Source organism: Trachypithecus francoisi, unplaced genomic scaffold (assembly GCF_009764315.1).
Source record: "Trachypithecus francoisi isolate TF-2019V2 unplaced genomic scaffold, Tfra_2.0 Lachesis_group8, whole genome shotgun sequence".
Taxonomy (NCBI): domain Eukaryota; kingdom Metazoa; phylum Chordata; class Mammalia; order Primates; family Cercopithecidae; genus Trachypithecus; species Trachypithecus francoisi.
The window spans coordinates 85,062,627-85,187,207 of record NW_022681473.1 but is presented as its reverse complement, the minus strand read 5'-3'; the positions used below and the strand labels follow the sequence as shown (position 1 = coordinate 85,187,207).

Here is a 124,581-nt window from a genome sequence, read left to right as displayed (position 1 = left end):
ATGTGTAATGTGAAGTGGTGATAAGACTTCTAAGTAGGAATGTAAAATCGGCTTTAGGAAAGCTATAAGGGATGTGCAGTCGTTTGTGCAAGTTTTCTAAGGAAGGACTTGACTTTTCATTTATCTTAATTCACATTACGTAAAAATTCATACCAAAGGGAAGATCTCTTCCTTTGTGCCGTGTGTCTAGCTGTAATGGGAGATCAGTGGAAACCAGCTGCTTGCTGAGTAGAGTCTATCTTTTGGCTAGGGGTGGTAGCTTATGCCTGTAATTCTAGCACTTTGAGAGACCGAGGCAGGAGGATCTGCACCTAGGAGTTCAAGACCAGCCTGGGCAACACAGTGAGACCCTGTCTCCCAAAAAAACAAAAGTCTTTTTTTCAATAATATGCAACCCCAGGGGGAGACAAAGGATAGGGTCCATCAGGCCAAACTCAGCTAACAACTCAGTCTTTCTATAAGTTCTCCCCCAATTCAAAATCAGGCTTTTGACACTAGTTTCCCCGTGAATTTATTAACAACTTTGAGCCATTTTTTAAAGTAAAATAATACTTCGTGTTTATGTGTGTACTTTGTCCTTTCATGTACACAATTTCATTTAATCCTCACATCTTTGTGAAGAACAAATCCTCACAATAATTTTGCAGTGATGATATCTTCCTTTTATAGATGAGGAAATTAAGTCATAGAAAGCTTTACTTGCATAAGAGTTGGTACAGTTTTTAGAACTGACACAGTGGAGATTCGAATTCCAGTCTTTCTGACATTTTTTTCTACTGAACTTCACTACCTTAATTCAGCTTAAGTTTCTTGTTGAATGATACAAATGACCATGCTATCTGCCTGACATCTTACTGAAAAGTAAATGGATGATCCATGCTCCAGACAAAGTTAGATAACTTTCCTTTCTGGCTTACTTGCAACAATTTTAATTTTAAAAAATAGATTTTTTTCCCGTCCAGTCCTAAATGGATTTTTGATTCAAAAGATGGTCCCTGAGGGGAAGGTTCACAGACCAAGAGATAAAAATCAGCACCTGTGAATTTAAAGGCTAAAAATTCTAAGAGAACAATGGACTTGATCCTAAAGAAGACTCAGGAACTTAAAACTGTGTTGCATTTCTATTTTAGGAACATTCTACTGTATGGCAGGAATTACGAATTCAAGTCACGGTTTTTAATGCGTGTAACTTTCTAATATGGGCTTCCCTTTCTGTGGATTTAGAACATCTCAGAACATGTCTCTTCTCCCATAATCTCACGTACTTGACGTGTTTCAACACAGATGAGCCCAAAACCTTCCCGTAAAACTCTTTAAAAGGAATTTGAGGCAAGAAATTTTTTTTTTCTTTTTTTTAGATGCAGAATCACTCTGTCACCCAGACTGGAGTGGAGTAGCCCAATCTGGGCTCACCATGACCTCCACCTCGCGGGTTCAAGTGATTCTCCCACCTCAGCCTCCCAAGTAGCTGGGACTATAGGCACTGCCACCACGCCCAGCTAATTTTTGTATTTTTAGTAGAGACAGGGTTTCGCCATGTTGGCCAGGCTGGTCTCGAACTTCTGACCCCAGGTGATTCACTCACCTTGGCCTCCCAAAGTGCTGGGATTACAGGCATAAGCCACCACACCCAGCCTTGTCAAGAATTCTTAATACTCCTTCCTACACAGGCACGCTCCTAAAATAAACATGAACAAATCCGTCATCTTGACATCAAGATGAAATTCAGGAAAACTCTCCTGGTTACAGTACTTTTCAGCACACATTGACTCTACTTGCTAAGAGGCATGTAGTGCATACCTCTTCTACACCCCTTCACAGTCACCTTGCCCATCTCTAACTTCAGTACTGGTGTGGTGGCAACCAATTCTCTGCAAACTTTTGCCCAATTTTCACTGATACTTCTCTCGTGGTCCTGGACTGCTTGCTTCTGGCCTCCTGCCTCGGGGCTTCCCTGAGTGCTTTTGGTAGAATGCCGGAGGGTACTGCCTTTCCACTAAGTATGAACAACCAAAAGTGCAAGAAGTTAACTCTGGTTAACCTTTAACTAGTGCTTCCTTTCATTCCCCAAGCCACAGTTTTGAAATGTAGAGGACTTGGTGGGATCGAGCACCAGTTCAACTCTATCAGTTGTCCCTCCTTTCCTATTTCACTCCACCTGTCCTTCACTCCCGCCCACCTCTTTCAACCCAGTGGCAAGTAAACCTTGGTCTCAGGCTTTATTTCCAGGGGGAAGCCAGGCTAAGACAAGGCAGCACACACAGGGTAGGGGTTTAGAAAGTAGTTCCTAAAATAAATTCAAATCTCAACTCTAGTATTGCTAATTATCTGCCTTTGAACAAGTTACTTAATCTTGTGGTTCCTCAGTTTCCTCATCTGTAAAATGCAGAGAAAAGCAGTAAGAAGGAAGGCATAACCCTTGTCCTTAAGAAGAGGGACGCGCAGGGAGCAAAACTGTAACACAGGCATTGGTTGGGCATTAAACAATATAGAAAATAAGAAGATAATGGCTTATAAACGGGGTCATAAGCCATCATTTATCAAGGACCTTGTAAATGTGAGAAACTTTTAATACAGTATTTTTATTATAACCATCCTGGAGGTGGATATTATCCCCATCTTAGAGAGTTAAGAAAAATAGGCTTAGCAAAATTAAGCACCATGTCTAAGTCTAATAGTAAGTGAATGATAAAACTGTTCTCAAATTTGTCGGAATTTACTTGCTATTTTTTACCTCTCTTTGCAACATAAAGAGGAAACAAGCACACTTTTGTCTGGGGTTATCAGTGAAGGATTTTTTAAGCAGAAGGTCATATTTAAGCAGACACTGTGTGATTGTTAAGATTTGGATTTGCAGAGACTGAGGAACATCATGTTGAAGGTAAAAGAGACAGAGGAAACAAAAATCCAGAGTGTGGTGTTCAGGCCATATGTGTGGGACTTCACGTACAAGATGAATTTGGAAAGTATAGTTTGGTCAAACGGTGCAGTGACTAAAGGTTACAGGCTAAGCTATTTGTATTTCTTCGCTTAGAAAAGGAAGTGAAAGCCAGATTGAGGCAGATTTAAAAAGGAGCCATTTTCAATGAGTTTTTAGCACAATGATTTGTCCCACTTTGAAACAACAGCATCTCCTTGGCAATCAGAGACTGTCTAGAATTTCAGGGCAGCATAAAAACAGGATATTCAAGGTAACCATAAGGCATTCTTTGAGTATGTGGGAATTTTCTGAATATCTTTAATAATTTCCTGAATACATTACACATCCCCCTTGATGTACATCATTGATAATGTATAAGATGCTCAAAGCAAATTGTTGACATGCAAGGCCTTACCTTCCCAGATATGTGCACACAAACTCTTTTGATACCTGGGAGCAATATGATGACCTTCAGAATTTGATGCCTTGTAACCTGTTAGGTAAACAGGTGAAGCTTGGGTAATGGATGTAGCTGATTGTTTACATAACTGGCCCCAGTGGATGTAGCTGATTGTTTGCATAAATCCATACTCACACATTTTGGAATGTGACTTTACAAGTTCTCCCATCAAGAGGTAGAGTCTATTTCTCCACTCTTGAATCTGGTCTCATCCTGTGACTTGAATTGGCCAATAGAATGCAGCAGAAGTAACACTGTATATGCTGCAGACCTAGGCTTTAAGAGACTGCATGCTTCTCTCTTTCTGGATCCTGCCATGCCTGGGCTAGTCTGCTGGAGAATGAGCCACTTGGAGCAAGCTCAGTTGTCCCAGATGCTGTGGCTAAGGGTCAGCACACGTGAAAAAACCCATCCAAGACCAGTAAAGTCAACTAGCTTACCTAGAACTGACTGCAAACTTATGGAGGTAACCCATCAAACCCAGATAGACCAGCAGAATCACCCAGTCAATCCACTGACTCATGAGCAAAATTTGATATTGACTGTTGTGCACCATTGAGGTTTTCTGGTTGTATGTTACAAAGTACAGCATTGTTGTAGCAATAGATAACTGACAGAATGTAAATGCTGGAGGTGGCCAGTGCTTTATCCATAGAGAATCTAGATTGGAAAATTTCTTCCTTATATCACAGTCTATTAAGGATAGCCTTGGATAGTCTTGGGGATTTTTACTTATATCACTAAACCAGAGTCACTATAGTCAGTAACTTAATAATCAGTCCTTTGCTCATCTCTGCCCTCAGAATGTTCACCTTTGTGGAGTTGAAATATATCACCTTCCTGTTAAGCTTGTTCTTAGGCCTTCACCCTCAATGTTTTAGACCCTAAGCATGACTGTACCTATAATTGGACTGGTACAATTAGGACAGAAATACTCAAACTTTAGAATATAAGAATCACGGCCGGGCGCGGTGGCTCAAGCCTGTAATCCCAGCACTTTGGTAGGCCGAGACGGGCGGATCACGAGGTCAGGAGATCGAGACCATCCTGGCTAACACGGTGAAACCCCGTCTCTACTAAAAAAAAATACAAAAAACTAGCCGGGCGTGGTGGCGGGCGCCTGTAGTCCCAGCTACTCGGGAGGCTGAGGCAGGAGAATGGCGTAAACCCGGGAGACGGAGCTTGCAGTGAGCTGAGATCCGGCCACTGCACTCCAGCCCGGGTGGCAGAGCGAGACTCCGTCTCAAAAAAAAAAAAAAGAAGAAGAATATAAGAATCACTGAGTGTGATGGTTATTTTGTGTGTCAACTTGATTGGGCTAAAGGATACCCAGATAGCTAGTAAAGCATTAATTATTCTCAGTGCTTCAGTGGGCACTGAGTCCATCCCTCTTCTGCTGAAAGGGAAAACTAGGTGCTCTAGCATTTCACTAGAATTATTGGGCTGTTCTGGTTTTGTCTCAGAGGGTGTTTCTGAAGGAGATTGGCATTTGAGTTGGTGGACTGAGTGGGTAACGTCTGCCCTCAGCATGGGCAGGTGCCATCCAATCAGCTGGGTGCCTGGATAAAACAAAAAGATGGAGGAAGGGCAATTTCTTACTTTCTCTTCTGGAGCGGGGATGCCCTTCTCCTACCTGGAGTTCTTGAATGTCAGAATTCCAGGTTCTCTGGCCTTTGGGCTTCAAAATTTGCTCTAGCAGCTCCCTGGGGTCTTGGCCTTCCCCTCAAACTGGGAGTTAGGCCATGCCATTGGCTTCTTTGGTTCTGAGGCCTTTGGACGTGGACTGGACAGTGCTATTTGTTTCCCTGGTTCTCCAGCTTGCCTATGGCCTAATGTGGGATTTCTTGGCATCTATAATCACATGAGCCAATTTCTCTAATATATCCCTATATATGTATATACATGGACAGAGAGATAGAGAAAGGTTCTGATCTAGTGAGTACAGCACAAGGACCGGGAACCTCCTTTTTTTTCTGCAAGCTCCGCCTCCCAGGTTCAGCCATTCTCCTGCCTCAGCCTCCCGAGTAGCTGGGACTATAGGCGCCCGCCATCACGCCTGGCTAATTTTTTGTATTCTTAGTAGAGACGGGGTTTCACAGTGTTAGCCAGGATGGTCTGGATCTGCTGACCTCGTGATCCGCCCGCCTCAGCCTTCCAAAGTGCTGGGATTACAGGGGTGAGCCACCGCGCCCGGCCAAGGAACCTCCATTTTTTAAAAAGCATCCTAGATAACATGGTCATACTCCAAAGGAAAACGGTTAGATTATAAAAGGACTAATGTAATAAAAAGGTCTAAATGTAATAAAACTTCAATACAGGTGCACACCACAGAAGAATAATGGAAGGCTGTAAGGAAAAGAAAAAGAATTTTAAAACAGCAAACCGAACCACAGAAGGACAGGTGGGCACAGAGGCAATCATGAAATCATGAATGGGGGTAGGGCACAAGGGAAAAAACATCTTTTTCTCCTAACTGTTCAATGAAGGTTCCTGCTACACTTTTTTTTTAAATTATTTATTTATTTATTTTGAGATAGAGTCTCACTCTGTCGCCCAGGCTGGAGTACAGTGGCACCATCTCGGCTCACTGCAACCTCTGCCTCCTGGGTTTAAGCAATTATCCTGCCTCAGCCTCCTGAGTAGCTGGGATTTTAGGCTCCTGAACCATGCCCTCCTAGTTTTTTGTATTTTTAGCAGAGACAGGCTTTCACCATGTTAGCCAGGATGGTCTCCATCTCCTGACCTCATGATCCCCCCGCCTAGGCCTCCCAAAGTGCTGGGATTACAGGTGTCAGCCACTGCATCTGGCCTCTGCTACACTTTTATTGCTACCCCAGGTGGAATTTAGGCAAAATTAATAGTTCTCAACCATACTGCACCTAGAATCATCTGAATACCTGAGAAAAAATCCCAACCCTGAGAAGCTGACATAATTGGACTGAGGTGAATCCAGTGCATTTGGTTTTGAAAAGTGTTCCTGGTGATTTCAATGCATGATATATTTTGAGAACCACTGGCCAAAATTGTATTATTAACTCCACCCTACAGATATCTTCCTAACAGCAAAAATAATTGCAGCTGATTTACCAAACTGGGCCTGCAGGTGGAATGGAAAGTCAACAGTTGAATTAGATAGAAATGAGAAAAAAAAAAATCCTGCTTTTTCTAAGACCACATCTTTAGGGATGGGGCCTGAGAAGTGCTAGAAAGGTGAAATAGAAACAGGCACCCGTGTGTCCCATGACACTGAGAAAAGAAATGAAGTGCCTGTGCTTGCTAGTGAGCAGAATACTTTGCATACCGAAGTCATTCTAGATTTCTCTGTATCTATACACAGTGTGTGCACTTGAAAGTGTGGCATATGGGTTATGTAATATTTTTTGAAATTACACTCTTACCTATAATTTGGCAGTGAGAATGCTTGTCTAGTATTTTAGATATTTCTTGAATGCATGAATCCCATGTGACATACAATATTCCATCAAAATAAGATCTAGTAGAATTTCTTAAAAATGAAACAGCCTATGGTAGATTACATTCTAAGCTGTGATTATCAGACCTCTATCTGAGCATCAAAATCTAAAGGAAATCTTGTTAAAAATAGACATTCCTGGAAACCACCGTGACTTGCTGTATCAGAATGGGAGGTGAGGGGCTCATAAAATGTCCCATTTTACAAGATCCCCACACAATGTTTATTCACTCAGCACCACACCAGTCTGCTTTTGGAAACCATATGTCTTTTGGGAGCAGCCTCTCTCTTTGACAACATTATTCACAAAGTTATACAGCCTTAAATCCACCTTGACTGCCTACACGCTCTGTGTTCCATATATAACTGGGAAACTGACAGAGTTTCATGACGTTATTAAAGGAGCAAATCAAATAGAATTCAGAAGACGCGACATCAAAGATGGATTTCCCAAGGTGAAAACAACTCCCCATTACAAACCTGTTAGAAACTGCTTTTGAAATGGAAGTTACTGAAATGGAATTTCTCAAATGGCAAAAAACACCCTTAATACTCTTGATACACATGTCTGAATTGCTTTTCAGAAAGGTTGTGCCAATTTACACCAATGTGCATGAAATGCCCCTCCCCATGGTCATGAGCACTTCAGACAAATTGCATCTCCTTCATGAATTTGTACAGTGCTGGCCGTGGTGAGATGCGAGAGAAATACTCTGTGAATGGACCAACGACTCAGTGAGGGGCAAGGCCCAGACAGCCATGGGACTTCTGAGCAAGAGAGAAGGACCCTTCTTACCACTTGATTGAAGTGGAGATTCTGGGTAGTGTTCAAGAGAAGTGTGGCTGTCCAACCTGGCCAGGGCACAGCAGCACTTACGTCTCCAGTTGTGGCCCAGAGTTGGGGGATGCCTCTTAGAGAGTAATCTCTGACAGAAGCAGCTCATCTAGGCTGAGGCCAGAAGCTATCCCTGGGGAGGGCCCCCAGATGGGGTACACGGAATGACTGAGAGGCTAAGAGGTAAAAAGGAGTGGGGCCAAGTTAGGAGGTCTTTCAAAAGACCTTCACTCTAACTTCAGGCATCAGTCATATCAGCGAAGGAGCCAAGTTAGTCCTTATGCCCTTGCATTCAGCTTCCTGGTGCTGTTATGATGCCTCTAACTGCTCAGGACTGTGCCCACCCAACTTTTCCAAAAGGAACATGCCCTTTCTTGTCTGAAAATGGTAGATTCTAACTGACTTCTTCCATCGAGTGATCATCTTCTCTCTCTAAAACAGGATTCTGTAAATAGAACTACTCAGTGCTGGCCATCTCCCCAAAAGGATTCATTCCAGAGGTGGCAATGTGTTCCCAAAGTGAAATGATGGCACAATAAGGATTTACAAAAGTGGTGATCCCAAATCCATTTTGTGAACTTTACTTCAACCCCACTCCTGGCTATGAAAGAGTAGAGGTTGAACAGGCAAAAATAGAGGGTTTGTTTTAGAAAGTGCTATGCTTTGAGTTCCATCTCCCTTCAAAGAGTTCATTCTGAGGCATTTGTACAAATCTTGTGGAGTTTAAGGAACAATATAGACTGGCATTCAATTCCAATCTAAAAGAAAGCATTCTTTTTTTTTTTATTGCTTTCTAAAAAAAAGATAGGCATGCAAACCCATATAGGCATGCAAACCCAAGAGAGAGGACAGCCACAAGAACAATTGCCCTTCCAGTATTTGGCAAGGCAAGGATAGATGAACTCTCTGTAGGTCAAGAGAAGACCTTGGAAGGTAATCAGGCTGAGCTGTCTTGAAGGAATACTGTCCAAGAGGGCGGCTTGCCAGAGTGAGGTGCCTCCCAACACAAAGGCCAGAGACTGGGGGATCATACGAGATCAGCCAGAGAGTGCATTGCCGAAGTCAGCCTACTGTATGGTCTGGGCTACAAAGCCTTTAAAGCTAACACAAACAAAGGACGTTGGCTTTTTTTTTTTTTTTTTTAGATGGAGTCTTGTTCTGTCACCATGTTGACACCATATTAACCATGTTGATTCAGGCTGGAGTGCAGTGGTGCAATCTCAGCTCCACGCAACCTCCGTCTCCTGCATTCAAGCAATTCTCCTGCCTCAGCCTCCCGAGTAGCTGGGACTACAGGTGCACACCACCATGGCCGGCTAATTTTTGTATTTTTAGCAGAGACAGGGTTTCACCATGTTGGCCACGCTGGAATCAAACTCCTGACCTCAAGTGATCTGCCCATCTCAGCCTCCCAAAGTGCTGGGATTACAGGCATGAGCCACCACACCCAGCTGAATGTTGGCTTCTATTGTAAGAGCAATGGAGGCTGTCAGAGAATTTTGCATTGTGTGTATGTGTGTGTGTGTCTGTGTGTGTGTGTATGTGTGTGTGTTGGTGGAGGGGGTGTTATGATGGTGAAATGATCAGATTTGCATTTCAAGGATGCTCTGGCTGGAGCATAAATAATGGAGGAGGACAAGAACAGAAGCAGGAAGACTCATTAATAAGCTAGTCAGGTGAAAAGAGCAGGCAATGAAGACTACAACACGAACTGCAGAGATGGGGAGCGGTAGGTGGATTCGAGCAATAGGTAAAAATCAACAAGTCTAAGTGATTGGCTTGCGGGGAGGGTAAACAATAAGGAGACATCAGGATGACTTCTTGGTTTCCGTCTTGCCCATATTGGTGCCTGATGGAGCCATTTACTCAGAGAACACTGGGAAGGGGCCAAGTTCTAGGGAAAAAATCACGTGCATTGCCTTGCTAACTTGGGAATCTGAGCTGCCTTTAAGATATACAAAGATGTCAGGTAGACTAATTGAAGCTTTATACCTGGGTGAGCGTTTGGGAAAAAGCGAGAGATAAAGATAACCTAAGAGCCTTGAGGAACTCCAACTCTTAAAGGCCAGAAAGAGGAGAATGCGCTAGAGCGGATGAAGGAGAGAGAAAAGGAACTGTCAGAGTTGCAGGAAAAAAGACCATGTGCCACCCTGGTCCTCAATGCTGGCTACAACAGGAAATAAAATGGATGTGACCCCTGCCATATGGAGCTCACAGGGGAGTGAGAAGGTGGATAGTAAGCAAGAAAACCACAAAATTATAAAACTACAAATTGTAGTCAGCATTATAAAGGGAAAGAGAATAAAACTGAATTGTGGGCTAGGCGCGGTGGCTCACACCTGTAATCCCAGCACTTTGGGAGGCCGAGGTGGGCAGATCACCTAAGCTCAGGAGTTTTAGACCAGCCTGACCAACATGGTGAAACCCCATCTCTACTAAAAACACAAAAATTAGCCAGGCGTGGTGATGCACACCTGTAATCCAAGCTACTCGGGAGGCTGAGGCAGGAGAATCTCTGGAACCTGGGAGGTGGAGGTTGTAGTGAGCCAAGATTGCGCCACTGTACTCCAGCCTGGGTGACAGAACAAGGCTCCGTCTTAAAAAAGAAAAAAAAAGTGAATTGTGTGGCAGGAAAGAGTTCTTCGTGGATCTGCATTAGGATGCTTATGGGCGGCAACTGTCCCCAGGGAAGTGTTTGGAGAAGGGAAATTGGCACCTGTTGTCTGCTTTCCCACTGTAGCCCTGTTCTTTTCTCCCCAGATACTTCTCAGGAGGTGCCAGGGACCTAAAGACTAAGTGTCCTTGAGCAGTGAGTATCTCTGAAAAGAAGGGAATGAGGACCTTCAGAATGGACCCAGGACAAAAAAGCCCAGCTGACCATTAATGGGTTGGAAAGATGCTATCACAGGGCCTGGTCTCATTGGAAGATGTTTGGGCTTTTCTCCAAGGCCCGGTGACCTCCACCACCTGATCTGAGACTGCCCCTATAACAGCAAAGCCCTTCATCAAAGCAAAATGACCCAGAGAGTTTCAGGTATCGCACAGCTCTGCCAAGCAGATTTCAAAGAAATGCGAACTGAGGTTATCATGGGGATTTTGTGCTAAAGGAACCAGGGTATCAGGTGGCCATGCCTTCTCAGGGCCTGAGCCTTGGGGATACCGCACAAGTTCCCTATCCAGGCTTTCTGAAATACACTCCAGCCTAAGGGCATATTTATTCACCCAAGGTCCGTGTCAGATTCCTTATTAGGTTCTTTCATTTCTCTAAAAATAAACAGTGCGGTATAATTCATATACAATCTCATTTAACAAGGCAAATGGAAAGTGCTGTTTTAAAGCAGCAGCCATAGGCATTGTGAGAAAGCACAAAGTCAAGGTGCGGGGCTCTGGAGTCAGACACACCCTGGCTCAACTTCCAGCTCTGCCCCCTACTGGTTCAGTGATGTTGAGACGGAGTCTTGCTTTGTCGCCCAGGCAGGAGTGCAGTGGCGCGATCCCGGCTCACTGCAACCTCTCCCGAGTTCAAGCGATTCTCGTGCCTCAGCCTCCTAAGTAGCTGGGATTACAGGCGCCCACCACCACATCTGGCTAATTTTTGTATTTTTAGTAGAGACAGGGTTTCACCATGTTGTCCAGGCTGGTCTCGAACTCCTGACCTCGAGTGATCCGCCAGCTTCTGCCTCCCAAAGTGCTGGGATTACAGGCGTAGGCCACCACACCCGGCAAATTACATAACTTTTTAATGCCTTCCTTCTTCATCTTTATGGGGATAATAGATTTATATGAATGAATGAATGACACGGAGTTTAAAGCCTTTCTCGGTCTAGCCTGAACTCACCTTTCCAGATTCAGCCTGTGATTTTACTCCCTTCCCCCAAGCCACATGAGAGTCCCAGACTGTAGCCACACTGACCTCTCTGCTACTCCTTCAAGCCATCACCTTCTCTCTGCCCCGACCACGCTTCCCACTGCCTGGGTTCCTTCACACCACCCTTGTCAACTGAACTCCCACTCACCTTTCAGAGTGCAGAGTAAATGTCACCTCCTCTTTGAAGCATCCGCTGCCTCATCCAAGCAGTCAGCTGCACCTTGCTCTCTATGCCCATATACTTCCTCTACATCTTCTCAATGATAGTAATAAACACTCAAAGTATGCACTGAGCTTAAGTACTTTAACTATTTTAACTCACTAAATCCCTACAGGAACCATATAACATAGATTTTATCACTCACCCCATTTTTAGGATGCAAAACATAATGCACAGAGAAGTTAAGTAACTTGCCCAATGCCACACAGTCCACAGCAGAGCCAGGGAACAAGCCAAGCCCTGTGATGACAGAGCTGGTGCTTCTAACCACAGTGCTACACTGTGTACTCCTTAGTCCTTATCCACAGGGTGCGAAGTCCACTTCCCCCATCAGGTGGGAGGGCCAGGGATTGCATTTTCTTCATTTCTGCATCTTCAGATCATAGCACAGTACCTGGCACATAAGCTCTTGCAACTTTCTTCCTCTCACACACCAAAACTAAACTATTGAAGGAAAACCACTAATTCAGTAACATTTACCCATGTGTTCTGCTCTCCTCTTCTTTTTGGCCATAATTTCTGATTTAAAAACACTGCTCTGTAGTCCTGGCCAAGGGGCCTCATATAGTCTCTTTGAAGTTGATAAATAACAATGAACTTCTTCTAGTTCATTCAATTAAAAAAGGAGAAGCCATTTTTTCCCATGAAGAAGTTTGAGGCCTAAGGGTAAAATAGAGACATGGATCTGTCGTGACACCTTTTTTTCCCATTGAAATGAAGAGAATCTGTTTATAAAGAAAAAAAAAGAGTAAAAACAGAATTCAAAAGGAAGCCGGGCTTCCAGAAGGCCCTCCCTGGCCCAGCAGCTCCTGGAGGCAGTTGTGGAATCTGGAGTTGGAGGACGTCTTGAAAAGAGAGCTCTTTGAAGGCACAGCTGGCTACAAACCAGTCCCGGAGCCGGCAGCCCAGCCCAGCTCAGCATATCTCAGCCAGAACATAGCTAGGCAGGCCAAGGAATCATAAGAAGGGGATGATATTTTTAAAATCTTTGGCGTTAGCAAAACTGAAGGTTGCCTGACCAGTGCTTGTCTCTTTCTTTTTCCCAGCTCAGTGTCTAATTTGTGTATTTCCAGGATTCCGAACCTTACCCCAGCAGATTAGGTCTGGGTGCAAATGGTCCCTAAGTCATCCATGTTCCTTAGACTTTATCCCTCCTTAGAAACAAAAGGTGGAGCTTTGCCAAGATTAAATGGCATTCCATTCAAAGCTCCAAGTCTGGCTCAGTTCAATATGCTCATGAGGAGGACTTTGAAAGTGCTATGGATAATTTTCTAATAAGGTACAACTACCCAGCAGGACTGAGGCCAAAAAAAGAACCATCTTTCAAATGTAAGTTCTTATCAGCTCTGAAAAAAAAAAAAAATAAAAGATGTTATTTAAGCTAAAGTTTAAATTTGGGCTAAAGCCTCAGACTTGAAAAATGCTTGCAACCAGAATTGGGAGGTGACAGAGGTGAATGAAGGATGGTGGGGGTGGGGGAAGCACTGGTTTGTGATTTTACTTCCAGTCTACGGTCACTGAGTTCATGAGTGTGTATACTCTTGGACCCGTCAGTAAGAAAGTATATATTGAGCATGGATGTTATAGCAAAGCTCAGTATAGCATTTGGAATCATATGAGACAGGGTTGTTGCCCTTGAGTACTTCACCATCTCACTAAGGAGAGAGAGAAGAACAAAAATAAGCAAAGATCTTTTTTGAGGACTTGGCATATGGTAGAGGCCTCTCAAAGTCACTTCCTGTATTCCCTTTCGGGTGTTAGAGAGAAAAATGACGTGACCACTAAAGATGTCCCTGGGACAGAGAGGAGCCACAATTGACCATGGAAAGGGAAAGATCACTGTGGACTTGAGTGGCCTGTGAGACTGGCATGGTAAGAAGACGGGTATGGGTGAGGGAGGCCATCCGTGATGAGCTGGTGGAGGAGAGATGGGAGGGCCCATGGTGGAGAGTGGTGAGAGTGAAGGGCAGAAAGCCCAATCAGGGACTGCCAATTCCAGGCCAAGTGGTTTGGTTGAGCCCAGGTTTCAGATTGGAAGCCAGACTCTCTGATGCCTATGGATCTGTGAGTGTGAGAGTGTGTGCCTATGTGTGTGTGTGTTTCTTTTTTGCTTTTATTGGAGTTGATTATATATGTTTAAAGTCTGAATTGGAATGTCTGGGGTCAGGGAACATGTGCTCTTCAATTTTGAATTTAGCTTCAGGCCCCACTTACCCAACTAGTCACTTAATTCATATGTGTATGTTACCTACCTGTAAAAATTTGAGTTTGAGGCCCCAGTCCTTCAGGTAACAGAGAACTAATGGATATTTTTCGAATCATGGAAATGGTATTTCATGATTTTCAGGGTTGCCAGATAAAATACAGAATGCACAGTTAAATTTGAATTTCAGATAAACAACAAATAATTTTTAATATAAGTATGTCCCATACAATAAAAATTATTCATTTTTAAAATTCAAATGTAACAATGTAACTGAGTATCTTGGATTTTTGTTTTTGCTTTTTGCTAAATCTGCTAATCTGGCTCATGTGGCATATATAAAATTAATGGGAAGAAAGAGAAATGAGATTAAATGAGGAGGTTGTACAATAGTCTCAGAAAGACATGGATAATCCATTCCTTTAACGGGATGGATGACTGGATTGGAGGTGAGAGACATTCACAAAAAAGAACGAGCAGAGCATGCAGCTTGATTAAAGATGGGGAACAAAAGAAGAGAAGTAACCCCAGGGTTACAGAAACACAATTCACACTACAGCTCTGCTGCTTAATTACACAAGATACTCCCAGCCTTGGTTTCCCCGTTACCACTTCTAAAGTGTCATGAGGAGTAATGAAAATGCCTTATAAATGCTGCACAAATGTCAGTTGTTATAATAAATGCCCCAGCCCCATTCTTTTCCACATACACTGTTACTAAAGCCATGTCTCTTCCATGCTGTCCTTGTCTAATTGTTTTGAACACAAAGGTAAAATGCCCGTTTGTTCCATTTCCCTATTGGCCCACACAGCTCAAACTTGTACAGGTCCCTATTCTCCACATGGGCACTTGCAAACACTCAGAGCTTCCTGTCCTTGGCAAATTCACTGACCTTTCCTCTGTTTTTTCAGCAAGCCATTGGTAAAAATGTGTATTAGGACAGAGTTGGGGACACAATAAGCCAGAAACTCTGACCCTCCAGGTGGCCATCAGTCCATGCATAAACACCCTCTGGGTCCTAATGCACTATACCTGGACTTTGTTTCTCTGTGCTCAAACATCAGACAGAGACTCCCTGTGCAGATAACATGAGGCGATGGAGCCCGATACTGACCTACCCCTGCTACTTTCTAGCTTGGTGTCTTGCGGCACATGGTGTAAGTTTTCCTGTAAGATAGTTTGTTATTTACTGTCCTTTTATTTCAATTGCTTTTTCCTTTCTTCAATGTCAATTGTATGACTAATTCTTACACTAAAAGTGTCTAAACCTTTTCTTTCTGGATTACAAATGATGGATGCATAAAATGCTCCCTCTGACCTGGCTTTCTTCAAGTCACCTTGCTCCTGCCCTCAGGGAGCTCAGCTTCTCATCTGTCTCCGGAACGCCTGCCAGAATGCTTCACCTTTCCTTGGCCTCTGTTGCCACCTGCAGGAGCATTTGGAGGAGGGTTCCTGGACCCTGGATGCCAGAGAGGGAAGCAATAGGCGTGTGAAATCTTGGGGTTCACCAGACAAAATCTCCTCACCTCTCTTGAGCTCAGGCTCCAATATTTATGTATGTATTTATGTTTATTTATTTGAGGCAGAGTCTCACTATGCTGGCCAGACTGGCCTCTAACTCTTGAGCTCAAGCGATCACTGTGGCCCACCCCCCCACCGCCCCCACCTTAGCTTCCTGAGTAGCTGGGATCATCAGCGTGCACAATCATACCCGGCAAAGCTCCAATATTTAATCAGTTGAGTGACTTTGGGCAAATCATTCCTCTTAGCCTCTTTCCTCATCTCTAAAAGAGTATTTGAAATCCATAAATTTGCTTTGATAGTGATTGTAAATGGGTCATCCATGTATGTATTCATGAAGCAAACAGAGTGTTGGATAAAAATATATGAAAACATAAGAATCTTTTTGAGAGAAAAATCACAATCTTACAGGGGCATCAGTCAAACCCACAGGAAATTGTCAGTTTGTCTTGATAGACCTATGAACAAAGTATCACATGGTCTAAGTCATGCCTCTTGTCTGGTGCAAGCAGGGAAAGCTTCACAACAGAGGTGACATATTAATTGGACTTGGAAAACCACATAGGAGTTCACCAGGGTTTGGAAGAACACACAGGAGTTCATAAGGCAGAGAGGAAGGGAAAGGACTTTCCAGAAAGGGGAGCAATAAGCCAAAATGTTTTCACCTGCAGACAGTTCCCAAGGAGTGACTGAACTCTTGTATCCTGCAGCAAGCAGGCTTTGTAGAAGAGAAACCTAAGGAGAGAAGAATGGTGCCAATGTCAAGGGAAGGAATGGAGAGGCTTGGCCCTCACAGGAATCTAGTAGGGGGATGAAGAAGAGGAGTTACCAGACTGCGAAAAGAACATTGAACCAGGAATGGGGAGGTCTGCTTCACGACCCAGGCTCTTCCAACCACTCACTATGGGACCTTGGCTAAGTTAACCACCCTCTCTATGCTTAGGTTTCCTCATGTGCAAGTGAAGATAATAATCCCCACCTCTGGCCGGGCGCGGTGGCTCAAGCCTGTAATCCCAGCACTTTGGGAGGCCGAGACGGGCGGATCACGAGGTCAGGAGATCGAGACCATCCTGGCTAACACGGTGAAACCCCGTCTCTACTAAAAAGTACAAAAAACTAGCTGGGCGAGGTGGCGGGCGCCTGTAGTCCCAGCTACTCGGGAGTCTGAGGCAGGAGAATGGCGGGAACCCGGGAGGCGGAGCTTGCAGTGAGCTGAGATCCGGCCACTGCACTCCAGCCTGGGCGACAGAGCGAGACTCCGTCCCAAAAAAAAAAAAAAAAAAAAAACCCCACCTCACTGTGTTGTTGCCAGATAACACATGCAAAATCATTAACACAGTGCCTGCCGCAGATGTGCTCAAATAGGTCAGCCACTGGTGTTACTATTAGATATGCAGCTTCAGGGACTTATTTTGTCTCACCAAACCTACTTTCCTCGTCAATAAAGTGAGAACAAGAGTGTCTGCCTTGCATGCATCAGAAACTGTGAAGATACAATCAAGTAATACAAGCTGCACAGAATGAGATAATGAAGCCTACACTTTAAAAATACACAAGGCATCTACTAAACAGAAGGCAGTTTCACTTTCGTTACTACATTTAACTTTTTCTGACAACAACCTTATAAGGTAGGATTATAATGACGTTTGTTTTACATGTGATGAAAGTTGAGGCTCTTTGAGCAGGTTCTGTGAACAAGACCAGACCATGGGAACTGTAGTTGAGAAGAGGAAACAGACTGCATGTACACGTTGGGGGAACCGGATCTCAGGGCTTCACCCTACTCTGTCTCTACTCATTCTCTAATGATCTCTCCAAGCTCATGGCTTTCAGTCCCATGCCTGTATCATGGCAACCCATATTTCTATCTCCAGCCCAGCCCTCTCCAGACCTGCGTGTCTGCCCAATCAACTTCTCCACTTGTTTTTCTAATAAACACCTCAAGCCTAAAATATATAACATTAAGCTCTCTTTCCCCTCTACCTCAACATCTTCCAATCTCAGCCAGCAGCACCTGTTTTTCCAGCTGCTTGGAGTCATCCCTGATTCCTGTCTTTTTCTCATACCCCCACAATCAGAAAGAAAATCTTATACATATATATATTTGAGACAGTGTCTTGGTGTCTTGCACTGTCGCCCCGGCTGAAGTGCAATGGTGCAATCTTGGCTCACTGCAACCTCTGCCTCTTGGGTTCACACGATTCTCTTGCCTCAGCCTCCCGAGTAGCTGAGATTACGGGTGCACACCACCACACCCGGCTAATTTTTTTGTATTTTCAGTAGAGACGGGGTTTCACTATGTTGGCCAGACTAGTCTCAAACTCCTGACCTCATGATTCGCCTGCCTCCGCCTCCCGAAGTGCTGGGATTACAGGCGTGAGCCATCGCGCCTGGCCTTTTATCCTGCTTTCAAAAAACAAATCCAGAGTCTGAGTGCTTCTCTCTACCTCCAGCGCCACTCCACGCCCGAGCTCTCTTTCACCTGGTTCACACTTGGATCGCGGCCTCCAGCTTGCGCAGTGACCCCTACAGTCTATTCTCCAAACTGCGGCTGGCGTGGTCATTGTGAAAAGCAATGTCCATCTGCTGCTCAAAAACCCACGAATGGCCCCCCATTTCTTTCCCATTAAGGCCAAAGTCTAAAACATTTACAGAGTCTTATACGATCAGTTCCTATCTGCTTTCCTTATATTGGAGGCTGTGAAGCTCCTTAATATATAAACAGTTCTCAGGAGAAGGAATAAAAGGACAGCCACCTCCTCAGCAGAGCCAGTTCACACTCTGCCAGAGACAAGACGAGCTGGGACTTTCTCCCCTAACCCTTACTGCATATGTGAGAGAAACCAGACCTGCTGGATCGACTGGAAATGCCGAGTGCCTGAGACCGGGAGGAAAGAGAATTCATGAGGAGGAAAAGACTGTAAACCTGGAAGATGACCAAGTCCCACCTCACCAGTTAGACGGGGAGGAGAGAGAGGCCTAGGGCGCTCAGGAACTTGGAATAAGATTGCCCTCTGCGGGTGAAACTGAAATATCTCACAGGGGAGGAGCGCGGAGACTGTTCGCAGAGCAGCCTAGCGAAAACGTCACCCGACTGGAGGTACGAACGCATCGTAGACTGGGGGCGCCCAGGCACATCCCAGACGCGAGGGCAAAGGTCCAGGAGGGCTGTGGGGCTCTCGGAAGTATCCGATCACCTTGAGAGGAGTCCGCCGGGTGTCCGAGCCTGATGTCACTGCACCTTCGATTCCTCCGACGCCCCTGCCCTTACTTCCCAGTCTTCCGGCAACTTCTCCCCTTTGGCCTCCCCTAGGCCTTGCCCCCAGGGAGGGGACGCACTCCACAGGCGGATTCGCACGTGTGGACCCTCGGCAGCACTTTCTCGTGCAAATTAACAAGTGGCCCTCAGGGTGGAAGCACCGCCCAGCCTTTCCCGGGGAGGTCACCAGGCTAAGGCCGTTTAAGGTCTGCAGCCGCCCGGCGTTGCCGGGATCCTCCCCGCGCGCTGGTCCGGGGAGGCCAGGAGAGGGCGAACCCGTCCCCGACAAGCGGCCCTTCCGGGGGTGGGCTCTGACCTCACCGAGTGGTCAGCGGGTCCAGGAGCTCCAAAGGGTAGGGCAGAATTGGGTAGATGAGGGTGCATTTTTCTGGGAGGAGTCTAAGGCGTCGCTGACTCTGAAAGGCCCGCATCCGGAGAAAGGGAAGGCGCCCCCTCCCGGGAGGAAGGACGAGAGGCTGGCCCGCGGGAAGGAGCCCTGGCCGTCACTCCAGGCCTAGGTTTACCTCTTTGATCTCACCCTCCCCGTGGCGGCGAGTGCCACCAAAGATGTGAGAGGCCAGCGGGTATCGGGAGAGAGCTGAGGGTCCGCGCCGGCGGGACCCCAGATTGGAGCCGCCGTCGTCCGAGGGGCAGACCCTGCTGTAACAGCTCCCGGCAGGCCACGGGAGGCAGGTGGCGCCCGCCGCGAGTCCTAGGGAAAAACACCTTCCTCTTGATTCTCTCAAAGGAGCCCGAGCCCTGGGAAGGGACACCAAGGCACTCCCGGGACTCCGGAGAAGGCCAACAGCCCCAAAATAGAGTATTCGGCCATCCAACCGCCCTTACCCAAGCGGAGAATCTCTCTCCACCTCCGCCCTGCCGGGACTCAAAGTTGTTTGTCAGAGGAGGCGCCAGGTTTCCTTGTAGCTGGGCACGATATGCACTGTACGCGCGGGCCCGCGCGCGCGCACACACACACACACTGTCTCACACACACACTCACACACACACAAGTATATATATTTTTCCAGTTGCCACTGCAGGATTGCCAGCTTTCGGAAATAAGCATCCGCTCCCTCTCCCGGGACTGGGCGTGGGGTTCACCGAGAGGAGAGAAAGAGACCTTGCGTTTGCGCTGGGCCTACTCGGTGCCAGGCCATCCCAGGCTTCTGTCTATCCTGGTTTCTGGTCTGTGCGTTGTGGGTAGCAGCATTGGCGTGTTGCGCCGGAGGGAGCAGGCTGAGCGAGGCTCCAGAAGGTGCGCAATAGCCGGAGAGGAAAGGGCGATGCTGTCACCTGGCCCCCCTCCCTGAGACTCCATCCAGCCCAGAAAAAGGAGCTGCTGTCTCCTCCACCTACCCCAGGAGAAAATAAACGGTCGCTGGCATTTTCTTGCGTCTTTTAACTTTGACAAAACTGTTTTCGGTTGGCTATTGTGGGCCGGGATGGAGGTCTTCTCCTGCCAGGAGCAAACCTGCCCACACCCAGGCCGGCAGTGGAGTCAGCCTTGCCCCAGCCTGCCCTCCCGGGAAACAATGCCCCTTTGTCGCTCGCCCTCCCGGGGCTGATCCAGCCCCTCCCCTTAGCTTAGGGCTCCCTCCCGTTAGAGCATTCCAATGACAGCCACCAGTCACACTGTTCTTTGAGGTCTCTGCCTGGGAAGAAAACAAAGCAGCCCTCCTAATCACACAGAGGGAGTGGAACTTTTCCTGCCCTCTGACTATGTGCCAGCCTTGGCTCCTTCCTGAAGCCCTGTCGAGAGGGCTTATTAGGTCACTTATGTTTTGTACCTCGCGTGAAGTCCCACAATCAGTAGATTATAGAGGGGGGCACAAAGCCAGCAATGTCTGACATAGAGAAATTACACATACATACATACATACATACATACAGTCTTTCCACCACCCAGGATTGAAAATTAATGCTGTTTTTGGCATTGTCCCTTATCCACCCAAACCCTCCAAAAGGCTGGCTGGCATTTGCTTGACTCTAGTTCTACCTTCCTCAGTAAATAACATCTCCCCACTCCATCCATCATCCACCTCCCCCTTTACCTGCCCCACCTCCGTGGTTGCTTGGTGGCACTAAGGGTCACAGTGAGACTGTTTTGGGGGACGCGGCCTCATATGCCCCCTGCCTCCTCGTTCAGTTCTGAGAGGACAGTGCCTGCCACTTGGGTGTGCCTCCAGGATGGTCCTTTTCTTTTAGACTCTGGCTTGTTAATCCTCCCTCAACGCTCCTGCCAGAGTCTCAGTCCCACTGCCAGGACCCAGGCGGACTCTTCCCTCCCATCTGTTCTGCAGAAGGGCAGAACTTTAGGAGTGCTATGAATAATGGTATTTTCCCTTGATGAACTGGTGGCAGCACTGATAGGGGTCCACACAGGCTAGAGCCAGTCCTGGTTTGAGTGTGATCATTAAAGGCGCAGGGCAGTGGATGCTGGCTGCGAGGTCACTAAGGGACCATAGTCCTGGGACTTGGTTTCTCACTGTTTGGGTGCAGCAGGAGGGAACATGTGTTTTGGCATCTTGCAGGGTGCTTTGGCAACATTTTAAAAATTATTGCCCCCCTTTCCTAATAAATGTGCCCAATTTCAGTTCCCTCTTCCCTCTTGCCTTCATTGTTTTTCTTCTCTTTCCTATTTCTTCCCACATCCATGGGATTTCAAGTGGTCCTTTGGCATCTCAATTTCCTCTTCCGAAAAGCTTAGGATTATAGTAATCCATAGTGTGGTAATACAAATTGACATAGCATGTATTTAATAAATTAGTCCCATCGCCTTACGTTTTCTCATTTTTTCCTCTTCCCGGTTGACTTCGAATTCTCCCTACTTTTGCTTCTGCCTGTTCACGGAGATTGGAGATGAGGCTGCATCAGGCAGAGACATAAGGCATGGGATCTGGGGAACGTATGGTTCCTTTATTTCATTTCACCCACTTTGGACTCTACCCTTTGAAGATGACTGTCATTATGAATAGCTGTTAACGTCTGATTAGTTAACCGTCTCCCACCACTGACCTCCATGAGTGACTAGCTCCTGAATTATTTACTTTTTGGAACTCATCATTGGGTATATGGTCACACAATTTGGAATCCTAGAGTAAAAAATTCAATACTGTAGGTTGATTCAATTTGGGGCCATGTCTGAACTCAACGACATTAAAAATGTACCAGCCTGCTCTGAAGATTCGTCCGGCAGGTTATCTAGAGGGACTTGCAGCATTTGTCTTAGTGCTTTGTCTGGGCTAAGAGACCTGGCTTCACCTTTTGAGGATTGTATAGTAGTGAGGGCCCTGAATATCCTAGTCTTCTGCAGGAAAGATTCTTCTTGTCGAACGCCTAGACTGGCCGCCCTTACATGTCAGTGCTTTCTCCCCTCTGTGATGCTCCCTCCCTTTACAGTTCAGCCTTAATCCAGCAACCATTTACTATGTTGCTTTCTACGTTGAAAGGGGTGGAAATAAAAGTGCAGACTCTGCGTCCCTGGTAAGACAACTCTGAGCTTCAGAGCTCTCTGGGGGCCTACTGAATTACTGTTTACATCACAGCCCACCTTCTCCTTTGCCCGATCCTGCGTTTTCCCCTTCCCCACATGTTCCCCCTGAGCACTTTTTTGTTAACTTCCTGCATGCTACTCTCATCTCAGAGACTGATTCCTAAGGAGCTCAACCTACAACATGGAGCTCAGTGAAAAGCACATGGAATGTGGACTGAGACATGACTGTGTTCAAACCCTGGCTCTGTCGCTAAGTGGTTATGTGGTTTGAGGCAAGGGATTTAATCCCTCTAAAGTTCACTTTCATCTGGGGGAAAAAGATAACTGTGAGGATTAAGTGAGTTTATATATAGTGTATGAGTGCCTGGACCACTGAAGCAGTGCAGCAGATGTTAGCTCCTCCTTCAGTAATATTTATTGGCATCCCAAGTGTTACTAGAATTTATATTTCTACTTTATAAATTTTACAAGAATTTATATTTTCATATTCTTGATACTAATACTGCATTTTGAAAGGGGTGACTCCTTCCTTATTAAAATTTTAGAACACTATCCTAAGTGAAGTATAATGGTTACCAAATTAGATGGCATCTGGATCTGGTTGATCTTGAACAAGCAGGTTAGTCATATAACTTAGCTAAGTCATTGTGAAATTTCCTCATGTGTAGAAAGAGATATTAATAGTAAATACTGCGGCAGATGGCATTTTCCATAAATGCCTACAAAATACTTTCCATGTCAGCTGCTCTTCAGAAATGACCTTGCCATTCCTCCATCAACAGATGAAATCTAATTCCCCTTCCTTTGCATCTGGGCTGGCCTCAGGGACTTACTTGAGCATTGGAATGTGGCAAAAGTGATGGTCTGGGACTTCCAAGGCTAGGTCATACAAGCTAAGTCATTCTGTGTAGGTCTTTTGGGATATTCCCTCTTCAAACCCAGCCACCATACTGTGAGAAGCCTGAGCACTTGGAAAAGCCATGTGTAGGTGCTCTGGCTAACAGTCCCAGCCAACAGCAAGCATCAACTGACAGCCGAGTGAGCCCTCCTGACATTCAGCACCTTTGGGCCTTCTGATAACTGCAGCACCAGCCCACATCCGGGACCCCAAAAAGAATGGGAATATACTGAGCCCAGTTAGTATACAAACGAAGACAGATAATAATAAATGGTTGTTTTAAGCCATTAAGTTATGGAGTAGATGTCATGCAGCAATAGAAACTAAATCACTAGCTCCTAGGGTTATGTGAAAATCAAATAAGACAATGCATGCAAAGTGATTACTAAAGTGCTTGGTAAATGATTAATACGGTTGCAGAAAAAGTAAGCTGATTATATGGGGAGATAAAACATGGGCACAAATAACTGCAAAATTAAGCAGGCATGATCTGAATCAATATTTAGTGGGCACCTATCCCATGTCAGGCTTTCTATATAATCATAGAATCTCCAAGTAGAACAGAATTTGGGAGCTATTCTAGTTTAAACTCCCACTTAGTGAGGACATTTCTTCTTGAATGCTTGTTTAATACAACAATTATTTATTAAGCTCCGCTCTGCACCAGAAAGTGTGGTAGATGGTAATGTCAGGAAATGGGATAGAAAGAACTAAGACAGAGCCCAGTGCCAGAGGCAAACACATGGACAGTTTCTGCCCAGTGTCATATGTGCAGGGAGAGAGGATACAAAGAAGAGGGATGCATTTCCCCTGCATGGAATGGGGTGAGTCATCTCACTGTTAATTCTCACTGTTAATCAGCTCTGCTGATTCAGCTTCCTGGTGCTCTGGATCCTGCTGATACATTTTCTGTGCATCAACTTGTATTCTAAGTGGCAGTTCTCCAGCTCTTTGCCTTCTTGCTCAATATCCCAAAGTTGGCAGTTTACACATCCACTTACCCATCTCTGCTCAAAGCTGACGCTTGTCAAGGAAGGAGGGGTTTGCCTGGCTCTTGAACACCAGCCTGTGGGCTCTTTAAGGCCAATGCCTGGATCTTGTTCATCATTGAGGCCCCAGCTCCTAGAGCCACCAAAATAAAACAAAACAAAACAGAGAGAGAGAGAAGAAAACAGCCACCAAACAAATGCATCTCATTTTGTGTGGGTTCAGAAAAATGCCGGAGATTCCTTTAATTCAAGCTTATTTCAAACAACTACATCAGGGAAAATTAGCAGTGTAAGCTGCTTCCTCAAGCTTCATGAGCAACACTAAGTGTTTAATAGGCTAAGAGTTTAATAGGCAAGTAAAATCAGCTAACAAACAAACAAACAAACGCTGAAGAGTTCGAGTCTGTTACAGCCAAGTAGTTGGCAGCTGCTACAGTTATGACCCATCATAGTTTCCCACATGCAGCCATGTTTTATGGCTTCTTAAAATTATTTTAAAAAATATTTCACAAACCATGAGTTTCACACAAATATAAGGGTTAGAATTTCAATTTTAAAAAATAAACTAAGTTTGGCGTCACATCAGAGAAAGCTCTGGATTTCTCCTTTTAAGAAACAGAGGAGGTGACTCACCAGAGCAGAGGAGTCATCTGAATTGGGCCCTTTATTCTCAGCCTAACCTGCTGAGGAGCATCATCTACAACTCACAAGGTACTGAGAGCGGGAAAATTTGCATGGATAGACAAAAGTTTGCTTCATTGCTCAGTTTCCTTTTAATCACTTCTCCTCCTTCTCCTCTTTCTTATTTGAAACTTATTACTTGCTTGTATTAATGTTTCTCTGCAGGGCTGTAACTGTAGTTTATACAAAACAGTAGAGTACAGGGCTCTTTCATTTAGCAGCTTAGTGTAGTTTTTGTTGCGACAGTGTATTCGTATCACAGGGTGGGGGGCAGAATCTATTTAATCAACTCTGGGGTCAGTACAAGCCCCTATACAAAATCACCAAAACTTCCCTATGGAGAAAAAGATGGGAAATTAGAAGAAAAAATAAAGCTCAAGGGGGAAAAGGGTAGAGCTTTCATTTGGGAAAAGAGGAGGAATGGGGAGTTGAGAATCAGTGTGTACTCTTGGGTCATTGGGCGCAACCTAAGAGACTGGGGTGAATCCAGAAGCTGTTGGACCCCTGGGACCTGGGGGCAAATTGCAATGGTTGGTGGGTGAACTTCTGGGCCTGGGTGTGAAAATCAGCAATGAAAGGCAAACACTAGAAATTGGTAGTAGACCCCAGAAGTTGGTGGTGGATTCCTGGTGCCAGGATTAGAACCAGAGAGCTGCAGACACAACAGAGTAAGACTAGCTCAGGGCTCTGAGGGTGTAGGATCACATGTGAGGGTGGCGGCAAAAATTTAGAGCAGTGATGGCTACGGAGGAAAACTATTTCTCAGTAGGAGTGCAGCCTCTTTACACCAGGAGGTCTGGTGGTGGTGCCACCCTCTTAGAGTGGAACTGGAGAGAAACTGTTCCAGTGTGTTTGAAACTTGCCTGGTCAGCCTCTCTGCTCAACACCCCGAAGGTGATGGTCTTGTGAGACTCATTGCATGTCAGTGGTACTTTTGGCACCTGTCCAGGAACTTTTAATACTGTTCCTAAGCAGAAATGAAGCAATGGCAGGGCATGATGCCCCTGTCAACCTCTAAACAGTCAATCTGGAAGAGGAGGAGACTCTGCCATTCGCCTCCAAATTTCTCTGTTTAGTCATTGTATAGCCCAAAGAGACTCTTCTTCATCTCCACCTTGTCCGGCATTGGCTGGGATGTATTCCTTTTGGTTTATCTTTGACCTATTTTGTTTGCTTTTTTCCTTGAGTATGTGTTATGTAACTCACCTTCGTGTTATAAACTTGCATTTTTGAACCCAAGTTATTGCTCATAAAATGTGGGATCTTGTTGATGTCAGTGGTCTTTACAGCCAACTGCCAGACATGCTGTCTGTGCTGCTGATTGCTGTCTAAGGAAGAGAACACTCCCCAGTTCTGGTCTTGCCTCTACCCCCTTATTAATGCTAGAAGTACAAATTAAGGGGCTTTGTACTTTTTCTAATAAATATGGATATGTTCAGCTACAGAAAGAACAGTAAAATAGAGAAAAACTCTAAGCAGAATAAACTCTAAATGTCCTCAGGGTACTGAAAAATCAGTGTTTCTTCTATATTAGAATAGCTGAGAAGTTCAAGGTGTCCCTAATTAGAATTTCCAGCCCCAAATTCTCCTAGGACCAAAGTTGGTGCCCAATGAGTTGCTACTGATCTGGGTAAGCCCTGATTGTTAGCCAAGATAGATGTAGCAACTGAAGGTCCATCCCCCATGCTCATACCTTCACAACAGTGACTATCTTCTTGCTTGCATGCCTGTAAATTGCCTTGAGTCAAACACACTGGATCTGTTCCCTCCATCCTTGTGGTGTCCCAGCCAGACATTGAATCCGTTGGAGGGAGATGCAAGACCACTGTAGTGAGTCCTCACTTTCTTATCTCTGATCTCCTTAGGCTTATTCTTCTCAATCAATTTGGCCGTGGGATTCCTCTCTCCTGTCCCCTGAGCATTCAGTCCAAGTGTTCATCCACATAGCCGTCTAGGGGCTTCGACACCTCCACACTCTATTATTCTGACTGGCTCCAGGCCAGCCCCTTTCCCCACTGGGAGGACTCCTCATCTTCTCTGCATTTCTCCTTTGGTCTAAATAATCCAGTTTAAAGTTACTAAAATATGGTTTTGGCATTTGGAATTCAACTTCAAACTCTGTGGTTTCTTTGGCTCACCTAAGCTCTTAAGGTTTCCACTGCATGTCAGTTTGGGCCCAAGAAAGCAAGTACTCAGCCTTATTTGCAGGAACTTGACCCATCTGGAGCGCGATCAGACTGGAATCAGAAGAGTTGCTCCGTGTTTCCAGAATCAGAGTTCCTTGGCCAAGGTCTATTCCACAGAGAGATGGATCTGAGTCGGAGGACTTCCTGTGCTCACTCTGGTGGTAAGGAGATCCAGAGTGTGACTTGCAGATAAAGAGCTTATCTGAAGTTTACTATGGCTGGGGAAAGAGCCTTTGAAGGCATGCTACTTCTTATTTTCAGAATGGGATTTTGTTTGCTTCCCCCCCCCCCATGGTGGAGTGAGGTCTGAATTATATTAGTATTTGCTGCTTTTTGGAATAAATGAAAGGTTCCTGGGCTCTTCCAATGAGGAAAAGACTTACTGGAGGCTCTTTTTCATATCTCACTCATTTTGGTTCTGGGCAGAAAGTGATAGATACTGGAAGCCAACCTGGAAAATCATGGAAGGTCTTGCTGGATAGAAATGTCTCCACTGTAGAGTTAAGATAGGTCTTCCTGAGGGACGGAGGGGGGCAATGGATCTGGGAAGTCATGATTATTTCTCCAGCAAGAGATGTACCTGGAGAGTATTGATGTGCTCTCCTACTCTTCACTGCTTCTAAGGAGTCAATAGCCCTCCTAGATTGATAGGTCTGGAGGTTCATAGTGGACCCTCTTCAGGGCAGACAGGTCTGAGGAGTTTTGCTATCACTCCTAGGATGAGAAGGATCTTGGGAATCATGACAGCATTCCTAGGGAGAGATGAATCCATGGAGTCATGGCAAGAATGCCTGTGGAAGGACAGGCCTTCATTCTTGCTTCCATGTCCTTGGTCCAAAAGGGCTCCATCTGTGTCCCCACCTATCTCATATCCACAGGAAAATTTCCATTATCATCTTCTTCATTTTCCAGTTTAGTGGTGAAGACAGATCATACCATGGTCCACACACACCATGGTCCACAACTTCCATCTTCCTGCCACTGGCCCTGCCATGCTTGCTACTGAATCTGAAGCACTCATCAGCACCAGTGACAAGTGACATGTCAGATGTGTGATGACTGAGAGTGGTAGATTAGCTACCAGAGCAACAGCATGTCAGGGTCTGTGACTTAGTGGACATGGAGGAGAAACCACATCAACAGGTACACCCTGTTTCCTGGGTCCCACAGATCAGCACTCTGAGGAAAACATAGCAGGCAGAGGTCCACTCGAGGCCTCACAACTTTGGGAAACTCCTTATTCAGGTCCTAAGGGGATAATTCTATTTTTTGCAAGCAATTCATGTAATAGAATTAAGCTTAGTCATGTCCACAGTGTTTATGCCCAACCAGCTAAGCCTGACTACATCTGGGGAAATGCCCAAGTGGTTGACGATGCTACTCACTCAAGGGAAAGGGTATTTGTGTGATGAAGGTTAAAGATAAAATAGTTTTCAGGGGTAAGGCCTGCTAAAACAAAATCTAGACAGAACCTGAGAGCTTCTTCACTGATTAGTTACATTTTCATTATATTCAAAACATCGTCTCCCTCAGTGGTGATGGATGTAGTTTCCCACTATTTAATAGTTGATTTTTTCTGTGCTCTTCTCATATGATCAACCTAAGCCAAACAAGGAAAATTGCTTTTCCTCTTCCTTGTGAAGAAGGCAATGTCATGTACTTACATAATGTTAGCATTTGGAGACAACATCTATACAGTATCTAATTTCTCAAAGTGAGTAACTTTGTGAGTCTTCTACAAATGTACTGAAGAGAGATGTGTGTTGGTGATTAGATCACCTCCCCTGTCTTCTTTATTCAACCCACAGCTTGGAATTGGAGCCCTGAGTGGAGCAGTGTGAAACTCTTCTCCAAAGAATAATATAGCTCAAGGGGCTGTGGGATGTGAGCACTCTTGACAGTATCAGAAATCTGCAGCTGGACATCACACCCTGCCTCCACAGCCTGCCAGTAGAGTTAGGAAGGAGGGTGGTGACTGCCAACACCACCACTGGCATCAGAGCAGTTATTACAGAAGCACTTTTCCTATATCCTCTCCCTTCTCACCACACAATACAGTAGCTGGTCCTAAATGAATCATTCTCCAGGGCCACATTGTTCTGGGAATGTAGAAGTAAACAAGCTAGAAGACAAGGACACTTGAAAAACTGATCAAACACAGGGACAACTTGATCACGAGTTCCTCAAGGATGGGTTCCTCATCTGACTCAATCTCATCTCTGTTGACCAACATACCAGAAGATCAATGGTTGGTTTCTGGGAAGTTGGTTAAACAGACTTCGAGGATGACGGGAGCAAAGGGAGCTGCAAGAGGCAGTTCAGGCTGCCAGTAGACCCAGAGTCCTTGATCCTTCTCCAAGGAAAACTGGACATTAACCAGGATCAGCCTGAGCAAGAGAGAGTGCAGTTTTCCTGTCTGTACCATTTTGCTGTCAAACTGGCAGGGCTGTGAGACTCCCTGGGCATGCCTCTAGAGGGGATCCAGCTCCAGCAGCTTGTGATCGGCATTGCTCGATCTCTGTTTTCCTGAAAGAGACTCTCCACAGTCCTTTGAAATCAAACCTCTCCAGTGGGGGCTGGAATTACTTAGCGAAGCCAGGAGTTGAGCATCTATCTGCAATAATGTATTTCAGGCCAGGGATTGCAACAGATAGACACCCGCATTCTACAACCTCACCTCTAGTCAGAGTGGCTGAATGCATTTGTAAATCTGAATTCTTTCTTAAAGATGAGTTTTATTGTAACAACTTTGCATTTTCCCTTGTCAAAATGAGAACTCACATTTTGGAACCCTTTGCTCAAGAAATTATTTTTCTGGTAATAAAAATACACATAAAGAAAATATGTCATATGGAAAAGATTACATTCCTAATCTGCCTTTCTATAAACTCGTTCTCTTCAAAAGGATAAACTCTGACTTTATATAACAAAAACACAATGGTGACAGCGTTCTTCTTAGGCATTTTTGTGAGCACTATGTATATATTAAGGACATTAGTTCTTTGTCTACCATATTATTTGCTTATCAGTCTTCTCCCGACCTCCCCAGCCACAGTATGTAGGCATTTGGTACAAGCACTGTAATAGCAGGTACATGACTATGTTTTTAGTCTACTCTTTGTGCCTAATAAACAGTCTGATGGGCATGGAGGTTCAACAAATGAGTATTAACCACAAACTCTACAAGGCAGATCACCCTAGGTTCTGTAACCTAGCTGATAACCCTACTCTTATTTCACTAGGTTTGTTTTTAGAAGCAAAGGGAAAATACTTGCATTGAAAACTCAATCATAAACACCCTCTGTCATATTCAGATAGCACAGAAAATTCTAGAACAAAGCACCTGTCTCCTAGCAGAGCTTTGCCTGCTTTGAGGTTGAGAATACCTGCAGAAAACACCTAAGTCATTTATTAAAATACTGAGCTGAGAGAGTCATTCCCTTGTAGGAGAAGGCTCATTTGGTTATCGCTGTGGGCTCTGGAGCAGGACTTTGGTATGTCAAGACCCAAATCCAGTTACTGGCTGTGTGACTTTGGACAAGGTAGTTAACCACTCTAAGCCTCAATGCCATCCTCTGTAAGCTCAGAATAAAATAGATGTACAAATTACTACAGTGTCTAGACCTAAGTGTGCAATTCATTGCAGATATTCTTATCCTTATCATTATGATTATGATATTACTCAAGTCGTGGAAACAGCAAGTCCAGTTTCTGGAGACTGCAATGATGTCATTCCTCACACCCACTCAGACTCCAGGAGGCTCATCCAGTTTCCCACCAAGTGAGTCTATGCCTTTATTGCTCCCTTCTATAAAACACTAGGATAATCATGGCACATAATAATGCCTTTGTGTTTATAGGGCATGATCACATCCATTTTCTTATTTGACCCCCACAATAACCTTGTTATGGTAAACAAGGAAGAACATGTTATCTCCATTTTAGAAGTGAGGAAATAAAGGGAAAACGAGCTGAAGTGACTGGCTTAAATTACTAAGAAGTGGAGTAGAATTTAAAACAAGATCTTTCTCACTATGTCTCTGGGTGGAATAGAAAGACCACTGGCCAAAAGGCGCAGCCCCCTATTGGTCAATTTTTGCTGCCATCACTGAGACCACCAGAGTGGGGAGCATTTCTCCTCCACTTTTCAGGATTTTGGATCTGCAGTTTGCTGCCTTTAGGCTGCTGATGTCAGTGTGTTATCTTGCCCAAGATTATACCGACAGGTGTTACTAGGAGATGTCTGGCTGGAGCAAGTCACATTATTTCCATACGTACACAATGACATCTTTATATAGTTTACATATCATTGACATGCTCACCAGAGGCAGCTTTGAAGGGAAAATGAGGTCTCGAGAGGGCATTAAAGCCAGCTGGAGTAGACAGATAGATGGCAGGGATGGAGGGGGCTTTTGCTCTGTGAAAGGCCAAGTAGCTCCATCTTCTAGAGGCCAGGTCTGAGCCTTGAGCACTGAGGTGACTGACTGGAGCACTTTGCATGCATGAGCAGCAGCTCTTATGGGTGATCTCCTTTTGCTCTAGTTAAAAAGTAGGGGAGGTTTCTCCCAAACTACCTGACCCAGTGCAGTTATAATGGTCTAAAATCACAGAACCAACCCTGGTTGTACAATAGAATCATAGGTGACGTTTTTAATACTTATAGATGCCAAGGCCCCACCTAAACCAATTAAATCAGAATCTCTGTGACTGAGATCTAGGCATCAGTATTGTTGTTTACAGTTGTACTGAGGTATAATTGATATACAGTAAACTGCACATATTTAACAATCAATTGGATGCACAGTGACATAATATATATCCTGACTCTTCACTATAATCAAGACAACGAACATATACAATATCTCGCAAAGTTTCCTCATGCCCTTTGTAATCTTTCCCTACTTCCCCATCCCATCACCAAGAAAACATTGATCTGCTTTTTGTCACTATAGATTAATTTACATTTCTAGAACTTTTTACAAATGGAATCATATTGTATGTTGTCTTTCTTTTGTCTGGCTTCTTTAACTCGGCATAATTTTTTTGAGATTTACCCATGTGGTTATATATCAGTTCCTTTTTATTGATAAATAGCATTCATTGTATACCATACTTTATTCAACTGTTGCTGGACATTTTTTTTTCCGGTTGTGGACTGTTACAAATAAAGTTGCTCTGAATATGCACATTGCATGGTATGTCTTTGTACTGATGTATGTTTTCTTTTCTCTTGGATCAATACCTAGGAGTGGAAAGCCTGAATCATATGGTGGACAGAAGTTTATCACTTTAAGACACTTCTAAACAGCTTTCCAAAGTGGTTGTGCCACTTTCCATTTCCACCAACATTAAATGAGAGCTCTGGTTGCTGCACATCCTTGCCATTCTTGCATGGTCTACCTTATACTATATAGTGAGTATAGCTGATCTCACTGTGATTTTAAACTGCATTTCTGCAATGACTAACGAGGTTGAGCACCTTTTCGTATACTTTTTGCTATCTGTATATCTTCTTTGTTGAAGCTTATATTAAAACCATTAGGGATGGGATCCCAACATTAGTTTAAAAATCAATAAAACCTCCCTGGAGATTCTAACACGCAATCAGGATTAAGCATCGTTGTTTCACTAGAAAACTGAGGGCAGACCTCTCATTTTACTCACGTGGAAACTGGGAGATTAAGGTTATTTGTATAGCAAGAAAAATTTCAAGACAATAAAATCACTCCTAAAATAGTTGTGGACATTACAGATCGAGTTCTCCACTGCAGACCTAACTATATTATTTGCACAAGTCCGACAAGTTTTACTATTGTCTCTGGTAAGACTTAGTGATATAATTAACTGAATTATTTGTTCCAATCTGATCATTTATCATTTCGCTTAGTCACAAGTACTTGTTCTACAATAAATTTTGAAGGAAGTGCATTATTTCAACTTTGTGACAGTATTATGACTATGGTGAAATGGTAGGGAAAATAGCCTCAGGGCTTCCACATATAATGTTGACTACACAACCCTAGAGGGCTCCCTTCACATAGCAGATATGAAACCTGTGCATAACTGTTACAACCGTGTGCGGGGGACTGAACAGCCTTCATCTCTAAAATCTAGATTCTGGGTCTCACCTTCTAATTGTGTGACCTTAGGAAAGTCAGTTGAATCTCTGAATCTTGGTTTAAAATAAAATGGGAATAATTAGTGTTCACAGAATAGATGTGAATGACGTGAGATCACATTGGGGATCAGCAAACCCAAAAGGCTACAGGAGCCAGGTAAGTAAGTTAAATGAACAAAGTGGGTCAGGTCAGAGAGGCAATAGAGACACGATGGAGACTGTGACAAACTCTAGGGTGCTTGCCCTGTCTACTCAGCTCTAGCTTGTTATGGCCTTGAGGAAATGCTGGCCATAGCTTCTGCTCTTAAGAGAAATCAAGCACATCTGTGGTTCTGATGCGGTCCACTGAAACATGAAAGAGCTTTGCAAGTTAAAAGCCACCTAATAAATTTAAAGGGCATCATTATATGTCTTAAATAAAGCTGTAAGTCAGTCTATGAGGGACTATTGTGGATGTCTATCTTGCATCTTCTCCTCTGTCCTTCCTATGAGAACTAGCAACACCATCATATGGATCTATAACCCAGTCTGGGTCAATCATCTTATTGCACCCACCCAGCCACAGTGATTGACCCAATGATTGCATGTGCCCAGCTAGGAAAAAGAACCCTTCCTGGGGATTCTCCTAGCCAGAACTAACACAGGAGCTTTCCTTCTCCAGATACGAGACCATCAGGGTTAATATTCAGAGCTCCCTGTGCTTCACAGTGTATGAAGAAATGCCATTTATTCTAGGTGAGAATGAAGACAACACAGAATTGCTGATGACGGATAGAGTTCTGTCATTATGTGAGTACCTGATTCAAGAGGCCCCTTCTAAATTCTTGTTACATGATCCAGTAAATTTGGGACAAGGCTAGTTTGAGAGGGGTTTCTATTGCATGCAAGCAAAGTATCCTAACTAATGCATTCTGCCATCCAATGGCAGAGGATGAGTTTGCATTGATTTTCAACATATCCTGTGACATTTGATTCACAGATAGAGGCTGCAGAGCTTAGAGGTGAGTCCGAGACAGGAGATGGAAACGTGGCAGTGGTATTTCAGGGAAAGCTAACTAACCAAGGCTGTGCAGAATTCTCTCTGCTGATTTGAATACCACAACCTGAAATATTTTCCAGATTTGAAAGCTCAGATGTGGGCCCTGCTGAGCTTCTGGAAGCAATAAGGCTCTAAGAAAAGGATTCATGCTAGGACACACAAGAGATTAAGGACAACACTACAATGGCATTTTATTAATTTACATTAAAAATGGAGCTGATATATAGACTGCAGCACTCCCATTATCATCTTATGTACATTATGTTCTTAAGCTACACAGGAAGCCAAAACATAATCAAAAACCACTTGTTCAAGTTGCTTTACTATAGCATTGTCAAGAGAGTTTGAAATCTGTATGTTCAGTGTACTTGGTCCATAGAGGCAAACTAACACAGAAAGCCAGGTCATGAGCACTAGTCACAACAGCAAAGACTTGGAACCAACCCAAATGTCCATCAATGACAGACTGGAATAAGAAAATGTGGCACATATACACCACGGAATACTATGCAGTCATAAAAAAGGATGAGTTCATGTCCTTTGCAGGGACATGGATGAAGCTGGAAACCATCATTCTCAGCAAACTATCACAAGGACAAAAAAACCAAACACCACATGTTCTCACTCATAGGTAGGAATTGAACAAAGAGAACACTTGGATATAGGGCAGGGAACATCACACCCTGGGGCCTGTTGGGGGAGTGGGGGGCTGGGGGAGGGATAGCATTAGGAGAAATACCTAAAGTAAATGACGAGTTGATGGGTGCAGCAAACCAACATGACACATGTATACCTATGTATCAAACCTGCACGTTGTGCACATGTACCCTAGAACTTAAAAGTATAATAATAAAAAAGAAAGAAAAAAAGCCAGGCCATGAGCAGAAGCTTATTTGACTGGAACAGGATGGAAAATGAGGCATTAGATAAGTTATTGTTTAATGGCATTGAGCTAAAATAACCTTATAAATTTATTTTACAGGGTTGGGGATGTAGCCTTTGGATTTCAAAATATGTAAAGTTCAGATTGTCAAGCCTTCCTCTCTCCCAGATAGTACTCAAAAGGGCAGTCTCAGTGATTTTCCTTCCTCTGCCACACTATAGCTGTTCAACTCCTTTTCTGCTGGAAATATTCCTTCTGTGTATCTTATGCACTCAATTGGATGATGAAGTAGTGGTATGGGTGGTACCAATGATGACATTCCCAGTGACTTGCATCAGCTCAGGAGCACAGGCTGTGTACCTACCTTCCCAATGCTGCTTTCAGTGATGTCACATTGGCAGCTTGACATCAGCTATGACGGAAATATTGACATCACAGAAACTGGCAAACATTACAAATCAGGGTGCTCTCCCCGCAAACACAGAAAGCTGGTGGTTCAACATTTACCAGCACACCACTGGTTACGAGTGCAATACGCCCAACACCCTTGTTGTTTCTTTCAGGTGTACATTTCTACTTTGATCCATTATGGACTGATCTAATATTAGACATTTAGAGAGAAATTCTGTGGCCTTATTTCTAAGATCTTACAGGGTCCTTCACTTTGTCTCCGGCCCTTACACTAAAGGGCTCACTTGGGGTAAGGCTCCAGTTCCACAGGGTGCTGGTCTAAGACAGGCACCTCCTGACTCTCAGTATGGTGTTCCCACCACACCTCTTACCAAGCAAAACAATTACTTGCGTGTAGAACTGTTCCCAGCTAGTAGGAAGGATTTCATAAAATCATTTACCCTAAGTTACTAGCACTGACGCAATGTTAACTTCTTTCAGATTATTTGTGTTTTCCTAGCCTACAGGAAGAGTGATAAGTGGTGAGACTTCTGGCAACACTTCAGGCTACTGAGGGAGTTAAATAGAAGCCAGGAACATTACTAATATTTCTTACTCTTAGGCTGGCCACCACCTAAAAGCAACCCTGCTAATTAATTCTCTAAGTCTGGGGAGAAGAAATGCTGATGATGATAATAATAAAAATAATTATTTTTATTTTTCAGGACAAATCAGTCGCTGTCCTTCCTGATAATGTCGCAGGGAATTTCTCTGACTTTTGGTAACTCTCAGATATAGGAGAGATAAGTTGATAGAACTCAATCAGAATCTCTGTGATCCAAATATATGACAGTGCTTGTTGAAAAGTGAGGATTTATTGCCTGAAATTTGAGAAGACCCTAGAGATGGCCCATCTCTTCTTGTTTTGCAAATATACCAATGACGACATCCAGAAAATGTACAGTAACTCAGAGGAGGGAAACTCAGGGCTCCTGTTTTCCGGGTGCACTCTCCCCTTTACACAAGTTTGCCTCTTCCTCACTTCTGAGACTTCTATTTCCCTGGAAGTTTCCTTCTAAATGCAGTAAACACAACACATCTGGATATGCCAAATCAGCACGTATGCTGGAGAAACATACACTTGGTACAGCCTAAATAAACTAAAGCCCAGAAGCTGCTGTCTGATGTTCTCAGGGACAGATGTCAGTAGCAGGCCTGGGCTGGCCTTCAGTGTGCAGGCTGCCAGGGGCGGTCTAGGCAGCTTCTGCCAGTTCTCAGAGACTCACCAGGACTGTTCACTGTCTCACACTTGTTTCTTTTCAGGTTTTACAAGACTCATACGGTGTCTTTCATTTCAGTGCCTATTACTCATTTCAATGATTCAGCCGACCCAGACAGGAGGAAAGCAAATGGACATGAGGTATGTGGAGAAATCTACTGAAAATGGGATTGATTGGGTTTTAAGAAAGTAGGACTTAAAGTTGGATGAGGCAGCATTCTGAGGATCTTAAGTTCCCAAGACATAATGTTCAACATTTATTGTCAAACCCAATTTCTGACTAAGCCATTTACACTTTCTGAATAACCACTTTAATTTTTATTCACATCTACTCACCTTTTAAAAAATGGAAGTATGAACCAATTTTTAAAGAAATAGGACCAACCTTGGAAACTTATAACTATGAATCTTTATATTTTTATGATAGTTGGTAGTTTACAAAGCTGATTTCACTTGATCTTTACAAAAGCCCTATGGGGTGATATTTTTATTACCCACATTTTATAGATAAGGAATTAAATCTCACAAAGGTTTGAAGACTACCCCAAAAGCGTCATAGGGCAACTAAAACTAGTTAACCCCAAGGCCCTGTACCAGAATGATCACTTGCCTTTCCCCCACCAACCCACACTCACTAGGCACAGCGTCCAAGAGGCTATGCCTCTTTCTCAATGCCATCTTTGGGTTGCCTCATGCTACCTGCAGTGCTTACCTTCAAAGCAGATGCTGACAATGCGTTTGGATTTTGGAGGCTTGATTATGAAATAAAACTGAATAAATAGTGCTGGACACATGTTGAGTTTCAGTTTTCTGGCCCTCCTCTTTTGAGACTCCAGGTCCAACCCTCACTTGTACCTTCAGATTCATGGACACCACTGATGAGGTTCTGGCTTGTTTCATTTTCATTCATGACTTTGACTCCCAGACCATACTTTGATCCTGGTTCTTACAGCGTTGATCTAGAAACATCCTGACCTCCAAGGCACCATCAAACCAATTTTGTCCAAGTAGTATAAATATCATTGCCCACCATAGATCTGGCAACAACAATTTAACATTTGCTGGGCACTTACCACGTGCCAAGCATGGTAAGTGATGAATGCTTTATGTTCATTAACTCGTTTAATGCTCATAGCAACCCTCTGAGGTAGGTACTCATAATTGTAAAGATGAGAAAGCCGAGGTGAGTAACTTGCCGAAGATCACACAATAGGTGGGGAGGCCAGGATTTGTGCCTACATCATTTTGACTCTGCAGTGTGGGCTCTTAACCACAAGGAAGTACTGACCTCCGAAAGTCATCTTACATCCACCTCCTCACCGTGGATAATTGAGGATGACAAGTGGTTATGAGCACTTTCTTTGTTGAAATTTAAGCTTAAAAATTGACTTGGAGGGTAGTGTTGTTAGACATCAATCCATGACCTGGGGGAAAATACCTACAGAGAGAGACAATGGGAAGACTGAGAACCCATTAATGAAAGGCAAGCAGTCCACACTATATTGCTTGTAGTGTAACATTTGAAAAAACACATATTTTGTGGTGAGTTTGGGCAAGATGCTGCCCGCCCTGGGAAGGCAGCCAAGAATGACTGCCACCTCCACCCCAGAGGATCACCCGACTAAAGGCCACAGAGAGGACCAGGCCCCATCAGAGACTGCTTGTAATTTCTCTCACTGTGGGAGTTTCCAAATGAATAAACAAACAAACAAAAGTGGTTCTACAATTTTCTCTGCAATTCAGATTCAGTGAAGCAGTAAGTCTTTGGTGCTTAATTATGAAAGATACCAAAAACACTTCTTGTCCCAAATACTTTGCAGAGCAATAACATTGAAAAATAGTTCTAAGGCCTGTTTCACTGATCCAGATTTCTCTCTGTTTTCTCATGTATGATGCAAACATTTAAAGAAATGAACAAAAGTCAGATATGACTGGAAGCTGCTTGAATTAATGTGGATCAAGAAGAAAATGGCAAAAATTCAGTCCCCATGCCTCATTTCAACCATTAGGATTCTCCCCTTTTAGATATTTTACAGGACTGCTAAAAAGTTGTCAATAATTACTTTATTGAGCATCTGCAAGGTGCACAGCATTGTACATAGCTTGAAAATGTCCAATTGAGTTTTTGTCACACCCTCTGTAAAGGCTTCCCTAATTTCCATGGTTTTGTGGTTTTTCTTCCTCTGTTCCAAAGAACATGCTATTAGTACCTTTACTGCAGCACTTACTTGTCCTTCATGTGTTACAAGTACAACTGTACTACGTGTTCTCTCCATTAGGCTTTGACTCCTCAAAGATGGAATCCATGCATTGTTGATCTCTGCAAGCTTGATGTCCAAATACGTGTTTGACAGATGAACACATGACTGAATAAATGTAGGGTGCTGCACTTTGGTTCCTTCTCCCAACTCCCTAGTCTGCATTTAGGTGGAAATGGTTGATGCTGAGTGAGAAGCCAACATTCAAAAGGCACAATGAAAAAGAGAAGTGTCCAAAGGCATAGCTGATCCACAGACTAGAAAATCAGCTCCATAATGAGGAAGAGGCTGATCCCAAGGCCTCAGAACATAACAGAGCCACAGCAAGATCTTTAAGCCAGAGTTGGGGTTCATCAACCCCAGCCTCTACCTGAAAGCCCAGTGTAGCTCATTAGGAATAGGGGGGCAGTCTAGCCACCTGCTGTGGCTTCAGGTCCAATGCAGATGGTTCCAGAGACCCATGGGCACAGCCACACTAGTAGCTCAGGGCAGTGGGTCTCAGCCACCTAACCTTACTGATACTTTTTGCTTTATTGTCCCTTTTTAGATTTCAAAACAGGCCATGCAAGAATAAATAGACACTAAACAATTGGATGTGAAAAAGAAGACATTCCCAAATGGTTCTCAAGAAGCCGTTTGGATGCTGTGCTCCTTACATGGTGCTAAGGGGCTCAAGCTGCCACGGATGCCCTTTTCGGGCCTTTCAGTATGCAAATATGTGCTAGGAGGGAATTAAGTTTCCCTGGGATGCAGTAAGCATAATGTTGTACATGGACGGCTAATTGTTTTCATCACACATGCCAAATCCAACTGATTAGTCAGGGCCTGGAATCTGTTTGATGGATGAGGAAATCTTGCCACAGTCCAGGGAGGCAGCTGAATAATAGCACGAACTTCCCATGTCTGACATCCCAGGTGTGATGGGACATGTGCAAACAACGTTGGCTCCTAATCTGCTCTCAGCCACGAAACTAAGGGGCCTCAGGTTCCTTATCAGTTAATAGTTTGGCTGGACTGTCCCTCTGGTCACTTCTAAAATTCCTTTTCTTTATCCAGCAGGATTCTTGACCAATCAGTATCAAGTCAAACCCTCACCCTTTACCTTCACACTGCTGAAATAAAGGGACATCCAAACTTTATGCTCCCTAAGACAAGTGTTGGTAAAATACTGCTTTAAATTTCTTAGATAAGCCTGGTGCATATCTCCCCAGCACGGACTCATGTGGTGCCCATACTCCCTAACCTTGCACCACAAACCGATCAGGATGGCAGCTTGCTGGCTGCTGTTCTACTCTGGGTGTGACTCTGCTATTTTTCTGCAAAATGTAACTCTTGCTACGCTCATGTTTCTCATTCATCGACCCCATGCAAATGGCTGACATGTTCTCTCTCCTTGTTGGGACCCTGAATTTTTGCATATAACTTTCTGATTGATCCTGGGCTGTACCTCCAAGATCAGTATTTCATACTTGGCTGTTTCCTACCTCTCAGCAATTCTTTAAAACATTCAGAAAAATCCAGATGATCTCACCCCAATTGTGGGAAGCAAAGTTTGGTCCCTCTTGTTATATTTTTTAGCACAAGATTTAAAATGACAAGTGCTTGATCAAAAACATTTTGAGAATGAGCTCTCACATTTCACTTGTATTAATGGGGGAGTTATGTTTGTAGCCTCAAACACACTATAAAAATAATTTCCTAAGATATAATTATTCTTAAATATTTTATTTATTTTTTCAGAGACGGCCAGAATAATTTTTATCTTTATTTTGTGGCTCTTTTCTATATAGTTGTACCAAAACAACCATTTAGGGACATAAGTCAGAGTATTTTTACTGTACTAGGTACTTACTCAATGCATTAGAAAAATCTAGTATGTTGCAGAATATGAATTTTCATGTTAGCTTAACATATGGATCTTTCAGTTCAACCTTGTCAGGCAGGGATACACATCAAGTTAATCCAAGCTGGGCAAAAGATGTCCTTGGATCTGCAGCACCTACTAAGAGCAGGGCTGTCCACCTTCTCTTCTCTTCTTTTCACCTGAGAGGACTGTATTATACCATTCAAGGTGCAAAAAAAAAAAAAAAACAAAAAAACACTTTGCCCTTCAATTCAAACTCTGTTACACCACATTTGTCATAAAATGCTTACCATTACCTAAAAATGATTTTTTAAAAAGTGCTTATAATTACCTAAAAGAAAAATGTAGCAAAATTCAACTTTGGAGGAAAATGAAAACTGTACATATCCTTGAGAGCCAAGGAAAGCTAAGAGATATAGAAAATTCTACATCCCCACAAAGTCATTTCAACAGAGAGGCATTATCTGCATTCCACCAAGGTCAGTTGAGTTGGGGAGAAAGATAAGCAAATGCTGAGAAATTGGCTGCAGAATTTTTTTTTATCTGTTTTGCCTTAAATCACAAAAAGCAATGGGAAGAACAAGCTCCCTTTGTCCTTTTCTCAGAGACCTTTGGTTTAAAGTTGTTCTTTTTCTAATTCTTCCCTCCCCTGTAATTTTTAATTATCAGAAATAAATACCAGTGCGTTTCAGGTGGTCATCTATGTCAGAGTGCATAACTGAAGTTATTAGTGGCTTGGGAGTTCGCACACATAACTGGAGGTAAACAGCAGATTACTACACCTAATCTCACCCTGAGCATTTCTCCTCTGTCAAGTCTAAATTCTGCCATCTTCTTTTGCAAAAACAAGCAGACGTCCCCACCAAAGGCCAAAATATAATGATAACTGACAGTGAACAGAAACCCATTGTAAAGACAAAATATTCCAGCTTTCGAATTCACTGTGACTGGATACTATTAGTTTTTTGAGTTTATAACTCCCCAGAATTATCAAAAGTAACCTTGTAGCCAATCCGCTTGCAGACACTAAAAACAACCTGAAATAGGCCACCCAGGGTACCAAAAGCAGTGTCAAAGAGCAGTGAGACAGTGCCACCAAGGCCCAGTGCAATGTCCTTGCATACAATTGGAATAGCGCCCATAGTATACACAGGGAAAGTGGCCACATCCACAAGGACACGGACAGGGATGCTCAGAACTCGGCAAATGGCCTTCAGCAGACAACAAAGGATCCGGAGAATAGCCCTGATGACTTTGGCCACAACCTTCAGCACCTTCCAGGGAATGCTCACCAACTCTTCCCCAATGGCCATGAAGTATGAGATGGTGGCTGACCCCAAGCGGTAAAGACAACTTTCTATGCCATTAATCACCTGCTTGGTAACACACCACAGGAGATAGACAATGTTCCTCAGGATTGCTACTACAAGGTAATAAATTAATTGAAAAAGCTTGATGAATGGGGTAGCAATGAAGCCCATGAGTTTTCCCAAAAAGGTACTACTTCCTTCAGATGCCTCTGGAGGCAACGGAGCAGACCTCTTGCTCCTTGTGCTAGAGAGGGGACTAGAAGTCTTTTGAGATTGCACCATTCGTTCTTCATCCTGGACTTGGTTAACCACTTCCAGGATTTTTTTCATTTTCTCTGTGTCTTGCTCAGTTTCACCACAGTTGTTCTGAAACAGCTGAGGGTTAAATGGAAGCAGTTTCTGAAGATCTTTTACCATCACGTCTTCTATAATGTCACTGTCCCGGGTGTGCTTGACAAAGCCCATGGCCCAGCCACCTCCAGGGACAGCACAACAGGCCGCCAGCCAAACGAACTCAGGGACTGCCACTTTATCTTTAACTCTGTAGTCTGAGGGCACTGTGCCTGTGAGGATATATAGGTCTTCCCCACTGCCACATTGTGGGGTCAAAGCCCGGTCCATTAGGCTATGGAGATTCACGTACCACTGTTCCTGGAAGGACTGAGTCATTGGGGCTGAATTTGTGAGAGTAAATGTGGCCACCTGGAGATCACTGCTAAGGGAGAACGGGTATAGCTGTCCTCTTTGGTAATCAGAATCAAGGTAATCTGTATTCAAGGCTTGCTTGCTTCCCAGGCTGTTCACAAAGGTGATGGCCTCTGCCTCATTAATTGCTTCCTCAAGGTTGCTGTTGGGGTCATCGATCTGAAAGAAGAAAACAAGTGGTGAGATGTATCCCTGCTTACAGCACAAAGGCAGCACTAGAATCATCCTGCCCAGACTCTGGAGAAGTCCCCACTGGTCTATTATTACTTCAAACGCTTGAGTTTGGAAGGACTTGGTTCTCTGGCACACGCACACTTCATTCTAATATACCAAAATCCTGGTGTTTCAAAGCATCTTTCACATAGGCTGTTTCCTAGTCTATTACCTGTGTTTACCCCACCCTGCTCTACAGTAACACCCCTTCACTCACACACACACCCACCATCGTAATGTTCTTTTTAAAATCTGTTGTAGTCTGGGGCCAGGTCCGTGGCTCATGCTTGTAATCCTAGCACTTGAGGAGGCTGAAGCGGGTGGATCACCTGAGGTCAGGAGTTTGAGACAAGCCTGGCCAACATGCACTATTTTAACTCCAGCCTGGGCAACAGAGCAAGACTCTGTCTCAAAACAAACAAACAAACAAAAAATGTTGTAGTTTCATGAGCTTCATAATTCTCTTTTGGAATACTTTTCCATGAACTTCAAAGTAATTATTAAAAAAAAAAAAAAAACGGGGGGAGTAGATCTCAACAGGCAAATAAAGCCAGAACTGCAACTCAGTTAATCAGCCACCAATGTTGGTTGCAATTGAATGCACATGTTCCTAAAGAATGTTTATACATTTTCGGATTTATGAAAAATATTCAACTCTAATCAGTGCATTTAAATTACATGGGGGAAATGTATAGTCTGGTATTGGTTACTGGATATTTATCAGGTAAAACTAAAATTCAAATTAGACCAGTTGCTGTTTGAACTTAATCTCCCCAATATTTGCTATGATTAACAATTCATTTTCTGTCTTGGTCAATCTAGACATGTGCTATATATCAATTGCAATCAATATATACATCCTTTCTTGGTTCTGCTTTCTTTTACAAAAAATTCAATATTATTTACGATTATTTTCATCTTATCTGAAAGGACAAAAGGAAAGTGCTTAGGATTAATTTAGGATTATGTCATTATCCCCCAAACTAACTTGTAAATTCTTGACATCAGGAACCATGTATATTCTCCCAGAACCCAGCCCAAGGCCTGACGCATACTAGAATCTCAAGGCATTCTTGTTAGTCTTTATGCCCTGGGGTGGCAGTATTTATAATAGCAGCAAGTGGAACCATCCCACCTTTTCAAAAACAGGGAAAGGTTTCGTAAATAACATTATGTTATATCCATCAAAGAAATAACTCATTAAAAACCATTATGGCCAGGCATGGTGGTTCAAGCCTGTAACCCCAGCACTTTGAGAGGCCTAGGCAGGTGGATTACCTAAACTCAGGCATTTGAGACCAGCCTGGGCAACATGGCAAAACCCCACTTCTATAAAAAAAAATTTCAAAAATTAGCTGGGCATGGTGGTACACACCTGTGGTCCCAGCTACTCAGGAGGCTGAGGTGGCAGAATCGCTTGAGCCTGGGAAGTGAGCAGAGACTGCGCAACTGCACTCCAACCTGAGTAAGGGAGTGACACCCCCATCTCAAAAGCAGTCATTAAAAAGCACTTAGAATTATAAAGCAGTTCGTAATGATGAGAAAATATATGCTATAATGTTGAAAAGAAAGGGCAGGATATAAAATTAAATAATCACTTTTTAAAAGCCTTCAAGTATGTAAGGAAACATTTTGAAAATAAACATATGAGATGTCAACATGGTTGTTTGATTCCTGGGGATGCAAGTCATATTTTTTTCCTCTATTTTCTTGTTTCTCTCCTCGTACCTCCCTACCCACATCAACCCATAATATGTGTTACTTTCAAAAGGAAATAAAAGAAATACAGACCTAATTAAAATGAGTAAATTATTGGTAACTGATTCTCTAAAATTGGTGTTACTCACTAAACATAAAATAAACCCCAAGGGGAGTCAAAGCCATAGGAATTGTGTTGTACCTCTAGTCTGAGGGCAGTCCAACTGTGCATCTCTCTGGCTCTGCAATGGCAAATGAAGACACTCTCTTGCAGGTATGCATAGGGGTACTGAGGGCAATGGATAAACAACTTGGTATATTTGCTGAAACCTAATGGAGTAATCTGTTGGCTGACCCTACTCATTCACTTCATGCCTTCCCCCATTCTTAGAAGGAGCAATGATCCTGGGTAGTCTTCACTGCTACCACATCCCTTGTAGGATAGAGATAAGAAGCTCATTCACTTGGTTAAGCTGCTGTCTCTGCTCTCTTATATCTGAAAGATACATCCCAAGGAAACATTAGCCTCATTTTTTAATCATAAGACCAGGATATAGCAGAGCCAAGATCTACGAAGACTTGGGTGTAAGGTCAGGGTTTTAAGATGCACATTTCTCCATGGTTACTGGGGCATTTTGTATGCATTTAACCTGATGCAGTGCCTTCATTCCTTCTAGGGAAACTAAAGATTGTTTTTGAATTGATAACCCTGTGGCAGAGCATTGTGGGAGCATGCTGGAGTGTCTTTAGCCCAAGAGCCACCCAAGGGTGAAACGTGCCTACAGGGGTTGATGGAAGGCCTAAAAAATGAGCAGAGAAGAGGGACTTGGATGAGGAAGGGGAGGAGGCAAAAGAAAGAGGCAGAAGGAGAACAGGGGAGGATAAAAAAGGGAAGCAAATGAGAGACGTAAATGAGAGAGAATGTGCATGCACGTGTAAGAGACAGAGTGTCCCGTTGTTAAGCAGAAACCAGGACTTACAACGGACTTACAAAGACTGTGGGGGTTGATTCACTCCCAAACTGCTATGCATGGTCTTCCAGTGCTGCGATCAGAGGAGACTAAGCTGGGTGTTTCAGCATCCTCTTAGATCACTTGAGTTCACGGGACTTCAGATTTCAGCCACAGCTCTGCACCTGACAATCAGGTAAGGCCTTTTCTGCCCAACTCCACAGGGAAATTTCCCATACACTTACATGGGAAATAAGCCAGGATGGAACCAAGGTGGCTGGGAAGGCCATAGCCCAATTCTATACTGACTGGGTCCTGTGCACCCCACTGCCCTGGGCCTTCCAAGGCAAAGCAGTAACTAAATCATATGCTCCAGAAATACAGGCAGCTTTGGGCACATCTTCCCTCCCCTTCCCCTGCTTTCTTCAGAACTTCATATTCATGTTTACTATATTCTTATGAACTCCAAACCTGGTTCTATGGTTTGATGACAAGATAGAACATAGTGTTTAAAATTGAGACAGAATATCTGGCTACTACTATACCTATATAGTGATAGGGAGATGGATTGGAGACTAATATTTTTTGAACTACCAATTTAATGCTTTCAATATAACATTATATGGAAGCATTTTTACTTTATTTTACAGATAGGGAAACCAAGACACAGAATGATGAAGAAAATTTTCCAGTATTCCAATAATTAGTAGCAAGAATGGAGCTTTTTCCATTTCAATGATTTTTTTTCTAGCATTTCTATTGTTTTATTTCAAATTCTCCTTTTTTTTTTTTCTCTTGGGAAATCCTTTTTTATCTTTTAACAGTTTAGACATTGATTTTTAAAGTTCCTTTAAGATTTCTCTATTTGGTTTTTCAGTTTATTTTGTTGCTTCTACTGGTTGACTTCAAGGAGTGTGTATAGCTAAGTACTTTGCAATTTCTGCTGATGAGTTTATCTCAAGAGAGGTCCATGATATTTTGTCAAAAAAAAAAAAAAAACCCAAAACAACCAAAACCCAATAGGATTGCTTTTGAAGTTGCCCCTGCCAGGCCCCTACAGAATTCTATGAATTGGGACCAGCTTCTGAGTTATTTTCTCAGTTCAGGGTTTTCACATGGAAAAAGCAGAGCAAATAGGGAACTACCACGCCCAGTCAGAAAAATGATACATTTTATCTAATATTCTATGTGTTTGCGGTGTGAGGAAAGGAATTCCACATCTGCTCAGTTGACCAGATGTTTTCTCCATTGTCTCAGGTTTAAAACGTTTCTCCTAAAGTAAGCCTTGTTTCCTTTTATAACTCATTATAGATTTATCATCCCAACATGTATCTGCTTTGCTTAATTTTTTTTTTTTTGGTATTTATACCACCTCCTGAATCAATGTTTGTTTGGTATGAGTAGGACAGTATTTTCAACACTTTTACTGATGGTAACAAGAACTATATAGGCTAAAGCCTCTCACTAACAATAGGCTACAGGGACTCTCCGCCTTTCCTAAACCACATTGGCCACTTTGTAAACAATCTGATTCTGTTTCCTTACTAATTCCTTTGTATTAACTATTACCCACGGCTCTTTTGTCTGTCCATGCAAGTATTTCTATCTCCCTGAAATTCATTTCCGTCAATTTTATCTTTTGCAACTTGGAGTTGTCAAAAAAACTGGACATTACATTATGAAGTCACTTTAACATATCATTTATAAAAATATATTAAATCCTAGGACCTTTTATTTTTATTTTTATTTGAGACGGAGTCTTGCTCTGTCGCTCAGGCTGGAGTGCAGTGGCCTGATATTGACTCACTGCAACCTCCACCTCCCAGGTTCAAGCAATTCTCCTTCCTCAGCCTCCGGAGTAGCTGGGATTACAGGCACGTGCCACCACACCTAGCTAATTTTTGTATTTTTAGTAGAGATGGGGGTTTCACCATTTTGGCCAGGCTGGTCTCGAACTCCTGACCTCAAGTGGTCTGCCCGCCTCGGCGTCCCAAAGTGCTGGGATTACAGGCGTGAGCCACAGCGCCCTGCCCCTAGGACCTTTTAATGCCATGCTAACTGATTTCCACTGAGGGAAATGCCCATGAGCCCACTATGCTATCTCCCTGTTTAAGACCAGCTTTTTAACCAACGACAAAACTTTCTTCTGATCCAAAGATGACTCATGTTTTAATAGCTTTTGTTGAAGAATCATCTGAAAAATCTAAATAAAATCAGTATACCAGCCCCCATCATTACCATGCTCACTTAACTCTACAAAACAACTAAGTATGTCTTGGTAGGCTCTCATTTTCTGAAGGGATGCCAAAGTGTGTGTGTGTGTGTGTGTGTGTGTGTGCGCACGCTCGCGCACGTGCGCACGTGCACACGCACGCATGTGTGTGTAACTTAAATGCCCACTTTATCTATAGGAAACTGTATTAAAAATAGTAATAGGCCAGGCATTGTGGCTCGCGCCTATAAACCCAGCACTTTGGGAGGCTGAGTGGTTGGAACTTGGTCACTTTAGGTCAAGAGTTCAAGACCAGCCTGGCCAACATGGTGAAATACTGTTTCTACTAAAAATACGAAAAAAAAAAAAAAGCGCAAAGCAAACAAACAAAAAAAACCCAGTCACAGTGGCATGTGCCTGTAGTCCCAGTTACTTGGGAGGCTGAGGCATGAGAATGGCTTGAACTCAGGGAGGTGGAGGTTGCAGTAGCTGAGATCACGCCATTGTACTCCAGCCTGGATGACAGAGCAAGACTCTGTCTCAAAAAATGAAAAGAAAAAAAAGAAAAAGAACAATAGTAATACTAGTTGATTAAAATAGTCTTAGTATATTCTTTGATACATTGTCACTTAAAGGGCAGCTGTATTTTTCCATGCTCTCTACAGACATGATTTAATGATCTGGTTATTGCAATTATAGTAAATTACTGACAACACTGCTCCCTAAAGACAAAAATAAACCTATGATGTAAGGTTATTTCAGATGGCAATTTCTGAATTATACCTGCCCATTTGCACACACCACTGATCTTCCTCTTTAGTATCCCACTGGAATCTCTAGATATAGGGGAACACACAAAGCTCTGCCTTTTCCACCTCCCAGCTGCCTAATCCCCCTGGACTGTCAATGTAATTTGATACAGTTCCTGTATTTAATGGAAAAATTTCTTTCTAATCTCAACGTGTTAAGTAGGTTTTAGAAAAATGAGCTGTCTTCGCTCTACTAGCCTCCTGCCCCATAAATAATCTTATAATAACTTCCTTTTGAAATCTAGTATCAGGAAAAAAATTTATCTCAAAGAGCTGGTCTGTTTCCTTGTATCAGACAGTAAAACCTATTTAAATCCATAGGTGATTTGTTTGTTTGTTTGTTTCAGAATTAAATGAGAGGAAACTGAATTTTTATGATAATATGCATGTAAGGAAAACAATGAAAAACTGAAAAGAGTTTTGGAGGGGAAACATTCACCCATTCAACAATATTTGTTAAGCCTGTATTACCGATGACTGGCACTGCAGGAGGAAGCATTGAAACTGAAAATAACAACAACAACCATCATCTATTAAGCACTGTATGCCAAACATTCTTCTATGAGCTCCACATGTATTATTAATACATCAGAAAGGGGCTGAGCTAACTATCCTCTCATTTAAACTTGCAACAACTATGTATTATTACTACCACATACAAGACAGGTGAGGAAACTGAGGCACACTGAGATTCAGTCACTGAAGAAGAAAATGAAGAGGGAGCACAGCAAGATGGCAGAATAGAAGGCTCCACTGATCATTCCCCCATAAGGACACCAATTGAATAACTATCTACACAAAAAATTACCTTCGTAAGAACCAAAAATCAGGTAAGCACTCACAGTACCTGGTCTTAACTTCATATCACTAAAAGAGGCATGAAACACATAGGAAAAACAATCTTGAATCACCACCACCCCTCCACCATCCCACAGCAGCCCTGGCATGGTGCAGAGAGCAATTCTATGCACTAGGGAGAGGGGAGTACAGCAACCGTGAGGCACTGAACTCAGTGCTGCCCTTGTTACATAGCAGGAAGCAAAACTGGACCAAATCAGCCAATGCCTGCCCATAGAGGGACAGCATTAAACCAGCCCTAGCCAGAGAAAAGCTGCCAATCCCTGTGGCTGGCACTTGACTTTCCACAAGCCTCGCCACTGTGGGCTAAATTGCCGTGGGCCTTAAATAAACTTGAAAGGCAGTCTAGGCCACGGGGACTGCAGCTCCTAGGTGAGTCCTAGTGCTGAACTGGGCCCAGAACCAGTGATCTAGAGGGCATGTGATCCACTGAGACACCAGTCAAGGCGGCTAAGGGAGTGCTGGCATCACCCCTCCCCTAACCCCAGGTTGCACAGTTTACAGCTCCAAAAGAGACCTCTTCCTTTTGCTTGAGAAGTGGAGAGAGAAGAATGGAAAGAGCTTTGTCTTCCATTTTGGATACCAGCTCAGCCATAGCAGGACAGGGCACTGGTCAGAGTTGTGAGGCCACCGTTCTAGGCCCTAGCCCCCGGATGACATTTCTAGACACACTGGGCCAGAAGAAAACCTGTTGTCTTGAAGTGAAGGACCTAGTCCTGGCAGGATTCATCACCTGCTAACTGAAGAGCTTTTGGGCCCTTAATAATCAGCAGCAATACCTAGGTAAGCATGTCACGGGCCTTAGATAAGACTGTGAGACTTGCTGGCTTCAGGTGAGATTCAGCGCAGCACCAGCTGTGATGGCTACAGGGAGAGACTTCTGCCCAAGAAAAGTGGAGGAAAAAGTAAAGAGGACTCTAACATGCACCTCGGGTATCAGCTCAGCCACTGAGGGCATCAAGCGGGCTCTTGGGGTCCCTGATTCTAGGACTGGGCTCTTGGATGGCATTTCTGGACCTGCCCTGGGTCAGAGGGGAGCCCACTGCCCTCAAAGGTTAAGTCCCAAGCCAAGCAACATTTGCCACAAGCTGACTTAAGAGACTGTGAAGGAACACTGGCAGTGGTATTCTGGCAGTACTCCCCGAAAGACTGTGGTGGCAGTGTCAGAGCCCACAGGGTAAGGCTCCTCTGCCTTTGGAAAGGGGAGGGAAGAGTGAGAAGGACTGCATTTTTGTGGCTGGAATGCCAGCTCAGCTGCAGTAGACTAGAATACCAGGTAGACTTCTAAGGTTTTTGACTCTAGTCCCTGGCTCCCAGATGGCACCTCTGGACATGCCCAGGGCCTGGGGGAACTCACTGCCCTGAATGAAATGACACAGGCCTGGCTGGATTTGCCACCTGCTAATTGTGGAGCCCAATGTCCTTGAGCAAACATAGGCAGTAGCCAGGGAGTGGTTACAACAGATTGTGGGTGAACCAAGTACTCTGCTGGCTTCAGGTCTGACCCAGCACAGTCCTAGTGGTGGCGGCCACAGGGGTGCTTGTGTCACTCCATCCCCAACTCCAAGTGGCTCAGACCAGAGAGAGAGACTCTGTCTGTTTGAGAGAAAGTAAGAGAAGAAAACAAAAGACTCTGCCTGGTAACCCAGAGAATTCTTTCTGATCTTATCCCAAGACCATCAAAGTGGTACCACTATGAGTCTGCAAGAACCACAGTGTCACTGGGCTTGGGATGCTGCCTAAAGCAGATACTGCATAGATCACAACACCCAAGTCTTTTCATATCTCTAGAAAGCCTTTCAAGAAGGATGGATACAAGCCCAGTCTGAGAAGACTACAATAAATACCTAACTCTTCAATGCCCAGACACAGGCAAACATCTACAAGTATCAAGACCATCCAGGAAAACATCACCTCATCAAATAAACTAAATAAAGAACCAGGACCAATCCTGGAGAAACAGAAACATGTGACTTTTCAGACAAAATTCAAAATAGATGTGTTGAGGAAACTCAAAGAAATTCTTGATAACACAGGCAAGGAATTCAGAGTTCTATCAGAATAAATTTAAAAATGAGACTGAAATCATTAAAAAGAATCAAGCAGGAATTCTGGACCTGAAAAATGCAATTGACATAATGAAGAATGCATCAGAGCTTCTTAATAGCATAACTGATCAAACAGAAGAAATAATTAGTGAACTTAAAGACAGGCTATTTGAAAATACATAGTCACAAGAGACAAAAGAAAAAGAATAAAAAACAATGAAGCACACCTACAAGATCTAGAAAATAGCCTCAATGGGGCAAATCTAAGAATTCCTGGCCTTAAAGAGGACGTAGAGCAAGAGATAGAAGTAGAGAGTTTATTCAAAGGGATAATAACAGAGAACTTCCCAAACCTAGAGAAAGATATCAATATCCAAGTACAATAAGGTTATGGAACACTAAGTAGATTTAACCCAAAGAAGACCAAGAGATTTAATCCAAACTTCCAAAGGTCAACGATAAACAAAGAATCCTAAAAGCAGCAAGAGAAAAGAAACATAAAATCCAACGGAGCTCCAACATGCCTGTTAACAGACTTTTCATCAGTAGAAACCTTATAGGCCAGGGAAGAGTGGCATTCCATATTTAGAGTGCTGAAGGAAAGAAGTTATTACCCTAGAGTAGTACATCAGTAAAACTACCTTCATACATGAAGAAGAAATAACGACTTTCCCAGACAAACAAAAGCTGAGAGATTTTATCAATACCAGGCCAGTTCTGTAAGAAATGCCAGAGGGACTACTTCAATCAGAAAGAAAAGGATGTTAATGAGCAATAAGTAATCATGTGAAGGTGCAAAATTCACTGGTAATAGTAACTGCACAGAATATTATAACATTGGAACTGTGGTGTGTAAACTACTCTTATCTAAAGTAGAAAAACTAAATGATGAACCAATCAAAAATTGTAACCGCAACAACTTTCTAGGATACAGACAGTACAATAACATATAAACAGAAACAACAAAAAGTGAAAAAGTGGGGGAATCGAGTTAAGGTGTAGAGTTTTTATTAGTTTTCTTTTTGCTTGTTTATCTGTTTGCTTATGCAACAACTTTCCAGGACACAGACAGTACAATAAGATATAAATAGAAACAACAAAAAGTGAAAAAGTAGGGGAATGAACTTAAGGTGTAGGGTTTTTATTAGTTTTCTTTTTGCATGTTTATCTGTTTGCTTATGCAAACAGCATTAAATTTTTATCAGCTTAAAATAATGATAGTATTTGCAAGCCTCATGGTAACCTCAAACCAAAAAATATACAACAGATACACAAAAAATAAAAAGCAAGAAACTAAAACATATCCCCAGAGAAAATCACTTTCACTAAAAGGAAGACAGGAAGAAAGGAAAGAAGAAAGAGATGACCACAAGACAACCAGAAAACAACAAAATGGCAGGGGTAAGTCCTTACTTATCAATAATAACATTGAATGTAAATGGACTAAATTATCCAATCAAATGACACAAATGGGCAGAATGGATGAAAAAACAAAACCCATTGATCAGTTACCTACTAGAAACATGCTTCACCCATAAAGACACACATAGACTGTGTCTTTTCCATGCTAATAAAGCATGGAAAAAGATATTCCACGTAAATGGAAATCGAAAGAGAGCAAGAGTCACTATACTTATACCAGACAACATAGATTTCAGGACAAATACTATAAGAAGAGACAAAGAAGGTTATTATATACGATAAAGGGGTCAATTCAGTGAGAGGATATAAAAATTTTAAATATATAGGCAACCAACATTGGAGCACCCAGATATACAGCGCAAATTTTTTTTTTTTTTTTTGAGACAGGGTCTCGCTCTGTTGCCCAGGCTGGAGTACAGCGGTGCAATCTCAGCTTATTGCAACCTCAGCCTCTCGGGTTCAAGGGATTCTCCTGCCTCAGCCTCCCAAGTAGCTGGGATTACAGGCACGTGCTACCACACTTGACTAATTTTTGTACTTTTGGTAGAGACAGATTTTTGCCATGTTGGCCAGGCTGGTCTGGAACTCCTGACCTGAAGTGATCTGCCTGCCTCGGCCTCCCAAAGTGCTGGGATTACAGGCATGAGCCACTGCATCCAGCCTATAATGCAAACACTATTAGAGCTAAAGAGAGAGATGCACCTCAATACGACAATAGCTAAAGATTTTTACACACCACTTTCAGCATTGGACAGATTTTCCAGAGAGAAAATGAAAGACAAGGAAACATCGGACTTAATCTGCATTATAAATGGATCTAATGGGTATTTAATCCTATTATTTTCCTCAGCATATGAATCATTCTTAATGATACAATATATATTAGGTCACAAAACATAGCTGAAGACATTTAAAAAACTGAAATAATAGCAAGCATCTTCTCTGAACACAATGAAACAGAAATCAATAACAAGAGGAATTTTGGAAACTATACAAATACATGGAAATTAAACAGTATGCTCCTGAATGACCAGTGGGTCAATGACAAAATTAAGAAGGAAGTTGAAAAATTTCTTGAAGCAAATAATAATGGAAACACAACATAACAAAACCTATGGGATACAGCAAAAGCAGTACTAAGAGGGACGTTTATAGGTATAAGCACCTACAACAGAAAAATAGAAAAATGTCAAATAAACAGCCTAATGTTGCATCTTAAAGAATTAGACAGGCAAGAGTAAGCCAAGCCCAAAATTAGCAGAAGAAAAGAAATAATAAAGATCAGAACAGAAATAAATGAAAATGAAATGTAGAAAACAATACAAAAAATCAATGAAACAAAAAGTTAATATTTTTAAAAGTTAAACAAAACTGACAAACCTTTAGCCAGAGCAACTAAGAGAAAAAGAGAGAAGACCCAAATAAAGAAAATCAGAGATGGAAAAGGAGACATTACAACTGATACTACAGAAATTTAAAGTATCTACTATAAGTGGCTACTATGAGCAACTGTATGCCAATAAATTGGAAAATGTGGAAGAAATGGACAAATTCCTAGGCACATACAACCAATCAAAATGGAACAAGGAAGAAATCCAAAACCTGAACAGACCAATAACAAGTAATGAGATCGAAGCTGTAATAAAAAGTCTCCCAGTAAAGAAAATCCTGGGACCTAATGAATTCACTGCTGAATTCTACCAGGCATTTAAAGAAGAACTAATACCAATCCTACTCAAACTATTCCAAAAAACAGAGAAGAAGGGAATACTTCCAAACTCATTCTATGAGGTCAGTATTACTCTGATACCAAAACCAGACAAAGACACATCAAAAAGAAAACCAGGGGCCAATATCTCTGATGAATATTGATGCAAAAATCCTCAACAAAATATTAGCAAGCCAAATTCAATAATACATTAAAAAGATCATTCATCATGACCAACTGGGATTTATTCCTGAGATGCAAGGATAGTTCAACATACATAAATCAATCAATGTGACACATCATATCGACAGAATGAAGGACAAAAACCTTATTATCATCTCCACTGATGATGCAAAAGCATTTGATAAAATTCAACATCCCTTCATGATGAAACCCCTCAAAAAAGTGGGCAGAGAAGGAACATACCTCAACATAATTAAACGCATATATAACAGACCCACAGCTAAGATCATATTGAATGGGGAAAAACTGAAAGTCTTTCCTGTAAGATATGAAACATGGCAAGGATGCCCACTTTCACCATCATTAAGCAACACAGCTAGGAAGTCCTAGCTAGAGCAATCAGAGAAGAGAAAGAAAGAAAGGGCATTCGAATTGGAAAGGAAGAAGTCAAATTATCCTTGTTTGCAGATGATATAATCTTATATTAAAAACCTAAAGACTCCACAAAAAACCTAGTAGAACTGATAAACAAATTCAGTTAAGTTGCAGGACCCAAAATCGACTACAAAAAAGTAGTTGCACTTCTATATGCCAACATTTCTATATGCCAACAGAAAAAGGAATAGAAAAGTAATTCCATTTAAAACAGCCACAAATCAAAGTAAATACCTAGGATTTAACTGAACCAAAGAAGTAAAAGATCTGTATAATGAAAATTATAAAACATTAATGAAAGAAATCAAAGAAGACACACAGAAAAAAGGAAAAATATTCCACGTTCATAGAAGAATTAGTATTGTTCAAATGTCCATACTACCCAAGCAATCTACAGATTCAGTGCAATCCCTATCAAAATACCAATGACATTCTTCACAGAAACAGAAGGAACAATCCTAAAATCTATATGTAGCCACAAAAGACCCAGAACAGCCAAAGCCATCCTAAGTAAAATGAACAAAACTGGAGGAATCATATTACCTGACTTCAAATTATACTACAGAGCTATAGTAACCTAAACGGCATGTTACTGGTATAAAAACAGACACATAGACCAATGGAACAGAATAAATAACCCAGAAACAAATCCACACACCTACAGTAAACTCATTTTTGACTAAGGTGCCAAGAACACACACTAGGGAAAATACAGTCTCTTCAATAAAAGGGGCTGGGAAAACGGAATATTCATACGCAGAAGAATAAAAGCAGATCCCTATCTCTCACCATATACAAAAGTCAAATCAAAATGAATGAAAGACTTAAATCTAAGATCTCAAACTATGAAACTACAAGAAAACATTGGGGAAACGCTCTAGGACACCACTCCGGGCAAAAATTTCTTGAGTAATATCCCATAAGTACAGACATCCATAACAAAAATGGACAAATGGATCACAGCAAGTTTAAAAAGCTTCTACACAGGAAAGGAAACAGTAAAGTGAAGAGACAACCCACAGAATGGGATAAAATATTTGCAAACTACCCATATGACAAGGGATTAATAACCAGCATATATAAGAAGTTCAAACAACTCCATAGGAAAAAAAATGTAATAATCCAATTTAAAAATGGGCAATCAACCTGGGCAACATAGTGAAACTTATCTCTACAAAAAAGTAGCTAGGCATGGTTGTGTGCACCTGTAGTCCCAGCTACTCAGGAAGCTGAGGTAAGAAGATCACTTGAGCCCAGGAGGTAGAGGCTGCAGTGAGCCAAGATTGTGCCTGCGCAGCAGAGTGAGAGCCTGTCTCAAAATCAATCAATCAGTTAATCGATCAATCAATCAAACATACTAAAAAATGAGCAAAAGATTTGAAGAGACATTTCTCAAAAGAAGACAGACAAATAGCAAACAGGCATATGAGAAGGTGCCCAACATCATCGACCATCAGAGAAATGCAAATCAAAACTACAATGAGATATCATCTCACCCTGGTTAAAATGGCTTATATCCAAAAGACAGGCAATAACAAATGCTGGTAACGATGCAGAGAAAAAGTAATCCTCTTACACTGTTGGTGGGAAAGTAAATTAGTACAACTACTATGGAGAACAGTTTGGAGGTCCCTCAAAAAACTACAAATAGAGTGACAATATGATGCAGCAATTCCACTTCTGAGTATATACCCCAAAGAAAGAAAATCAGTGTATCAAAGCGATATCTGCACTTCCATGTTTGTTACAGCACTGTTCACAATAGCTAAGATTTTGAAGCAACCTAAGTGCCCATCAACAGATGAATAAAGAAAATGTGGTACATACATATACACAATGAAGAAATATTCAGCCATAAAAAAGAATGAATTCCCGTCAATTGCAACAACATAGATGGAACTGGTGGTCATCATGTTAAGTGAAATAAGCCAGGCACAGAAATACAGACATTGCATGGTCTCACTTATTTGTGGGATCTAAAAATCAAAACAATTGAACTTATGGAGTTAGAGAGCAGAAGGATGATTTCCAGAGACTGGGAAAGATAGTGGGGAGTGTGGGGGAGGTGGAGACAGTTAATGGGTACAAAAAAATAGAAAGAAAGAATAACCAGTAAGACCTAGTATCTGATAGCACAATAGGGTGACTATAGTCCATAACACTTTAATTATATATTTTAAAATAACTATAAGAGTATAATTGGATTGCTGGTAACATAAAGGATACATGCTTTGGGTATGGAAATCCCATTTTCCATGATGTGATTATTATACATTGCATGCCTGTATCAAAATATCTCATTACCCCATAAATATATATACCTACTATGTACCATTGCATGCCTATATCAAAATATCTTATATACCCAATAAATACATACACCTACTATGTAACCACAAAATAATTAAATTTAAAAAAAACAAGCTTCAGTAACTTGCCCAGGGTCACACGGTTAGTATGTGATGGGACCACGTGCCAACTTAGGAAGTCCAGCCCCATAGCTAATGTTCTTAATCACTGTTTCATATGCCTCAAAATGGGCCTTCGCATCAATAAAGTCACCATCTATTTATGGAAACAAGGCAGATACATACAAATTTAAACAGAAAATCAAAAGAAAAACAATAGCATAATCCAGTTTATATCAACTGCTAAATGAATGTTAGAAAGAAAAACAACAATGGAATTTCAGAGAAAGGAAAGGCACAATGAGTGCAGTCAGGGAAGACTCTTGGAGGAAACAATCCTGAAGTGGAACTTGAAGGATGTGCAAGATGTTGACAGATTTGGTGAAACAGAAAGGTCAGTAAAGCTTTAGCAAGATTTCTACACAAAGGCTTAAGGGCAGAAACAGGCAGCCTGTGAAAACAGGACACTGGGTAAGGAAAAGTGACAGGTTACTTGGAAAGGGTAGCAGGGGATCAGATGAAAATTTCAAAAACATTGTTGCATCCCATTTACCCTTCACATAACCCTACAAGGTAGGCATCATTATCATCTCCATGTTAGACATGGGAAAACCGAAACTCAGATGAATGGCAGGTACAAAGTCATCAAACAAGCATGTGGAAGAGCCAGGGCTTAAGCCCAGCTTCTCTGATTTCAAAGCTCCTAACTACACGCCAGTAGCACCCCAAGCATCTGAATGAGGAGAGGAATGCTGACAGCCATAGAGCAGACACAGTGAGAGAACAGGATAAGGGAACAAATGAGAGACAAAAATGGTGCTGTAAGGAGAATCAGTTGTCCAGAGTCATGCCAAAAGTCAAGGGAGGAGAAAGCTTTGGCTGGGGATGTTCAACAGTGTGTGCCACCTGCTGCAGAGAGGAAAGAGAAGGATGAAGTTAAGGTCCAGGCCTTTGGTGATTAGAGACCAGTAGTGACAGAGGGCTCAGGAAAGAAGACAGCTGTGGAAGTGACTGGGTATAAGCAAGAGGAGACTGCAGCAAGAGGCCTCTTGTTTAAGAAGTCTTTAGGCAGAGGCAGGAGAGGAACAGGACCTCAGCCTTGAGAGACAAGTGGGTTACAGGGATAAACAAACATCATCTTCCATGCAAGGTAAAGGGAACATTGGGAGGCTGGGGCTACTTGAGTTTCTGCATGACAGAGCATCTTAGGGCAGGTTACCTGAAGCTCTAGAGCAGGGGTCCCCAACCCCAGGGCCAGGGACCAGTACTGATCCACCCGGCAGGAGGTGAGCAGTGGGCGAGCAAGCGAAGTTTCATCTGTATTTATAGCCATTCCCTATCACTTGCATTAGCGTCTAAGCTCTGCCTCCTGTGAGAACAGCTGTGGCATTAGATTCTCATAGGAGTGCAAACCTTATTGTGAATTGCGCATGTGAGCGATCGAGGTTGTGTGCTCATTATGAGAATCTAATGCCTGATGATCTGTCACTGTCTCCCATCACCCCCAGATGGGACCATCTAGCTGCAGGAAAACAAGCTCAGAGATTCCACTGATTCTACATTATGGTGAGCTGTATAATTATTTCATTATAGATTACTAAGTAACAATGACAGAAATCAAGAGCATAATAAATGTAACCCTCTTGAATCATCCCGAAACCATCCTCCGCTCCCTGGTCTGTGGAAAAATTCTCTTACATGAAACCTGTCCCTGGTGCCTAAAAGGTTGGGGACTTCTACTCTAGAGCATCCCAAGGGGAATGTTCAGAAGGCAATGGGTTGGAGCAGCAGGGAGGCACTGAACAGACTCCCATCCCTAAGGGCTTCTGGGCTGCAAAATCCATACAAATGTCAGGGGCCAAAGTCACCAGTGCAGATTTGCCATAGGGAGTTTGTCACTGAGGAGGGAGAAGAAGCTGTTTGTGGAAAGTGGCCCTCAGGGAATATAAGCATGAAGCTTTGGAGCCTGCTAGTAAACACTGCTCACTGGCCTCCTCTACTCCTTTCCTCTCCTTCTTCGGCCAAACCACTCTTTTCTCAACTTCTCTAGGCTAGAATCATATCATCTTCACAAGCTGTTTCTCTGAAATAGCTCAGAGACATGACAAGGACAAGGGAGTTCCTTTAACTCCCTTCACACTTGTGTAAGTGTTTGATGTGACAGAGGATCCCACAGGGCCAGAAGACTAAGAAAGAGAACAGGTGTCCCAGCTGAGACCAGTCAGGGGACTACAGCATGGGGCAATGGAGTGAGAGTAGCCCTGAGAGCAGAAAGAGAGTAACAGAATATCTCAGAATGTACAGGAGGATAAGGAGTCTCTGCAGAGGGCTACAATGACTGGCTGGGAAGAATGGAAAAGGCGAGAAAGGTTTGTAATGTGTTACAAACATTGGTCACTGGCTTTAAAAAGCACACACACATATACAAACATACATACACACACACACACACACGCACTCGAAAGTCAGGAAGAAAGGGTTGTCAGAGAGAAGGGAACCAAGTGTATCAGGGAGTAGGATCTTGTGCATTTGCCTCTGGTATTTTTATAGACTGTAGGCTCCTCAAAAGTTGGGATCATCTCTTGTATTCCTTGTCTGCCTAAGTCATAATGGAGACTCTGCATATGGTAGGTTCTTGGTAGGTACCTGCTAATTAGTACACTGGTGACCATGATGGGAGCAATGGAACAAGACAGTGGGGAGAGCAAGGGGATGATGCTGGGAGCTCCTATGGAGAAGAGTCAGCTTCTTCTGAGAACCTCTTCTGAGAACACGGGGAGGATGAAAGGAGGGAAGATGAGGGGCTGGTGTTGGCAATTACTCAGGGAAGTGGTGATCTGCTTCTCTGCCATGGTGGCCAGGGGCCAAGAGCATAGGTTCCTAAAGACATAGGAATGTCTTTAGCCTCCTAAGGCCACTGTGCCAGGGAATTTACAGAAGAGGAAAAAAGGCTGCTGAAAAGAAAGGCCCCATGGAAGTCAGCCAGGACAAGTAGGGCAGGGTAGCTCTGCTGAGGCCAGGGTTTGAGTTTTTGTACTTACACTCCTAGCAATGATCTGCAGTCTAGAGACAAGAACAGAAAAATAACTGGCCTAGTGGGTGGCTATGAACCGTGGGAGCCTTGCCCCTGCAATCAGATTGAAGTACCTGACCTCGAAATCCAGGTGGGCATGGGCCCAAGGTTGCAGGTGATGGCTAATGGCACCGCTGATGTGAAGAGACTGAGCAATGCAGGTGCAGGTAAAGAGCAAGACAGGCTCAGTTGTGATGGGGAACAGGAGAAGGCTGGATTCTCAAAGGAGCAGCATGGCAGCAGGTAGCAGGCGAGGTGTGGCCCTGCTGCTGATGGGCAACTGCTGTGAGTGGAGACAGCACCTCAGAGTGTGGGACACAAGTGGGCAGCTGAGTTTGGCAGGCTGACCTCCAAAGACAAAGAAGAGCAGTCTGCCACTGCACTGAGATGGTGTGTTTATCCATTAGTCTGAACCACTGAATTGAAGGGCCAGGGCCAGTGCCCAGTTATCTCTGTGTTCCCACACCTAGCATGATGGTCCTGCACTCCAGGAAGTGACTGGCATTTGTTGAAAGAATGATCTCATTTGAGCTCCACAACAATCTTCTGAGGCACATAGGATTTCCTCCAATTTGCAGATGAGCGTCCGGAGAGAACTGGCTCTCCTCTAATTCTGCTCCGCGATCTGCTGCGAGGAAAAGGTGGTCCCGACAACAGATCGCCAAAGTGGTTATTAAACTCTCAACGACTCTGACTCATGGAGGGTGGAGTTTCCTTCCCCTGGAGAATTTTAAGCTGAGGCTAGATAAGCACATGCAGGGGATGATTCAGACAAGATCCTGTGGTCAAGAGATGACCTAGGGAGCTATCCAACTCCGTGGGGACAAAGACGTTATTTCCTTAGGGGTTTATTTTTCAACAAGAGTTAAAATAATAGAATGAGCTGAACAGTGGGTGTTCCTATTTTGTTTCTGCTGTGTGAACTACAATACAGGCACACACTCACACACACTGGGATGTAAAAGGAATGCCACCACCCCTGCTGCCATCATCAGGTGGGTCAAAAAGCCCCTCCTTAGAAAAGATCGTGAGTGCAGCTGATAATGAGAACATCAGATAATCTTATCAGAGCTGCCTACAAGGGCCTAAAGGTCCTCTGCACACTCACACGCAGTAGGATGAACTCAATCTGAGGCTGGGGTGAGTCCTAAGAGAACTTACTTACCATGGAAAACACCCAGGGAAGGAGCTGCCTTTCAACAATGGAGGGGGAGGATGGTGGGGCCACAGCAGATTAAGGACATTTGAGGAGGAATAAAGCATGAGGCCTTTTCAGCTCTCAGGAAAGAAAGTTCCAACCCACCTATTTCAGGGAGAAAAAAAAAAAAATCTTCCGTGCTTGGCATCTAAAATACTCTTTATCCTCCTGGGACTAGAAACAGCTTTAGAAGAATTAGGGGAATGCTCATTTTTCTTTTTTCTTTATTGGGGGGGGGGTGTGTGTGTTTAGAAAACAGAAATGCAGAGCTTTTCATTTCCTGAAAGGCCTTTTAGTAGAGCATGTCCTTGTCCCCTCCGCCTTCCTCGGGTGAATCACCCTTCCTCTGGGCTCCCAGCACCACTCACACACCTTCCTGGCTGTGGGAAGAACGATGCATTTCCAGCTCTGGCCTGTGCTGTGCACACCCGCAGGTGTTGGCAAACTGGGGGAAAACAAAGACAAATGACTAAAGAGCTCTCTCCTGAGTCAGAAGAGGGTGGAACAGAAGATAGAACGATCAAAAGGATGGGCGTTCTATTTGCATTTCAGACTTCTCTTTTTCTTGAGAAATTGAAAAAAATAAAAGGAGGAATTATTTAAATTCACCAACTCCAAACTGGCAATAAATGCAGGCAAGAAAGCCCTGTGTGAAGGCCAATGGGTGGCCTGGGGACAAACAAACTCTCACGCCTGTAATCCCAGCACTTTGGGAGGCCAAGGCGGGCGGATCACGAGGTCAGGAGATAGAGATCATCCTGGCTAACACGGTCCCTACTAAACCCCGTCTCTATTAAAAATACAAAAAAATTAGCCGGGCATGGTGGCACGAGCCTGTAATCCCAGCTACTCGGGTGGTTGAGGCAGGAGAATCGCTTGAACCCGGGAGGCAGAGGTCGCAGTGAGCTGAGATCGTACCACTGCACTCCAGCCTGGGTGACAGAGCAAGACTCCGTCTCAAACAACAAACAAAAAAGTGTGCGGACTCCTTTAAGACCTTTCCAGACTGCAGTACCTTCTCAGGTTACATCATCCCTGGTCTTCTTTGGTTTCCTTCCTTACTCACAGAAGCCTGTTTTCCATTCTGCTTTCCTTTCCAGAGCAATTATTCTTAGCATTGACTGTGTGATACAGAATTCAGAGGAGTCCCTTACATTGAGAAGGCTCCATTTCTCATTTTTTCCACCTTCTGAGTTCAGACAAGATCAGAGGTTCTTAGGCCTGGCTGCACATCAGAATCACCTGGGAGCTTTAAAAATCTCCTCAGGCCTCACCCAGACCTCTTTCTTCTTTTTCTGTTCCTTTCTTTCTTTCTTTCTTTTTTTTTTTTTTTAACACTGAGTCTCACTCTCTCACCCAGGCTGGAGCGCAGTGGCGCGATCTCTGCTCACTGCAAGCTCCGCCTCCCGGTATTGCGCCATTCTTCTGCCCCAGCCTCCCGAGTAGCTGGGACTACAAGTCAGACCTCTTAAACCAATAAAAAAAAAAGTTCCCCTCCACGCAACCCCAGCATCAGGTTGTTGTTAAATTTCCCCTGGTGATTCTAATATGACTGTAAATTAGGAATCATGGGGCTAGATCTCCATCAGATCCTCATTGATCACTCTCTGAAGGAATTAAGCCCCTGCCTTGACAGCCACTGCAGGAAATTAGTGATGTCTCCTTAAATTAACAGTTCTCAAAATTCAGCTGAATTAAGGAGACATCACTAATTTCCTGCAGCAGCTGTCAAAAATGCAGACTCCTGTTCTTCAACACAGAGATATATTCAGTAGGTCTGGGATGGGGCCCCCATATGCGTTTTCACCACCATCCCAGGAGATGCTGGAGAAGGCGGGTGTCTATGAACCTGAAAAACAAATGTTTAAATCATTTTGGGGAGTGCCCTGGCTAAGCTTAATTTATTCCCATGATATTGTGAGACGCATTATCCACAAATCGCAAGAGCTGTGAAAATGACAAGGTAGAGAACAAAATACTGTGGGTCATTTGGATCCTCCACCTATTAGATCAGCTAATATTCTGATCATGTAATGTGTGTAAGCATGGACTTCCTTCCTCAGTCCTAGGTGGAGTGTGAAGTCTACTTTTGTTATACATATTCCTTTGAACATTTCACTACTCTAACACCTTCAATAACATCCTATGACTTCCTAATTAAATGACAAACTGGCATATTCATGGGCCTCCGTGCCAAATTTCTCCAACCTCTTCTCTCAAACCTTCCTTTATATTCAACCAAAATAGGTCAATCCCCACCCTCATCCATGTCAGTTACATGGTTGTAATGTAAATACACCCCACTTCCCTCTGCAACTGCCCCTGTCACTACTAGCTGGGGATGCCTTCACCGTTCCTCTATGCTACCTAAATCCTATCTGGGTGCCAAGGCTCTGCTCTGACCTCACAGATTCTGTACTGAGTGTCCGTCCTTTGTCTTCCAGATCCATCTCCCCTCTTCTCTGCCCTACTCTGCATCTTGGGAGGCTGATTGATTTAGATGGGAGGCTGACTTGTAGGAATCACATCAGCTGAGCCCTGTTGCCCTCTGGCTTCTGACTGGAGCCATCAATGGGAAGGCGGGAAGAGAGAGGGACCAGATCATATATTCCCTTGCTTCCCTGCCTGGCTGCTGTGGTTCTGGCTCTGGCTGAATTTCTCTACAGACACAGCTCTCACCAGGCTCCTACCCTTACCCCACAGGCCTAGGATGGTCACAGCTTCCTGTTGTTGCTAGTCTCTAGGTGCATCCCCATAACTGGCTGGCTCTCTTAATTCTTGTGCCTTCTGCATACATGGATTCCACAACTGGGGATCAAAAATATTCAGGGAAAAAATTTAATAATACAACAATAAAAATAATGCAAATTAAAAAGGAATGAAATCTTGCCCTTTGCAGGGACATGGATGAAGCTAGGAGCCATTATCTTCAGCAAACTAACACAGGAACAGAAAACCAAACATCGCATGCTCTCACTTATAAGTGGGAGCTGAACAATGAGAACACATGGACACAGGGAGGGGAACAATACTCACTGGGGAAGGGTGGGCTGGGGGGAGAACATTAAGGAAACAAGCTAATGCATGTGAGACTTAATACCGAGGTGATGGGTTGTTAGGCACAGCAAACCACATGGCACACATTTACCTACGTAACAAACACACATCCTGCACATGTACCCCAGAACTTAAAAAAAAATAGAATAATGAAAAAAATAAACAAGATAGTATTACAACTCCACACATAGCATTTACATTGTACCTGGTATGATAAGTAATCTACAGATGATTTCAAGTATACAGGTAGATGTACCTAAGTTATGGCAAATACTATGCCATTTTACATAAGGGATTTGAGCATCAAGGATTTTGGTATCCACAGGGAGTCCTGGAACCAGTCCCTCATGGATACCAAGAAACAACTGTAGTTTCCTCATTAAACCCTGTTACTTAAGACTTTTGAGAGTGCCATCTGTTTCCAGCCAGGCCCCTGATTGATACGGCCCCAGTGAAATCTTTTCCAAGGCCCAACTCACCCAGTCCTGGGAGATATATCCACAACCAAGTATTTCTGACACTTCCTCTGAAAGAGTAGCACTTCTCATACATGACCCTCTCCCACCCACCTCCATGCCACTCACAACCAAGGGCCACCCAATCTGGCCAGCAACCAACCATATGGCTCTCTCGGGTTTTCAGTGCAAGAAACTTAGTGACTGACAACAGCCAGTGAAGGGTGTGAAGGCTCCTAGATGCACTTTGGGGTTGGCAGCCAGGCTGAGCCATGGGAAAGCCAAACTGTTTAAAAGAAAGAAGATAGAGACAGGGTAGGAAAGACTCTGTGGGACCCTTTGGTTTCTAGAAGGTTCCCAAGTCTGGTTCCTTTGAGCTCAGTGTGTATCTCTTTTCCTGTGCCTGTGAATCTACCTGTGATATCTTTCAACAGCCCTGTCCTTCACTTGAGTAAGCTTGGATAAGTGTTATGATTCATGTATCAACAAATTTGAAATATCAGAAATACTATCCTTATGAGAACCCAGTAAGGCCCTTGAGGGAATAGGGATATGAATCTTGCAAGCAATGGAACCTTCTAAACTCCAGGATTAAAACTGGGGAATAAATGAAGAGATAGGTTTTCTTTCTTTCTTTCTTTCTTTCTTTAGCTGCAGCCTCGACCTCCCGGGATCAGGTGATCCTCCCCCTCAGCCTCCCAAGAAGCTGGGATTACAGGCGGGTGCCACCATGCCCGGCTAATGTTTTGTTTTTTTTAGTAGAGACGGGGTTTCCCCACATCCAGGCTGGTCTGAAACTCCTGGATTCAACCAATCCACCAGCCTCAGTCTCTCAGAGTGCTGGGATTACAGGCGTGAGGCACTGTGTCCAGCTAGGATAAGTTGTCTTTATCCCATAAGTCTGGGAGCAGATCAGAGGGGCATCCCAGGGGACAAAGAGAAGCAATTTCTACCAAATTATTCTAAAGAGAAGAGGGGCAACAATAACAGAGGATAGCACAGAGCCACTGAATCCAGACTAAAAGCTGAGGGCAGTTATGAGCAAGGTGGTGACAGAGCAGGTGTGAAATGAAGGGCACTGCAGCAATAACACCCCACAGACACAGGAGCATTACACTCATCCTAGCTGTCTACAAGTCAGACAGTCTGGGAAGCAAAGGTTACCTATCCATTCAACATGCTTAACATATATGTGCCGAGTGTTTAGGCACAATGCAAACTGCCTTTTGCACACACTGTCTCCCTGAATCTTCCTAACTCCTCTGTAGGACAGGGGTAATTTATTAGTCCCACGCCACAGATGGGGAACTGAGCTCTGTGAGATTTGGTAGCATTTCCAAGGTCACACAGCTGATAAATGGCAGAGGTGGGACTCCTACTACAAAACCCATTTTCTTAACCACTCTGCATGTTTAATCCTTGCCCCTTAGCGGCTGATGACCTAGTGAGAGAGAGTTAAGTAAACCAGTTCTTGGTCATGATCTGCCTTCCCGATTAAGTAATAAGATACCCGAGGGCAGGGGCTGTGTCTTGTTCCAGGACGACGTCTTGGATTCCTATTTCTTGATTTAGTCCTAAGATCTCAATAAACGGTTCTGATGCTGATGAAAATGACAACACTGATGATATCAGTAGCAGCTGGATGTCTAAGGACTAATCCTTTGCAACACTATGAGTCTAGAGCTGCTGACCAGGAATGAATAAATAAATAAAAAGATAATCAAGCAAACAAATAAACAAGGTGAGCTTGTTTCCGTTACAGAAGCTCCCTGTAATTCCATGCCTATTTCTTAAACCCCAATTCACCATTAGAGAAAGAAGTCATGATAAACTCTTGTCTTTGATTGGTTGTGACCACATTTATTGTAGAAATGAATGGTTAGAATCACTGAGAGGGAACACACACACACATACACACATACACACCACTTCTCCCTAGTTCCTTAGCTTCCTCTTCAACTGTGGGAATTGAAAAATAGAATGGTACCCAATATTGACAGCGGTGAAAGCAATAGCAGTAACAATCCTGGCCAATAAGCTACCTGGGCATGGAATTGGGGTCCAAGAGACATCACTGTCAACTCAATTATGAGTCACTCTCATCTGAAAATGGGGAAAGTCCACAGCCAGTCTCTATACAAGATTATAACCATAATAAATAGCCTTTCTCCAAAGTCAACTGGCAAAATTTACCCTTCATTTTAAAGATCTTAAAGATCATTAGAGAAGGGGACTTAACAGCCCTTAACTCTTTTCCATAACATAATAACTCTTATTTTTATATCCAACCTAAATCCTCCTCAAGCTATTTAAGCTTAGCACTTCTTTTTTGTTTTTGTTTTTGAGACAGAGTCTTGCTCTGTCAGCCAGGCTGGAGTGCAATGGCACCATCTCAGCTCACTGCAACCTCCGTCTCGCGGGCTCAAGTGATTCTCCTACCTCAGCCTCCCGAGTAGCTGGGATTACAGGCATGTGCCACCACGCCCAGCTAATTTTTGTATTTTTAGTAGAGACAGGGTTTCACCATGTTGGCCAGGCTGGTCTCAAACTCCTGACCTCAGCCTCCCAAAGTGCTGGGATTACAGGCATGAGCCACCATGCCCAATCACTTTTTTTTTTTTTAACCAGGAAAGCCATCTGCTATGTTTATTACAATTATATGTAATAAATATAATTTGAGGTGAATAAAATTTGCCCTCAGGCAAAATAATTTCCCTTTTTTTCTTGTGGATTTTCTTCTGGGCTTTATGAAGGTAGCTCTTCTTCAAGGCCCTCTAAATGTGAGGTCAAATGGCAGTAGGCTTTAGTAACAGAACACCAGATTAGAAATGTGGAGATCTGTCAGTTCTGCCGCTTACTGGCCTTGTGACTTTGGGCAGACCAGTGACTCCCTGGACCTCTGCCTCCTCTTCTTTAAGAGGAAAAGGATAATGCCCTTCTGTGCAGGAACAGGGAAGGAGAGGGAAGGCCGGATTTTTTTCAAGCCACCTGTGAGTTATATATTCTTGAAAGAAAAATGCAATGAAGCTGGCAATCGAAAATGTCTGTGGAAGAAAAAAACTTAAAATACAGAAAAATTAAAAAGGGAAATATGATGAGGTAGACTTTATATTTAAAGTCCTGAGGTCTTCTATTTCTAAGTTAAAATGCTTAATAAAATAAATTGTTTACATTTATGTGCAAACTCACCTACTAAAGGGGTTCCTACACTCTTCGGTTCCATTGGTATGGTGGTTGTTTAAGGGGCTTGTGAGATGTGGCCTGCTAGAGTTCAAAGAAATGCTGAACCTTGGGAACTAGAATAAAAGTTATGAAATAGTCCATGTGTCTCTAGGTGTAATGGAAATTTGTAGAATGTTACATAAATACACACAAATTGTAAAGACTGGGTATCTTTCAGAAGTGGGAGCTTTTCTTTACACAGTTCCGAAATGTTAAAAAAAAATTTTCACCATAAGCATATGTTACTTTTATAATCATAAAAAACTAATTATTGTAAATAACAACCACTACCACCGAGACAATAAAAAGGTTAGTTGAAAACTGTACATCTAGATCTAGGCTGCTGCGCCATAAGGGGAATAGGATTGCATAGCCTGCACATTTTACTGCCACTGCTCAATCCATATTTGCCAAGTGCTTACTGTTCAACAACATTTTTTTGATCACGAACTAAGTGCTGGAATTACGCTAGACCAGGGTTTGGCAAACTCCAGCTCATGAGCCAAATCCAGCCCACCACCTGTTTTCATAAATTAAGTTTTCTTGGAACATAGCCATACTCATTCATTTATGTATTGTCTGTGGCTGTTCTGTGCTAAAATAGCATGGTTGAATAGCAGCAACAGAGACACTATGGTCCACAAAGCCCAAAACATTTACTAATTAGCCCTTCACAGAACAAGTTTGCTGTCTTCGTGTTAGACAACGAGGATTCAATGGTGAGCCCCAATAGTCCTGGCCCCTGCCTTCAGGGACCTTAGAGTCTAGTTGGTGCCACTCAATTAGTCACACAAATGAATGTATAACTGCAACTTACTAGCAAAGAAAGGTGTGTTTGGTGCTACTAGAGAGTATCATGGGCAGTTGACCTACTTGGGAATATCATGGAAGGAAAAAAAGAAAAAAAAGCCTAGCAGGTACAAAGGTCTATGATGGGAGAGAACATGGACATTTTAAATAGAAGAAAAAAAAAAAGTAGGCTGGGCATGGTGGCTCACACCTGTAACCCAGCACTTTGGAAGGCTGATACAGGAGGATCACTTGAACTCAGAAATTTGAGACCAGCCTGGGCAACATGGCAAAACCCCATCTCTACAAAAAGAAAGAAGAAGAAAAAAAAAAAAAAAAAAAAACATAAAATTAGCCAGACATGGTGGCGGATGCCTGTGGTCTACTCGGGATGCTGAGGTGGAAGGATCGCTTGAGCCCAGGAGGCAGAGGCTGCAGTGAGCTGAGATAGTGCCACTGCACCCAAGCCTGGGCAATGGAGTGAGACTCTCTCTCAAAAAACAACAATAATAATAACCAGAAAGAAGCCAAAGTGGCCAGAGTTAAAGACCTGCAAGCTGAGTGAAACAAGATAAGGCTGGAAAGGGAAGGGGCACAGACTATGCAGGATTCTGTAGAGCACGATAAGGAGCTGTGTCCTTATCTGAAGAGCAATGGGGAGTCCTGAAAGGTTTCCAAAGAGGCCTTCAGAGTGGAGAAAGGCTAGAGGAGAACAAGGTGGAATGGGTTAACCAGTCAGGAAGCTGTCTTGCAGAGACTTAGGTAGATGATGGGAACTGGGGTCCCAGAGTTCAGATAAGTCAGTGCAGGGCTCGTATAGGATGGATGTCTGTCTACTAAGGAGCAGAACATCAACCACCCCAAACACCTCATGTCTATGAAGGAGATGTATCTGGTTCTATGACGGATACTATGGCTCTAGATACAATGGAGATATCCAAGAATGAGAATAAAAGTTTTTTATGGTTCACAAACTTGGTTTTCCTTTCCCCATGTTTCTGCATGTCCCGAGACCATAGTGGATGCCCAATCTTTCAGAAATATCAACAGTAGCCATTTCCTTATGGGGTTCCTATTTAACCATGCATCCTGGTCCATTTAATCAACAAAGTTGACTTGGATCAATTACTTCCCTTAGTTATAAACACTAAGATAACAGCAAGCAGATTTCCTGAAACCAATGCTGCCGTCTCACAAACACAGAGAGAAGGCACATTTACCAAGCTGTGATAAAGTCGATATAGGGACAAATGCAAGAACTTGCAAAGGTGAAGGACTTTAGCTTACTAAATAGTCATAAAGGAAAAAGGAATTTTGGCACGTTGAAGGAGGTATATGTTCCGAGTTAGAGCAAAGTCCCTCCTCTTGTCCCAAAGTAGGGATTATTGCATTACTGAGTTGTTAAGTTTAAGCATCTGCTGTGCTCTGCTGGTCTTCCTTCCTGGGAGCCAAGCTGGCTGCAGAGAAGGAGCTCCTGAACAGACTAGGGCTAGATGATGGATGTGTGGTCTGCCATCCCTGCTCAAGGGGTGGAGCTCTGGAGGGTGTAGTTGGCCTGGGCGCCCTCCTTCCCACCCGTAGGGACAGCTGGCATTGAGACAGGAGATGGGCTCTCCTCAGGCTCACGCACCACATCCAATCCAACAGCCTGTATGGCAGCAATGGCTCCACACTCCCACAGATGCAAGACCCTGTCCCCTATCCTTTTATCTCTGCTACTCACTGAGATGCAGGGGACAAAATCTGTTGCTCAACAGAGTTAACACAGTTTTTGGGTAATCCATTTTTCCCAGCTCTAACCTGGTGCCTTATGAAAAATGTCTGCTTGCATAAGGATTATAGGAAGAGCTCAAGATGGATCAGTATAGAACAAGATTGTACAAGGGGACAGCAGCACCCTCAGCCCAATGCAGTACTTGCAATAACCTACCCTTCCTATAGCCACAAAAGTATACCTGGAGGTGGTGAGCCTCTGATATTCATGGGCGTGTAACTGCCAGAGCTAGAAACACATCCTCTGTAAAATCCTGGTAAATGAACATGTGAACTTTTCATTCAAGAGCATTCAATAGGAGCTCACCCAACACATCAGCAGGTTTGTAATAGAAGCAGTCCATGTGTGCTCTGGTATCAGACAGCTCAGGTTCAACCCCCAGCCCCACCTCTTCTTAGCTGTGTAAACAGGGAATAGTAGTTCAACCTCTCTGGGCTTGCTTCCTCCTCTAAGAGGGATAATAATAGTATCTATTTCCTATGGTGCTGAGGATTACAATAAATTACATGTGAAAAAAAAAGCACTAGAAAAGTGCCTGCTACATGATAAGCATCCCATGAGCTTTAGACTATATTTACTTGAAGGTTAATTGAACACCTGAAGGTATCTCGCACTCAGAGTGTCCAAAACTGAGTACCTTTTCCTTCTAATGCTATATCAAGGTATAACTGATATACACAGAATTATATATATTTAATGTGATGAATTAAATGTGCAATAAATATATAATAACTCATCACATAATTAATGTGCTGGGTTTGAATGTATGCAAATACGCATGATACAATCACAAGAACCAAGGAAAGAGATATGTCCAACACCTCCCATACTTTCCTTGTGTCCTTTTGTTTGTTTGTTTTGTGTGTGTGTATTAAGAAAACTTAATATGAGATCTACCTTCTTAATATGAGATCTACCCTCTTAAATTTTGAAGTGCACAATACAATATCATAGACTACAGGCATTACATTGTACAGCAGACCTCTAGCACTGATTTATCCCATATAACTGAAACTTTATACCCATTGAACAACAGCTCCTCATCTTCCCCACCCTTCAGCCCCTGGTAGCCACTATAGGCTGAGCATCCCAAATCTGAAAATCCAAAATCCAATATGTTCCAAAATCCAAAGCTTTTTGAGTACTGACATGACACTCAAAGGAAATGCTCATTAAAGCATTTCAGATTTCAGATTTCCAGATTTGGGATGTTCAGCCACTAATTCCAAAATCCAAAAAAATCCCCAAACTGAAACCCTTCTGGTCCCAAGCATTTCAGATTATGGATACTCAACCAGTATTATATTCTTGCTCCTATGAACAAAAGCGAGTTCTTGATACAGCCCCAAAACAGCTCTTCCTTTTGTATCCTTGTCTTATTCATGGCAACTACATTCTTCCAATCATTCAGGCCCAAACCCCTGGAGTCATCTCTTCCCTTTCTCTCACTCCAAAGACTATGAGCTCTTTCTTCACAATATATCCAGAATATACAGTGCTACCACCTTGATCCAAGATACTACCGTCTCTTGTCAGATCACGGAAACCTCCTAACTGATTTCTTTGCTTCTGCCCTTAACACCACAAGTCTATTCTCAATGCAGCAGCCAAAATGGTTCCATTTAAATGTAAGCCAGATCACATCGAAGCTCTCTGCTCAGAAACCTGCACAACTGCTTCCCACTTCACACACAGTAAAACCCCAATATTTTACAAATAGCTCAGAAGAATCTAAATGATCTGCCTCTTCTTCCCCACTTCTCTGACCTCATCTCCGGCTACTCTCTTCATTTACCCTTCTCTAGCCAAACCAGCCTCTTAGTTCTTCCTCAACACACTCATGCCTCCGGGCCTTTGCAATTACTATTCCCTTTACCCAGAACAGTTTCCCCCTAGATGTCTGCATAATTGGCTTTCTTATTTCTTTCTTGTCTGTACCCGAAAGTCATCTCCTCAGTGATCTCTTCCCTGGATGGAAACCTTGTTTTAAACTTCATCTTTTCCTTGATATCTCACAGCCTCCTTCCTTGCTTTTTCTTCTTAACACTTATCACTATCTAATATGCCTTTTTTTTTTTTGAGACAGGGTCTTACTCTGTCCCCCAGACTGGAGTGCAGTGGCATGATCTCAGCTCACCACAGCCTCTACTTTCCAGGCCCAAATGATCCTCCCACCTCAGCCTCCATGAGTAGCTGGGACTACAGGTGCATGCCAGCACAACTGGCTAATTTTTGTATTTTTTGTAGAGATAGGGTTTTGCCATGTTGCCCAGGCTGGTCTCGAACTCTTAGGCTCAAATCATCAGACCGCCTTGGCCTCCCAGAGTACTGGGATTACAGGTGTGAGCCACTGCACTTGGTGCTATGTCTTTTATTTATGTATTTTATAATCTATATTCTCTATTAGATATACACCCTATGAGAGTAGGTGTTTTTGTCTGTTTGGTTCACTGCTCTCTTTCCAGGGCTTAAAATAGTGCCTGACACATATCAGATGCTCAATAAAGATTTGTTGACTAAAATGAATTGACAGAGGGCTCAGGGCTTTCTTAAAAGATTAGGTGTCCATGCCAACTGGAAGTCAATACAAACTCAAGACCAACCAGCCCTTAAAGTATAAGTCAACTGAAACATGTAATTACATTTACATTTTCAAATAATATTTCAGCCATCTATTATTCTACAAAGTAAAATGTACCCATATTTTCAGCTTTGATTAAAAATATAAAATACCCTTGTTTGACCTTTTGATTGAGCCACACTTCTGTCCAGCAGTAGGTCAATGAAGCATGACTGGAACACTAAACGGTGCTTCTATTCTTGGTTCAGCCTATGAGTCAGTTTCTTTTTTATTTCTCCTTCCTTTCAGTGGCCAAATAGATATATCGACAGTCAATTAATTATTGCCATGATATATGTCGAGTTCCATGAAACTGAAAGGGTAAGTCACCACTCAGAAGATATAACATGCATCTTGAAGGAGGAAATTTGAAAAAAAAAAAAAAAAAAGCTTTCTTGACTAACAGTAACTCTAGAAGACAGACAAGGTAACTGAAAGCAAATGCTACTGGCAAATAAGAGGATTTACTTTCTCAAATTTTCACTTTCAGAGCTGAGAGTTTAAAAGGAAGGTAAATTTTATGCCCAAAGAATAAAATCTCAATTCCCCAAGGAAAGCTCCATTCAGTCACCATGAATCACCAGTAACGGAGCTAAGAGAAATCTGAAGCTGGCATTTACAGAATGGTATGTTAGTAGTGAAGCCATAAACCATCCAAAGAACTGGATTAAAAATAAAATAACAAGTCTAGTCAGCCAGTTTGGATTCTGGAGAGAAAATACTAACATTTAAGTTAGAAAACAGTGTGATAGAGAAGAAAGAGAGTTAAGAGCTTTGGATTTTGGGTAGTAAGCTCCAGTCTGGGCTTTGCCATCTAGAAGCTCTGTGACCTTGGATAAGTTATTTAACCACTCTGAACCTCAGTTTCCTAAACTATAAAACACAGGTCATAATTCTTAGAGTTGTTATAGAGATTAAACTATAAAACACAGGTCATAATTCCTAGAGTTGTTATAGAGATAAGTTAGATTGTGAAAACCTTTGACATGGTAAGCGATCAATAAATGATAGTTCTTTGCCTAGATTGTCCAGATATAAATCTAAACTGAAAGAATAGTGTAGGGAATTGTCACCACTGGACTGCTTCAGGATGAATGTCCCTGAAATATTCTGCCAACATAGGTAAGTACCTTAACTTGATCCTGACAGTGGCCTGCAAAACAAAAGGAAACACTAAATTCAAAGATGAAGAAAAAGCCAGAAGGGAAAAATCCAACAAACGATAGCATGTGTGGGCCCTGTTTTGCGGTGTGCATCACAGTAAGGAAGAAATTGTGAGTGACTGCTTTTGGAACCATCCCCTGGGTCAGGCATTTCCCAGTCTTATCCAGGCTCAGCACAATAGACTGCAATGCCATTGCTCACTGTTTTGTGACAACACACTTCTTGGTTTCCCAGGACAGAGAGGGTGGAGATGTCTTTGGTACCTGTTTGGTTTGTTTTTGCTTTTAATCACTCAAATCCACCCTCCATCCATTCATTCAATCTTCCACACATTTCATCTCTCATCATGCATTTATGAAGCATCTACTATATGAATGTGGGACATATACCGAGCATTTGAGAAGATACATGTATAGCTATTTCACATTTAGGAGAGATTTGTAGAATTGTAGGTGTCACCTGTCTAATCCAACATTCCATTTGTGTGTGTGTGTGTGTGTGTGTGTGTGTGCGCGCGTGCATGCACGCCTAGCACCTACTGAAGTAATACCTTACATACATATTAATATTTACTAAGAGTTTACCATATTCCAGGTACCATGCCACATGCTCTCATGTGTTATCTTGTTTATTTGTTACAACCTCTCTATAAACACTGTTACGACCTTTAATGAACAGATCCAAAAAAGAGGGCTGGAAGAATTTAAGGTCACATAGCTTGTAAATGGAAGAGCAGGGATCTGAATTAAGTCTCTTAATTAAGGAGTAAGAATCAGGATTGCCCTGTTCACTGCATTCCTTACACAGAGATTTAAGTATATGATGATCTACGTATCTGTTCTCTGACACAATGAAAAGAAGGCTGAGGTTGGAACAAATTGAACAATATTTCTATTTCAGGTTGTAAAAGCCATGGATGGAAATTAAAAATCAAGGACTTAATCAAGGTTCTAACTTGAGACAACCGTTCATATGCATTTACTAAGATCTGAAATATGACCTCACTGTGCCCTCCAGGAAAAAGGTTTTTGTAGTTAACCAGAATATCCCCTTCATTCCAGAGTCACTGACACTTGAGCAACCTTTATGCAGCCAAATAAGTGCTCCCACTTGTCCTATGACTGTCAGAAAATAGAAGTGGAGTAGAAATTAGAATTCTCACATAAAAGATGAGAATTAAAGTCCTAAAACCATTAATGCAGTGGATCCATTGTGAGATCAAACAATCTCCATGGTGTATCAGAAGAGTACTCAGTAATGAGTTCAAAAATAAGCTGTGTGACCTTAAACACCTCAGTTAACCTCTCTGAGCCAGTTTCCTCATTTCTACAATGAAGAAGATAATATCTACCTCACAGTATTTTTGTAAGATTGAACAAATATACACTATTATTACTGAATATATAAATTATATATTATATGATATATAATATAATATGTAAAATATATAATAAATATTATATAATTTATATATTCAGTTTCTTCCATGTTTATAAAATGACAGAGCTTTATATGTTGGCTTCTGGCATAAATCAGCAATGCACTTTGAAATCTTATATAGTCAGTTACTTCCACGTTTATAAAATGATAGAGCTTTATACATTGGCTTCTGGCATAAATCAGCAATGCACTTTAGAAAGGCATCATTGGTATCTTATCTAAAAATTTTTCCATTAAGTGGAAAGGAGTCGACAAACTAAAAGGTTTGAGGCTTCCTGCACTAAACCAGAATCCAGTTCTCAGGTTTCTGGAGTCTTGACTAGAACCCCTCCAAATCATCTCCTCTAGGCAGAGCAGAGATCAAAATCATTTGGGATAGTTTCAAAGGCCAAAGCTAAGATTGATGGAGTGGCTTCAGAGCAGGGTTCCAGCTCTGCACAGGTACCACATTCGTAACAGCAGTTGCTGGACAGCCATGGGGCAAGCTTCTGAAACAGAAAGCGCCCCACGGAGAAAACTCAAGCAGAACATCTCACCTGCTGCTGCCTGATTGATCCTCCCAACATCAAAATATTTTATTCAACACTTATCACGTGCTTTCTATAAGCTGGGCACTAGGAAAAGAATGAGTAAGATGCAGTCATCATTCCTCAAAGGCTCAAGCTGGGGAGACAGATACATAAGCAGATAATTATAAAACAATATGGTAAGTATGAAAATAGAAAAATTATAAGAGCACTGAAGGGGTGGACCTAACTCGGGAGGTGGATACAATTTAGGTGGGGAATTCTTTCTGGAGGAGGTGACACCTCAGCAGAGTCTTAAAGGATGGAGTAAGGGCAGGAAGTGAAGGATAAGATAGGGTCTGTGTAGAAAGAGAATTTAGGCAAAGGGAATCAGCACGAGCTAAGAAACAGACATCACAAACAGTCTGGTTTATGAGAGGAACTCCAGGCAGCTGGATAATGCTAGAACATAAAATATGAGGGTGGGGCATGGTGAGAAACCAGACTGGAGTGGGAGACAGGAGCTAGGCTATGGAGGGCCTATAAACTGCATTCTGCAGTGTGAACTTTGTCCTGTAGGGGTTGGGCAGGCAACTCTTTACAGATTTTAAGCACCAGAGTGACTAAGTTTCTGTGATCTTTGACTTAGGAGATTGTTTTCAAAGAGAAACTGCAGTGTGGCCTCAAAAGCTACTGAATTGGGCTTTGGGAACTCAGTGTCACTGCTGCCCTGCCTGACTCATCACTGGAGGCAAGCACTGAGTTCCTTTGGTCTCCTGCCTCTTCCTCCCGTGTGCAGGGCCTCTTCTTGGCAACACTGACCTCATAAAAAGGTGATGTGGGCACAAGGAGACTCAGCATTATAAAGTGCTTGGAAGCAGCCAACGGTACACATTGAGCCCTGAGCATCTTTCTGCAGTGGGGATCTTGGCAAGGAGGCAAGGCCTCAGGGAGTAGGCAGCAGGGGGCCAGGTTTGCTGCAGTGCACTGCAGGACCAGCTGCACCTCGCACCTCCTCCTCCCTCCCTCTCTCCCAGTACTCTCTGGATCCTGGCTGATTTGACTTGAGGTTGAGTGGGTGGGTGTGGGAGGCCATCCACCTTGCAGGGAAAAGCATCCTGCAGTGCTCAGCCACAGTGACCATTCTGACCTCTCAGCACAGTAAGAGCTCAGGCCCCTTGTACTTTTCAGAACCACTGTACATCTTACCTCTCAAGCTGCCATTTGTAACTATTTCCGCCCTCCCTTCCCATCTTCTTTAATCTCCACAGTCCCCTTCCTCATTATCCCACCCACAGTCTCCATGTTACCTGGTTCCCTTTACTTCTTTCTGGCAAACTATGCTCCTTTATGACTCACTTCTTCCCTAGCTACATAAATGGCTCTGCCTCCCTAAGCCTTCCTTGATGGCTCCTCCCCACCTGATCCCTCCCTTCCGTGATTCCCTTTTATTCTGAGCAACTGAGTACATGAATCTATTTGTATTAGTTTACCTGTTCCAACTTCTTCATGCACAAATCCCTGAATCTGCCATGTCTTTCTCACTCATGATGTCTGTTCCCTCTGCTTGAAATGTCCTCTTCCTTGCCTCCCTTCTAAACTCTGCCTTATCTTTCCACACAAAGCACAAATGTCATCCTGACCCTAAGGCTTGCTTCCATCACCTCAAAGACAGATTAAATCTAATAGAACTTTGTTCACCTTTATTAAATTATGGTTTTTTTGCCCATGTCATAGCAACAGCTAGTACTCCTGTGTCACACACCTGAGAACTTTGTATACAGTAACTCATTAAATCTCACACCACCCTATGCTATCATCTCCAATTTAACCTGCCCAAGTTTATAGCTAGTCAGCGGAGCAACTAGGATTTGAACCCACATAGCATGGCTCTAATCAAATGCTACACCACCTCTCCATCCAGAAAACTCCACCTGCAGATCAGGTAGCCTTTGTTCTAGAACGGCACTCAGATCTCTTGGTATCCCAAATGTCTGGCACACAGCAGGAGATCACTAAATGTGTTCTGAATTTAACTGAAATTTGTTTAGCATGCATTCCCATGATTTCCTCAGACGTATGTTCTGTCTCCCCAAGCTATCCATGACATCAAGGGGAAAGGACTAGGTCATTTGTTTTCTTCACAGGCACACACAATCACAATGCAAGACAAGAGGTGGGCAACACCCTGTGAGCTCTAGGGGTACAGCTGGAGGAAAACTAATTTTGGATTTAAATGTGTCTTGTGTGTGCAATTGACAACGTCTTTTTCACATACCTGATCTCAACAGGTGTTATCAACAGTTGAGGTTAGTGGAAGGATGTGAGGAAGATAAGAAAACTAGGTGCAGATTGTTTGAGACGGGGCCAAGACCTCAGAGCTAGAAATATCTCAATGAGATTACAATCCACAGGCTCTGAATAAAGCACCTGAAAGCCAGCCTCCTGTCCACTGGTGTGGTCCTGGGCAGCTGTGGTCCTCAGGAAAGGGAGAGCGTTGGGTCAGCTCCTCCCCCAGCAGCCTGGACAGGGGTGGGAGGCTGGTGAGAGGGAGAGGGGAGCCTGGCAGGGTGTTCTAGAGAGGAGACCAACTGAGCAGAGGTAAGCCAGGATGTGTTAAGAGCAAGAAAGCAGGTTCGGGAGACTCTGAGGGCTTCTCAAGTGTTTGTTCACCTTTACCAGATGGGATAGAACACCATGAGAGGTGACATGATTTCCTAGTGGTATGATAATATAGATATGAAGAGTCAGGAAAAACTGGCTTATCTTTCCATCAGCTGGAGGTAGTCATTGTTTCCTTATCATTTGTAACTATCCCATTGCGTTTCTAAAAATCTGTATCTTTATTTTATTGTTCTAATTCAACACAACCGCAGATCGAATTTACTCAATGCCGTGTGTAGAGGAAGGATTTTCAGGTTAGGATGAGCTCTGCAGTAGAGAAGCTTTACTTAGCAGAAAAGGCAGTCAATTTCTAGACAAAAGACCTGCCCCATCTTATTAACTGGGTGGTCTTCCGCAAGTCTCTTCGACCCCCTGGGTTAATCTTCTCTTCTGTAAAATGGGGATGAAAACGCCCACCTACCCACCTCCAAATGAGTGCTATGACAATAACTTGCACGAAGGCCTGTGAGCACCCAGCGTAGGCTTTCTGCGAATCTGAACGGTCTCCAGGGTCTCTGTCTCACGCTCTTCACTATTCAGGAATGAAACACTGCGGATGTCTGCTCAGAAATGTAGGGAGAACCTCCTCCCACACGGGACCTCCCGCCCCTGCAACTCATGAAGTGAAGTGAAGGCTCACAGATCGCCAGGCTCTTATTGTAGCCTCGACAGAGGGCGAGGCAGGCTACACTCCGGGGACGCAACCGGGTGGATCTGGAACCCGCGTTTCTTGGCCCAAGGCATCGAAGGCGTAGGGATTGCTGTTCCCGGCCCAGCCCCTCGCGGTAGCTGCAAAGCGCCCCTGGGGGCAAGTCCAGCGGTACGGTCCCCGGCTCGGGAACCACTTCGCTTACCTGCGGCTCCACCAACCATCGCTGCTCTGCGCCGCCGGGCGCAGGGCGCGGGGCGCGGAACGCGGAGTACACGGGGATGCGGTCCCGAGTGCTGTAGAGGGTGGCGAAGCGCTCAGCGCCCTCCGCACGCTGACAGATCTTCACGTGGGAATCGGTCGCCAGCCCCGCAGGCGGGGTCCCGGCGTAGAAGAACTTGTCACATTCGCCAAAGCCGGCTTCCTCCTCGCCCACGAGCCGGCCCTCCAGCAGCCTAGCCAGGGCGAGGAGGCTGCCCAGCGCGAACCAGCGCGCGGTGCCCATGGCGGCCTCTGCGAGCGCGGCTGGGCCGAGCGGCTGGGCTGCCGCGGCGCGAGCTCTGCGGGCTGGGCTATGAGCGCGCGACGCAGCTTAGCAGGGTAGGGAAGGGAAGTCGGAACCCAGGCGCGGCGCTCTGCGGAGCCGGGCGGAGCAACCCGGGCGGCGGGGGCGGATCCGCGTCCGGAGGCCGCGCCTCCCTCCCTGAAGATGGCTGCAGAGGCCCAGGGCCGGGCTCCGCGATTCTGACAACGTCCCTTGGGCTGCGCCCGGGACTGGAGAAGCGGGTCACCTGCCGCCGCGCCGCCTGGTCTCAGCAGTCCGCGGGGACGCGCGCTGCCAAGAGTGGAGAATCCGAGTGGGGCAGGCCTAGTCCCGGGACTGGGAAGAGATAGTCAGTCGCAGGGACTGGGCGCCAAGAAGCTTGCTGATCGCGCGCGCCCAACGGCAGCCCTGGGGATGCAGAGGGGTGGCGTGAGATGCTCACAGAGCTGCGGCCGGTTCGGAGTGGATGGGCAGAGTTCCCCCTCTGAAATCTTATGCAGATCCTTCTCCCACTCTCCACCGAAGTGCTCAACGGCCAGCACACGCATACAATTTTCTTGCAGTATTTTCTTTTGTTTTTGGGCTCAGCAGAAACTCAGAGAGTAAAGAAATACTGTTAAAGGAAGTTCCTAAACTGGGCAGACAGTACAACCCTGTGTGGTTTTCTCGGTGCAAGGGTTAGAAACAAAACCGATACCAAGCAAGGAAGGAGGCCAGCCGACGTCACGGGTCAACAGGTTGGCCAATTCTTTCCTTCATTTATCCCTCTGAATGCCTAGGTGCCAGCCTGAGATAGGCACTGGATTACCACAGGAGTAAACAAGAACAGGGCCCCTGCGGTCACAAAGACAGCCTAGTAGGAAACCTTGTCACTCACCGAGGAAACATGGTATTTAAAGGATAACTAAAAACTGAATGCAGATCTGTGAGACCCTGACAGCTGCAGGGGTTCAGGATGTAATCCGGGAAGGTTTGCCGGAAGAAATGGCATCCGAGCTGAGACCTGGAGGATGACATTAGGCAAGGAGGAAAACCATGTGCTAAGTGGTCTCCCACAGAAAGGAACATGATGTATTGGAGGAGTTGAAGGAAAGCTAGTGTGGGTAAAGAGCAGAGAACTGCGTGGGGATGATGGGAAGTGGGGCTAAAGGAGGAGGCAATGGTCACATTACTCAGGGTATTACAGGCCAGAGGCCTTCAAACACTTTTTGAGAAGGCCCATAATGAGAAAAGTTTCGTGAAATAATTCTTATGCTTATGATTGGCATTGCAATTTCATATTTCTGTTCTACTTCACTTTTTTTAAAAAGTGCTGGTGTTGACCCACTAAGTTGTTTCTATGAGCCACTAATGGTTCATGACCTGCAGTTTGGAGAAAAATATTATAAATCATGTTGAGGATTTTCATCTTTTAAAGGTGGTAACTCTATCCTTTTCGTTGTCAGGGAGAGACTGGTAGATTGAAGTGGCCCAGAATAAATGGGTGGCTCACACCTGTAACCCCAGCACTTTGGGAAGCTGAGGCAGGCGAATCACCTGAGATCGGGAGTTCGAGACCAGCCTGCCCAACATGCTGAAGTCTTTCTCTACTAAAACCACAAAAAATTAGCTGGGTGTGGTGGCAGGCCCCTGTAATCCCAGCTGCTCGGGTGGCTGAGTCAGGAGAATAGCCTGAACCTGGGAGGCGGAGGTTGCGGTGAGCTGAGATCATGCCGCGGCACTCCAGCCTGGACAACAGAGCCAGACTCTGTCTCAAAAAAAAAAAAAGAAAAAAGAAAAACACCCCACAATTGCCACAATCCAGATGAGAGATGGTAGCTTGGACTAGGATGGTAGGATGGTGGCAGCAGAGATAGGGTCAGGGCAGCTACCCAGGGCCAGGGCCTGTACTCATCTTATGATGTCATCTGTTTCTCCAGTGTGCCACTACAGGGACGGAGGACCAGAGCCTGTTGATGCTTGCCTAAGCTGGCACAGCCAGTGAGTCCTGAGGCAGATTTGAAACAGGTCTCTCTGATTCCCAAGCCTGGCCTTTTCTTTTAACTCACAGCACATCTGTAAGATGAGGTCATAAAGAAGGAAGCTATTCAAGAGATTGTACATTGGAACTTAAGAACAAATTTCTTACAGGTTTTAATGCCTGAAAATGTTGACTATGTTTGGTCCCAGAAATGAAACCAAAGTTTGTATCTTAGTTTTTAAAAAAAGGAGGGGACACATTTAGTGTGATGTCACAGAAGAGGCTAGACTTGAAGTCCCCTTTGATCTGGATGATGACCCTGATCATCTGGTACTAGTACCTCAGTCGTCTCATCCTTGTAGGCTTCAATCAAGTCCTCCCACAGGGACGATGCTGGGAGGATTATAGGTTTTATAGGATTTTTAAAATATTTACATTATTTTATAAGGTTGAGTATAGGGTTCCCCAGTGTTGACTTATGATGTCAGTCATAAAGATATATAAACACAGTTGAACAACTAGAAATCAATCCCTCTCTTCTCTGAGTTGTTTAAATATGTATCTGTTAGGATACTCATCATGGTAGAGTGTTAATGATCCCTGTATCTGTCTTCTTTATTAAATCATGTACTCCTAGGGACAAAGGTGGTTGGTGGATCCCAGTGGCTACCACAAAATCTGGAGTGATTAGATGCCAAATATGATTATGTTGTATTTTACCAATGCAGAAAGTATAATACATTGTTGGCCTTTATGACTAAAGTATTTATAAGACTTTAATTCACTTTCTCAAAATGTCTTGATCCCTGTGCTCCACCTTTGATAAGCATAAATATCTCTGCCACTCAGTCCCCGTGGCAGAGTCTAGTTTTTCCCCCAGCCCTCTGTCAGTGACTGACACACATTATAACACTGAACGTTTGTACATCCCACAGCCAGGATGATTTCGTTTACTTTATATTCTTTAGTTTATAGTACAAGACAATAGATTTTTCTTCCGTGTGCTTGTCTTCCACAGATAAAATATTACTTTTGCAAATTACAAGTGTTCTCACCCCAAGATTTGGAACAAACTACAAGGTAGGAGTGACTTGATCTAATTAACACATTTGCTAACTGCTGATTCTAGGGGAAAACTGTCTTAAACAACATCTGTATGTGTAAAACTTGTAGGTCCATCAATAATTCACTGCTGTCTCTACATTTGGTCACTGACTCTCTTCTCAAAGGAAAAGAGGTTTCAAACCAGATCCTCTTAGGTCTCTGCACTCAGACCCAGCCAAAGGTAACAACATTCCATAGCCTTCTGCAAAGGCTTGAGGATGAAAAGTAATGGCTGATGTGGAATAAAACATCTGTGGTTTGGTTGGTTCTGTCCAAAGTTATTTAAAAATATGAGCCCAACTAGACACTTCTTTCCCCTGCCTCACTGCTTTGATGATAATTGCATCCCTACCGTCACACCTTTGACCAAGCCATCCTCATTTGTCATGCCCAGTTTTTATTCCATCATCCCTTCTAATCCACTCTCCAGCTAGGATGACTTCCTAACATAAATCTGATGACGTCACCCTACCCTTAATAGCACTTTAATCACTCTCCATTTGCCTTGGGATGCAGCCAGAAATACTAGCTGATTTCCATGACCCCAGAGACCTGGCCTTTCCCTCTCAGGCCTCATCTTTCTCCACTCCCACCTTGCCCACATGCTCAGCTTCTTGTGTTTCCATGAATGCACAATGTTCTCTCTTTTGTTTTGTTTTTGAGACAGGGTCTCTCTCTGTCACCCAGGCTGGAGTGCAATGTTGCAATCACAGCTCATTGCAGCCTCAACCTCATGGATTGAATCGATTCTCTCACTTCACCCTCCTTAGTAGCTGCAGCTACAAGTGTAGCCACCACATCGGCTGATTTTTATATTGTTTGTAAAGACAGGGTTTTGCTATATTGCACAGGCTGGTCTGGAACTCCTGAGCTCAAGCGATCCACCTGCCTTGGCCTTCCAAAGTGCTGGGATTACAGATTTGAGCCACTGAACTCAGCTTGATGCTCTCTCTAGTCTCTGAAAATTTGCATCATAAACTACTTCCCTTGTCCTGGAATTCTCACCACCCATTCTCATCCCTTTACTCATTTCGTCTAGCTTAGCTTTTTTTTTTTTTTTTTTAATCCCAACAATCTAGCTAACCATCACTTCCTCAATCACTCACATTCTTGACAAGCATGTCCTCAACTTCACTCCCTCCTCTACTCTATGAGGTTAAGAGCCCCTTCTAATTATGCCTATTAAACCAGTAACCCCGTTTCATAACTGCTACCTTTCCCCTTAGTAATGAACATAGTGCCTACTATAGAGTAAGCATCTAATACAGTGAGTGAGTAGATGAGTGAAAGAATAAAACCTTCTTTTTGAAACTTCATTTGGGTTTTCATTGCTCTAATTCATTCATTCATCCTCAATGTTTTTTGAACATCTACCATGAGCCAGCAATGGTGCTAGATGTTGGGTGTTTAGAGGAAGCAAAGTTTAGCCTAGTTCCTGCTCTCCTGGCACTCATGCCAGCACCTCTCAGTGCCATGTGGGCAACCAGAAGAGAAAACACAAGCTAACTAATTATTGGCAAGTGGCTTTGCCTTAGACCAGGGCAGAGCAAAGCAGAGGAATCTTCATGCAGCTAGTGAGTTCTGTAACATTGAGTTCATGCTAGACCCATCTTCATTCCAGTGCAAGACTGACACAGACATTGGCATCACAGAACTTGAAGTATGGTAGGGAGGACAGACAGACAAGCAATTACAATACAGCGTGAGAAATGCTCTGATAAGGGAAGTACTGTGTGTTATGTTGCAGAGAAGTATAATTTAGGAGGAGAAGTTCTGGAAAGACAATGGGAATGGTGGAAAATCATACTTAATTATGCGATATGTTGAAACATGGTTCACAAACTAGAATAACAATTAATTTTTAGGCCCCTAAAGCTACTTGTTTGGCTCTCCTCTCTTGTCTCTCTAGCACGTATAAGGAATTGGCAAATGAGGAAGCTAATCCAGTTTGGATTACCAGGAAAGGTGAGGAAGCTGAGGAGTAGTTCCTATTGGGGTTAGAATGCCTGATTTATTTTTCTAATAATGACCAAATCAAAGAGAGCCTGCCTGGCTGAACCCATGTGTGGGCAACAGACAGTGATTTACTGAGTCAAGAGAGTTGCTGATGCATAAGCAGCAGGAGGTTGAGTCATGTTTACCTGAAATGTAGGCAGAGCTGTCTTCTTTCTAGTAAAGCTAAATGTGGATGTTTAAAAATAATAGCAGTTGTTTAATGGGTATAGAAATTGAAATTTGCAAGATGAAAAAGTTCTTGAGATCTTTTTCACAGCAATGTGAATACACTTAACACTTGAAAAATGGTTAGGATGATTAGTTTTATGTTTTGGGTCTTTTACCACATTATATAGAAAAAACTAATATCAGACTTCACATCAATATGGATGTGGATAGAGGAGAAACGTATTCCTTCATTCAGTAAATAGTGAGTGGACCCCACAGGCCAGGCTCAGTGCAGATTGCTGAGGCCACAGAGGGTATACATCATGGTCTCAGCCATCCTGGAACCCACAATCTCTGCTTACCACCAAGTCATCTCTATTTTCAACACAGAACTTTACACATTTATTTCAGAAATACATCTGCCTAAGTAACCATTTCATTGTAATTATGAGTTAAAACAACTGCTGTTTATTTTAATTGGTAGCAAAAAAATTAGGGAAAACATTTAGTCCCATCTGTAAGTCTGTATGTGTCTGTCTTAGTCGACATGTAACAGCATCAGGGAATTATAAAAGACTCCCAAACAAAAAGACAGACAAATGTATCGGGGAAACCCCATCCCCAATATTCAACATGGGTTCTATTTCCCTAAGTGTCAGCTGGTCTGAGGAATAAAGGGAAAGAGTACAAGAGAGAAATTTTAAAGCTGGGTGTCTGGGGGAGACATCACATGTCAGCAGGTTCGGTGATGCTCCCTGAGTCGTAAAACCAGCAAGTGTTTATTAGCGATTTTCAAAAGGGGAGGGAGTACACAAATAGGGGGTGGGTCACAGAGATCACATACTTCACAAGGTAATAAAATATCACAAAGCAAATGGAGGCAGGCAAGATCACAGGACCACAGGACGGGGTGAAATTAAAATTGCTAATGAAATTGGCACGTATTGTCATTGATAACATCTTATCAGGAGACAGGGTTTGAGAGCAGACAACCTGTCTGACCAAAATTTATTAGGTGGGAATTTCCTCATCCTAATAAGCCTGGGAGCACTGTAGGAGACGGGGGGCTTATTTCATCCCTTCAGCTTTGACCATAAAAGATGGCCGCTCCCATAGGGTCTGTTCATAGGCCTACCCTCTGGGTCGCATTCTCTTTCTCAGGGATGTTCCTTGCTGAGAAAAAGAATTCAGCGATATTTTTCCTATTTGCTTTTGAAAGAGAAATATAGCTCTGTTCCATCCAGCTCACTGGCAGTCGGAGTCTAAGGTTATCTCTCTTGTTCCCTGAACATTGTTGATATCCTGTTCCTTTTTTCAAGGTGCCCAGACTTCATATCCTTCAAACACACATGCTCTACAAACAATTTGTGCAATTAACGCAATCATCACAGGGTCCTGAGGCGACATACATCCTCCTCAGCTTACAAAGATGATGGGATTAAGAGATTAAAGTAAAGACAGGCATAGGAAATCACAAGGGTATTGATTGGGGAAGTGATAAGTGTCCATGAAATCTTCACAATTTATGTTCAGAGACTGCAGTAAAGTCAGGCGTAAGAAATTATAAAAGTATTAATTTGGGGAACTAATAAATGTCCATGAAATCTTCACAATTTATGTTCTTCTGCCTTGGCTTCAGCCGGTCCCTCTGATCAGGGTCCCTGACTTCCTGCAACACAAATGGAAAAACCATAGGTCTTGGCATCAGGAGGTTTTGGTTTAAATTTGAGCTTGGCTACTTACAAGCTATTTGAGCTCTCTGAGCCTCAAATTCCTCATCTGTAAAATGGGAATAATAATACCTATTTTGTGTTATTGACGTGAGAATTAAATGAGATAACCAATATGAAGCATCTAACCTATAGCAAAACTCAATAAATGCTAGTCCTTTCTTTCATCTCTGTAAGTAGATGGATAGAGTTTCACTTAGAGAAAACATAGAATTAAGAAAATCTGGAACTTACAAGACAAGTATTTTAGGACTCTGGTTTATAATTTCAGAAAGAGCAAGTTGGGTTTATAAACTGGTTAGCTTCAGGATTCAACCTGATGATTCAATTCCAAATCAAGATAGGACCTTTAAAACACAGAACTTTTCCAGTACACCCCCCTAAGACCAAAATACCCTTGATCCATCGACTTTGATTAAGTCTCAGGCAGTTTTCCAGTGCAATAGCAATGGGATCATTGTGGGCAGAGGAACACTCCTTAAGAAAATGCCTATGTGTAGGAGGCTTCAAAGAGAGATAGACACATCATCTTTCATGGTGTGCAATGTTAACTTCCATAAAGTTCAGGCAACTAAATAAAATTAGGGGAAAAAAAGCACATTGGTAGATATTAAGAAACACCTTCCCTTGTAGAAGTGAGATGAGAGCATTCTGAAGATGAAGCAGGAGGGGAGAGAAAATCCCAAGTGATTCATGCTTAGACCCAGGAGGTTCTTGGTTTGTAAACATGGAGGTTCACGATTTGTCTAAAAAGGCTTTATTAAGAAAAATGAAAAGGAACAGAAGGAACCATGACATTGGCCATGTCCATTGACATATCTATTGAATTCTTAGGCTTGCTACCTGGTTCCCCTGGGTCCAAATTTTGGCCACCAGGGGTGACTAAATGACTTGTCATTTTCACCATAGACCTGAATATTATTGCTTGTGACCCCTTGAAGATGCCTCTTCCTGGTGCTTCCTTCCACCTCCCACCAAGAGCTCCACCTACATTTCCAATGGCATCTAGATGGTGGACTCAGTTTCTGGGTCTTTCGCAGGCCCGTCCCCCTCACCTTGCCCAATGCAGAGTGAGCCCTTGTCCCTTGCAGCAAGCTTTGCTGTTAAAGTCACTGGGCATTTGAGGCCTTTGTCTTTGGATTATTAATCTGCTCTGCATGTACCCAGGACCCAACAATGAGGGCATCTGTTGCAAATCTAATATTAGCAACAAACTCAAGTCGCATCATCTTGTATAAAGAGAATATTGAGGGAGAAACATTTGATCACTAGCAGAGACATGCAGCATTGAACAAGGAGCTCTGTCAAATGCTTGGCTGTCTATTATTTAGGGAAGGGAGGACAGGAGGGGAGGGAGAAGACTGAAGAGTGTAAGCCTTTCTTTCTTCCCATCTGTTCAGCTCTCCCAGGGCAATATGACATACTCTGCACAACTCCTACAATATTTGACCCCAGGTCAGACATAGAGGTCCACTGTGACCCCAGAACACACAGATGACTTGGATGGTGCCCTTAGGAACAGCCACTCATGGGTCTGGGCAAAGGAGGGCATTTCTTTGGCAGAGGATCTGCCTGACTAACAAGCCCAGAACAAGTCACCTGAATTAAAAACCTTTGGACACATGACTCAGAAGACCCCAGATGTTTTACCTTTTCTACCAGTGCCAGAAGTAGAGTGAGATTATTTAAGTTAGTCCCCATGACTTGGGGCAACTTCCCAACCCAAATGGGTCATTTAGAAAACAGGGCATGTTTCAGAGGTCAGTGGGCCAACAGGTCAATTTGGCCGGGAGGGTTTCTAAGTTTTTTGAATTAGCTGCCGACATTGAAAAACCTGAAGATTTTAAAATAAAATTCCAAGTTCCAAGCTTCTCTTGAATATTCAAAAAATGACAGCCACATGGCCCTCATCCCCACACAACAATAGTCACCTCCACTGCCCAATTCCTTGGCCTTATCATGAGGCAGGAGCCATTTTCCTGACAGCAACACTCACTTAGATGACTTGCCAGAGCCTGCTGGGATTTTGAATTTTCCATCAGGGGTCAAGAGTCTCACTTGAGAGGTTGAGAGGAGATCTCTGGTCGAGTTTTCTCCAACCAAGCAACTTCTGGGTGCTGTGAGCGGTGGGCAAAAACAGAAAAGCAAGGAGAAGGACCTTATTTCAAGGAAAAACAAGCTTCCACCACAGAAAAGCCAAGCCCAGTTGGCACAGTGACTTGAGTGAGAGAGACACGGCCAGCCAGTACAGCTTGGATGCTGTGACGAGCAACACAGAGAAACAGAAACATTGGCCAACAAGCCTGTCCGAGCCTTGTCACGTGTCCTCTTAGCTGGAATGAAGACGGGGGAAGGGTGGGTGCGGGGAGAGAAGAATGTGCCCTCTTCATGTCCCTTTGTACTTCCACTTCCTTTAGGGCCTGAAAAGAAGGAAAACAAACCAGAACTCTCACTGGCAGTTGCTGAAGAAACTAGACTCCCATCTATTCCTGCAGGCAAACTCCCCATGGACCAAATGCTAGAGGGGTGGTTCTCAACCTTCAGTGCATGTTAGTGTCACTCAGGGAGCTTTTAAACCATTGTACTCCTGCCAATTAAAACAGAATTTCTTGCGGGGCAAGGGGATGGGGGCCCAGGCATTAGTATGTTTCAAATACGATTCTAATGGGAAGCCAAGGCTGAGAACCAATGTGCCAGAGCAGTGCTTCTCAACCATAAACTTGTCCTTGATTTACCTGGGAGGATTAGTTAAAAATGCAGATCTGAGTCATAGGTCAGGGCTGGAGTCTAAGCTTCTGCACTTCTAACAAGCTTGCAAGTGATGCCCATGCTGCAGGATCCCAGCCCATACTTTGGTGACAAGGAGCTGGAGGACTTGTGCTTTGTCATTCTCTCTTCAAGTACTTCCATAGAGAAGATAGCAGATCTATCACCTCCAAGCCTGAAAGTAACAATAGCAATAGCAGTAAAAGTAATGATATTACTATTAAAATAATAAAATAATAATAATAAAAACATCAATAATAGCAAGACTTTGATGTGTGTTTCTTCCTGCCAAACACTATGCTCAAGTTACACTTTTTAAAAATATTCAACAACAAGATGTGAAATAATTGCTCATTCTTGCCTTGGGTTCTTTACTACTCAAAGTATCTTGTTTATATTAGCTTTTTAGACTTCACAACAACCCTATTGTCCTGGGTGCTGCTGTTATCATTCCATTTTAGGGAAGAAGGAGCTGAAATACACAGAGATGAAGCTGTTTGCCAAAGCCACCAGTTTACAAGCGCAGAGCTGGGTTTAGACACAGGGTGTATACTAATAATGACCCTGCTGCTCTGTCTCTCCAGGTACTTGGGCCTTGGAGTTGTGAGTCACTTGCCCACAGTCATGCTAATCAATAGTGGAGCTAGGGTTCAAAACTCCACAGACTAAGCTATTGGGAGAGGAAATGAATGAGGTATAGAAAGTGCTAGACACAGTTCCTGGCACATCATGGATACTCATAATTTCTTTCTTTATTCCTTTTTCCCACTCCCCTAGAGCATTCCTTGGGGCTGTCTTAGCTCTGGCCTCAATAACAAATTCCCTTAGACTAGGGAGCTTAAGTAACAAGCACTCCTTTCTCACAGTGCTAAAGCTGGGAAGTCTGAGATGAAGGTGTCAGCATGGTTGGGCTCTTGATGAAGGCCCTCTTCCTGGTTTACAGGCAGCCATCTTTTTGCTATGTCCTCACGTGAGAGAGAGTGAAATCTCTCTTGTATCTCTTCTTTTAAGGGCATTAATATCACTCATAAAGGTTTCACCCTCATGACCTAAAAACCTCCCAAAGACCCCACCTGCAAATACCATCACTTGGGGATTAGGGTTTCAACATATGAATTTTGGTGGGACACGTTCAGTATATGGCAGGGTGCTGGATAGTGGGAAGAGAGAATGGAACATAGCAAATGGTATTTAAATGACCCTGCTCCCTAAAGGAGCCAAGTAATGTCAATGGCATGGACAGAGGAAAGGAGAGGGTTGACAGTAAGTCACACCCACTTCCTAGAGTGAGGCAGCCAATGGGGAGACAAAAACCAGCCCCCATACCTCTACAGGCTCATCCTGTGCCTGGCGGAACTGACAGGAAAGGAATATAGGTACCTAAGGCAGCCATTGCTACCCAGAATGGTGATCTGTGTCCATTTGTCAAGCATGATTGGGAGAAAGTGATCAAAAGGGCTGCAGTGAGAACAGGAATGGACTGAAGCAGCTCTAAGAGCCCATGTAGCTTTGGCACTGAACTTGAGGCTGACTGCTCCCAACAAAAGACACATTTCTCCAGGGGTTCTGAAACTAGCAGCATGGAGGAGAGCCTGGATATTGCTATGGTTTCTTAGAAGAAGCTGTAGCGTGGTGAGAGCGCCTGCTTGTCTGTGTCTCCATCCAAGCTGACTATAATCTCCATCTTATGTTCTATCCTTAGCATATAGTACAGTGCCTAGCATGGAGAGAGTACTTAATTAACAATATTTGTTGAATGAATGAATGAATGGATGGATGAATGAATGAAAATCTTTTATTCAAATATGAGAAAGGATTTATTCTCTGGCTCTTCAAGTTATTTCAACCCCTGCTTAGTACTGGTTATCTTATTTTAAAAGATAATGTGAAAGTAATAATGCTATAAGAGGGAACTATTTATTTTAGCTATTTCTTATTATGCTAGCCCTTTTTTTCACTTTTATTGATGTTTTAGGTCATTTATTCATTTAATCAACAATATTCATTGACTTCTCACTGCACGGAAAAAGAGAAAGACAACAGTCAGTTGTATTAATCTGATCTAATCAACAACATGAAACTATAGGTAAAATAAAGTACTTACAATTTTAGATGGCCATGTGTAAGTATAATTAAGGTAACATCATCATGAGAGGCAAGGTTAGGCCACTTGGTTCCTAAGGAGTTTCTCAGGTGGGAGAAACTTATTCGGTAGACACTCGATATTCACAAGGAATGGATCCTGAGATCTTGGCAAATTCCTAATCCTAGCACTTTTCTAAATATTATCCTTATCTGGAGCCAGGGTTTTCCAGTGCATAGCCTTAATACTCCAAATCTATTGCTTGTTCAACTCTCATACCTGATCTCCCACCTAGTAGCTGTTTTTCCAGGAAATTCCTACTGCAGCCTCTGATTTGAGGTTGCTCATAAGCAGCTGAAGTGACTGTTGTTAGCTTAGTGAATGCCAGGGATCTGCTGTGACTGCTAGAGTCCAATCCAATTCGACAGTAGTATGAAGTGCCTAGTAGGAGTCAGATACACGTCATGTTAGCTGACACAGCAGGGAACTAAAAAGTATCATTCCTTCTCTCATAAGATTTGTATCTGGTAGGAAAGACAGAGCCATTCACCGGGTTGGTTGTGAATTATGAGCGCTTTCAAAAGCTCTGTGGTCCCCAAGTTCCTCCACCCCCTGCTTACCTGAAACATCAGCCACTCCAACTGCTCAGGGGTTTCTGGAGGAGTATGCATTAACTGAGTTAAGACATTTATGGTTGCTTCATCCCCCCATTTAGATCCCTGCCTTGGCTCCTACTCCCTCACTCCTACATGCCAGCCCCTTTGCTAATCTGTGAGCATATGTTCCTATCTCAGGGCATTTGCACTTGTCCTCTGCCCACAATGATGCCCCATTCCCGTGGTCACAGGCTCAAGGACCGCATCCCCCAGAGGTTTTGCCAGCCATTCTATCAGATAAAGCAGCCTCTGTTGCTCTCTAACCCCTTACTCTGTTTTATTTTTCCTCATAGTCCTTACAATTACTTGACATGTTATTTTATATCACTCTTGATAATGAGAATAGATGCTCCAAGAGAGTTGAAACTTCTTTGTCTTTTTCACTCTTGTGTCCTCAATTCCAAGAACAGAGCCTGGAACAGTAGGTGCTCAGTAAACATTTATTGAATGAGTAAATGAATAAATGGGCCCTGAAATACACAGACAGACACAATCTGAATCTTTTAAGAAGAGGCTCTGAGGGGTGGGTCAAAAAAATTAGAAGATTTTAGCCGGGCGCAGTGGCTCACACCTGTACTCCCAGCACTTTGGGAGGCTGAGGCAGGCAGATCATGAGGTCAGGAGTTCGAGACCAGCCTGACCAACATGGTGAAACCCCCTCTAGTAAAAATACAAAAATTAGCTGGGTGTGGTGGCATGTACCTATAATCCCAGCTACTCAGGAGGCTGAGGCAGGAGAATCTCTTGAACCTGGGAGGCGAGGGTTGCAGTCAGCAGAAATTGTGCCATTGCACTCCAGCCTGGGTGACAGAGCGAGACTCCATCTCAAAATTAAATAAATAAATAAAAGATTGTGGTGAGAACAGGAAAAGATGCTCTCAGAGATCTACAGGCCTGGGTGTGGTACTTTTTTGGGTGGAGGGCCCTGAACTATTAGAATACAAGGAAACTGAATGCCAGGATACCAGTAGTACAAATATTACATTTTTGTAAGGTGGCACCTCTAACAATGATGCCCTTTCCCTACAGTGCTCAGGTCTTGCCCTCCTTTGTCTACCTGAAACTGCTTATCTCCATAACATCCAGCACTCGCTGCAGATTAGTGAGAAGGTCCCCCGGTGTTACCCCGACAGTTGCTACAGATCAGTGGCAATAAGGAGCAACAAGAGAATGTTAGAAACTTCATTTTCAGAGGCTGGTGAGCAGAGTGGGATCCGCAGGGCAGCTGGAGTGAGGGGCTGTTCCTTAGCCTGGTTCTGTTCAATTCAGATGGGTTTCCTTCCCACTTATCTCTGCAGCCAATTCCTAGCAACTGTTTGTGGTTTTCTACTTAAAGCAATGATAGGTAATTCAAACATTGAACAAAACTCCAACTTCTAATTTCTATATGGTCACAGCTCAGTGAAATAAATGTCAGGGTGAAGTTATTTCTAAATATCTGTTAAGGACTTCTTATACATACACAAAATAGTTAGCGTAATGGTTAATCTTTATGAATAATTTAGTGTGACCAGGTAGTCGAAACCTACAGTTAAAATTTTAAAATAAATCTTAGAGTCAAGACCTGAACACCAACCTCTGCCAGTGTGCATTCAAGTATAGTTTCTAATGCACATCTTACAAATGTGGGCTTATACGTAATAGTAATAATAGCCAACATTTATTTAGCACAAATTGTGTTTGCTTTGGTCTCAACTTGTTGTGTGCCAACTCTAGCACAGGTGCAAATAGCTAAGAGCTCCCTTTGCCCAAATAAGGAAGTGAACAGCCAGAGGAAAGAGATTATTTACTGAAAGATTGCTCAATAAGCTAGTGTAGGAGTTCTGAAGAAAGGTTGGTTCTTCTGGCTCCTGATTGTTTTTGAAATCTTGACCTTGCCCTGGCAACACTGCAACAAGGCCAAATACAACAGGGAGAGGAATCTGCAAATAAGTATGTGTGAACTTTTGTACAAATATGTGGGCAGATCATGAGAAAAAAAGAAGTTTCCTACTAGTGAAAGTAATAGGTAGGAGATAGTTTGGCAGTTTCTTACAAAACTGAACATACTCTTACCGTATAATTCCACAAATGAGCTCTTTGGTATTTACCCACATGAGCTGAATATTTTCTCCCACACAAAAGCCTGCACATAAAAGTTTACAGCATTTTTATTCATAATTGCAAAACTTGGATGCTTCCAAGATGTCCTTCAATACATGAATAAATAAATGAACTGTGATACATTCAGACAATGGAATATTATTTGGCAATAAAAAGAAAGGAGCTTTCAAGCCACAAGACATTGAGGAAATTTAAATGTATATTACTAAGCGAAAAAAAAAAGCCCATCTGAAAGGGTACTCTATGATTCCAACTACATGACATTGTAGAAAAGGCAAAACTATAGAGGTAGTAAAAACAGTGGTTGCCAGAGGTTAAGGAGGGATGAATGGGTAGAGCACAGAGAATGTGTTAAGGCAGTGAAACTACTCTGAATGTTACTATAAGGGTGGATACTTATCACTGTGAGTCATTTGTCCAGATTCAAAGAAAGTGCAACACCAAGACTGAATCCTAATATAAAGTATGAGCTTTGGGTGATAATGGTGTGTTCATCAATTGGTTCATCAATTGTAACAAGTGCACCACTCTGGTGGAGGATGTTGCTGAGGGAGGCTATGCATGTGTGGGGACAGGGTCTATAGAAGAACTCTAACTTCTTCTCAGTTTTGCCATTAACTATTCTAAAAAATAAAATTCATTAATTTAAAAATAATGAGTAGGGCTGTGGGAGTGGTGGTGAGGACAGTGGTATAACTGAGCATTGCAGAAATAAAGGATATGAGAGTAGGTACTTGCCCTTGGGCTTATCCTAGAGGTAGGGAGAATGCAGAGATGCACAGAATTCTTGCTCGAATCTATCGAGCACCTCCTACATGCCTATCATATTTACATCGCACAATATCTTCACAAAAATCCTGCCCTGTAATTTCAGCTCAGAGAAAATCAATGATTTTTTGCTGAAAGTCACATGACCACAAAGTGGCAAGGCCAGGTTCAAATGCTGTTCAGCTGGCTCTACATCCAGTTTTCCTCTGTAATTAACTGCTGGAAAGGTAGAAGTGGTGACTAAGGGAAAGGTTTGCTTTACTAAACACATCACACTTCAGAATCAACTTTGTATGCATGATACACAGCACACCAATGGATGGGCTGAGTTTGTGACTAGAGGGAAAACATAAAACCACATCATCATTTATTTATTTCATCACTAAAAGAAAAATAAGAGGCTATGAGGGAGGAGGTGATGGAAGGAATGATTAACAGAGAATCATTATTACTATCCAGAGTAATTGCCTTCCTAGAATTTCTCGTACCAAGGATGCAAGGTCATTTGTAATAGACAAACAGAGGCACACGTTCCTGGGAGTCACCTTCTCTTTGATAGCGAGGAAGGAAACCCTTGGCAGCCCTGGAGCCATGCCAGGGAAGCTTGCTGCACAGCCGGGTGCCAATATAAGGAGTGACCTGGGCCCAGGGAAATCTATCTTGGTTCATCACAGTCACCACTTTGGCACAGGCCTCTTGACCCTTCATGTACTGATGGGAGGACTGAAGTGGCAGGAAGATGCAGAAATGCAGGGGAACAGAGGGGAAAGCAGTGGGAGAACTCGGATTAGAAAGCCGCACGCTTTCAGGACTGGCCTTTAGCTTCATTGCAACGTTTCTGTTTTGTGGCAGCCAATCTGAGAATCTAGTCCAGCAGTATGAACTCCTTTCACAGGGCCCTCCACTACAGTTACTTAAACCTTTTTAATGCTTTATCTCAGATATTGCAAAAGATTTCTGTAACTCCAGTTACAACAGAGTTTTCTCTACCCTTTGAATACCACCTAAGGGACTGATTGCTTTCTTTGGCCAATGGCAAGGCTCCAGTCCCCAGAAACATTCTCTAACCCACTAACCTGAGGCCCATCTTACATCAGGAGGTCTAATAGGAGGTGGATGGAGCTTCTCCCACACAGTACCCTAACAGGGGACATTTTCCCCGACATCCAGAACCTCACTCCATAGTTCTGGTTATACTGTGAAAAAGAGAAATCCCTCTCTGAACGTCCTTTCTAGCACCCAGTGAGGAATAGCACAGAGCCTTTGTTGTAACTAAGTCCCCCAGACCCCTCTAGACCCAAGCAGGCTTCCTCAAGTCTCCTTTCTTCTCTGTAGTACACGGCTGGGACTCGGCCCATCTTCTTCACCTCTATGTTCACCTACCCTATTCTTTAATTTCCATGCTGGTGGAAGAGGGAGTTAAAATCTCCCTACCTGCCTACTTCCTTGCTACCCCAAAGAGAAAACAAAGGCTTCACTTCTTACTGCTGCAGGGAAACAGAAGTCAACACACACACATACTCACACACTTACACAGACACACACACAATTTTAGTACCTTACAAAGCTGTTATCTGAATATCATTAGATTAATTTTCCACTCCCATCTCAGATGGTAATGATAGGTCCTTGTTATGGTTTAGAATATTTTCCCCTCCAAAACTCATAGCTCACTGCAGCCTAAAACTCCTGGACTCCAGGGATCCTCTCACCTCAGCCTCCTGAGTAGCTAGGACTACAGGCATGCGCTACCATGCCCAGCTTGGGAACTTAAAAATAGTGTTGATGCCTACGTCCCACTTCCAGAAATACTGATTTAATTGGTTGAGAACCAGCAAACTATGGAGAACAGATCCAGATACATAGAAAATCCTTTTAAATAGTTAAGAAAAGACAGATAACCCAATAGGAAGGTGGACAAATTCTTTAAAAGGCACTTCATAAAGGAGGATATCCAAGTGACTAAAAAACAAACAAAAAAAGGTACAACTTCTTTGGTAATCAGGGTAAAGGAAATTAAAACCAAATGAAATACCACTATATACCCATCAGATTTGTAAATATTAAAAGGCCTTACATTAACAAGTGTTAATGAGAATGTGGAGCAACTGGAATTCTCATCAACTGATGATAATAGTATATATTGGTAGAACTACTTTGGAAAATAGTTGAAATTATATAATAACATTGAACATGTACTTGACCTATAGCCCAGCAAATGCACTTTTGGGATTGATAACTGAAATGTATATACACATGTACATCAGGTTATATGTATAAAAATATTCATTGCTTCCTTATTCAAAGTAACTAAAATGGGAAACAACCCAGATGTCCATCAAATAGAACAATAAAAACTGAATTATGATTTATTTATTAGTAAAACACTACACAGCATCAAAAATAAACTCAGCCACATGCAACAATACAGAGATCTTAAAGACATAATATTGAGCAAAATAATCAGTACACACAAAATTTCATTTATACAAAGCTCAAAAACAAAATTAAGCAATATTTTTAGAAATGCACTTACAAATGATGACTGACCCACTCAAGGAAAGTATTTAACATTACTCTGAAAGTTCTGGAAATTCTTGATTTTCCTTTCTCAATTTCTACACCCATCACCACCCCCAGTTTTCCTCAACTCACTAAACAGCACCCTCATCCACTTAGCATTTCAAGCCGGTAAGTGAGAAGTCATCCTTAATTCTGCTTTTTCTTTAATTTCCCTACTTCTAATCTATTACGTGTCTTATTAGATCTAAGATCAATATATTTCCTGAATATGTCTATTTATGTCCATTTCCAACACCACTGCCAAAGTCTAAGCAATTGTCACCTTTCTTTCTGAATTACTGCAATAGCCTCACAGCTTCCACTCTTGACCACATACACTCCATTCTGTACTCAGCCCTCATAGTGATCATTATAAAGGATAAAATGGTGTGGCCAGTTAGCTCAGTCGGTTAGATCATGGTGCTAATAAAATGTAAAACATGTCACATCACTCTTCTCCATGGGTTCACGTCCTCCGTGTGTTCAGGTCTTCCACATGTAGAGGTAGAGGTAGGGTATGTTCACACCTTCAATGACAACTACACATTTCTGCTCCAACAGGTCCAAAACTGTTCCTAGGTTTCAAAGTTGTTTTTCTGTTTGTTTTTTTGAGATGGAGTTTCACTCTTGTTGCCCAGGCAGGAGTGCAATGGCATGATCTCAGCTCACCACAACTCCTCCTCCCGGTTTCAAGCGATTCTCCTGCCTCAGCCTCCAGGTAGCTGGGATTGCAGGCATGCGCCACCATGCCAGGCTAATTTTTGTATTTTTAGTAGAGACAGGGTTTGACCATGTTGGTCAGGCTGGTCTTGAACTCCTGACCTCAGGTGATCCACCTGCCTTGGCCTCCCAAAGTGCTGGGATTACAGGCGTGAGCCACCACGCCCGGCCCTAGGTTTCAAAGTTTTTAACGTATAAAAAGCTGCTGATTTTAACATCATATTTGGTCACATGTTTAAGATGTTCTACAGATATTTTTGCTTCAAAGCTGCAAACTCCAGCTACGCCTGGGTCTCATACTACCCCCGGAAATTGACAATGCTCCCCTACCCTTAGGCCTGCCCCATACCCGTCCCACTCCATCCCATTTAATAAATATACCTCACCTCCCTTGGCCACCTGCTGGACGTGAGTGGCTACTACGATGCCATGGGTATCCTGATTTTTTATTTCTCAGACAGGACTGCTCTGTGTGTATCTTTGGATTCTACGTAGATTTATATTGGTAAAATATCACATTTGTCATGACCAGAAGAAATGTCATTATGGTAAAATTTCGATTCTGGAGTCTATATATGAAAACAATATTAACTACTAACTGTTGTAACAACAAAATGTGGCATTTATATCTACAGACCACCGCCACCTTGCCAGTTCATTCAAGAATTGAATCCTGAGTTTAGCAGTTTCTTCACAAAGGAAATGGAATATTTTTAATTGATAATTCAGTCAAAAATATTAATGAAGATCTATATGATTGAAAGAATAAATTTATTCAACTGGCTCCAATATAATCCTATTGTCACTAGATCATAGACATCAAATTGTTATTTTTCCCTTTGCTACTAAAGGTATAAGCAGAAACAATTGCAAAAGAACACATAACATCCAGTAGGGATAATGATGAAAGCCAAAAATGGATTATTTGAAAATAATTTTAGAGGTAAAAAAACCATAGGTATGAGGAGAAAAGAGAGAAACTACAAATAAACTGCATTGTGATAAAACAATAAAGCACATGGCTAAAAGCCTATTAAGGATTTTTTTTAAATTATATTTTGAGAAACACTTGGTGCTAACAATTTTCTCAAAAGTACAAATATCCAAAAGTCATACAGAAAATAAAACAACCTACTTTCCATCAAAAGTTTCTAATTTTGAGAAAAGATAACACCAAGAAAACAATTTTAACTACAGAAACAATGGTTAGCGTAAAAAATTCATAATCAAAAAGATACACGTTTTAGGTACTCAACAAACTTATAAACCATTTCTTACATAACATTCTCCATATTTTAAGTTCATACATGTTGATATGATCAGAGTTACAATTTTTCAGAAAAGACGGGGGGAAAGGTGTGATTATCATCAGCTAGATGTGCTCACTGCATGCTCCATTATTTATCTGCAAGGCCTGGGTGGCTGGAAGTGCAGTTGACAGGCATTTTAATAAACTGGACAGCCATTTGTTCTTCAGGACAAGGCGTGTTTTCCCCAGGAGCAATCAGAAGAAAACAGGAAGCAGCTCAGCACTCTGCACTGCAACAGGCCACCTTAATAGCTAACCAGCATCACTCAACTGCTACGCAGCCGGGCCTGGTGCACAAAAACACAAAAGAGATTAGACTTGTGTTTGCTAAAAACCCAGTCCTTTCACATGAAAAATCTTTACACAAATTTGGGTCATACTACCTTTTAGACCTGGAGGTAAATAAAATTATCCATATTAATTTACACCACCTTTTGTAGGTTTTTAACTTTAAGGAATGAAGGCAATGTTGAAGCAATGTCTTGACAGCGTTAGGCTGTGTGTAATGGCTGCACACGTTTCCTTAAAAGTCAGGAGGCCACAAATTAGGTTACCAATCTGTTCATTTCAAACCAAAACAGTCGTCACTATAGAAATAAAAATAAATTTTTGCCTCAAATATACAAACCCAATAATGCAATCTTAGGTCGTTTACCTCCTAAGTTACAAGAAAATGTGAATAACAACAAAACGGCGCATAGAATGAATTTTGCCACCTGATGCAAAGCTTCAAACGGGTGAAAAGGTAGAAAAGTGTGACACAACCTTTTCAATAGGCAGCCCCTTCTTCCAGGGACGTTGCTTCCATGGACTGAGTATGTGATCCTTTTCCCCAAGTCCTCCATCATGTTGCTTCCTGATGCATCATTTTCTTAAGAGGACGTCTGTCCTTCCTCTTCGGGAGACTTGGGGGGCCTCTTGGATCGCGACCTGGACTTGGATTTCCTCTTGGATATCCGGGGAGGACTCCTGGTCACAGATGAAGACCTGGACCGTGAGCGAGACCTGGAGACCGAGGAGGACTTGGATCGTCGCGCAGAGCTCGATTTGGAGGTTGATGCAGAGCGAGAGCTAGTGGAGGACCCAGACTTCGAGTGAGACCGGCTGCTGTGATATCGGCTGTAGCGAGAGCGGCCGTAGCGAGAGTTACTGTAACCAGATGAGCTGTGGCGAGATCCGCCGTAGCGAGAATCCCTGTGGCGAGATCGGCTGTAGGGAGAGCGGCTGTAGCGTGACCGGCTGTAAGGAGATCGGCTATAGGGAGACCGGCTAATGCGAGAACCCCTATAGCGAGATCGGCTGCGGGACCTGGAGCAGCTGGGACCCCGGGATCGGCTGCGGTGTCGCCGCCTGGGGCTGCGGCTCCGCCGTCCGTAGCTGCGGCTCCGCCGTCCGTAGCCGCCGCCTCCGGACCTGCCGCGTGGCTCTCTCTGGCGGCTGCGGGGCAGGTCCCGGCGGCCATAGCGCGCCACCTGCACCCGCAGCTCACGTCCGTCCAGCTCCGCCCCGTCCATGGCGGCCTCGGCGTCTTGCGCGTCGCGCCGGTCGTGAAAGCGGACGAAGGCGAAGCCCCGGGGCGCCTTGGTGTGGGGCTCCCGCGGGATGTACACGTCGCCCACGCGCCCGTACTTCTCGAACACGCGTCTCAGGCTGTCGGGAGAGGTCCGGTAGGTCAGGTTGTCCACCTTGAGGGTGATCATACCGTCCACGTCGGGAGGGGGGCGGCCGCAGCTCATGGCTCCCAGAGCAGGCCGGGCCCGGAAACTGGCGCTGCTCTGGGCGCTGACGGTGTGACCTGCGTTCCTTTCTCGCGGCTGCGCCCCGCGTGGGGACGCCGGGAAAGGCCGGGCGGAGAGGCTGGCGGCCGAGCTCCGCAGGGAGCGCCCTGGAGCAGCAACTTTCAAATTCTCAGTTTCAGGCCAAATACTCCAGGACCCAGAGGAAGGTTTTCTCTTGGTAGCTGAACTCCAAATGAAGCCAGGTCCCAAAGATCCTGGCTTTATCCCTGGGCAACATCCTAACCTAATCAGCGCCCAGCTAATGTAATCACTGGGCTGGGTTTAAATTAGACGTCCCACCCTCCCATGCCCCTCCCCATTATTCTAATTTTAAACCAATCTTAAGAACAAAGCTAACTGATTAAAGGTCAATTTATAGGAACAGGCAATCCAGACAAATATTAAACAAAAGAAACCTCGGGTAGCAATATTAATATCCAGTATATTGATAGGATCAAAGAAGCACATTTTATAGTTATTGAAAAGAAAATTCACTAGGAAAACATGACAGTGATGAACTTAACGCACCTAAACACACAACAGTGACACATAGAAAGCCAAGACTGAGAGTTATAAGGTAAAACTGAAAAATCTGCACTCATGATGGGAGTTTTTATTCCCCATAACACCGTTTTCTCAGAAATCAATAGTGCAGAGAACAAAACTAGTAATGCTATAATAATTTGCACAACAAACAACAATTTTGATCATATAACCTGCAACAACCAAAAACGTGTAGAAAACACAAGAATTTCACAATACAAGACTACAAAATAAATGTCCATTAAAATTTCATAGGTCAATAACTTGAGTACATCTGGACCTCAGTGAAATAATATTGAAGGTTAAAAATAAAAAACCTGAATCCAATCATATTTATTTGAAAATTAATAACCACATTTCTAAAACTTTTTTATGTTGAAGTCAAGCAATTAGTAAAGCAAAACCAAAACAAAAGAATAAAACATTAAAAATAGAATTACAAGTAAACAAAAGGGACGATATGTTTTTTAAAAAGATGATTAATAAAATTGAAATCTAACACTTTTAAAGAAAAAAACAATGTAGCAATACTGATGAAGAAATACAGTTTCTAGATCTGGAAAGGAAATATACAGAAAGGATCTAGAGCATCTTGGAGTGCTGGAAAATGATGTGAGAAATAGAAAACAAACAAAAGCATTGATGGGGTAATTTTAATGTGGTACAAAAACCAATAAAACAGCTCCCAGTGGCCACATATTGAACAATTTAAGGAACAAACTAAAATACTACTATATCATATTCCAAAATACAAAATATGAATCTGTGCTGTCGTAAATAAATGATTAAATAAATTAACACATTGGAGAGAAGAGAGAAAACTCCTCTGCAGGAGAATTCTAAATAAATTAAATTAATTAAAATGTTGCTGATTTTGAAAATGTTATGTAACCTTATATACATAGAATTGTGCTTTTTATATTTTAATGTATTTTGTGTTTTATTTCCCTCATCTATATTGTTCCGTCTAGCTGTACTTGATCCTGTTGCCTTGCCATAAGGCATTCAATGGTAGAAATGTTTTGCTGTTCATGGGCACTTGGGTTGTTTCCACTTTGGGCCTCTTACAGTGTTGCTCAGAACACGCTTGGACATGTATACTGGAACTCATGTGTCCTTTTACGTATGAATGGATCCCTTGTCATAGAATACAGGAAGCCCACTGTAACCTCTGGCTTCAGCATCAGTGAATTCAGCCAACTGTGGGTAGAAATTATTCAGAAAAAAAAACAATAAAAATAAATAAAACATAATACAGTAAACAATTATTTACATAGCATTTTCATCATAATGTAAGTACTCTAGAGATGACTTAAAGTATATTGGAAGATATGTATAGGTTACATGCGCATACCAAGCCATTCCTCAGAATCCTCAGGGGTACCTAAGGACCAAACCCCCTCCGCCTGCAGAATATCAAAGGACAACTGTATGTGAATTCAAACTTTATCATGCCTGATTGTTTTTCAACAGTTTTTATCAGTTTACACACAGGATAGCTGTATATGAGGGTGCTCAGTGCTCTTCACTTTTGCAAACCTTTGGTGAATATCAGACTTTTTAGTTTTAGCGGGTTAGGTGAGGGCATTAAGATTTGTTTTACCTATGATTGCTTCCCGGCACAACAGCCTGGGGTGACACAGTGAGACTTTGTCACTTAAAACTTAAAAAAAAAAAGAAATCATTTCCCTAATTACAAATGAGAGTAATTTTTTCATGTTCGTTGGCCATTTGGATATTCTCACTCATGAGCTGCCTATTATGTATTTTGTCCATTTTTCTATTGGGTTGGCGTTCTCTGCACTAGCTCTTTATATATAATGGATATCAGCTCTTTGCTGGATATGAGTAATACAGTATTGGTTCACACTCCTTGGTGTGTCATTTCTCTCTTTTTTTCATATCTTTTGATGAACAGAAATCCCTCTTTATTTCTAATAGTAAAATATTATTTAAAATAACTCACATACATGGTGACTATAACATGGCAAACGCTGTTCAATGTACTCTTCGTACAATAAATCATTTAATTCTTATGGCCTGTAAGAAAAATCTTACCTCTAATTTTCAGATGACAGACTGAGTCATGGAGACAGTAAGTCACTTGTTCACCATGGTAGAGCTAGCACTGTTAGAGTCTAGCACTGTTAGAGTCTAGCACTGTTAGAGTCAAGTATTTAAATGACAACCCCCAAAATGATGCCTTAAAACAAAAAAATACTTCTCCCTTATCAAACTGTAATATTTGAGTTGATATCAACAGTACCTCTAAGCACACAATACTGAGTCCAGACACAGACACATGTACAGTTGACCCTGGAACAATGAGGGGGTTCAGGGTGCTGAACCCCTGTGCAGTTGAAACTCCTCAAATACTTTTGACTCCTCCAAAAACTGAACTACTAAGAGCCTACTGTTGACTGGAAGTCTTACAGATATCATGAATGGCTGATTAACACAGATTTTGTATGTGACATATACTAAATATTGTATTCTTACAGTAAAGAAAACTAAAGAAAATGTTTTTAAGAAAATCATGAGGAGAAAATGTATTTACTATACTGTACTGTATTTATGGATACCTTAACAAGATGAATAGCCTGTCTGAAATGGCTGATAACCTCACTGCAGATCTCAGTGTACACTACACATCAAGCAATTCCACATTTTCTTATACTGTCATGACTTTTCTCTGCTTCTTGGGAACATTTCCAGCATCACTAGTGGCACTTCGTATGGGCCCCATAGTGTTACTCAGGCTTGAGGATATTGTCCTAAACATGATACTCAAGAGATCACTTTTTACTGTGATAGACAATTTACTAGAGAGAAAAAAATTGCTCAGGCAGAGATGATTAGTGTCCTGCAGCATTTTAAGAGGATACTCACAACACGAGCTCACCGCAATGGCAAAAGGAAGAGGCTACAAAATTCTTACAATAATACAGTATTACTATAGTTAATTTTATGCAGTTATGATTTAATACTGTATCTTTACATTTGTTTACATTTATCTCAACTTCAAATGGCATTATATATGGTCTGTGTGTGTGTGTAAATTCTGATAAATTTAACTTTTTGTAACAGAATTATACATATTTTATGGTAGTAAATGTTAAAATACACTAATATCTATAAATATTTTATGCATTCATGACATACCTCATTTTTTCTTATATTTTGCAATATTTCTAGAGTACAAGAGGCATCCAGGAGTTTTTTCAAATTGTTCTAAATCTCCAAAAATTTACCAATACAGTTGTGAAAAAAAAATCCCTGTATAAGTAGACCCATGCACTTCATTTGTTCAAGGCTCAACTGTATATGTGGGAGTCTGTATATAATAAAGGCGGCTTACCAATCCCATGAAAAGTAATTGATAATTCAATAAGGGATATTGATATTGGGGGGAAAAATTAAAATAGAGCTCTACCTTACACTACTTAGAAGAGTAAATTAGTGATGAATTAAAGACTGTATAAAAGAGAACTTTAGGGCTATTTGAGAATATACTGAAGAATGTGTTTATGAATTCAAGGTGGGAAAAGTATCTTAAAGAAGAGCCAAAAGCAGAAACAACGATGAAAATTTCTGACATATTTAACTCATTCCAGTGTAATAAGGACATAAAACATTGAGACAAGATACAGGATAGAAGAACAGTTTTGTCATATGTAAAATAGACAATGAATAAGTATCCTGAAAACTTCTATAGATCAATACAAACAAGGAGTCAACCCAAAAGAAGGGATCGAAGCCTTAGAAAAGGCAACTCGTAAAAAAAGGAAATCCAGATGGCCAATAAATATGAGGGGATGTACAAGATCACTAGTAATTGAGAAAATGCAATGAGACATTTTTCTTGATTTAAATCAGAAAAAGTGAAATGATCTGACAATGTAAAAATGGGCCAACATATGGGGAAACCAGAACTGTCCCACTGCTAATGGAGATAGAAATTGTAGACTGACTTAGCTATTCTTAGAATAATTGAAAACAAATATCAGTATAGCCAAGGAACTCTAGTTCTATGCACACAGCTGTTCAGGAAAGTGTTATTTATACATAACGAAGATGTGGAAATAATCTACATGTCCGTCAGTAGGGGAATGAATAAAATAAAAAATTACACAGATCTGTTGACTCTGTTGGAGTCATTAGGATCTATATATGTAACAATCTGTCTAGGCCTTGTAATATTGAGTTTTTAAATAGGTAGGAGGAGGAAGAGAAGTTGATAAAACCAAACCTGACATATCATCTTGGCTGTGTAGACTTCTGACTATAAACATGGAGAATATGCATCAAACTCATAATTGTTATTTCTCAGAAATGAAGAGAAGCCTTCAGAAATGAAGGAACAGAAGTCATGGGAGAGGACAAAGATGGCTCTACACTTGCTCTTAGATAATTTTCATTATCAATGTTCCTTGATTTTCCAAAATACAGTACAGAATAGCAAAAGCTTATTATAGGACATGGGCAAACAGCTGGATATGGGCAATTTTTACAAAGAAGAGTGACCCAAATTGAAAGTGTCAAATGAAGTAATATAGAATTCTAATTGCAGTTGCTTGAAGAAGCCCTCCACAGCCACCCCTAACTCCCTGAACTTTCCAAAAGACTAATTTAGAAACAAGTTTAGCTGCGCTATTGCTTGTCCTTATTTGGCAAGAGAATGCGAAATATTTTTGAAAGTAGCTGAATAGAAACAGGAGGACAATAGGAACAATATTTTCTACAAATTATTTGTGTGCTTATGTTTCTTTTCTTTTACTCTCCAATTTTTTTTTTTTATACTTTAAGTTCTAGGGTACATGTGCATAACGTGCAGGTTTGTTACATATGTATACTGATGCCATGTTGGTGTGCTGCACCCATCAACTCGTCAGCACCCATCAATTCATCATTTATATCAGGTATAACTCCCCAGTGCAATCCCTCCCTCCTACCCCCTCCCCATGATAGGCCCCAGTGTGTGATGTTCCCCTTCCCGAGTCCAAGTGATCTCACTGTTCAGTTCCCACCTATGAGTGAGAACGTGCGGTGTTTGGTTTTCTGTTCTTGTGATAGTTTGCTAAGAATGATGGTTTCCAGCTGCATCCATGTCCCTACAAAGGACGCAAACTCATCCTTTTTTATGGCTGCATAGTATTCATGGTGTATATGTGCCACATTTTCTTAATCCAGTCTGTTACAGATGGACATTTGGGTGGTTTCCAAGTCTTTGCTATTGTGAATAGTGCCGCAATAAACATACGTGTGCATGTGTCTTTGTAGTAGAATAATTTATAATCCTTTGGGTATATACCCAGTAGTGGGATGGCTGGGTCATATGGTACATTTAGTTCTAGATCCTTGAGGAACACAATAGGAATACTCTCCAATATTTTTTTTTAATGATAGCTATTCCAGGGCATCTATCTGCCTAGGATAAGATTGTGATGCTGCTGAAGATAATAAGCAGAAATTCAGTTCTCACATTCCAAGTTGGAATGTGAGCCAAGCTACCGTGTCCAGAAATTGTCAGAATTCCTTTCTTTCCTGCACTTTCATATCCACAATCCGACCTCATCACCTAATTTTAGCAACCTCCAATTCTCACCTGGAATATAGGAGCAAGAAAGTATCATTTTCCACTGAAAGATGAGTGGATGTAGTTGGCGGAAGTAGTCATCCAGATGCTAACTTAATTGAGCTGACCCAAGGAACTAAAGTAACTTCTCCAACAGATTTTTATCAAAATCTGTGTGTTTAGCCTTACTTTTACTCCCAACTCTGGAGGTACCTGGTGTCACAAAATCTTGATTCCTTTTGGTTCTGCACTGGGGATTCCATTACCCTCCAGGTTTTCTCCCTGCCAACCTAGCATTCAGCTTTCCACTGTTTAAAATGGTTCCCACTTTTCCAGCTGCTCCTGTCTTGTCTCCTGTTCAGTTTTCTCCAGTTTAAAATACGTGCAATAAAAATGCATACACCATAGGTCTCCACATCAGTGAGTTTTAACAAGCACATACACCCGTGTAATCATCACCCAAAAGAAGATGTAGAACATTCCCACGGCCCCATCACATTCTCTCACACCAGGATCCTGCTCCCCACCAGAGGCAATCATGTTCTAAACTCGATGACCACAGCTTACTTTGGTCTATGTTTGCAATGAAGACGAATAAAAATATACAATAGGTTTTCCTATTTTATAGTTTCCAAATCTGATGTTTGTAAGATCCAGCTATTCCTGTTGCATGTACCAGCAATACATTCCATTTTGTTGCTGAATAATATTAAATAAGCTACAAGTTTTAATAAGCTATGAGTTTTTCTGCTTATATATTCAGAGATATATGAATTATCCGTAGTTTGTGATTCTTATAAAATGTGTAGGTATTTAGGAGGAGAACTGCTATAGATTGATGAGTGCTTAAGTTTATAGAACATTGACAAACGGTTTTTCAAAGGGGCTGTATGATGGTACATTCCCAGTAGCAATGCATGTGACAGTCAGTTGCTCTGGAAATGGGACTGTTTCTTTTAGAGCCAGAGTGCATGGTTCTAGTAAATCCAGGTGTAAAACTGGGACTGATCCATCATGCCAAAAGTAAGATGTTTGCTTCTTGTCCTTGTGACTTCTGGTATTCAAAGTGGCATGTTTTCAATGGCTGTCACAACAATAGTTCCATACATTGGAAGTTGAGATTCTATCTCATGGCCATTTCTATCTCCTCATATCCCTAAATAACCATGCAAAGAAGGATTATAATTTCTCAGCAGGGGGACCAATCTTTAGTCTCTCAAGGAAATTATGCCTTTGAAACACAAAGAAACCTAAAGTACAATTGCAGGTCAGGTCCACTATGGAGCAGACTCCAAGACTTCAGCACCAAGATCTTTAGAGTGCCTTTGGGATCTGTATCTGAGTAAGGGAAGGATAGGAAGAAGGTTTGAGCACAGAGAAAAGTTGATCTGTGGTTTATACCCAAAGATAGTCAGCCGATCCTGCAGGGACTCTGGAGCTCAAATGGCCCTCAGGATTGTCCTGAGTTCAGCAGAGATGGCCAAGCTTTATGCTCCAGCACTGAGCAGTCATCGGATATGGGCTACACTCGGAGGAGACATGGCCTTGGGTAAGGCAGCTCTCTGCAGCTGAAGGCTGTCTGCCTCCTGCATTCCAGGGCCAATGAGACTTTTTCCTATCACATAAACATTGATTTGGTGATGCAAGATGTACTGTAGGTCCAGCAGTTCTCTAGGGCTTCTCCCTTCCAATGAATCCAGTATGCTTTCATCTTGTGGTTCCACCATCTCAGTATTAGCTTTAGCCCCTTTTCAGCCAGGCAACTCACTCTGTCTTCCTGTGTGCCTGCAGACTCTGTGTTCAGCCTCTCAGCTTGAATTTTATAAAGAATAAACTTCCATCTCTTATTATGTTAGGAATGACAAAGTTGTGTGAATGAGTGAGATAGGCAAGAAAATTTGGGTTTTTCTGTTCTTTATTGAAAAGTTCAGGCAAGCACCAATTGTTTATTACTTTGGCTCTCAAATTGCCTGAAGCCTCAACTTTGGAGCCTTAATAACATTCTGTAAGGGCAGTTAAGCAAGAGTAGTACTAAGGGGAGGGGTGGCTTGCTTCTCTGAATGTTTCCTTCTACATCCAAAACTATCACTTTCAATTTCCAAAGTAAGTTTTGAATTTGTCCACTTCTGTGCATTTGCAATATGAATTTGCAATATGAATATTGCATTTGCAATATGAACAATTGAGTCTAAGCAACTGTCACTCTCACTTGTATTGTAGATGGTCTAACTCTTTCTCCTTCTGGGACATTCTCCACAGAGCAACTAAGCTGATTGTTTAAACGTATAAATCACATCTTCGCTGCTGTTTTACACCTCCAGTGCCTTCTCAATTCAAGTTGATAGAATACCCAATAATGCAATTAACATGAGTCACAGGGCCTGAGTGGTCTGATCTCTGCCTCTTCTTCTGTGTGCCCCAGATATAAATAAGCCTCTATCGTATCACTGGTAAAACAACTCATCAAGTTCTATATTAGGCCTATTGCACTTACAGTTCCCTGCAGGTGGAAAATCCCACTCTGGACCTTCTTATTTTTCTCTGTTGGGGCTCCAAAAGGTCTCCTGTTCTCTGAAGCTTTCTTGGACCAGCAGCTCGGCCAGCCTGTGCCCATTCTGCCCTGTTGTCCAGTCTTGCTTTAGTTCCTACATAACACACATTCCTGACTGAAACTGTCTTGTTCACTTACTTGGGGTTTATTTATTGGGCTGAGTCAATGAATTACCAGTGTGAAGTATGCACACAGCTTTATGTACTCTCCCAGGCAGTGGAGCCTGCAATCCAGTGCTCCCACACAGCCAGACAGCCAGAACCTCATAACCATACGCTGAGCTCACTCACCACCACAAAATGTAACTAGTCCATAAAATATTAGTAAGTGTTGCCTGGAATGTTCTCAAATAACTGCAAAGAAAAATGCATGGAGAATAACCTCTTCCTGCAATGTTTTTGAAATTACAATATTAGAAAGAAAGTCCGATTTTACTTGTTGGTGACCTCTAATACATTTGTGAACAAATACTGGCGATGTCACATTTTAAATATCTCAATAATTTAGAAATATGATGCTTTTTTTTCTGACTCTATTGACCTAATTGGCCATAAAAGGCTAGTTTTGCAAGAAGGGGAGAGTTGAGGGAGGGAGAGATAAGGGAAGAAGACCATTGAAGGGTAACCACACTCCAAATTCTTCAGAAGTTCAGCAGCCTCTATAGTTGGTCCAGAGTTTGGGACACTGGGATAGATGAGCTCTTGGCAAACCCAGGAAGACCTCGTTCTCAGAGATACTCATGTCCAGTGGATGAAATCTCACCTGGTGACGCAGAAGTAGAAGTGTCACGATATTACAACGTCTGAGAGGATGAAGAAAATTGGTAATCCCCTTGGACTCAGCAGTGCCCAGGGGCCTCACCACAGGAACTAAGCACTGGGAGGCACTGCAGTTTTCGTGGCCTGAAAATTTGCCAAAAATTCTGAGTTGTAAATATGACCAATCTCAAGAAGCCCCCACAGAGCAGAGCAGTGGGGTATAAAAGCTGACCATGGGCACAGGGGCGGGGCCCCAGCAGCACCCAGACTCCTTGGCAGGATGCTGGATCCTGGGCTCCGTGGTACAGGCCTATCCATCAAAGCTGCATCTGTGGGCAGGGGCTTAGGTTCAGGGCCTGGAGGTGTGCAGTCTGTGGCCACCAAAAGGTACCTCCTGGCCAGAAGGAGCCTGGAGGATTGACCTCTGAACCACCAGTTACAAAGGATAAGGACCACAACCACATCTACCAGTTGAAAGGTTCAGACCAAGATTGACAAAGCCAGGGTGGCAGTAGGTCCAAGCTAAGGTCCTGGGCTAGAAAGCATCACTGCAGGCTAAATTGGCCACAGGAACACCAGGCACAGAAATGTGAGGCAACAGGCACCACAACTGGAGGTCTTAGGCCGAGTGGGTCATGGCCTTGGTGACATGGGTGGTGCCTCAGTCCAGAGAGCCCTCTCAGGCACTTGGATCTTCCACGAAGTGGGCATCTCCAGGCTGGCCTGTGCCCTGGATTCCATGGGGTCTGCAACTAATCCCTCTTGTCTAGATTTCCACAGCTCATAGCACTTGGGTTACAGGATGCCCATGACAGCGTCCAGGGAAAAGGTCACAATGACTTCCTCACCACTGCACTGAGAGGCCACTTTGCTTATCACATGGTGGCAAAATTCATGGCCTCCCTGAAATTGAAGTCATGGGTGAAGTCAGCATGGTGGCCATAGGGAAGCCATTTAGATATTTAGCCCCCTCCCTGAGTTTTCCCTACATTCAGCCTTATCAACTACAACTACAACAAAATAAATTTTGTCTCTTCCCTTCCATCAATCATAGCTCTAAAAATTTTTGCAGTGGTTAACAGCACTAATTCCATAAATGATTGACTGAAATGCTTCAAATACCTCACATTAAGGAAAGTGCTGGCTTGGGTCTAAAATACCTAACTAGTATCTAGATAATTTTTGAATTTTATTTTAAGGAAGGATTCATTGCTTCCTTGTGGGTGTGTGTAAAACAAGACTGTTGAATTATATCAAATGCCTATCAACATCTATAAACATGATCGTATAACTTCTTCTGGTTGCATTTGCAGGATAAGTTATATTCCTAGATTTCCTTGTTTAAACCATCACTGCCTTCCTGCAATAAACCCCATGTAGTCTTTCTATGTCATTCTTTTAATGTACTCAGATTCTCTTAGCTAATATTTAAGTTAAAATTTTTACATTGATGCTTATCAATAAGTTTTGTCCATCATTTTCTCTCATTCTGCTATTCATCAGGATTTTCTGTCAATGGTGTGCTTATTTTAAAACTTGAATTTTTTCTCATTTTAAAGGCCTGTGTATACTTGAAATAAAAATTTCACACAATTCCTCTGTGAAATTGTCTAATCCTTGTCATTTTTGAAGAGTCAGGTCTTCTGCTATCTTTCTGTATTTCATACACAGAAATTTATTTCTTAAGCTTTATATGTAGTAAGTTAATTTTTTCTAAAAAAAATCCACATCATTGGAGCTTTATGTTGATTTATTATTTTACAGTTATTCCGACTCATTTTCTGTGTACATGTATATCAATTCCTTGTTGCTACTTTCATATAATTGATCTTTTCCTAACTTGTAAATCAGAAGTTTAATACAGTTAATTTTATTATTTGAATGTGATGGAGAAAATAAAGGCTGCAAATTTTCCTCAGCACTATTCTAAATGAATCTCATATATTCCTTTTTGTATGTTATTAAGTTTTAAATTTAAAAACACTCCAGTAAATGCTTATTGTATTCCAGGCATTGGTATTAGCAAGTCATATATATTCACTTATAGAACTGTCAACTAAACATGTGAAGTAAGTGCTATTTCCATTTTACATTGAGGAAACTGAGTCATAAAGTTAAGTTATTTTCAAGGTCACACAAGCTGGTAAGAGAACCTGAAATTCAAAATCAGGCTGTCCTGCTCCACAGTTCATATTCTTAATAGATATTTATTGTTTTGTGGAAATTTGGCTTTTATGGTTTGTGCTTCCCTCAAATATGAGATCCATTCACTAAAAAAATTTAACCTGCCAGGAAGAGGACCTGTACATTTTCTGACTTTCAAAAATATTTCAAGTGTTATTGCATGATAATTCAGAATGTTTGAATTTTTTTCATTGTGTTTAAAGAAGATATTGATATTTTCTATTCACACTGGTATACTGTCAAATTTTGTGATTGATTCTTTGGCAGGATAGGTTGTCAAGGACATGACATATACTTGGGATGCAGTGACCGTGGTGACCATACAGCCAATACAATAAGCCTTAGCATTCATGTTGTAACTGAGCTCACTCAAGCAAAGCTGTCTTTAGTAGGGACTTTCCCTTCTAGAGAGCATGCACATTTTGATTTTACCTGTCCTCAAACTGATCTTTTGTTCATTACATAACATACCCATGGGGAGATTTAAGCTACTAACAAGAGAGGGGATGTATGCATAAGCATGTACAGCTACTGTGCATGTACAGAAGACCATCAGAACCTGCGTACTAGTAGCACCTCTTACCACCTCCTTGTGAATAACCATGTAAAACTCCCATAATGGGGGTTTCTCCAGCAATAATCAATGCTGTCTCACCCTAAAAAGCAGCCCACCCTGAATTCCTTCCCTCTCAGTGTGTACAGTCTATTCTGCACCTAACTTTCAAAATATTCTTTTTCTTTCACAATAAATTACTCTATGCTGTACTTATTTTGCTGTATGTCTCTTGTTTAAATTATTTTAAACTAAGAAGACAAGAACCAGAGGTTTCACAATAGCTGTCAACAGCACCTGAAGAGAGGAAGTGTTTTCTGTCATCTGGTTTGTCAATCCTACCTTATTGTTAATGTTGTCTAAGTTTTTCATATCCTTAGCTTTCTCTTTTTTTTCTGGCTTGGATTAATAAGGTGACTATATTAGTTCATTCTCACTTTGCTATAAAGAATATACCCAGGTAATTTATAAAGAAAAGAGGTTTAATTGGCTCACAGGTCTGTGGGCTGTACAGGAAGCATAGCGGTGTCTGGTTTGGGGGAGGCCTCAGGAAACCTACAATCATGATGTAAGGCAAAGAGGAAGTAGGCACATCTCTCATGGTGGAAGCAGGAGGAAGAGAGAGAGCGGGGAAGCACTACACACTTTTAAACAACCAGATCTTGTGAGAACTCTATCACAAGAACAGCACTAGGGGGATGGTGCTAAACCATTCACGAGAAACCACCACCATGAGCCAATCACCTCCCACCACACCGCACCTCCAAAACTGAGGATTTCAATTCTACATGAGATTTGAGTGGGGACACAGATCCAAACCATATCAATCCTTCCCTGGCCCCCTCCTAAATCTCATGCCCTTCTCACATTGCACCATATAATCATGCCTTCTCAAATGTTCCCCAAAGTCTTAACTCATTTCACCATTAACTGAAATGTCCAAAGTCCAAAGTCTCATCTGAGACAAGGCAAATCCCTTCTGACTATAAGCATATAAAATAAAAAACAAGTCAGTTACTTCCAAGATAGAGTGGGGGTACAGGCATTGGGTAAAGACTCCTGTTCCAAAAGGGAGAAATTGGCCAAAAGAAAGAAGCTAGAGACCCCAAGCAAGTCTGAAACCTAGCAGGGCAGACATAAAATCTTATACTTCCAAAATAGACTCCTTTGACTCCATGTCTCATATCCAGAGCACAATAGTGCATGATGTGTACTCCCAAGGACTTGTGTAGCTGTGCTCCTGTGTCTTTGCAGGGTTCAGCCCCTGCAGCTGCTCTGATGGGCTTGTGTTAAGTGCCTGCAACTTTTCCAGAAGTAGGGTGGAAACTGCTGGTTGTTCTACCATTCAGGGATCTGGAGGAAAGTGATCCTTTTCTCACAACTCTGCTAGGCAGTATGCAGTGGGGACTCTGCATGGGGGTTCTAACCTCACATTTCTACTCTGTACTGCTATAGTGGAGGTTCTCTGTGAGACCCTTTCCCCTGCAGCAGACTTCTGCCTGGACATGCAGGCTTTTCCATACATCCTCTGAAATCTAAACAGAAGCTCTCAACCCTCAGTTCTAGCATTCTGTGCACCCTTGGACTTAACACGATGTGGAAGCCTCCAAGACTTATGGCTTGCACACTCTGAAGCAATGGTCTGAACTCTTCCTGGGCCCCTTGAGCCACAGCGAGAGCTGGAGCAACTGGGATGCAGGCAGCAGTGTCCACAGACTGTACAGGACAGCAGGGCTCTGAGCATGGTCCACAAAACCATTCTGTCCTCCCAGACCTCCAGCCTGTGATGGGAAGCATTGCCAGGAAGGTCTCTCATATGCCTTCAAGATGTTTTTCTTAATATTTTGGCTACTAGTACTTGCCTTCCTTTTAGTGATGTAAATTCCTGCAGTCAGCTTGAATTCCTCCCCTAAAAATGTGCTTTTCTCTTCTGCTACATGGCCAGGCTGCACATTTCTTAAACTTTTACATTTTGCTTCTCTTTTGTACTCTGCTTCACTGAAACTGGATATAAGTTCTGCTTTCAGGTAATTTATTTGTTCATGAATGTGAGCCTAGGCTGTTAGAAGAAGATAGGCCAGATCTTAAACTCTTTGCTGCTTAAAAATTTCTTCTGCCAGATACCCTAAATCATCACTCTCAAGTTCAAAGTTCCACAGATCCCTAGAAAGGGGCACAGTGCAGCCAACCTCTTGGCTAACACATAACAGAAGTAAACTTTGCTCCAGTTCTCAATAAATTCTTCTTCTCAATCTGAGACCTACTCACACTGGAATTCATTTTCCATATCACTGTCAACATTTTTGTAACAACAATATAACAAGTGTCTAGGAAGTTCAAAACTTTCCCTCAACCCCCTATAGTCTCCTGGGCCCTCCACACTCTTCCAACCTCTGCTGATTACCCAATTCCAAAGCCACTTCTACATTTTCAGAAATCTTTGTAACAATGACCTATTCCTGGTACCAATTTGCTGTAGTAATTCATTCTCTCATTGCTATAAGAAAAATACTTGAGACTGGGTAATTTATGTAGAACAGAGTTTTATTTGAGTCGTGGTTCTGAAGGCTATACAGAAAGCATAGAAGCTTCTGCTTCTGGAGAGGCCTCAGGAAATTTGCAATCATGGCAGAAGGTGAAGGACAAGCAGGCACATCTTAATGGCTGGATCACAAAGAAGAAAGATAGTGGGGAGGTGCCACACACATTTATTTATTTATTTATTTATTTATTTATTTATTTATTTGTTTTATGTATTATTTATTTTATTTATTTGTTTGTTTATTTGTTTATTTATTTATTTATCTTGAGGTGGAGTCTCACTCTGTCACCCAGGCTGGAGTGCAGTGGCTCACTGCAACCTCCACCTTCCAGGTCCAAGTGATTCTTCCACCTCAGCATCCCAAGTAGCTGGGATTACGGGTGCCCACCACCACGCCCAGCTAATTTTTGTATTTCTGGTAGAGATGGGTTTTCACCATGTTGGCCAGGCCAGTATAAAACTCCTGACCTCAGGTGATCCGCCTGCCTCAGCCTCCCAAAGTGCTGGGATTACAGGCGTAAGCCACCACACCCAGCCATGCTACAGACTTTTAAACAATGAGATCTTGTGAGAATTCTAATGGGAGAACAACATCAGGGTGATGGTGCAAAACAGTTCACGAGAAACCGCCCCCATGATCCAATCACCTCCCGCCAGACCCTAAATCCAACATTGGGGATTACAGTTCCACATGAGATTTAAACCATGTCCATGACTTCAATGTGCCTGTGTTTAATGAGTCTCTTTCCGTTTTATATACTCTAAGTCATACTTTATCAAACTTACTTCAATATTCATGACTGCTGCAATTTCATTCTGAAATTTAGCCTTTTACATTGAAGAGAGACCTATGTACCTTGGGTCTTCATTCAACTTAGCCTGATATTAAGATCTGTGACTCTACTTTTATGTTTGTTCTTTCCTAGGTATACTTTTGCCATTCCTTTATCTCAATCACTTTTCTTCATCACTTTTTTTGATACATCTTTTATATAATTCTAATTTTAAAAACATGTATTAAGGATTTTTTTCTTTACTTTGCAGATATACAGTAGAGATAGCAAATTTAATAAACATCAATAACATTACAAAATATCTCTGGGGCCATGAATGGATAGCAGACTCAGTTGGTCTACAGGTCTAGTTTGTGCATGAACAGTGGATGGTGGCCTGGGGTGGAGAACATGTGCAGTTGAAGGACTGTGAGAAGCCCCGAACCTCACTGGGGCTGTAGCAATGTCCAGTGGAAGCCAGAGAAACAGAGGACCAGACGGAAGGTAAAAACGAGGGACACAGTGAGATTCTCAGCATCATCCAATGTAAGTCCAAATAACTGTGGGATCTGGACCCCTAGCACTGTAAGGGAGGTATCCTGAGGGGACAACAGCAGCAAGTGCTGTCCATGGCATCTGGGCCATGGTGAAGGCCACAGGCACAATGATTAGGAGTAGACAGAGAGTCCCTGAGGGATATTACAACATCCTATGGCAACCTTTGGGGTGGGGAGTTCAGTGGTCTCTGGGAGCCCTGGTTGTCACAGTTGGAGATGGCATCTGGGGCCTTGGAAATTTGTCAGTTATTGGAGGTAAAGAATCTTCACTGTGGAGAGGCCCAGGCCAGAATTGTGCTTGGCAGGAATCTTCTCTGATTCCTGGGATTGGGATAAGAAGTAGATATCACTTGACATTTGGCACCATATTCAATAGCCATGGGTCCAGAGGATTGATCATGCATTGGAGGAAAATATCCCCAGATTTAGCATCATATCTCTGCCTGTCTTTAGCCCCAGCAGATGAGTCAGGGGCCCAGGAGATCCTGGAAAACTCAGTTGGGGTCAGAACCCTAGAGGCATAAGAGTGGTCCATTGCTGCAACCTTGGCCAGGTTCACTGGGGATTTCCAGTCCACACTGGTGTCCCTGGACAACGTAATGAAAGGCACAGTGACATTGGAAGGAGTCATGGTGACAACATCAGGAAGACTAGTAGCAGTGCTGTCGAGGGATGGTAGGCAGGGGCCAGGGTGCATGGGTTCATCAGGATCCAGTGGGGGCCCCAGGGGTTGAAGATCAGGGGCACAACAGCAGCCAGAAGCCTTGGCAAAATGCGGAAGGCCATTGCTCAAAGGTGCGGGTTTGTCTGTCAAAGCTTCATCGGCGAACTGGAGCTGAGGTTCGCGGCCTGGAGCTCTGCTCCCTGTCCCCACTGAGAGGCGCCTCTTAGCTGCAGACTGAACAGTCGCCTCAGTCCCCAGTTCTCGAGGACGGCGACCACGACCCCGCCTTCCAGTGGAAGGGGGAAGAATCCGGGATGACATCTCCAGAGTTTGGAATGCAGATCCAGGCACAGCATTGGTGCCATGGCCCTTTGGCTTGTAACAGAGCCCTGGGGCCACAGTCTGTATGGGACAGCTGGTTATGTGGTTCCGGAGATGCCTCAGGCCCAGAGCAGCTCTCCTAACTGCTGTGTCCTCCCTCCAGGTGCTCACCTCTTGGCTTTCTACAACCCTGGGCTCTGTGTGATCCACAACCGTCAAGTCTTGCTTGTGTTTCCAGAGCTCATAGCTCTCTGGTTGCAGGATGCGTACGAAGGCGTCCATGGAAAAGGTCACTCTCGCCTCCCCACAGCTACACTGTGAAGCCACTTTGCCATAATCAATCCATCGTGGAGTGGCAAAGTTGATGGCCTCTGCGCAGTTGAAGCCATGGTTGAAGCCAGCATGATAGCCATAGGGAAAGGTCACCATGAACTCCCCAGCCTCCTGAGTCATGCAATTGAAGGGGATCCCATTCTTTTTGAGAACTGTAGGCGAGATGAGGGCCACCTTGTGCCGCAGGAAGCCCTCACAGCCCCGGAAAATGCCTGGGAAGAGCTCCCTGGCCAGACGTTCCAGCCGTTGACCATGTTCTGGGGGCACCACGTACCAAGTTTTGGGCTCCCCAAAGTGCAGGTAGTTGATGCTATAAAGATCCATGTCCTCCGTGTGCCAAGCGAACGTGGTCTTCCACATGCCAAAGTACAGGTAGGGTGTGTTGACACCCTCGATGACAACCCCACATTCCTGCTCCAGCAGGTCCAGAATTGTTCCCAGGTGTCCTAGGTTCCACTGTTTAGTGCTTTCTTCAAATAAGGAGCCGCTGATATCAGCACCATAAATTGGTGGATTACCAGGGTGGCTCTTCCAGTACTGTTGCTCCAAATCTGCAAAATTCTGGTGTGGTGGAGTCTGATGTTTTTTACTGTTTGCCAAGTGGCGATACTTCCCCACGGTCATGGCTTTCTTCTTTTTATGGTATTGAGTAAACACCCCTGCCTGCCCAGAGGTCACCTGCTGGAGGGGAGTGGCTACTAAGATGTCTTCGATATCATCGTAAGTCTTTCTGGCTTTCCATTCCTTGGGTGGAATTACCTTGGCGAGGCCAGCTTGATGTGCGCCTTGGGACTCCATGTAAGCAACATATTTGTTGAAATCTGTAAATTCTTCCATGGTGGGGTAAAAAGTCATAATGGTATGACTCGTGTTCTGGGGATCGGAGTGCACAGACTTCATGGCTGCACACAAGAAGTAGCTGACTCCTAAGTTCTTAGGTGTCCTCTAGATGCCTGAGAGTTCTGGGGAGTAATTTCTTTTCTCCGCTTTGTTTTTTCAAAATACTTGGGTTTATCTGTGAGGGAGTAATTCACACTTGAACTTTTGAACAAGTGAGATCTTTTACAGGCTTTCTGACTTCCCAGGAGGACTCAGGAGTAAGTATTTTTCCCAGGAGTCAGTATTTTTTTGTCCAAAGAAAATAGAATATGTCCCAGTGGGGCAGGCGCCCCAGCTGGAGTCCCAGCTCCACCTGCAGCTCTGTGAGTTTCCTCAGTTGGGGGTGTCACTGTGAGGCTTCTCTTGATTCTCAGGCTTTGGTGCCCCAGTAGCTGGTAACTCCACTGTACCCGGGCGTCTCTTCTAGGAAATTAAATCAATAAACCTAAACAACAACAATACAAAATACAGAATATATGAAAATACATGTATAACCAGACAAAAGAAATACTCAGCCAGTATTAAGCTAACCTAAAGGGTATGGTGTGTTAACATCAGGATATAAGGTCAAATAATAAAACAGAAAAAGAGGAGCATCTAATCAAACTAAGACTGAAAATGATCAAGTTTGCAAAGGAATGAATTAAGCAATCCACTCAAGAAACTGGATGCATTAACATCAAAGGAAACAATGAAAATAAAGACACAAGCAGAAACCATTGCAAAAGGAAACAGAACCTTCAATGGGAATGATGACAAAAAACTAAAACTTGACTTTTCAAAAAGATGGTGAGAAGTGAAAAGCCATAGGCATGAATAGAAAAGGAAATACAAATGAAACACACTGAGATAACTGAGGGGGCATAGCTAAAAATCTTGCTGAGATGTTTTAAAAATTTTAACTGAATCTTATGAACAACTTGGGTGAGAATAATTTTCTCAGTAGGACAAATACCAAAAAGTGCTCCGACAGAGAAATAAAATGACCTACCTTCCACCAAAAACTCACAATTCCTGACGAAAATACTCCAGCACCCAGAGAGAAGATTTCCTCTTGGTAGCTGAACTCCAAATGAAGCCCCAGGTTGCAAAGACCCTGGCTTTATACCTGGGCGGCATCCTAACCCAATCAGTGCCCAGCTAATGTAATCACCCGGCTGAGTCAAGATTAGACATCCCACCCATCCGGGCCCCTCCCTTTTATTTTACATTTAAATCCTAGAACAATGCTAAGTGATTAAAAGTCAAGTTATGGGAACAGGCAATCTAAATAAATACTAAAAGATACCGAGGGTAGCAATTTTAATATCCAATGTATATATAAGATCCAAGAGGGACATTTTATAGTTAATGAAAAAAAATTCATTGGAAAATATTACAAGGATGAATTTATGCACCTAACCACACAACAGTGACACACTGAAGCTAAGACTGAGAGTTGTTGTAAGGTCAAACAGTAAAATCTGCAGTCGTGATGGCAGTTTTGTGTGTGTGTGTGTGTGTGTGTGTGTGTTTAACATTATGCTTTCAGAAACCAATAAAGCAGAGTAGAAAATTAATAATGTTTAGCAGTATGTACGAGGTTAAGAACTTTGAGGACGGAGATTGTAACAATTAAAAAGCAAATGTAAAATGCTTTTTGGGTACATAGGTAACATTTATAATAGATAAATTTACCAATAGAGGACTACAAAGTAAATATCAAATAAAAATTACATTAAAGGAATATACTGGCCAAAATGAAATGAAATTGAAAGTCAACAATACAAAATCTGAATCCAACCATATTTATTTGAATATTAATATGCACATTTCTGAAATCCTATTGATCTTCACATTGAACTCAAGCAGTGAGTAAAAACAAAACGAAACAAAAGAAAATTGTGTAGCAGAAAATGAAAGATAAAAATAATGATAGAAAAATAAAAGGGAAAATATATACTAAAATAAAGATGATTAATAAAACTAAAATCTGATAGTTTTAAAGAAAAAATACATAAGTGGAAGTATTGACAAAGAACACTTTCTAGACCTGGGCAAGTAATATACAGAAAGAGCCCAAAGCATTTGTAGTCATGGAAAATAAAAACTCCGTAAATACACACAGTGAAAAATGCGGTTACTTCCAGTGGGACAGAAAGAAAACAATTCTCAATGGCCAAATCTCCAAAAAATTGAGCAAGAAAATATGTACATTGAATTATAATCCAAAATATGAAATAAATATCTATAAGTTCATACTGATACAAAGATTAAATAAATAGCTGAGAAGTGACAAAGCTGTCTTTCATAAGGATTCTAAACGAATTAAATTAATTAAAATATTGTCTATTTTGAAAATGCTATGACCCTATATAAATATAAATAGAGTTGTGCTTTATGTATTTTCATGTATTTTTTTTGTGTGGCATTTCCCTCATCTATGTTCTTCTGTGCAGCTGTACTTTGTCTCGTTTCCCTGCTGTAATTCATTCAATGGTATAAATGTTTCTGTTTTTAATGGGTATTTGGTTCCTTTCCACTTCTGACCTCTTACAAAAAATGTTGCTCTGAAAATGCTTGGAGCGCTTGGAGCTCACATGTACTCCTGTCTATGAAAATGCTTGGAGCTTGGAGCTCACATGTACTCCTGTCTATGAACGGATATCTTTGTCATAGAAGGCAGTCAGGCCTCCATATCCTCTGAGTTCAGCAGCAGTGGATTCAACCAACCGAGGATCAAATGCATTCACAAACAGAAAGAAACAGTGAAAAATAACAGTACAATAAAAACAACAAAAAATAGAGTAAACAACTACTTGCATGGCATGCTAACCCAAGATTGAGCTTTCTAGAATTTAGTAAGATGGTTCTTACTTTTCTAGCTGCCCTCGTCTTGTCTCCTATTTGCTTTTGTCCAGTTTAAGATATAGGCAATAAAACACATAGATCTTAGGTCTCCACTTCAGTGAGTTTTAAAAATTATATACACCTATGTAATCAACACATAAAAGATGTAGAACATTAGCACAGCCCCATAGAATTCTCTCAGGACAGGAGTTTTCCAGTCAAACCCCACCCCCACCAGAGGCAACCACTTTCTAAGTTCTATGATGACAGAGGAGTATGGACTGATTTGGGAATGAATAGGAATGGAATCATACAATATGTATTTACTTGGGTTTTGCTACTTTTCCTATACGGGATGTTTGTGAGATCATTCATCCTGTTGCATGCACCAGCAGTTCACTCCTTTTAATCGATGAATAATATTTTAATACACTATAGTTTTTCTACTCATCTTTTCAGAGATATATGGATTGTTCACAATTCTTTATTCTTAACAGTTGGGCAGATACCTGGAAGGAGAATTGCCAGAGACAGATGAGTGTGCAAGTTTATAGAAGACTGACACAGCTTTTTTTTCTTTTTTCTTTTATTTATTTAATTTTTTTTTGAGACGGAGTCTTGCTCTGTCGCCCAGGCTGCAGTGCAGTGGCGTGATCTTGGCTCACTGCAAGCTCCACCTCCCGGGTTCATACCATTCTCCTGCCTCAGCCTCCCAAGTAGCTGGGACTACAGGCACCCGCCACCATGCCCGGCTAATTTTTTTTGTATTTTTTAGTAGAGATGGGATTTCACCATGTTAGCCAGGATGGTCTCAATCTCCTGACCTCGTGATCCGCCCGCCTTGTCCTCCCAAAGTGCTGGGA

General features: G+C 42.7%; 3 protein-coding genes and 2 long non-coding RNA genes across 6 annotated transcripts; 1 reads left to right on the top strand and 4 right to left on the bottom strand.

Annotated features, from left to right (window-relative positions):
• Nucleotides 1-10,915: 10,915 nt before the first annotated feature.
• LOC117081128 lies at nt 10,916-17,684 on the bottom strand. Its single transcript, XR_004436107.1, has 3 exons — nt 16,794-17,684; nt 15,298-16,479; nt 10,916-12,435 (listed from the first exon to the last, which is right to left on the bottom strand). It is a non-coding gene; the product is annotated as an uncharacterized LOC117081128 (long non-coding RNA).
• A 21,081-nt stretch (nt 17,685-38,765) lies between these two features.
• ENDOD1 (endonuclease domain containing 1) lies at nt 38,766-81,079 on the bottom strand. 2 transcript variants are annotated; one of them, XM_033203957.1, is made up of 2 exons: nt 80,616-81,079; nt 38,766-43,014 (listed from the first exon to the last, which is right to left on the bottom strand). In XM_033203957.1, the coding sequence occupies exons 1-2, from the start codon at nt 80,913-80,915 to the stop codon at nt 41,812-41,814; spliced, it is 1,503 nt and encodes a 500-aa protein (XP_033059848.1). In that variant the 5' UTR covers nt 80,916-81,079; the 3' UTR covers nt 38,766-41,811. The 2 variants fall into 2 exon arrangements, with proteins under 2 accessions (XP_033059848.1, XP_033059849.1); XM_033203958.1 differs by lacking the exon at nt 80,616-81,079 and adding an exon at nt 44,969-45,242.
• Nucleotides 81,080-81,090: 11 nt separating this feature from the next.
• Nucleotides 81,091-90,917, top strand: LOC117079833. Its single transcript, XR_004435629.1, has 3 exons — nt 81,091-81,691; nt 83,933-83,994; nt 90,329-90,917. It is a non-coding gene; the product is annotated as an uncharacterized LOC117079833 (long non-coding RNA).
• A 7,728-nt stretch (nt 90,918-98,645) lies between these two features.
• LOC117079865 (serine/arginine-rich splicing factor 8) lies at nt 98,646-103,084 on the bottom strand. The gene is made up of 2 exons (XM_033204073.1): nt 101,644-103,084; nt 98,646-101,165 (listed from the first exon to the last, which is right to left on the bottom strand). The coding sequence occupies exon 1, from the start codon at nt 102,612-102,614 to the stop codon at nt 101,751-101,753; it is 864 nt and encodes a 287-aa protein (XP_033059964.1). The 5' UTR covers nt 102,615-103,084; the 3' UTR covers nt 98,646-101,165; nt 101,644-101,750.
• Nucleotides 103,085-119,038: 15,954 nt separating this feature from the next.
• LOC117081356 (lysine-specific demethylase 4E-like) lies at nt 119,039-120,910 on the bottom strand. The gene has a single exon (XM_033207152.1). It carries the CDS (start codon nt 120,908-120,910, stop codon nt 119,039-119,041), a length of 1,872 nt encoding a protein of 623 aa, XP_033063043.1.
• Between the last annotated feature and the right edge of the window lie 3,671 nt (nt 120,911-124,581).

Coding starts and splice junctions, on each gene's coding strand:
- LOC117079865 (XM_033204073.1), bottom strand. CDS start 102,614: ATGAGCTGCGGCCGCCCCCCTCCCGACGTGGACGGTATGATCACCCTC.
- ENDOD1 (XM_033203957.1), bottom strand. CDS start 80,915: ATGGGCACCGCGCGCTGGTTCGCGCTGGGCAGCCTCCTCGCCCTGGCT. Junction 43,015..80,615: donor GATGGTTGGTGGAGCCGCAG/GTAAGCGAAGTG, acceptor TTCTTCTTTCAG/ATCGATGACCCCAACAGCAA.
- LOC117081356 (XM_033207152.1), bottom strand. CDS start 120,910: ATGAAGTCTGTGCACTCCGATCCCCAGAACACGAGTCATACCATTATG.